This window comes from Nelumbo lutea, chromosome 5 (assembly GCF_056320005.1).
Source record: "Nelumbo lutea isolate HS-2025 chromosome 5, American lotus-T2T, whole genome shotgun sequence".
NCBI classification, from domain to species: domain Eukaryota; kingdom Viridiplantae; phylum Streptophyta; class Magnoliopsida; order Proteales; family Nelumbonaceae; genus Nelumbo; species Nelumbo lutea.
The window spans coordinates 74,679,383-74,823,561 of NC_142688.1; the positions used below are offsets into that span (position 1 = coordinate 74,679,383).

Sequence of the window (144,179 nt, forward strand, 5' to 3'; positions counted from 1 at the left end):
GAAAACGAAGATAACGAACACATAAGTCATAACAGCCTTTTGAATGGATGAAATAACACAGCCGGAGGTTGAGGAATTGGATGGAGTAGCCCGTCACGGGGTGGTGACGAAGTTGCCGTGGACGAGAACCAGGGTATTAAATAGAATAAGTCTCACTCACCGATACAACTCGAGGCTAACGTATTGATTGGATTAGAAAGGGTAAATCGCTAGTTGTTTGTCGAAGAGAGAAACACTGCGGCGAATTTTCTCAGGCAGGAAGTAGCTGGCGGCGGACACATTGATGTGATATCTTCACTGGTGGAAGTGGAACCATGGAAGCAAGGGGTTGAGGTGTCGGGTAAGGACAAATCCGGATAGCAGATACGGGGCAAGGGTTTTCCACTGCGGACTGCGGTGAATGCCAGTCTGAGTGTCTGACCGTTGGCAACTTGCTTATCTATGGAAAAACCAAGCGTCGTTTTTGGCTGGGGTTTCATCGGTAGACCTGACAATCGAGTCGTGTCAGGTTCAATTCGGGTTCAAGGCATTTTTTTGGGGTTGATGATAATATGTTTTCAAAATTTTCAACAATTTTTTATATATTTTTAGTATAAAAATAACTCACATCTATCCCATTTATTATGATGAATATAGAGATGTGTTACAATAATTGCTACAAAATGCATTTATTTTTTGAAACTTCTTTTTGTTTTTTCTTAATTTTTATTATTTAATTATGTGATCAAGGGTTAATATATTTGACCTAACCAGCCACTATTCATTAAATAAGAAAATAATTTCACTTTTTCGTTTAATTTTGAATGTTGTATTGCACTATTATCATCAATAAAAACAATTCATTTTTATCACACTTTTTCTTTAATATGATTAATAATAAAATATTAGAGATGTGTCCAAATGTTTTCTACAAAGTTTCTACATTTTTTTGTAATTTTTTTTTTGTATTTTTTTTCTTTTTTTCTATTTAATTATGATATCAAGGGATAACACATTTGACCAAAAATGTTAAATTGTTGATCCTTTACCAAATAGGAAAACAATTTAACTTTTCGGTCGGCTTTATATTTTGTATTTTATTTAATATGATTAATATAAAATATTACTAGACTGTATTTCTTGTTGTTAACCCACAACCAGAAAGTAATTTCATTTTTTGGGTGTTTTAAATTTTGTATTTCATTTTCAACATCAATAGAACAATTATTGTTTTCCATACATATTTTCCTTTGATATGATTAAAATGGAATATGATGGAGGACGATTTGGCTCAACCCCATGAACCCAGGACACGTGCGCATGACCTGGCTTGGTGAACAGTCCAGCCTAGCAGCACGATCTCGATTCGATACGGAGGAAATGCCAAGTCAAAGACAGTCAACTCGCCGAGGGCTAATACCTCGGTGAGTCAGTCCCCTGCCCAGCTCGGAGAGCCCGGGCTCCCACCTAAGGGACACTAAGCTTTTACTCATCTGCCCTGAAGCACCCCAGTTTGTGGCAGCTCGGCGAGCCGCATGAGAGAAAGCAGGAAGATCTCCTGCCCGAACGTCGTACCAGACAAATCTGGTGACAGCAGGTGTGTCCCTCATCAGGCAGCGTCGTGCCTACCACCTTTAGAAGGTGTGCTACGCCTGACGGACACGTACCCAGCGGTGACGGCCCCGCGCGTGCCACCTCAGCTCTGCCAATAACGGCTACGGCAGGTTGGCAGCGACGGTTATACCCGCCATGTCAGAAGCTAACAGGGAGAAGTAACAGATTTCTGCTATAAGGAGTTCAGCATCAAGGGGAAAGGGGGATTAATCTACGGTACGCGCGCTATCTCACTCTTAGTCTTTATCTTCCTCCTTGCTTCTCCTACCAAGTACTAACTTAATCATCGGAGTGTTCCCGTCGGGCAACTCCCTCCGGGAATTTCCTTCTTCTTAGGTATCTTCTAGGAGCCACGTGAGCGCCAGCTAGGAGTGACCGAATCGTGCCACATCATTTGGCGCCGTTTGTGGGAAACGCTTCGGAAAGCCTTTCTCTAAACTTTCACATCTTTTTACTCTCCTAAAACTCAACGCTCATGGCGTCCTCAAGCATTATCGGATGAAGCATGGAAATGAATAACTCCAGGGAACAGCCCCAGCTTCCTACTGTCTGCATCAGACAGTTCACCGTCCCCCTCTCAGCGGATGGGATCCCTAGTTTGAATGTGCCTCTTGCAGGGGCACCCGTTGTTGCTCCACTCCCTACCACAGTCGGAACAACCTTCATTGAACCCTCGATTTTGCCCACAGTGGCCAGCCCAAACTAGCTGGAAGATTTGGTGCAGTGCAAGCAGACCATGCAAGCTCAAATGCAACAGTTTCAACAGTTTCAGATCTATCAACAACACGTGCTACACCAGGTCTCCCAGTACCAGTATCAGCAGCAATTCTCTCAGCTGCCCCAACCTTAGCATCAGCAGCCGCAACTCCCTCCTCGACACCCGGCCTCACAGCAAGCCAGGCCTCCTCCGGCAGTAAGCGCGGAAGAACAACCACTCCAGCCTCACCGCGGGCAGTCAGGTCGGGAGGACCCCAGCTCGCTAGGTCCACGTCTCCTCAGCCTTCGAAGCCCGCTACCCCATTCCTAGAGAACCGGTTCGAGATCCTGGCCGTAGACTCCAAGTAGGATCCCTCTGTCCGCAGCCAGCACCGGCGGCCTAAGCTACTTCCGGCACACACCATTCCTGACAGCACAGAAGTGAGTAGCACCAACGCCAAGCCTGCCAAGAAGCAAAGACGCCGCCGCCAAGCTCACCGATCTGCCACCCACGACCTGCATGAGCTCGGGGATAAAGAAGAAGTGAGCTCGGGTGAAGCCAAGGCACCCCTCCTTTCAGTCTAGTCTCCCTATCTCCCGAGCTCCTAGCAATCCCAATGCCTACGACGGGTCGTTCGACCCAAACGATCACGTGGATGCTTTTCAGTCGCAGATGCACCTAGCGAGAGCCAGTGAGTCGTGCATGTGCGTGACCTTCTCCACTACTTTTAGGGGAGCAGCCCGCACGTGGTAGTGGAACTTGGCGCCTGGGTCGATAAGAAGTTGGGCGCAGTTCGCACAAGCCTTCACGTCCCACTTCGTCACTAGCAAACGGTGCCCGTGAACTGAAGAAAGCCTCCTCAGCATAGTGCAAAGAGAGGGAGAGTCCATCCGAGGCTATATCAAGCGGTTCAACGATGCTTGTATGCAGATACCGCGCCTGGACCCCACCATACGCCTTGCAGCAGCCAAGAGAGGCATGACATACAAAGAGTTCAAATGGCACATGGTCGTCAACCAACCAGTGACCATAACCGAGTTTCTGAAGCTTGCGGACAGATTCATAGCCACCGAAGAGGAGATCAACCAAAAGGGCGAGGGAACGCCCAAAAAAAGAAAGAGGGAAGGAGAGTTTTCCAGTCAAGGGGACAGTCGAAAGAAGAATGATACAGTTCGGGGGGCAAAGCCGGGTCAATTATTCTGAGCTCCCGTAGCGGACCGAGCTTACTACACCCCACTGAACGCGAAGCGGGCCAAAATCCTGATGGCGATCAAGGACGCCCCATACGTGAAGTGGCCAGCCCGTTTGAGAGGGAATCCCAATGAAAGAAATAAGAACATGTATTGCAGTTTCCACAAAGATCACGGTCATAGTACCGAGAGTTGTAAAAACTTCCACGACGAGATAGAGGAGCCCATCCGTCGTGGATATTTGAGAAACTTTGTACAAAACAATAATAACAATAGTAATAAAACAAGTCGGCAAGGGGAGCACGGTAAGGATGCTCCCGAGTCTAGCAGCAGGCCGGTCGAACAACCGCAGAGGCAGCATCCAGAGGAGAGGCCAGTTCGGGGAACCATCCACATGATAGTGGGAGATTCGATCGTTGCGGGTTGCACTTCAGCGGCAGCTCGGACGTTGGTTCGTGAGGCCACCCGGGAGGAGTAGAACCCCCCAAAGCAGCTGAGAACAAAAGAGCTGATTTTCTTCACAGAAGATGATGCGCGAGGGGTCCATTACCCCCACGACGACACGCTCATAATAAAGCTAAGAATCAACGACTTCGAGGTCAGGCACATACTCGTCGACTCAAGCAGCTCTGTCGACATCCTCTTCAAAGTTGTGTTTGACTAGCTCCAGTTGCAGAGAAGCGACCTGAAGCCCGCAGACACTCCTTTGGTAGGCTTCAGCGGAGAAGAAGTCTGGCATCTTGGGAAAATAACAGTACCTGTGGAAGTCGGCACTTGGCTTTGTGTGGTTAGATTCAAGCACGACTTCTTGGTGGTCGCGACCCCTTCCCCCTACAATGCCATAGTAGGTCGACCGATCACCCATGTCCTACGGGCGGTGGTATTCACCTACCATCTGGCTATGAAGTTCCCTACAGATTTCGGTGTGGGAGTAGCGCGGGGTGACCAGCTCGAGTCCCGCAAGTGCTATATCGCTGCCCTGAAGGGAAAGACCAAAGTAGCCAACGACCATATCAAATTTACATTCTTCTTTCCACTTCTTACCCATGTGGTGGTGTCCCTCGATAAAATGGAACATTCATGCAACCAATCTCATATAATTGGAACCAAGCCTTGTTGAGTTTAGTTGAGATAGGTTATATTATTATTTATGCAACAGGGTTGCTTTTTTTTATAATTAATAGAACCTCCTAAAACATGTTGCTGATAAAAAATATCTTCCAACCAGCCCAAGATTGTAAAATTTGGCAAGGATTTAACCATTATGGATAATTACAAATTACACATTAGTCATTGATGGGATTTTCTATTTTTGTAGTTTTTAGAATTTTTAAGTTAGAACTTCTATAATTTTAGGATTAATTGTGGAAAAAGAATAATTCTATCTTCAAAAGAGACAAAATATAGCACAAATGGCATAAAGACCCATATATAAGTTTCAAATTCAATTAGGTTGGATTTATATAATTACATTATTGCTTGGCCCTGGAGTTTCTTGTAGTGCCTCACTTTAGGTATTTTACAATATTGGGCTGGTTGATGGTTGGCCAAGTTTCATGCTAGTTGATTCCTAGCATGCAACCGTCAACAGGACTTCATTTTCAAATTTAATGAGAGAAGGGAGGGAAAAAGTGCATGACAATGGTCTAAATTCCCTAACAAGCTTGGAATACAACTAAATGATCCACATGGCTGGGATGAAGCTTGGGATATATATCACAAAAAGGTGCATTACTTGGTGCTAATGCCCTTTTTCTTGTTGTTGGTTTTAGAAACAAATCATAACCATTTCATTTGAAAACTGATAGTTTCTTATATTTGCTTCACAAATTAGTTATATCATAATGCACTTAAAAAACTTTTCCATGCCTCCATGGTTATCAGGTTTAAAAACCTATCTATGTTTCACGAATTGATTACTGGTTTATTACTTGGAGATTTGGAGCTTTTAAGCGTTTTCCAAAAGATGTAAGATTCATGGATAGATTAGATCACTTCCTTCATGAGTATAGGTAAGAAAAGCAACCTCTAAACTGGAATCCTCAGTTAAGAATTGCTCTTAGTTCTGCTCAGGGACTGGCATATTTTACACCATGACTGTTGTACATAGACGATACCTTAGGAAAAAGGTTTAACTTTCAAATATATTTCAATATGGGTATGCATTGAAGGCTATGACTTAGAAAATTAGGACTTTGAATTACGGAAGGAACCTAATGTTTAAGTATAGGATTTTATCCTCCATGTTAATTTAAGTTCAATCACAAAAACTCGACTTTTCTTTTCCCTTTTGTAGCTTACACCTTGCTGGACATGTATACTTTTCAGTATGTTAGCATTGCATGAAATTTTAACAAGCAAAGTTACAGACATCAGGGCCATGGTGTCAATCAAAATAGAGTTCATTACCTACAAGGTAAAGTAGCTAAGCTTCAAAATGCCAACATTGAGCATCATGAAAGCTTCCATGGACAAAAACCAAAGGTAGATCATTTTGTGTACTCGTTTGTATAATAACCTCCATGTTCACATTAGATAAGAGCTCGTAGAACACATAAGAATGCTCTTCTTTGAGCTGGTATTGGACTTCCACTATAAAAGCTCTAGCAAGGACTGAAACAGGCTTTCTGACCCTTTGGGTATTAATATATTTTATGCAAAGGAAAGCTTTGGGTGTTAATGAAGCTAAAGTGTGGATTGAGAGAAGAGTAGCCATGGTTGGTGAGGCTTCTACTAGCAGAAGCGATACTACTACCAGCGCGAGGTGATGGTGATATATAATCATTTATTGGCTTTGTACATAGGTTTTATGTCAATATCTTTTGAACTCTATGTAAAGAAATCATCAATCAAGCTGAATGAAGGATGATAATGAGAGTTGAATGTAAGATTTTTTCTTGTTCATAGAAAGAGGATGAAAGGAATTTTGAGTATTTTTTTATTGTTTAATGGAATCATCATGAATAATATTTACATGTGTATCCCTTTTAATGAAGTGTATAGATATATTTTATATAGGTTTTATCTTAATATTGTATACATGTTATTACATGTTTTCTATATGATAAAAATACTTTTTTTAAAAAAATCTGAAACATCTTTAAAGGTAGCCAAAATTGCCTCTAAATATTAAATCATATATCTTTAGAAAGGGCCCGAAATGTTGCTAAAACAGTTTAATCAGGATTTTTCTTCTTCTTAGATAGCTTTTAGAGGCACATAAAGTCACCTCAAAAGCAATTAATGGCGTTCAAATGCGCTTCTAAATTGGACTTTTAGAAGCATTTGTAACTGCCTCTGTACAAACTTTTAGTGTCAATGCAATAGAGGCAAACATATATGCCTCTAAAAGTCTAATATAAAGGTGTATTATCACAAACCGCCTCTAAGCAGCCTCTAATTTCTTTTAGACGCATTATGTATGATTTTAAAGGCAATTATGATTGCCTCTATTGTTGAATTTTCCCATAGTGGTGTCGCATATCATATCTTTGACTATATGATAAGAGGAATGGTAGGAAACAAGGCGTTTCTTAATTTTCCACCATATTGCTCCATATTATAGTATATCAGAGTGTATCAATATGCTATGAATTTGTAAAAGATAGAAATAAGAAAAATAGCAAAACAATGCATTTTTCGTCTGAAATAAGACTTTTTTCACTTCAAACCCTATTCATAAAGTGTTAGATCTACAAAAACACACAAGAAACAAGTGTGAATCATCAAGGTTTTTGAAGATTTGATAAATATCATGAAAATAAGTAAATTTGTTTAACTTTTTTTATAATATTGTTATCATTTCCTGTGTTTTTTTTTTGCTTGAATACTTGAAACTGTTTAAATATATATTGATCTACACTTCTTGTGTTAAAAATTATAGTTTTTTTGAGTGTTATGATAATATTATGAAATTTTTATGAAGAAATTCCGAAAAATATAAAATAACAAAAAAATGAGAAATGTATAACTTTCATGTTCCCATAAGGGTTGAATATGTTATAGATCTATGGATGATCTATAATATCCATAGAACAATTGAAATTTCTTCATCAATATATTTATTTTTTATTTTTTATAATTTTTAAAATTAAATAATGTATATTAATTATTTATATTTTCTTGTAATTTATCCATAAAGACCAATATGTTATAGATCTATGGATGATCTATAATATCCATAAAGAAATTGAAATTTCTTATTCAATAACTATTTTTTATTTTTTATAATTTTAAGAATTAAAAATTAAAATTTAATTATATTATTTTTATTTAACCATAAAGACTAAATATGTTGAAGATATATATAGGGATGATCTATCATATCCATATAGCAATTGAAATTTCTTCTTCAATATTTTTTTATTTTTAATTTGTATTGTAGGTTATTAATGGACACCATCATCGTGAAGGTGTGTTATATACTTTAATTGCTAGATGCCTTTTTTAGATGGTGTTTGGTTCCATGGTTGTTTGTTTGAAAATTGACACTAGTTCAGCACAACATAGGTGTTTTCCTTGTTGCAATTTAAAATGTTGTTTAGTTAAACCTTTATTATATAAATGTTTTTCCCATGTTATGTGAAAGCTATTTGTTGGGGGAAATGTCTTTTTGATGTTCCCCCAACACTTGGACATTTTTTTTCACTACTTAACTTACGTGGCACCTAATGGCATCGAATGACGCCTATCTGTTAAAAAAATGCTAAAAACGTTTTTCAACCACTTTTCTCGTTTTTCAAGGAAGATGTCATACAAAACGTTTATTTAATAAATGACAATGAAATTAAACAACCCCTTAATTGTGAATATGTAATGTTAGATACTTAGTTTTTCTTAATTCATCATTCATCGTTCATCGTTTTAGTACTACATGTGTTGAATTATCAGGCATTGATATTTTGTAGTTATAACATTTCTAAATAATGTTTATATGCTCCTGTATGTTGACTATGATGTTTTTCTTCATAAATCCCACAAGAATATACTAATCTAATTTATATATACATCATTGAGGTCTTATATTTGGTATTATTGATGTATTTTTATGACTTATTAAAGTACTAGTTGGGACCTGTGCAAAGCATGAGCCTTATTATGCAAAATTAAAGTAAAAAGAGCCTTATGAAATTTTTTATTAAGCCAAGTCAATCCAACCAACTATATTTTTGAGTTATGTTTAGTTGTTTTGAGCACAGCCCAAATTGAAACCCTAGTGGTAGTGGCTAATCTCATATATGCATGTCAAAGGGCCAAGGTAAATGGTAAATTCACTTTGATTCACACTACATGGTCATAATACCGATACATGTATAAAGGTTAGATTAGAGTTTTAATTATTTAAGCTAAATTGGGTACAAGTTTAGTTGACCTGGACCATCGGGTCATAATACCCCTACAACTTAAATTAATGGCTCTTGAATTTTCAAAAAGTATCACAAAAATACAACTAAAAGACTATGGAACGAGTTGGGCCACTATCAAGTTGAACTCAATAGGCCAAGGCAGGTTCAGAAACTACATAGTATTAAAGCAAGTTGGGTTAGGTTTGAGTGGAAGCATGGGAGGGTTGAGTCAAACCCATGCCAATCTGCCCAAACTGTTAGGGTTCAACCTGATACCAACCCAACTCATGTCAGAGTTTTTCAATTGTATTTTTATAACACATTTTGAAAACTCAAGAGCCATTAACTTAAGTTCAAAATTGGGTTGGCATTCTTACTCTCATGTGCTCTATTTTATTATATATGGACATTTTTTGAGTGAAAATGAAGTAAAAAGAGCTCTATAACATTCTTAATTTAAGTGTGATCAAGGACGAACTTAAGATATAGTAGGGGTGATCATTTCAGCCTGGCCCAACTCAGAAATTTTGGGCTTGGGCCTGGGTTTTGTGTTCAGGCCAGGCTCAAGCTCGAGCCTACATCAGGCCCACAAATTTTAGGGCCAGGCTTGGGCCTAATACTTCAAGCCTGACCCAGGCCCGACCTGCATATATTTAAACTTACACATTTTGTGTATAATGTGTACAAATGTATACATGTTATTTTACATTATATTATATATTTTATATATAAATATTATAACATAGCATGTATAATCTATATTATATGTAATATTTTATATTATATAATGTATAAATTAAGTTTATATCATGTTATGTCATTTAATATATAGATATATAATGTTTTGTATATGAGTGATGATGATGCACGATCTGAGCACTCCTATCTAGCAGGGGCTGCGCTCCTAGCTAGTGCCGGACAAGATACCTGTGAGGAAGAAGGTGAAGGATTCCCGGGGAGCTCTCCCGGCGGGAACACTCCGGTGCTTAAGTCAGAACTCGCTGGAGAGTTGAGAAAGAGAGTTGTAGAGAAATAAGCTAAGAGTGGAGATGCGCAATTACCTTTGCTCATGAGGCGTCGGGGCCCTTTTATGCTGATGTCCTATCAAATCAAGTATAACCGCCTCTGATTCTCTACTGCATCCGTTATTTGCCGGGGCTGAGCAGGTGGGCGCAAGTAACCGTTGCAGGGTACGGCCCTGCCAGACAAGGGACACTTGTTAGGGTCTGGCAGGCATGACACTGCCTGGCCAAAGACGTGTGGACAGTCTCCAGATCTGGTAGGTACGATTGTCAGGCGATACACCGAGCTACCTGGTACAGAGCTACTGCTAATATGCCGAGGTGCTTCTACCCGAGGCAAGTCTTTGAGATGGCTACTTAGGTTTGGGCAGGAGCCGACTGGGAGCTTACCCGTGCCTTCAGTTCGGGATGTTCCCTATCCAAGGATCATAGATCAGGGTGTTTCCTTCTTGAGAAGGAGCTCGGGAGCTCCTTATTGAGGAGGAGCTCGAGAGATCCTTACTGAGGAGGAGCTCGGGGGGCACCTTACTTGGGAGGAGCTCGGGTCTCCTCCTTGGGAGAGAGTTCGGGGTAATTGGAGTACCACTTTAACACGAGTTGCCTCCTATGCCGAGCTATCAGGCTGGATCTCAGCGAGCTCGTTACGCCGAGTTGTGGCCAGGTTGTCATGCCAAGTTGTCCTTTATGTCGAGTCATGTCCACGTGTCCCCCTATTATGAGGTCGGGCCAAATCACCCACCATCAATTGCCCCTCACTCCCCGTGCTAGGGTTCTTGACCCAGAGCGAGGAGTTCACGGTGCGACTAGACCTGTTCATGGGCTGAATCGGAACGGGCTCGGGCTGGGATTTAACTCTTTATTAACAGAAAAATGTTAGGCCCAATCCCGGCCCTGATAAAAAGCCCGAAGCCCGAGCCCAAGCCCGAAACCCAACCTAATAAAAGAAATTCAAAATTTTCCCTATTCAAATAGACATTATCTATTTTAATTCATATGTTTTTTCCCCTATTTAAATGAACAATGGGCCTACAAGTGAATCAACAACCATCTCAAATCAAAAAATTTATTCAAATGGACATCACATAGGGTTTTTACTTAGGTTTAACTATAGGTCGGGCTGGGCCGGACTCGGGCCGGGCTATTTTGGCAAAGCCCGAGCCCGGCTCGAATTTTATGCGGGCTGGGCTTTTTGGCCCGAGGTTAAGCCCAAGGGCCAAAAAGCTTGTTCAAGCCCGTCCGAGGGTCGGGCCAGGCCGGGCCGGCCCGTCAGACCACCCGGCCCATGAACAGGTCTAGATACGACGGGTGTATTTGGCTCAAAGTTCAGGCCGTCCAGTCAAGCAGCTCGTCGGTCGGACCGGTTTGTAGCTCGGCTCAATCAAGGGTAACCCGAGACTGGTACAGTTCACATGTGGACGTTATGCAATTTATAGACTCTAACTGATGAAGGGTGATTTGACCCGACCTCATAATAGGGCGACAAGTGGACATGACTCGGCATAAGGGACAACTTGGCATGACAACCTGGCCACAACACGGCGTAATGAGCTCACTGGGATCCAGCCTCACAGCTAAGCACAAGAGGCAGCTCGTGGCAAAGTGGTGCTCTGATTACCCCGAGCTCTCTCCCACGGAGGGAGCGCCCCGAGGTCCCTCCAAGTGAGGAGACTTGAGCTCCTCCCTGGTAAGGAGCCCTCGAGCTCCTCCTCAGTAAGGAGCCCTCGAGCTCCTCCTCAGTAAGGAGCCCTCGAGCTCCTCCTCAGTAAGGAGACCCCGAGCTCCTCCTCAATAAGGAGCTCCAGAGCTCCTTCTCAAGAAGGGAAGACCCCGATCTAAGATCCCTAGGTAGGGAACATCCCTAACTGAAGGCACTTCGGGTAAGCTCCCCAGTAGGCTCCTACCCAAACCTAAGTAGTCGTCTATTAGCAGTAGAAGCACCTTGACATATTAGCAGTAGCTCAGTACCAGGTAGCTCGGTGTATCGCCTGACAACTATACCTACCAAATCTGGAGACTAGCCCCACATCTCTGGCCAGGCGGCGTCGTGCCTGCCAGACCCTGACAAGTATCCCCTGTCTGGCAGGGCCGTACCCTGCAACAGTTACTTGTGCCCACTTGTTCAGCCCCAGAAAATGACAGTTGCAGCAAAGAATCAGAGGTGACTATACTTGATTTGACAGGACATCAGCTTAAAAGGGCCCCGACCCCTCATGAGCAAAGGTAATTGCGCATCTCCACTCTTAGCTTATTTCTTTGCAACTCTCTTTCTTAGCTCTCCATCGAGTTCTGACTTAAGCATCGGAGTGTTCCCATTGGGAGAGCTCCCCGGGAATCCTTCACCTTCTTCCTCACAGGTATCTTGTCTGGCACCAGGTAGGAGCACAACCCCTTCCAGCTAGGAGTGCTTAGATCGCGCATCATCAATTGGCGTCGTTTGTGGGAACGCATCGAAAAGCCTTCTTCCGCCAAACTTTGCAATTTCAGTATCCATGGCTTCCTCCAGCAATCCCGGACACAACTCGGGCGCAAACACCTTCCCTGAACCTCAGCTCCCTACAGTATGCGTCAGACAATTCACCCTTCCTCTCCCGACGGATGGGGTCCTGATGTTGAACGTGCCTTAGATCGCCGCACCAATGAGCGCTCCGCTCCCCTCCGCAGTAGGCACCACTTTCACTGAGCCCTCTCTTCCCCCACTAGCTGGACCAAACCAGCTTGAAGATCTGATGCATTGCATGCGAGCCATACAAGCTCAAGTGCAGCAAGTCCAACAACATTAACTATACCAACAGCAAGCTCTACACCATGTCTACCAGCAGTAGTTCCCCCTGTTACCTCTGAACCAGCCACTGATTCCACCACGGCACCCAGCCCCGCAACAGACTAAGCCTCACCGCTGGAATGAACACCCTTCTCGTTGGGGAGAGACCTCTCAGGCCCAGAATCCTTCCAGGAGCAAGGTCTTTTCCCGCGGCAGGAGGGAGAATCCAGTCACACCCAGCTCTTCGCCCGCGGTCAGGTTGGGGAACTCTCAGCCTCCCAGACCCACATCACCTTGGCTTTTCGAGTTCGTGGCCCCGCTCCTTGAGAACCGCTTCAAGGTCTTGGTCGTGGACTCCATGCAAGAATTGGTCCAAAGTCGTCATCAGCAGTCTGAGCCACTCCCTACAAGAACCGTTCCTAACAACACAGAAGCGAGCAACACCAATGCAGAGCCCACAAAGAAGCAGTAGAGACGTCGCCGAGCTCACCGAACTGTGACACACCACTTGCCCAAACTCAATGGAAGAGTAGAGGTAAGCTCGGGCGAAGTTAAAACCAATCCGCTCCTCTCTATACCATCCCCTCTGTCTCCTGAACTCTTGGTCATCCCAATGCCCAAGGACTTCAAAGTACCTCCCGTGGACAAGTATGACGGATCGTTTGACCCGAATGATCACGTAGATGCCTTCCAGTCGCAAACGCACTTAGCAAGGGCAAGCGAGTCCTGCATGTGCGTGGCCTTTTCTACCACTTTCAAAGGAGTAGCCCGTACGTGGTACAAGAACCTCACGCCCAGGACAATAAAAAGTTGGGCATAGTTCATGCAAATCTTCACCTCCCACTTCGTCATTAGCAAAAGATGCCCGAGAATCCAAGAAAGTCTCTTCGGCATAGTCCAAAGGGAAGGGGAGTCTATCCGCAACTACATTAAGTGGTTTAATGATGCTTGTCTACAGATACCCAACCTAGACCCCGCAGTGCACCTCACAGCAGCTAAGAGAGGCATAACACACAAGGAGTTCAAGTGGCATGTAGTTGTCAACCGACATAAGACTGTAACCGAGTTCCTCAAGCTCGCGGACCAGTTCATAAGTACGGAGGAGGAGATTAACCTGAAGAATGAAAGTTTGCCTAGAAAGAGGAAAAGAGAAGTAGAGTCCTCAACCCATGGGGACAACAAGAAGAAAGACCCAGCTCGGGGAGGAAGGCCAGGACAGCCTTTCCGAGCTCCTCCAGCAGATCACGGTTAGAAATAAAAATTTGTATTGCAATTTTCATAAAGATCACGGTCATAGTACCGAAAGTTGTAAGAACCTCTGCGATGAAATAGAAGAGCTCATCCATCGCGGATATTTAAGAAATTTTGTACAGAATGATAATAAAGCAGGTCGGCAGGGAGAGCAAGGCAGAGACGCCCCCGAGTCTAGCAACAGACAAGGCGAGTAGCCACAGAGGCCACCTCCCGAAGAGAGGCCAGTTCGGGGGATCATACACATGATCACCGGAGGATCGATTGTCAGGGCTGCACCACGGTCGTAGCTCGGACCTCAGCCCGTGAGATCGGAAGGGAAGAGCAGAACCCCCCGAAGTAGCCAAGGACAGAGGAATCGATCTTCTTCACCGAGGACGACGCACGTGGAGTCCACTACCCCCATGATGACGCGCTTGTCGTGAAGATAAGGATCAATGATTTCGAGGTGAAGCGCGTCCTCGTCGACTCCGGCATCTCGGCAGACATTCTCTTCAAAGCCGCGTTCGACAAGATTCAGCTCCAAGAGACCAACCTCAAGCCCACAAGTACTCCCCTGGTGGGCTTCAGAAGAGAGGAAATCAGGCCCTTAGGAAGAACCGTTGTACCTGTGGAGGTTGGCACCTGGCCCAGAATAATGAGGCTCAACCACAACTTTTTGGTAGTCGCAACTCCCTTCCCATACAACGCCATAATAGGTCAGCCCAACACCCATGCTCTACATGCGGTGGTCTCCACCTATTATTTGGCGATGAAGATCCCCATGGACTTCAGAGTTGGGGAAGCGCGAGGCGACCAGCTCGAGTCTCGCAAGTGCTACGTCGCCGCTCTCAAAGGAAAAGCCAAGGTGGCAGACGACCTCGAGCCGGAGCATCCTCCGGACCATTGCGAAGAGCGAGCTGCACCTACGGAAGAGACTATTTCTGTGTCAACTTCAACAGAGGACCCATTTCGGACGCTCCAGATCGGCACTTCAGTCGAGGAGCCTCTGCGATCTCAACTAGTAAGTTTTTTACTTGAAAATTTAGATGTTTTTGCATCATCCGCGGCACTCACAAACTGAACACTGATCTTGTAATTAGGCCCGTTAGATAGAAGAAACGCAACCTAGCCCTAGAGCGTTAGAGAGCAGTTGACGAGGAGGTTGGGAAGCTATTCGCAGCCGATTTTATTAGGAAAGACCATTACCCGAGCTGGGTGGCCAACCCTGTTCTAGTAAAAAAGGCTAATGGCAAATGACGCATGTGCGTCGATTATACCGACCTGAACTGAGCTTACCCAAAGGACTGCTTCCCACTCCCCAAGATCGACCGTCTGGTGGACGCGAGCTCAGGGCATGAGTTGCTAAGCTTCTTGGATGCCTATTTGAGCTACAACCAGATCAAGATGGACCTTGCTAACGAAGAAAAAACTGCCTTCATAACCAAGCTCAGCCTGTACTACTACAGGGTCATGCCCTTCGGACTAAAAAATGTCAGGGCAACATTTCAAAGACTTGTAAACAAATTGTTTGAGTTGTTGATTGACAAGAAAGTAGAATGCTATGGAGATAACATGGTCGTCAAAACTGAGTTTTCAAGTGATTTAATAAAGGACTTATATTCTGCCTTTGAAATTTTGCATAAATTTAACATGAAATTAAACCCAAACAAGTGCGTTTTCGGTGTCACCTCGAGTAAATTCCTAGGTTACATCGTCAACCAACATGGCATTGAGGCTAACCTTGAAAATTGAAGGAGGTTCAGAGGTTGAATGGTCGCATAGCCGCCCTGATCCGCTTCATGTCCAGATCGACAGATCGCTGCCTATATTTCTTTATGGAAATTAAGAGCAAAGGCTTTGAATGGACCGAAGGCTATTAATGCCTTGACCCGACCCGAGGTAGGAGATACTTTGTAGCTATACCTCTTCGCGAGTGACAAGGTAGTCAGCTCGGTACTAATAAAAGAGGTAGATCGGGTCCAACAGTCTATCTACTATGTTAGCAAAGTGTTGCAGGGGCCAGAGACGAGGTATCCAGAGATCAAAAAGTTGGCGTATTCTCTAGTTGTAGCTCGGAAGCTTTGTTTGTACTTCCAAGCTCATACTATCGTTATTCTCACCAATAAGCCTCTGAGGCAAGTCTTGATCAAGCCCGAGGTGTCTAGTAGGTTGACGAAGTGGGCCATCGAGCTCAGCGAGTACGACATCCAGTACAAGCCGCGAACTGCTATCAAGGCCCAGGCCTTGGCTAACTTTGTCGCAGAATGTACTTTCAGCACCGAAGTCCCCAGGCCGGACGATCCTGAGCACCGCGAGGAAACAACCAGAGTGGCTTCTCTCCTAGTTAGATTAAACCCGAACTATAATGAGGAGCCCTGGATCCTTCACATGGACGACTCATCAAATCAGCAGGGTAGTAGAGCTGGAATCGTTCTGTATGGGCCAAGCGGTGCAAAACTAGAGTATGCACTATGCTTTGAGTTCGCTACTTCCAACAATGAAGCGGAGTACGAGGCGTAAATAGCCGGGTTGGCTCTAGCAAATGAAGTGAAAGCCAAGCACATCATCATCCGCAGTGACTCCCAGCTCATGGTCAACCAAGCCACAGGTGAATATGAAGTTCGCGAACCAACCACGGTCGCCTACTTAGCCAAAGTAAGAGAGGCCCTGCTCAACTTCCAAGCCCACTTCATCAAGGAAATCCTGAGATCTGAGAGCGCTGAGGCCGATGCCCTGTCTAGGTTAGCCAACACAAGTGATAATACCATGAGAACCGTGTACATAGAGAACTTGCCTCGACCTAGCATTCTCGGGGGGGGGCAGAGGAGGTCGGTCCTGTTGTACAAGCAGAGCCGAGCTGGATCAACCCGCTCGCGAGCTTCCTACTGCACGGCACCCTCCTTACAGATCGTAATGTTGCTAGAAACGTAGAGCGTCAGGCAGCCAAATACGTCATGATAGACGAATGGTTGTACCGAAGATCTTACACGCTCCCCTATCTATGCTGCTTGCGACCTTCTGAGGCCGAGCTCGTGCTCCCCGACACTCATAAGGTCCTATCCGGTGGACACTTGGGGGGCAGGGCTCTCGCCCAGAAAGTGCTACGACAGGGATACTACTGACCAACGATGAAGGTAGATGCAATTGAGTTCATCCGAAAGTGTGACAAATGCCAGAAGCATGCCAACATCCACCACCAGCCCGCTGCTGACCTAAAGTACCTCACCACCTCATGACCCTTCGCACAATGGGGGATCGATATACTCGGACCATTTCCACTAGCAACAGGACAGAGGAGGTTCCTAGTGGTAGCAGTCGATTATTTCACTAAGTGCGTGGAGGTCGAACTTCTCGCAACGATCACATCACGGAATGTGCAGAACTTCTTCTAGAAGAATATAATTTGTCGTTTCGGACTACCCCAAGTACTCATCTCTGACAATGGTAAGAAATTCGAGGACATTAAATTCCAGAACTGGTGCAAAGATATGGGAATACAACAAACAGAGCCATTCTCCGTGGACTGAAGGCATTCCTAGACCGAGCTAAGGGATTATGGGTAGACGAGCTGCCCAGTGTACTATGGGCTTACCGAACCACGGTGAAGACTGCAATAGGCAAGACCCCCTTCAACCTCACTTACGGCACTGAGGTAGTCATCCAGAGGAGTGGACTATTAAGTCGCTCCCTCAGCCTAAGGGCTAAAGCGCCGAGCTTACAAAAGACCTCGGCACCACATAAGACCTAGTCACCTCATCGGCATAGGCTTAGTACTTTTAATGCCTAAGGCGTAGGCAACCCGGGTATGAACCCTATGATGCATAGCCCACCCTGGCATACAACAGGTTGAACCCGTTAGGGACAACCAATGTCAACTCAAGTAGCCCGGGTGCAGGCAGTTCGGGCATATACCCTACTATGTTGCTTGCCTCTGTGTACATCGTAAAGTTACTCCTACCGAGTACTGGGAGACAGTTCGGGGTAACAATAGTTGAGAAACCTCCACTTCGGGTACTTAGCTCGATAGCTCAACAGTTCAGGTAAAAGTAATTACTTTGGCAAATAAAGTAAATTGCACAAAGTACAAGGACAGTTCGAGCTACTTGGGGGTCTTCTCGCTCGAAGCCTCCGTAGAAGTACCGGCCCGGTCGGTAGCCTGGTCAGTACCACCAGCCTCCCCGATGTCTTCGTCACCCTCCTCTTCAAAGTTCGGGTCTTCGGAGGCTTGATGGGCTACCTCTCCCGTGATTCGCAAGGTGGTGATGGTGCTCACATCGAGTTGAGGGAACTCACGCTTTATTAACAACCGACTCAGCTTGAAGCCTTTGCGGTAGGCATCCACCATCACCCCATCGAACTCCTCCGACATAAGGTAGTCTTGGACGACCTTGACCTTGGCCTCCTCCATAGCGCCAAGAAGGGTATCAGTTCGCTCCTTGACATCAACTTCAAGGTTCTCTACTTGGCACCTCAGAACCCCCTTATTTGCCTCAAGGCCCTCCACCTTGCGTAGCAGCTCCTCCCTCTCGCGCAACCACTCCTCTTTCTCCGACCTCAGAGATAGCACATCGCCCTCAAGTCGGTGGATTTGACACAAGCTCGCTTCAGATCGGTGTGACTTGCACGGGATGAATCCTTGGCAGCTCGAGCTCGCTTCAAGTGCCTCTCAGATTGGAGGGTCAGGGCGTGCGTAGCGGAGTTCACCTGCCAAAAGAGTGCCAGTTAGCACCAGTAAAGCAACAATTTTAGAAGTAAAAAGTACAACGAGACTTACCACCATGGAATGGGTAGCCGCTCGAGTTCCGAGCTGAGCAGGCGTTAGCTCGGACCATTCAGAGACATATTCGGGATACGTAGCCCCCTTGCTCTTCTGAAGGCTGCACTTTGGGTTCAGGATGCTCTGAGATGTTCCTTCTCTTCCTGAGATAGTGATGGGAGCGGGCTCTGCAGCAGCCTCGGGAGCGGGCTTCAAAGTTTCGGGAATGGGCTCCTCAGTCGCCTCAGGCCCCCGAGGTGGAAGGCTCTCCGACTCCTCCAAGTTAATCACCAAAGGAGAGTCAATAGGCAGCTCAGGCTTGGGAGTATAAGCCCGTGGAGATTCAATACGAGCACTCTTTGCTGCTCACTTCTTTCTCCCCTTCATTTTGCCAAAGAGTTTCTTTGTGCTAAATCGCTCCATAGGACCTGCAACAAAGTTCAACATCAATAATGCTACCAAGTAGAAACTGGCTACCAAAGAAAAATACTAACTCTCGACAAGGTGACCTACCGGGACTCAGACCGGCCTCAATGAGCTTGTTCTCAACGAGGTAGTCCTTGTAGTCGAAGCCGAGCTCCGCCCAAGACTGAAGTATCTCGCCTGTATCCTGGTCCAGCCTAATGCGGAAATCTTGAATGGCCACCCTCCAGTGAGTAGGGAAGGGCCACCCCACAGAGTTACGAACTACAAAGTAGCCCCGTTTCTTGGATGGGATTTTGCTGGGAAGCTTATGTAACAACTTGAAGCCCTGGTGGGGGGACAGGTAGTAGGTCCGACTGTGCTCGGGGAGAATGCTAGATGCATTCTTCTTTATCGACAAGATGGAAGAAAAAATGTCAAGGTCAAGAGGAAGGGTGTAGTCGAAGCAGAGGGAAATTGTACCAACCACGTTCCGGACAGAGTTCGGATGGAGTTTATCAATGGTTACATCAAAGTGATTTAACACCTCAACAATGAGAGGGTGCAGTGGGAGGCGGAGTCCGGCCGCAAGCTGTTCCCCGAAAATCACAATCTCCTCACGACCGTGTTCCCAAGGGAAGTCACCCGCAAGAAGGTGGTAGGTGTACTCCCTAGGAAGGTTGTACCGGGCTATCAGGCTCCTAAGTCTGTCTACCGTCATGGTAGAAGGACCAAACTTTTCTCATATCCAACCTCGATTAGAGGTGGATACCGGGTTACCCAAGGTCTTCTGCATCTCATAGGTGGAATGTGCCTTGGAGGCACCTACTTGACTCGAGGTACCCACCTCGGGCTCATCTAAGAGACTATCTGCCTAAGCCGGGGCACCCACCTTGGGCTCATCTAAGAGACTGTCGAAGCTATGGTCAGACATAACTACGGACTGAATTGAACTAAGGGAAGCTAACTACGAAACTAAAAGATTGTAAACGAACTGAAAGAAGGAGCTAGGGAGACTCACCAAAGGAAAAAGCAACCAAGCTGGGGAAAGGAGATGAACTAGAGAACCCGAGCTGAAGACCTTAGATGCGACCTCAAGATGAGCGCTAGTGAACTTATGGAAAAGAAAATGACTCGGGTCCCTCCATTTATAGCCGCTATGTCCGAGCATCAACGTTCATGATCAAGATGATCTTATGGCTCTCAAGAAAGCCGGCTACACGACCACCGTGAACTCCACGTATTGGGTCAAGACCCCTAGCATGGGGAGTGGAGGGCAATTGATGGAGGGTGATTTGGCCCGACCTCATAATAGGGGGACACGTGGACATGACTCAGCATAAGGGACAACTTGGCATGACAACCTGGCCACAACTCAGCGTAACGAGCTTGCTGGGATCCAGCCTGACAGCTCGGCATAGGAGGCAGCTCATGGCAAAGTGGTACTCCGATTACCCCGAGCTCTCTCCCAAGGAGGGAGCGCCCCAAGGTCCCTCCAAGTGAGGAGACCCGAGCTCCTCCTCAAGAAGGGAACACCCCGATCTAAGATCCCTGGGTAGGGAACATCCCGAACTAAAGGCACTTCGGGTAAGATCGCCAGTAGGCTCTTGCCAAAACCTAAGTGGTCGTCTCAAAGACTTGCCTCAAGTAGAAGCACCTCGGCATATTAGCAGTAGCTCAGTACCAGGTAGCTCAGTGTATAGCTTGACAACCATACCTGTAAGATTTGGAGACTGCCCCCACATCTCTGGCCAGGCAGCGGCGTGTCCCCTGTCTGACAGGGCTGTACCCTGCAATGGTTACCTGCGCCCACCTGCTCAGCCCCTGCAAATAACGGCTATAGCAGAGAATCAGAGGCGGTTATACTTGATTTGATAGGACATCAGCATAAAAGGTCCTTGACCCCTCATGAACAAAGGTAATTGCGCATATCCACTCTTAGCTTATTTCTCTACAACTCTCTTTCTCAACTCTCCAGTGAGTTCTGACTTAAGCATCGGAGTGTTCCCGTTGGAAGAGCTCCTCGAGAATCCTTCACCTTCTTCCTCGCAGGTATCTTGTCTGGCGCCAGCTAGGAGCGCAGCCCCTACCAGCAAGGAGTGCTCAGATCGCGCATCATCAAGTGACATTGGCCCAAAATCAAGCCCGGCCCGGCCCATGATCACCCCTAGGCTATAGGCCTACTATAAAGCTTTATTAATGTAACAATTTTAAACAAAACATAAATTAATAAAACGTAGTTTTAAAATTAATAAATTGCTCATAGCACAATTAATTTTATAAGATTACTACTGTTATTAATTTTATTTATGAAATTAAAGTTGTTATAAATTAATTATATATAATTTTACTTATTTAAATAGACTTTTCATTAATAAAAATTATTATTATTATTATTATTATCATTATTGTTGTTGTTATTATTATTATTATTTTTATTATTATTATTATTATTATTATTATTATTATTATTATTATTATTATTATTATCATCATCACAAGTTTGAATGAATTTTTAAATATGACTTAAATGGATTCAAATTATAACTTTTCTAGTTTTGTGAGTAATAACAATTAATAATTATGTACCAAGGTTTTATAAACCAGAACAAACATGGAACTGTCTAGTCTGGTCTAGTTTTCAAAACCATGTATGCTACCTAATTAAATTAACTAGGATTGTTTAACCACATAAATAACTTACCTAATTAAATCAGTTACTAGTATGTTTGTATGTGATCTACACATGACAAATTTTGTGATGATGAAAATAGTATATAACATATTTTCAAAATTTTTTACAATTTTTTATATTTCAATATCTACAAAAATTATTCCTATTTGCCACAATTTTTATAGTTCGTTAATATAGAGATATGTTCAAATGTTTTCTACGTAATTTATATATTTTTGTGTTTATATCATTTTAAAATTTTATTATTTAATTATAATTTCACAAGTTGACACATTTGACCTAAATGTTGAATTGATTTACCACCAAACAAGAAAACAATTTCACTTTTGGGTTAGTTTTTAATTTTGCATTTTATTTATATCATCAATAAAAAGTTAAAAACAATTATTATTTATCACGTCTACTTTTTAATATGATTAATATAACAAATTAGAGACATATCCAAATGTTTTCTATGGAGTTTCTATATTTTTCATATTTTTTGTTTTTTTATTTTTTTATTTTTATTATTTCATTATGAAATCAATTCTTGATACATATAACCTGAAAGGTAAACTATTGACCCACTACAAGAAAACAATTTCATTTTGGGAGAATTATATCTAGAGTTGGCTCAACATTTAAAATGACACTGCAAGTTGGTTCAGAAACCAACAAAATTTGGATAGTTGACTATACATTTCAAATTATAAAAACCCTCGCCATGTTATTATAGGCTAATATGGTTGTTGCCAACATGGGACTCTTAATCCATGTTGGACACAACATGGATTATTTGAATAGGTGTTGCACAGGTCGGAGACATCAAGGCGCTTGATCAAGTGGAGCGTGGAGCTAAGTGGGTTTGACATCGACTATGCACCTTGGTCCACCATCAAAGCCGAGGCCCTAGCCGAGTGCACATTCTCAAATCAAAACCCGACCGAGATCCCACTAGTCTGGACCCTCCATGTGGACGGATTGTTCAATCGACAAGGAAGTGGCACTGACTTCATCATCCTTGGACTAGACAACACCATCTTCGAGCACACCTTGAGGTTCGAGTTCAAGGTGTTGAACAACAAAGCCGAATACGAGGCCCTGATAGTTGGGCTTTGGCTCACTCTAGGCATTGGAGCAAGGTGCATGGAGGCGTTTAGCGACTCTCAACTAGTGGTCAACCAAGTCAATGGTTAGTTCAAGGTATGAGAGCCCACCATGTAAAGTTATCTACAGAAAGTGCAGGAGCTCACCAGACAGCTTCAGCACTTCACCATATAGCAGATCCCAGAGCTGTGAAAATCTGAGCCAATGCCCTATCAAAGCTTGCCAACTCATCGTGTGCTAACCTCAGCACCATGGTCAGGATGGATAGTTTAGCACAACCTAGCATATCGGAATCAGCCCTAACGGTCCTCCCCATCTGGCAAGACCCATTGTGGATGGGCCCAATTGTATAGCACCTCTAAAACGGCACCCTTCTTGAGGATTGAACTTAAGCAAAAAGGCTCACCCACATGTCGTCCTGGTATTGCCTCATCCGGGGCCAACTCTACCGTCGGTCGCATACTTTCCCCTACTTGAGGTGTCTCCCCCTAGGCGAAGCCGAATATGTCCTCAGGGAGATACATGAGGGTATCTATGGAGATCACCCTAGCACACGAACCCTGGCATACAAGGCACTTCGGTAGGGCTACTTTTGGCCCACCATGAAGCAAGATTAAATTCAGCTCATTCAAAGGTGTGACCATTGTCAAAGGCACTCGAATCTCCACCACCATCCAACAACCCATATCACGTCCATCCCAAGTCTGTGGCCCTTTGCTCAATGGGAGATGGACATCCTTAGGCATTCCCACTGTGGCCGAACAAAGAAGTATCTCCTTGTCACGATGGATTATTTCATAAAGTGGGTCAAGGTTGAGCCCCTAGCATGCATTACCATGTAGAATGCCAAGGCTTCCTGTGGAGAAACACCATTTACCATTTTGGCATCCCCCATGTCCTCATCACCAACAACAACTCCCAATTTGTTGAGTGGAAGTTTGAAGCCTTCTACACCGAGCTCAAAATAGACCACCACAACATAGCGGTTCATTGACCACAGAGTAATGGATAGACCAAAGTGACCAACCGAACCTAGCTCCATGGCTTGAAGACAAGGCTCAATAAGGCCAAAGGCAAGTGGGTCGAAGAGTTGTCGAGTATCCCCTGGGCTTACAGGACCACACCGTGCATGGCCACCGGAGAGACCCCATTTAGACTAGCGTTCAGAGCCCAAGCAATGATTGTCGTGGAGATCAGATCCCCCCACTCTCTGAATGGAACTTTACAATAACAAGACGAACAATGAAGACCTTCGTGCTGAGCTCGACCTAGTGGAAGAAGCCCATAACCGAGTGGTAGCACAACCATAGAGGATGGCCAGGTACTGTAACACCAAAATTTGGAGGAAAGAATTCAAGACAGGAGACCTCATCCTCCACAATGTCATCATGCCTAAGCCCAAAGAAGGAAAACTTGGACCTAATTGGGAGGGACTGTACAGGGTGACTAGAGTGCTCGGTCCGAGCACCAGTAGACTAGAAGACCTCAACAGGAAGTCAGTGCCGAGAAGCTGGAACACTAGGAACCTTGGAATGTAGTATCAGTGAATAGGATAGAGGATTTCATGTATAAACAACTTCTAAATAGAGTCTCCTTTCACTCAACAGTAGTCGAGTACGCACTGCAAACACACAACCAAGCCGAATTCTAATGGTTGAGAACTTCAAAATACAGCACCACAGACACAACCTCGCTAGACCTGAATGGACGGGCACATAAAGACCACACACAGAGCAATAGCTGGCCCCCAACACACTACTCGTAGCCGAGTCGAGCCCAAAGGACCAACACCTTAACTTAGACCCGACCAACTCAAGATGGTCGAGGCTCCAAGCCAAACCGGCCCAATAAGGCATGACGGGAACGACGCCCCTATCTAACTACTAAAGAGGGCAACAACTGAACTCCAAGGAATAGTCCAGCCCAAAGCCAGAGTAGAGTTGGCCAAGCACCACGACCAGCCCCCTCAAGGAGCGCGAGCTCCACTAGACTAAGCACCACCGAGCTCCCCCAATGGCGATGAGGAATCAGAAGCACCCTTGGCCAAACAACACTCGAAGTGGGTCTGTTCGAGCAAAGAGCCCCGAAGGCCCTAACGACAATACAGCTTGAGAATCACTCTGACCAACCAAACTCTGAAGTGCAAAAACTAAAAAAAGGGGAAATAAAAACAAGAGAGTAAAAGAGTGCACGACAAGAAGTTTGTTTGGAGAAATGAATCTTCATTAATAAAAAAGGTAATACAATGACTATAACTCGTCATATCAAGCTATGTACAACAAAAAAAAAAAGGAAAGAGAACTTCACTCCAGGCCAGCCGCACCATCAGTAGGATTCACCTCATCAGGGGTGGTCGCGCTATCACTTAGGGCAAACTGCTTAATCGGTGGCACCTTGGCATTAAAAGGACCATACTGCTGTACAGTCGCGGCTATCTCAGGATGCTCACGCATGACCCTCCTCTAGCAGCGAGCAAAGCCGGTCAGCTAGGAATCCGTAGCATAGTTGCCAAGGGCAATTTAGAACTCCTTATACTTGGTGACCGCCTCCTCCTCGGCATGTAGCAGCTTCTTCTCCACCTTCCTCGCCTTGTCGCGACCTTCCTTAAGCTCACACACACGACTCTTCGACCGTTGCAACTCCTCGTTCTTGGCTCCATTGCTTGCTTCATCTCGGCCATCTCCACTTGTACACGGGAGAATTCGCCCTCTCAAGCCTTGACCATTTGTGAAGGGCACGCATCCTGTCTGCCAACGTCGTCACTATGCAGACAACTTACAAAACACAAAGTCAATGAGCACGGCAAAGCAAACCAAAGAGTAGAAAGGGCAGTGCAGATGCCTTACCACGATGGACTCTCAGATGGACGCACTCTCCAGCACCCCACTCATGCAATCACTGGTCTCTCTATGGATCCCGGGCAATAAAATGCCCCTATCCAATTGCTCAGGTATGCCTTCAATTTCCAAGGTGTCCTCTGATTGGATAGTCCCGCTCACCCTGCACACTTCTCTCAGACTCGAATAAGGCAGAACCTCAATACCTTCGTGGGGCGTGGACCGCAGCTGAACATGATGTGGCAGAGACTTGTTAGAACCAATGTCAACCACATTGCCCTCAATAGGTCTCAGCCTCTTATGTGGCCGAGGAGTCATGACATCAAAATGGTGATGCTGCTGGGTCACCCCTGTTTGGGTTGTCGCCTTCCTCTGCACAGCGGCCTGCATGCGCCTTATCCTCTCCTCCTCGTCATTGACCACTATATCTACCAAGAGAAAGAACAACAGTCAATCAAGGCCGAAGAGAGGAAGCAGAAAAAAACTCACAAAGCAAGGACAGGTCAGTCGGGGGTTCCATCACCCCAGCATGGATCAACATCGCGGATGAGGTGTACACATGTACATCTACCCTCACTATCCGCCTAATGGCCACTAACTCCTCCCTAGACAACTCATCCTCGGCCGACACCTCCACCTTGATCTTTGGGATTGACAGCTCAGTGGGGAACAACCAGCCCCCTGGTAGTGCATAAAGAAAAACCCCTCCTTCCAGTGTTTCACCAAGGAGGAGGGCCCCATGAGCACCTTATTGTTTTGCTGAGTAGAGAAATAACACTAGCCCTGCTGGTGCTTCTTCAAGTGTAGGAAGTAGGGGTGATCATTTCAACCCGGTCCGGGCCCGAGCCCACATCAGGCCCGCACATTTTAGGGCTAGGCTTGGGCTTAATACTTCAAGCCCGGCCTGGGCTTGGCCTGGTCCGCACAGATTTAAACTTACACATTTTGTGTATAATGTATATGTATGTATACATGTTATTTTATATTATATTATATATTTTATATATAAATATTATAACATGATAGGTATAATTTATATTATATATAATATTTTATATTATATAATATATAAAATAAAAGTTTATATGCATGTCATGTCATTTAATATAAAATATTATAGATAAGTAATGTTTTATATATGAAAGACATTGGCCCAGAATCAGGTCCGGCTTGGCCTGGGCCTGTGTAGACCTAGGCTAGGGCTTATGTTTCAGGTTCGGAACCCCAGGCCAGGCTGGGCCTGGGCCTAGGCTATAACCTTTATCATAAGTGCAAAGCCCGGCCTGTCCCATGATCACCCCTAGTAGGAAGTACGTGAACACTGGTAGAGTAATATCCACATTGTAAATCATGTAGTAGCAAAGAAGGTTGACTAGGTACCTAAAGGAGTTTGGCATAAGTTGGATCGGTTGGACAAGAAACCACCTCAATGTCGTCGTGATGCCCACGCTCAATGGGAACCTCAGTTCAACTATCAGACTGTGCTCATAAATACAAAGTTCACCCAATTGAGCCAAAGTGGCCCTCTCACCTATTTTGGGACACCTCAATTCGTACTCCTCGGGAATACAATAAAGGGCTCTAATATGGGTCAGGTCTTAGGGTGTTAACTTGTGGGGAGAAGAAGGGAAGTGGCTACCAAACCTCACAAAAGCATTGATCCCCTCTTCGGACACCATCTTTATGTCCACTTCGGCCTCCCAAAGGACCTTGACCTCCTCCGTCGCGGTACCCTTGTCCTTAGGCCCCTTGATCTCGGCCCCATGGACGTCAATTTCGCAGGCCACGAGCATGGTGGCCTCGGGATGAAACCTCATCTCGGACTCACTACCCAATGTACAAGAGTCGAACGACAAAGTGGAAGAGCAAGAAGACAAGAAGGAAGATGAAGACATCTTACCGAAGAGTAACACTACAGAACACCTAAAGCACCAGCCAAGGACTAACACTCACCGAACTCCTATGATTGCTTTCACTCAAAATGACAAAGTGAAATGACTCGCCACCTCCCTTTATATAGAGGTAACCAACAGTTCAGATCAATCTAGATCAACTATGTAGGATTTCTACCGCACTTTGCATGCTCGTACACCTCGAGAAGATGAAACGACACATCTGCTGACCCATAACAGAAACGACACGAGTGTTGAACTACCCAGTTTGCTCATTAAGTAGGTCTTACCCCGGGTAACCAGCTCAAAGAAACTAGAGTTCCTCAACCAAGGACCTTAGACTCTTCCGCCTAGCCAAAGTCGAGCAAAACACGGATATTCAACTATAAATAGGTATCCCCCACTCGAGGTAAGGGACTTTTTGGAACTCTTCACTCACTTAACACCTCTCCGCACCATCTCTTCGGCTCAAAGCTAGCACGGTCTCAACTTGCTCATCCTAGACAACCTTTTCACCCTACTAACTTGAGTGTCAGAGTTTCTACCAGGGGAATACTCCTTAGGCCTCTGACTCTTCCTGTGATTGCAGATCTCGGTGTGCGGTTTTGTCCTTCCACCTTGGCCTCGTCCAATTGGCAGGACTATTTGACTGCATCCTCGGTTCGGAACACCTTGGATCAGACAACATCAACTTGGTCTTCTTTAGTTTACTTTATTGCTGCTTCTTTTATAAAAGAGCTTCCAATGTAATAAAAGCTTTGTTTCCATAAAAAGTGGAGTTTTAGCTGGATGTGTTTCTCTTTTTTAATTAATATTGAAAAAATCATTGTTATTTGATCATCTTTAAAAGTAGGTCCAATTGTTACTATTTAATGATTTTAAAATGTGGATTTTGAGTGTGGCTCCAAAAATTTGATTATGGATTTTGGCAAGGTTTTAAAAACTAGCCTGGAAACAGAACTGCTTTGATCATTGGTTTTTGGGTTAGCGGTCAACCATCTGGGTCGAACGGTTTGACCTACAACATTAAATTTTTGAGAAATAAACCCCATAATTCCCATATTAGATTCATATTCTAATTTATAATTTTTTTACCTGGAATAATGGAATAGAATATAGGGGTAGGGAGAGAGAAACGTTAATGACCAAAAACCCATAATCGCTACCTAGGTTGAACGGTTTAGTAGTTTGACTGCCTGGGTCAATTTTTTTTTTTACAAAGTCAACATTTTTTTTCAAAAAAAAGTGGTACAACCCAAAATCGGACCCAAGACTATGACCGACTCCTAGGTTGAACGGTTTGATCATCTGATCTAGACTAATTTTTAAAACAATGGTTTTGGGATTAGCTTTTCCATTAGTTTATAAGTAGTTTTTGCCCATTCTCAAGATGTTTGAGAGGGTCTCATCCAAAATATCCATTTCAAAGAGATATTTTTTTTCTAAAAAAAGTTATGAGATCGGCTTTAAAATTAGATTTATAAGATTATGAGCACTCCATATTTGGGTGCTCCAATTATTCATGGCATAATTGATAAGAAGGTTTCGAATAACATCCCAATTAAAATTAAGAAGAAAAGTCAGGGTTGGAAATTGAAAACTCTTTTTAAAGATGGAAGAGCTATCCTTATCAAATAAGTTTTGAATGTGGTTCTTCTATTTACAAGGCGCCAACTGGGTAGTTGGCAAGGTCCCTTGGTGCTTGGAATGAAATCCCACCTACACTTGAGTTGGGGGTTATGGGTTTAGGCTTTTAGGGGATGGGCCATCTCTATTGTGTAGCCCCATGGAGCAAAAAAAAAAAAGAAGAAAAAGAAAATGTAATTCCCTTATTTCAAATGTTGTTGAAATGAACATACCCTAAAAAAGATTGATAAAATTCAAAGTGAGTTCTTTAGAGACTAAAGAGAAGGCAAGGGAGCAATTGTCGGACAAGTTAGAAAGTCTTTACAAATTAGTGATTTTATTTTTGGAAAAATTATTAAGTACCCCTAAAGTTCCTAGAAAATCTATAAGAAGTATTTTTCCCCTTTGTGTTAATGCTTTCATATTTGAATTTGAAGGAAAATCAAGTATGTTGCTGATTGTTTAAAATTATATCAAAATAGGACAAATTGAGCCCTTCATTGTTAGCATCTTGTTGAATTGTATAAGAGGACATAAATGAAATTCTTTTATGCATCTTAAATAACTACACAACATGTCTATTTTTTTTTTTTTTTTGTGTTTTGATAACTCACATGTCTAAATAGATATCTATAAATCACAGAACTTAATGAATTGTAATTGAAATTGCATAAAATATTTAGTTGGACAAGTTTAATTACTCTAAGACACTTGGAGCTATGTTTTTATTTGTAGATGAATTACAATTTACTTGTCTATAAGAACGAACAATAGATCTCTAAGGCTTTTAGACTTTTTCTTGATTTAAAATACCCCTATATTTGAAATTGGTTTCTCTCTCTCTCTAGATATCTCTATGTATTATGTAATACATATTATGAACATATAAATTGTAAATTGAATACTATTTTTTATTTCATTCCATTCTCTCTCATTAAGTCTCATATTTAAAGTTAACTTTCATAATCTCTCATTGAATCATATGTTCAAGGTATTTTTGTTTCTTAAGTTGCGTTTGGAAACGACGCAAATAAGTATGAATGCAATTATGTAGTGTAAAATGATACATATAAATTGCAAAGTTGGGTTAATTTTGCACTAACAAATTTACCTTCTTACCAAACAAATATTTAGCTATAATGGATGCAAACACGAATTCCAATAAAGCATATGCCTTTTTTGGCTAAGTTTGGAAAGAGTACAAATACAAATTTGTAGAGTGCAAAACCTTGTATTTTGTATTATTTTGTATGTATTTGCATTATACATATTTGTATTTGTACTCCTTCCAAACTGAGCCTTTACATCTTATTATCAATGTAAATATGCATTGGAAAATGTGTTTTCTGTCATTTGTAAATGCATAAATGTAATGGTGCCAAACACAGGCAAAACTGAACCAGAGTGCAAATTTACCTTGAACCAGGATTTACACTCCATTTGCATTGTTTCCAAATGCAACCTTAGTATTAAATTGCACTAATTAAATTCACGAATAACAATTTTAATTGTATAAAAACTTGAATATTGAAAATCAACTTGGAAACAAAACCATTTTTTAAGTATGATAAATAAGAATACTTTTTATTAATAATAGAAAGAAAATACAAAATTTAAATCTGTGTTAGGAATGAAAGCACTTTCATATTTGTTAAATGATGAAAATGGAATACAAAAATAATGAAAAGAGAAAACTAGTGTCTATTCCATCACCATACTAAATAAATTAAATGATTCAATGGTTTGAATAGCTAGGTCACCATGTTGTTGGCCAAGTCATTAGGTTTTTTAATGACAAACAATTTGATGAAAAATAAACCTAAAATCTAGGTCAAATAACAATTCAGTTAGTCTAATGGCAATGATTCACTATAAATTAAAAATATTGGTATAAGCTATAGACTTATAGACTAAGAAGATTTGGTACAAATTTCAAAATTTTTAGATTGAAAGACAATAAATCACCATGTACAATTATTACTGTTGATATCATTTGAAATTTGCACGGCACATATACTAATTTCTAGTATGTAAATACAACGAATCAAATATGGGTGCTGTAAACCGTAAAAAATAAAAAGAATCATAAATCTGGTAGCCAATCAAGTGTTATTTATCAAAATTCATAAATGGGTTTTGATTTGTCAAAACTCTTCCCATATCATGTAGATTTTCCCATAAAAATATGAGTGCTGTAAGGGTCCGGATGTAGTAGGCGCGTTAGGTAAGCATAATGAATGATCATGTAATAGTTGTGTGACATATATCCCAGTTAATGTGACTTTTATCTAAATGTTTTGTTTCGTTAGACAAAAATTATCCATTATTTTATTATCTTTATCAAAATAATTAAAAATAAAAGCAATAAAAAAGAAAAAAACTAAACGTTTTTGTTCGATAAAATAATAAATAATTTTTATCTAACGGAACAAACAAGTTTGAATGAAAAGCGCATTAACTGAGATATATGTCACACCGGTATTACGTGCTCACTTATTGTTAACGTGCTTACTACATCCTGACCCGTGCTGTAAGCATACCTGAACGATCCGCGCGGATTCGGTCCGTTTTCAGCTCTCCAATACTCATACCCAAAACTGTACGTCTGAGCTTTGGACTGTTTTCCATATGTTGAGTCAATAACAGTCGAGAAACGAAAGACGTGGGGGGAGCGCAGACACCATGCACGGCCGACCTCGCAAGCCGCAGAAACCAGTTGATGACGCTTCAATCGCCAAAGCTGCAGAGTTACGCGTTCTCCAAGCTCAGTTTTTTCAGAATCATCACAACAAAATGTAAGCTCCTTTTTGATCTTTCCCGTAAACAAACAGAATCCCCTTTTCAAACCTAATTTCTTTTATACTGTCAAATTCGATTGAGAAAAAGAATGACGGGCAGTTTTTTAGTGATTTTTTAAATCGAGTTTTCCTTCTGATTTGTCTTTTAGATTCTCATATAGTATTATATATTCATATGCATCTTTTCAGCTATGCTAAGGAAGCACTAGAGATCAGTGCCAAGCTTCTGGAAACAAACCCCGAAGCTTACACTGCCTGGAATTACAGAAAGCTTGCTGTTGAGCATAATCTCCGATCTGAAACCGATCCCGATGCCATTAAAGCAGTTCTTGATGAGGAACTCAGAGTCGTATGTTCCGACCGACCCTCTCATTTGCTGTTGCATTTTCTCTTTGAAATCACTGCTGTATGCATAATAAAATTACAAAACAGGTTTAAACATAGATAATAGAAAGCTAAAAGGATGCAAATGAAGTTATACAAATCAGTTATGAAGGACACAAACCAGGCCTAAATAACCGCTGTGAATTCAGTAAAAATGAAGTGGCTAATAGTCAATACAGAAATTCGAACAATAGGATACAAATCTACCGAAAAGAGATCATAACAGAAACTAAATAACCTAGATAAGAAACGTGTATAAATATATAGATGATAGAGACAATGCTTGAACTAATCCAGAGATGTTTCCCAAAGAAAAAAATCTAGAGACTACAAACAGCAAGTAAAAGTCTCATTAACTAATAGATTGATAACAAATGCACAAAAACTGGCAGAATCTTGCTAAAGTATCAAACTTAATCCTAGGGTTTTCAGAAAAGAGTTTTGAAATATGATTGTATCAAGGATTTACGTGAAATCAGAATGTTAGTTCACAAGCAGAACAAACTAGGTTTCTCTTTAACAGAACACTGAGATAGTGTATCAATCAACCATGTTAAATATGGTAAAACCAAAAGCAAAAATCAGAGAACGACAAAAGAGAAGAGTTTAGGACTTCCCATGTTTGAATAGGATCCTAATCCTGTGGTAGCTTTGTTTCTGAAGTTTGTACATGTAGAAGATTGATGGTGGGCTGCAAGAGCCCTATTGTGAAGCAATATAGATGGCTAATTTGAAATGAGAAACCAAATAGATGGTGTGCAGAACTCCATTTGGTTTTGATGTTGACTACTAATTCATCCAAAGGCCTGATTTTGGAGGTGGGAAGAGATAGAGTAATGGTCTCCCACCTCCGGTTTGCAGATGGCGTTTTGGTATTTTTGTGACGGGGAAGATAGAAATGGAGTGGCAAATCTGAAGTTGGTGGTGAGCCTCTTTGAACGAATGTCTAACTTAAAGATCAATTGGAATAAGAGTGCAATGGTTGGTTTAAATGCTGTGGATGAGAAGCTAGACTCGTATGCGGAGATTCTAGGGTGTGAAAGAGGGGAGTGGCCTCTGAAATATTTAGGCTTACCCCTTGGTGGCAATCCAAGGTCTATTTTTGGACTCCAGTAGTTGAGAGAATTGATAAAAGATTAGTTGGCTGGAAAAGGAAGTGCATTTATCTAGGGGGGAGAATCGCTTTGATAAAAACAACCTTGGCTAACCTCCCTGTCTACTTCATGTCTGTCTTTAGGATGCCTCAATCAGTTGTGAAGAGGGTGGAAAAACTGATAAGAGACTTTATGTGGGAACTGAGAGACAGTAAAAAGGACCATTTGGTGAAATGGGAAAAGGTGGTAAAAAGGAAAGAGGGGGGGGGATTGGGTATAGGTAACATTAGTAAGAAAAACCTTGCTCTTTTAAGTGGTTGTGGCGCTTCCCTTTAGAGAATGACAGATTGCGGCATAAAGTGGTCTCAAGTATTCATGGCCTGGCTGGGAATGGATGGGATGCCGGTATTCTGCAAAGAGCTGACCTTGCTACACTGTGGAAAGCAATGCATGGTATCCTGCTCCCATTTCTTGAGCATGTTAGGTATGATCTGGCTTTTAGTAACAGGATAAGATTCTAGGGAGATGTGTGGGTTGGGGATATTCCTTTGAAAGATATGTTTCCTTCGTTGTATGCTCTCTCTAATCTCAAGGAGAAACTTGCGTCTGACTTTTTTTTGGGGCTTGTGGGAAACCTTTGAGAGTCAGACATTTCATCAGTGTCAAACCTTTTAAATATTCTGGATGGTCTTGTCCTTGATGATATAGGGGATGATAGTAGGGTGTGGTCTCTCAATTCCTTTGGGTCTTTTAACTGTAAATCCTTTTTTTTTCTTCTCGTGTGTCCACCCCCATTCCCCATTCCTTTCCTGTGAAAGAAATTTGGAGTGCCCCATCCCCCCGAAAGTCAGTGCCTTTTGTTGGGAAGTTTATCAAGGATGAATCAACACATGTGATGTTCTACAAAAGAAAAGGCCAAATTGGTGTCTATCTCCTAACTGGTGCATTTTTGTGTAAGGTGAATGGTAAGAATGATCTCCATCTTCTAATTTCATGTTCCTTTGCTTGTTGTATTTGGGAATGGTTTTGCTGTCCTTTTGGTTGTAGGTGGATCCCTCTTGGAAGCTTGGAAGGTCTCTTTAATTTATATTTTTTGAGGAGCATGAAGAGAAGAGGTAGAATCCTATGGAAGTGTGCAAGGGCAGTGTGGTAGTGTGGCTAGCTTGGGAGGAAAGGAACTTAAGAATCTTTGAAGAGAGAGAAAGAAATAAGGAGGCAATAGCGGAGATTGTTATTGTAAGAGCTGCACACTGGGTGAAAACTATGAAAGCATTCTCAGACTTCTCAATGGACGACTTCTTTGGGAATTGGAGGTCAATTGCCCTTTCTTCCTCTAGGACACATAAGGTCTTGGAGGCCTGGCGCCCCCCAAGTGGAGGGTGGATGAAGCTGAAGTTTGATGGAAGTATCTTTGGCAATCCAGGGCCTTCCGGAATTGGTGGCGTGTTTAGAGATGAGAATGGGAATATATGTGGTTTGTATTCAGGACCTATTGATTAAGGTGACTCGGTGAGAACGGGATTTATGGCTGCTATTGTTGGGGTGCAAAAAGCCAAGGATATGGGAATTACAAGGCTGATTGTTGAAGGGGACTCAAAAATAGTCGTTGGCTGGTTGAAAAAGAGGAGAGGGGGTTCTATGGCAATTCAGAAATGATTTCAGAAGATTCAAGATGATATCGAGAAATATGCAAATCTATGTAAGATGGGTTAGGAGGTCTTCTAATGGGTTGGTGGATGGATTAGCTAAGCAAGTTATTCATAGGCAGTATGGCAATTCAGAAATGATTTCAGAAGATTCAAGATGATATCGAGAAATATGCAAATCTATGTAAGATGGGTTAGGAGGTCTTCTAATGGGTTGGTGGATGGATTAGCTAAGCAAGGAATTCATAGGCAGCATTTGTTTTTGGCGCAATGTTAATTGTGTGGGGGGATTTCTGATGTAAAGGGTCTTTGCCCTAACAACTTCTTGCTGTACATTTTTGTTCTTTAATCTTAATAAAATTTCTTGAGTTTCTGATCAAAAAGAAAAAAAAAGGAAATAGAGAAAGAAATAAAGGGGAGAGACATGGTTCGCAATATCGATGATATTGGCAATTTATCCCTGAATATCCCCATTTTGCTAAGTGGGGATACAAAATTTTCTAGGAATCTTTTTTCCCCCCAAATATCTCTGAAAATTTTCTGATATGTCAGTGATATTTCAGAATATTATGCCATTTCCAATAAAAAAATTTAGAATATTATTAAAAGCTTTTCAATGTTTCGTTAAAATCATCGTAAATTTTTAAAAATATTTTCCTAAAAGATTGGGAATTGGTGATTGAATAATTGGTTTACTATTTTAATATTATTTACTTACCAAGTCACTATAATTCAAAAGAAAATGTAAAATGCACATAACTACAAAAGAATATTCTCAAATTGATCAAAACATATAGTAACAAGAAAAGAAAAAAAGTAAAAAAAAATGGCAAGTAATTGACATATTTAATGAAGAGAAGATGGCTAAAAGACTAAAACGGAGACAAAGAGAAAGATACCAATAAAGTCTCAATTTTCTCCTATTCGATTTATATAGTTCTTTGCTATGGTTTTTTGAGCCTTAAAGGTTTAACAATTAATTCATGTTTCTAGAAATCTTTCCTACTTTTTTAGGTTTTCTAAATATCTTAGCGAAATATCTCTGAAATTCTCCTTCTTTACATCGAAAAATATCCATTGATATTGAAATTGCAAACCATGGGGAGAGAGGAGAAAAAAGGGTGGGGCCCGGGGGAGAAAAAGAAAATAATAAAAAGAGGTTATATACTTACAATTGTCTATTGCTTTATGGATGATACTTTTGTTTTTTCTTTTGTTACATATGAATAAAATAGGTGGAGAGTGCATTGAGAAGAAATTTTAAGTGTTATGGAGCTTGGCACCATCGTAAATGGGTTTTAAACAAGGGGTATTCATCAGTTGATCATGAGTTTCGGCTTTTGGATCAGTTTCAAAAGGCTGATTCTAGGAATTTCCATGCATGGAGTTATCGAAGGTGGACTCTCTTTCTTCTTTTAGCTTTTGGTGTAGTACAGTAATTGGTTTTGATTCGTTTCTTTGTCTTTTCAGATTTGTTGCAGCATTGAAAAACATGTCAGAGGAGGAAGAGCTGAAGTATACCACAGACATGATAGAGACCAATTTCAGCAACTATTCTGCATGGCATAATCGTAGGTATAAAAATACAGTTTTGGTTGAAGTTTGAAATTAGAAGTCTACATGCACGATTGGATTATGACAAAGATTTTAGGTCTCAAGCTTTGAACTTGTATGAAAATAATTAGCTTAGGAGTTGGAAGGTGGAGACCTGAGAGCATAATCTTTTTCTGGTTGTCCATTTAATGGGGTTCAAGGATTTGAATTTTGACAATATTTTTGCAATGATTGGCAAAGTATTATTTTTGTATTAATGATAAAAAAGTATTATTTTTGTATTTCCTTCTGCTGAATAGTTCTACATGATGTCTGAGTCAAAGTGGACAAATACTGAATTTTCATATACGTGCCCCTTCCTTTGCATTTTTGTATGAAAATTAATTCAATCTAACCTGTAAATAAATTGTAGAAGTAATCCATCAAAGTAAAAAAAAAGGAGATCAAGACAGATGAACTAGAACCAGTGTACTTTGGCTAACATCTGTTCCATGTTAATCTACAAGATTTCTGTTTCTGAATTTCCATTTCTTTCTATTGGGACATAATGTACTTATCTTCTTTTATCTTCCCTTCTTTATTAGTATGTTAAATTGTTAATGCAGATTTCCAAATCCATCTAAATGAGGTGTTCATGATAGATGGTAGAGCAGTAGCCTGTCAACATAAGGATAAGAAGCTCCAAAAGCCCTCCTTAACAAGTTCTTTTTTTGTCTATTATGAAAATAAAATCATGAAATAAAATACAACACAGAAACTGAAAGATAACATAAATAACAATATGGTCCAAAGGAGATAAACCACAGGAATCACACCTTTCTTATTCAGACCATTTCACTTTTAGTTGAGACCCAGTTAACTGAATTCTGACTATTCTTGAACAAAGTCACTACCACTGTGAAGTGGCCCCAAATCAATGCTGGTGGCCACCATAGTTGTCAAGGTGACGCCTAGGTGACAAGGCGCCCTTTGAGGCTTGACTCGCCTAATCGCCAAGCAGTTTTTTACTTTCTACTATAAAATACTTTTTTGTTCATTCTTTTTTGAGATTATAATTATAAATAGACATTATTAAACTAAAACAATCATTTTGTGTGTTTACATACTAATTTCTTTTTATTATTTTCTTATTTATTAGGGCTTAATCAACACAAACATTGCTAAATGCTGTATTGAACCCTCAAAGACTTCAAAACCTGAATCAATTAGTAAGGAAGAACTTAAAATTTTATCTAATCAGCACATTTTCTTCTTCTTCTTCTTCTTGTACTACTACTACTACCAATACTTTTTCTTTTCGTCTTTTCCTATAATAAAAAGGGTTCCGTCCCTATATTTTTTGAATTTTATTATCCTTCTTTTTCTTCTCATGAATATGTTGATGTTCTATACGAACTTCATACTTTTCTTAAGAAAATTATGAATAGTTATTAAGGAAATATGGTTATGGTACCTAGGGAACTACCCAAGGATCTATGTTTTTAACATAAAAAATTCCATCACCTAGGTACTAGGTGACAAGGATCCTCCCTGTCGCCTAGCCTCGCCTTGGCGCCTTGAAAACTATGGTGACCACTGCACACTCCACATGGGCACTCCCACCACAAAAGGCAGAGAAACATTTTGAATGTCTTTATTACATGTATGACATATTAAATTGTAGGCATATAATGAAACTCCCATAATTACATATAGCTGCAGGATTGAACTATTGAAAGTTTACCATAACAAATCTTCTTTGATGGTCATAATAGACCCAAAAGGCTGACCAGATACAAAAACTACAGTACTAGGGAACTATCTTGGTAACACCAGTAGTCTTATTTTTAATTTTCTTACAGAGAAAGCCCAACAAAGGATTCAAGTTTGCAAGGGCTAAGCTTCTATTCCATTTTGGGAAAACAATTTTGGTTTTGTCAGTATTAGCAGTCTTACCTTCTCACCTAATTTACCAAATAGTGTTACTGTATTAAGGGCCCGCGAATAGGATCTCGTCACAGGTCGGTCAATGGGGAAAACCTCTTGTTTCCCCTTGTTCCTCCCTTTTCTTGAGGAACCTATCTTTGGCGCCTTAATGGTGATTGTTCAAGAGATCACCAACTCTCCTCTACTCTGTCTTGATTGAGAAATTCGATGCCTTTATTGAATATCATTAGCTTCTTTAAATAGGAGATTACAAGAAGATAAGAATCCTACTTTTTGGAGGACTCCCTACTGATCTATACTACTGAATTTAGATAAGAACACATAACAGATAAGACTCCCTACTGATCTATACTACTGAAAACAGATAAGATAGAACACTGAATTAGATAAGATGAGAACACTGGATTAGATAAGATGAGAACTGAATTAGATAAGATGAGAACTGAATTAGATAAGATGAGAACTGAATTAGATAAGATGAGAACACCCTTTACTGCTGCTGTCGGCGGCGATACTGCTTCCCAATAAAAAGCGTCCATAACATTACTCCCCTCCCGGACTAAGAGCTTGTCCTCAAGCTCGAATCCAGGAAATGTGTCTTGAAACTCAGTCAAAGGGATCCAGGTAGCTTCGACCAATGGTAAGCTGGCCCATTCCACCAGGACTTCAAGAACACCTCGATTAATTCTGGAGCGAAAAATAGTCCGAGGTTGGGGAATGAGTTTGCCGTCCTTCAAGGGTGGTAAGGGGGGAACCTTGTCAGGAGGAATACCCAGAAACGGCTTGAGCAAGGAAATGTGGAAGACATCATGGAGCCTACTGTGCTCTGGCAGTTCCAGTTGGTATGCAACTGTACCAATTCGCCGTAAAACCTTGAAAGGTCCATAAAACTTAGGAGCTAATTTAGGAGCAGCCCTGTGGCTCAAGGAGCGCTGTCGATAAGGCTGAAGCTTCAACCAAACAAACTGCCTAGGTTCAAATGACAATTCCCGATGATGCTTGTCATAGGCATGCTTCATGCGTAGTTGTGCCTACTGTAAGCGAAGAGAAACTTCAACCAGAAGGGCATCTCGCTCTTGTAGGGAATGATCAATCTCCTCCAAACGAGTAGAACCGGTCTCATAGGACAACAAACGAGGAGGTTCACGGCCATAGATGACCCGAAAAGGTGTCATTCCTAGGGAAGAATGATAGGCAGTGTTATAGCAGTACTCGGCCCAAGGAAGCCAATCAACCCACCGTTGTGGTTGATCCCCAACAAAACAACGGAGATACATTTCGATTGTTCGGTTCGCCACCTTAGTTTGACCATCTGATTGAGGATGAAAAGCGGAAGAAAGAGCTAAAGTGGTACCATGTAACCGAAACAATTCCCTCCAGAAGGTACTAGTAAAAACCGGGTCCCTGTTGCAGACAATCGATTTTGGTAACCCATGTAAATGGAAAATGTGAGTGAAAAAGACGTGGGCGACAGAAGTAGCACTGTACGGATGTGATAGAGGAATGATATGGGCATACTTAGAGAAGCGGTCCACCACCACGTAAAGAACCGATTTTTCCCCAACTTTGGGTAGTCCCTCTATGAAATCCATGGAGATATCGGCCCATATCTGTGCTGGGATCGAAAGGGGCTGAAGAAGGCCAGCGGGATGCAGATTTTCCCATTTGTGTTGTTGACAAGTAGAGCAGTTTTGGATAAAGTCCCTAATAGAAGCCTTCATACCTTGCCAATGGAAATCTGCTTGGGCGCGATACAGTGTCTTCTGAATGCCTTCATGGGTGGAGTTATGAATACCGGAGATGATGGAGGGAATTAGAGGGGAATCAGCTGGAAGATGCACCCGACCTTTATACATCACAAGCCCGTCTTGAAGGGACCAATTGGAGTCGGCAGTTCCGGTCTGAATTTGCTGAACAAACGTCGTCCACTCCGTTGATTGTGGCATCACCTTTTTGATGTCGTCTAATAAGGTGACTTGTGGTCGTGAAATCCCACAAAGAAGCATAGTGTCCTCGTCATGCCTAGATAATGCATCCGCGACGCGATTTAAAGATCCCGCCTTGTAATCGACTCGAAAATCAAACCCAAGCAGCTTGCTAATCCAATGTTGTTGGGGAGAAGTGGTAAGATGCTGCTCCAACAAGTACTTGAGGCTATAGTGATCAGTTTTGATGACGAATGACCTTCCCCATAAGTATGGATGCCAGTGTTGGACTTCTCTAGCTAATCCTATCAATTCGCACTTATAGGCTGGCAATTTTAAATGACGATCAACAAGTTTACAGCTGAAGAAGGCAATCGGGTGCCCTTGTTGCTGTAGTACGGCACCAATCCCTATGCCGGATGCATCGCACTCAACTATAAACTTGAGGTCAAAGTTCGGTAATTGCAGAACTGGAGTGGTGGAGAGGGCATCCCTTAAACTTGCAAAAGCCGCATCGGTTGCGTCGTCCCAATGAAAGGCATTCTTCTTCAGTAGGTTAGTTAATGGGGCAGCCAACAAGCCATAATTCTGTGCAAATTTGCAGCAATATCCCGTCAAACCGAGGAAACCGCGGAGGGCCTTGGCGGATTTGGGCCTGGGCCATTCCTTGATTGCTTGAATTTTGGAACTGTCTACCGTTACACCTTGCCCGTTAATGACATGACCCAAGTAAAGAACCTGGCGCTCCCCAAAGGAGCACTTGGACCGTTTAAGGAAGAGCTTGTGTTGGCGCAGGAGCTCAAAAACAATCCTTAGATGATGCACATGTTCTATCCAAGTTTTACTGTAGACTAAAATGTCATCAAAGAACACTAAAACAAATTTGCGAAGGTGGGACTGAAATACCTCATTCATCAAGGATTGGAATGTGGATGGGGCGTTTGTGAGACCGAACGACATAACTAAAAACTCAAAGTGGCCATGATGAGTTCTGAAGGCAGTCTTCTCAACGTCTTCAAAAGCCATTCGGACCTGAAAGTATCCCGACCTTAGGTCTAGTTTGGAGAAATATTTGACACCATGAATTTCATCCAACAACTCGTCCACAATGGGAATAGGGAATTTATCCTTGACAGTCCGGTTATTGAGTTCTCTGTAGTCAACACAAAATCTCCAAGTGCCATCCCGCTTTGCCACCAACAAGACTGGCGAGGAGAAAGGAGAACGACCAAGGCGAATGATCCCTTGCTTCATCATTTCAGCACATTGCTTCTCAATCTCGTCTTTCTGCAGATGTGGGTAGCGATAAGGTCGGACGATGACTGGTTCGGAGCCCGTCACCAGAGGGATCCGGTGATCGCAAGCTCAGGAAGGAGGAAGTCCCTTGGGTTCTTGTAACACGTTTGAAAAATCGGCGAGGAGCCTTTCCATGGTTGTTGTCTGCGTCATCTCACCTTGGAGCACATGTACCTATGGGCTTTTAGCCTTTACCACGTTACCCTGCCAAGTGACTTGCTTCCCATTTGAGCGGAATGTCATCGATAGGGCGCTGAAATCCCATAGGATTGGGCCTAGGGTGATCAACCACTTTACCCCAAGAACTATATCAAATCCATCCAAGGATAGCACAAACAAATCAGCAAAGAAAGATTCAGAATTGACCTGTATTTGGACGTCCTTACAGATGCCCGGGCTGTGTACTCTTTCACCGTTTGCTACGGCTATCTGCAGTCGTGGTTTGACTTCCATTGGCAGCTTCAGCTGGAGGGCAGCTTGCTCACTTACAAAATTGTGTGTGCTTCCTGAATCAACGAGGACCAGTACTGGTTTTCCCGCTACCTGCGCTTGCAACTGCATAGTTTGAGAGGTTTTTATTCTTGTGATAGCGTGGAGAGAAATCTCGGGTTCTAACGAAGAGGGTACATCCTCGTCCTCCTCTTGCTCATCCACCAGGAGGCAGAAGAGTCTCTTGCACCTGTGTCCCGCCGAATAGAGATCGTCACAGTTGAAACACTGTCTACTCGCTCGGCGTTCTGCCATCTCTGCCCTAGACAAGCGCTTAATGGGGTGTGCCACCACGCTACTTCCCACACTGGCCGATCTGGAAACGTTGCTCGTATGTGACTTCTGTTCTCGGCTGGCTGCAGAAAATGGGGCCGTACCAAGTGTTTTCGGGGATGCCCATGTTGTCGGAGGCCGCCCCATACTGAAGGTTCTGTGGCTGAGTTGCAGCTTGCGCTCAAAAGCGCGGGCTAGATTCATAGCCGTAACCAGGTTGGGGGGATTTTGCATCTCCACATCCACCCTCAAGGTTTCGGCTAACCCTGCGGTGAACATGTCAACCTGCTGGTCTGGTCGTACCGATGATGCTCTTGCAAGGAGGTTTGAAATTGACGCTGGTACTCAGCCATCGTTCCCGTCTGTTTGAGGTTGATTAATTCACCTAATGGGTTGCTTGTTAATGGGGGCCCAAATCTGAGTAGGCAGTAGGATTTGAATTGGGTCCAATTGAGCCCGGGTTCCTCCTGCTCTAATCTATAAAACCAGAGCTGTGCCTCCTTCGTCATGTGGAATGCGGCCAAGCTTACCTTGTCTCTGTCCACTGTTCGTTGGTTGCGGAAGAACTGCTCACATCTGTACGACCATCCCAACGGATCTCCAGCACCGTTATAGGTAGGGAACTCCAGCCTGCTGTATTTGGGAACGATCGCGGCTCCCTGGGCGACGACCTGCCGCTCGCCGGACGATTCTGCCGTGTCTGGTCGGTGGCTGTTTGTGGTTGCAGCCCCTTCTGGATTCCTCTCCTTGCTAGAAAAATAGAGCTCCATCATGCGCCTTAATTCTCGGACGTCTTCCTTGATCTCGCGCACCTCTGTGCTGTTTTCCATGAGCTTGTGCTCCAGTTCATGAACCCTAGTCGTCAACTGCTCAAGGTCACCCATGACACCTTGCTCTGATACCAAATTGTTAAGGGCCCACGAATAGGATCTCGTCACAGGTCGGTCAACGGGGAAAACCTCTTGTTTCCCCTTGTTCCTCCCTTTTCGTGAGGAACCTATCTTTGGCGCCTTAATGGTGATTGTTCAAGAGATCACCAACTCTCCTCTACTCTGTCTTGACTGAGAAATTCGATGCCTTTATTGAATATCATTAGCTCCGTTAAATAGGAGATTACAAGAAGATAAGAATACTACTTTTTGGAGGACTCCCTACTGATCTATACTACTGAAACACATAACAGATAAGATTCCCTACTGATCTATACTACTGAAAACAGATAAGATAGAACACTGAATTAGATAAGATGAGAACACTAAGATGAGAACACTGGATTAGATAAGATGAGAACACCCTTTAATGCTGTTGTTGGTGACAATACTGCTTCCCAATAAAAGCGTCCATAACATACTGATATGTTAGAACAGAGTAGACATTTCTTATTGACTAATGGTTAGGACAAGCGGAGAATTCACACCATTCCATTGGTAGTAGTTACTCAATCTATTTAAGCTGCGGGGTTAGGAGTGAAATTGCTGCAAATGCAGAAAATAGCTTTGCTTACTGGTTTATCATGGAGGATTTTCCAGAATCTATTCCTCTTAATCACAAATTATGCTTACTAATTATTGCTGGGATTCTGTTATAAAGTTACGAAAATCTCCACCCAGCTTTTGGTGCTGTAAGGGAATCCTATTGGGAGAGAACATGCTAAACAAAGGATTTAAATGGTGTCTAGGGGATGGCACCCATGTGGATGTATGGTCTGACCCGTGATCCCTGGGTAAAAGATATACCATTAGAAAAGTTTTCCATACAATCGATACCACATCATCATAAAAAGATTGTAAGGGACATTATTAATTATTTACCTTATAACTGGGACTTGGGAGATTGGGAATGTTGAACAATATTCCAAAGGTTAGGACCATATTCAGTTTACCATTCCCATGACTCCAGATAGCTGGAACCAACATTGGATAATGGCCTTTTACCTGCCTGACGTGATATACAAAGTATTCTAAAAGACTGATTACCTGCAATCCTGAGGCTGTAGATGGCATAGTTTGGCACCACCATAAATTAGGAAAAGTAACCAGTAAGTCAGTCTATGATTGGATTGTTAAAGGTGATAACACCCAGACAATGAAGTGGTGAAGGCTGTGGAGGCTTCCATGCTGGCAAAGGATCAGAAAATTTTTTCTTTTTGTTTCCACCAAAAACAGAATTTCCACTAAAGATGTGCTGGCTCAGCAGAGCATGAAATAAGTCAAATGTTTACTTTTATGTCAAGGTGGATGCGAGACTACCCATATTTTGAAAGCAAGCACAACTAAACTTAAAGTTAGAGTCTGAGGGAAGTTCTGAAGGGAGGAAGTTAATCCTGGTATCATTTTATCCATGGGCAATGTAGATTACTTGACAGACCATGCAGATACTCTTAGTCTCTTACTACCCAATAATACTCCACAAGATGCTGGAAACCTGTAGGCGGAATTGCATAAAATCCATCAGCAGGGGCATACAGTAACTCAAAATTATGGCGGACTAGAGTCCAAGCAATTCTGTCCCTTGCATTGCTGTTATTTTCGCTGTATTAGTTGAGCGGCATGTGAAAATGTATGTGGAAGAAAAGAGAGAGGAAGGGAGAGAGAATGAGTAGAACGAGGAAAGAAAAATAAAAGGTTTAGATTTTTCACATGGTGGTCTGGATTTGAAGTCAAGGTAAGTATCAGCATATAGTAAAGAATCAAGATCTGCATTGACAACACAGGGAGTTGTTTTTAGCACTAGTGCCTTTGAGAATAGAACCAGAGGCATGTTTGTTGCTTTCACAGCTATGGTACTCTGCCTTCAGGCCCTTCACCATGTTTGCTTTTATGGAAGGCCTCAGAGGTGGCAAGATGGCATCTCCATTCAGTCCTTGAAACCAAATCAAGGCACGTACCTCCTGTGATGGGCAGATTCCAAACCCCATTGTCTTGGCTTTGGTCCTTTTCCTGCCTTGGTAAATTCTGTAGCAGCATAGAAACTAGACTTTCTGGACCCTTCTTTGTAAAGAGGGAATGGCTATTAGTGATTCAGGGTCCAGCATAAACATTTTACTTATCTAGTTCCATGGACGTAGAAAACTTGGTTTAATTAATGGCAAGGAACACATGATTAATCGACAAAAAAAAGGAACACATGATTAATTTGAAGTGAACTTAAAACCAATAAAAGGTATAAGGGGAGTATTTAGAGATGAAAATGGCAGAATTGTGGCTATGTTTTCTGGGCCAATAGGAGTGGTGGACTCATTGAGAGCAGAGGTGATGGCCTTGCTTCAAGGTGTAAGATATGCCAAACAATTGGGGTTACACCAAATTGAGATAGAGGGAGACTCTAAATTGTTGATTGATTGGCCGCAATCAGGGAAGTTGGGAGCCGGGATTTATAGACAGACCATAAGGGAAATCCTCAATACAACAAGGGAGATTGGTGCTTGTTTCAAATGGACAAGGAGATCAGCTAATGGTTTAGCTGATACGTTGGCTAAACAAGGGACTGTGAGGGAGAGAATATTCTGGGCAGTTTTATAACAAAGATAACTGGGGACACAACACCTGTTTAGGGGTTGACAGTTGTACTTGATTCTGGAAAGTTGTACTTAATTTTGTATTAATTAAATTACCGTTTCCAATAAAAGAAATTGAAGTTCACATTTTCTTGAATTAATGCCAGAAAAAGGAAAGCAGCCATATTTGCTTTTTAAAATTTCATTTCTGTTGCTAACTTGCTACATTGTTATAGAATCTATAAAATGATATTTAATTGCTTTGGATGGAAGTTTTTCTTCTATGATGTCTTTATTGCTTTGTGCTATGCGGCTTTTATGACATATGCTCAACTAAGAGGCTTCTGCAGTGTTCTTCTGTCCCATTTGCTGAAGCAGAAGATTGAAGGATTTACTCCAAGAGAGAAAGTTCTGACAGAAGAATATGAGCTTGTGCACCAAGCCCTCTTTACAGATCCAGATGACCAAAGTGGGTGGTTTTATCATTTTTGGCTTCTGGATCAAACAGTTACACCAGGTGCTCCCGTACTGGTTTCTTCTTGGCCTGCTCATGGTTCAGATCTGTTTGTATCCTTCAAGGGGAACTTGGATGGTGGTGTTTCATCTTCATTCACAAGCTTCTGTTCAGATAAAGGGGCCTTTCCACTAATTATTTGTTTTAATCAATCAGTTGGAGGAATAAATTCGTCTACAGTAACTGTTAAGTACTTGTTTGATAAGAATGAAGATCTTATCTGGGTGCCACTTGCTACAAACAACTCAGGAAATGCCCAAGCTTGGGTAACATTTCTGAGATTTCCTGATGTGAAAGATGATTCTTTGAAAGCTTATCCAGTTGAGGTTAAAGTTGGTCACTCTCAATGTGCATTTACAGTGAGTTTACGTTCTATTGATTCAAAACATGGTGAAGGAGGATCTGACATGGAGATGATTGTTTGGAAGGATGACAGTTTTCATGCAAGTGAACCTCTTCTTCTAAGCCCTCCTGTTGTTTCTCTTGATCAAGCAACTACCAACAAGGAACCTGAGCAGATAGATTCTAGATGGCATGAGGAGACTCTAGCTAATGAGATTGCTCTCTTTCGGGAGTTGTTGTCAGAGATAAACTGGTATGCATTATGCATTTTTATGGGTTTCTGACTGAGAACTACAAATACTGTTTCTGTCTTCATTCAACTCCATCTTACATTTTCTTTTCCTTTTCTGCCTTTTCATAGTAAAATTGGGAAGCTTACACTTGCACGGTTATTAAGGGCACATGATAAAATGATTTATAAAATGCCATTTGCTGATGAGAAGACTCATTCTAAAGAAGTTCTTGATCTATTTAGCGACTTGATGAAGTTAGACCCATCTCATTCTAGATATTACAAGGATGAGCACGGCCTAGTCCTGATGGAGCAGGTTTCTCTCTCTCTCTCTCTCTCTCTCTCTCTCTCTCTCCGCATTGTTGTATTCCCAAATGTTCATTATTTGATTCATCATGTTTCATGGGCATGATATTTTTCTTAAATTTCTTTGAGTATGGAAATCAAGATGGAATTGGGTCTTCTGGACTGCTCTGCAAGATGTACTTTTGTCTATTGACTAATGGGATGCTTCTATCATGTAATGGAGCTTGCTGACCTTTAAGTGGAAATAAGTTAATCTGTAAGCTGCTAAAATGCCATTTTTACTCAAACTTTCTAAAAGAAACAAGTGGATTTTTTTCTTGAAAATTAAGATTTCATTAGAAAGAGTGAGATTCCTTCAATAGCATTGGTTATGACCATTCCTTTAGATCTCAGATTCTCTATTGTGAAAAATTTTTCCTTTCCAGACAAAAAAAGTCACCTTAGATGGAATCTTGAGTTTCCAAATCCATCACCATGCTGTTACATGTCATATGGGCTGTGTTGGGCCCACCACTGTCATTGTTGAGTTACGTGATTTGTTATACATGAGATCACGTTGTTAGTAGTTGTTAGAATCAGTTATCAGAGTTGTGTGGTGTTATGCTTGTATTGGTTTAAAAGGAGTCATGGATTAGTAGGAGTCTATATATATTCTTGTAATGATCATTTTAAAGGCCATGAATGGAAGAATTTTATCCTTAACCATTATGTTTTCTATTCGAGGTCTCTTGTCTCCCTCGAAGCAGACGAAAACAGCGCTTACTTCCTGGTGTGAATGTAATATTTTGTTAGAGTCGGTTATGAATCCCGGTTTTGAACACCGACTTGTCCAACTGCAAGGAAGGGTTCAATTGTTGGTGGTGAACTAAGAGAAGCTGAAGGAGAGAATGACCCAAATGTTTGAGGCCCCTCTTTGCTCGTCTCAATCAATTGGAAGCATCCTATAAACCTTATGGGTCCAGTCTCTCTACTGTTCACACTTCTAGCCACCATTTGAATGATGATGATGATGGCAACAACAATAAAGCCGTTATGCCCTCACCTTGCAGGTTCAACCAATCTATTGTTGATGCTTCCATCCACCATAATTCCCTCACCGATGTGAAAGAGTCACTAGTGACTGATGGTGTGATCTTCTACTCTACATTGAACGATATGAAACACCTGCATCCAGAACCTGAACCGGTGAAGCAGCTAGAGTCGGAACAGGCACCGGATCCAATGGATCTTACAGAGAAAGAGATGGGGGTGGTAAATGCAGCTTGCAAGGTTTTTTTTTTTTGATTGGAATGCAAGAAAAAAGATTTTGGGACAGAATTCGACCATTCTGATTCTGTAATGGTTGTTTCTTCTTGCCATTTGAAAAAAAAAACAGGTTCTTATCCTCTTTCTGCAGTTACCACTCTCAACAACAAAACCAGCAGTTAATCCTTATTCCATTCTCTGAACAATTACAACAAAAGAAATTTCTAGAATCTAAATTTGTTCTTATTCTTCATGGCTGCAATGATGTCATTTGAGAGCTACGACATACTTTGAAGCTATCACAAGAACGAATGCAGCTTGTAGCTAGTTGCAAGAGAAAGGAACTCAAGTTCAAAGCCACAGTTGGGTTTACTTACGACCCCATCCATATAAACTAGCATCTCTATCCCTCTGATGAGACGCCAAGTTAGCTCCCAAGTTTTACAGATACTTCCAGGTGGATAAGAAGATTGGCACAGTAGTGTATCACTGTAAGTTATGTGAGGCCTCAGGAATCCACCCTGCCCTTCACACATTGCAGTTAAAGCCTGCATTTGGGGTTCATCAGGTGGTCCATGTTGAGTTACCGGCAACATGGGAGAAAGATGGATCATTAATTCCTAAACCACAGGTTGTGCTGGATCGTCGAGTTCCCAAAAGGAAGTGGAAAATACTGGTGCACTGGCAAAGATTAGCCATTGCTGAAGCATATTGGGAAACCGAAGATGAATTCAAATTGAAATTCTCAGATTCTGTCCTTCAGGACAAGGACACTACTCAGGGGGAGGCAATCGTCATGTGTAGGGCTCCTGTATCATGCATGCAAGCAACTGTTAGGAGGATGAAGCAACGTGCAAGGTGGACCAGGCTATATGCACAGTGGACAATGGGGAACGATTGCTTGTGATATCCAGTGGGTTGGTTACAAATAGCATCCTTGTTTGCAAGAAATAAGGGCCCATAGCCCACTATCGTAGGAGAGTCCAGCTGAAGGTTGTTGTTAACTTGTTAGTGGGTCAGTGTAAATTCAGTTGTGGGATGTAACCGGGAGGCTTTTTCCTTGGGGACAAGGTCAAAATTTAAGGGGAAGGGAATATTACGTGTCATGTGGGCTATGTTGGGCCCACCACTGTTATTGGTTGAGTTATGTGATTTGTTATACATGAAATCACGTTGTTAGTAGTGGTCAATCTTGTTAGTAGTTGTTAGAGTCAGTTATCAGGGTTGTGTGGTGTCACATATGTATTGGTTCAAAAGGAGTCATGGGTTAGTAGGATATATATATATTCTTAGGGAAAATCTATGATACGGGGAAGATATGATATGGAAAGAGTTTTGACCAATCAAAATCCACCCATGAATTTTGATAAATGATACCTGATTCGCCACCACGTTTATGATTCCAATTTATTGGTGAGTTGTTTTTCCGATATCATATCTTTTCCATATCATAGTCAAACCCATATTCTTAACCATGAATTGAAGAATTTTATCCCTAACCATTACAGTTTCTATTGGAGGTTTCTCTCTCTATCGAAGTAGATGGATTTCACATTACATCCCAGCTAGGAACATAACAAATGCAAAGTATCTATAGCAATCCAAAAGTCCCAAAAAATTTCTATCATGTTCCTTTCTTTTTAGATCCCTCAACAAATGCAAAGACAAAATGAGGCTGTGGAAGACATTTGCCTTAAAATTTTGAGAAAAGGATGGTCAATTTGAAAAGATCTCATTAGAGATTCAATTGGTTGAAACATTTCATCCTAATTAAAAAGAAAGACCATAAGATTAAAATATTATTGCAATTACTAAAGATTGCAAATTGACTGGCCGTGTAGAATCCCTTCCCTGTGAAATGGTTAATAGTCAATATGTTGTCTAGCACTATATGTTGTTAATTGGGAAAGTTAAGTTATTCTGTCACGCCACTTTGGGATTTGAGGCCAACATGAAGATTTGAGATGGAAAATCCAATCTCTCCATCTGATACCAGACCTGAATTAGTGATGTGCATATTTTCCTCTTTTCCTCTCTACATTAACCCCTTACAATTATTTAAATAAAACCTTATCAAACTATGGCATTTTTTTTTGAGCAAAGGTGAGGTATAGTTGTATGTAAAAGGTCCTTTGTACAATGAGTAGCTGTACAAAACAAGCCAGAAGGACCTCAAAAAAAGGTCATCCTCAAAAAAGTACAATCAGAAGTATCCTCTTTAAAATCAGTATGTATAGATGACCAATTTCTAACAAATCCTAAAGCCATATTGATGACCTCAACTTCAGTGGAGGATTTGAGATAAAAACCCTTCTATTCCTTTGTACAATGAGTAGCTGTACAAAACAAGCCAGAAGGACCTCAAAAAAAGGTCATCCTCAAAAAAGTACAATCAGAAGTATCCTCTTTAAAATCAGTATGTATAGATGACCAATTTCTAACAAATCCTAAAGCCATATTGATGACCTCAACTTCAGTGGAGGATTTGAGATAAAAACCCTTCTATTCCTTTCTGTCCATACTGCCCACATAATTGGCAAAGGAATGGAGGACCAGAAAATCTTTCCTTAGTCATCCCTTGAATATGCCAAGCCTCCGGCAAGCTTTAACTGAGGCAGGCATACACCAACTTAACTTCAAACTGCTTAAGAAGTAGTTCAGGATCTCTGTGACAAAGTTACAATGTAAAAACAGATGGTTGACTGATTCTGTATTCACACCACAAAAGTTGCACCTCAGGTCATTACAGTTGTAACCTTTCTTCACCAGCATCTCTTTGGAAAGGCACTTATCTAAAGCTGCCACCCATACAAAAAATTTGACTTCTGAGGGTGCCACTGTCCCCCAAATGGCCCGTCTAGGGAAGAGGACTTCAAATCCTCTCACTATGAAGCTGTAAAAGTTTTTTACTGAAAACTCTCCATTTCTGTCCCATTTTCACACTAAAGAATCCTCAGATTGCAAATTCAACACCTGAGAATGAAGCAGTGCTAACTGCTAAGAGATTTCCTACCTGTTGAATCTTCCAGTCATTAAAATCCCTTCTAAAGGATGGAACCCAACAGATAGCATTATCCCTCATCACAAAAGTATCAGCTACCATTGCCTCTTTATCTTCAGCCAAATTAAACAGGGTGGGAAACAACTCCTTAAGGGAATACTCCCCAGTCCAGGAATCCAACCAGAACCTGATCCTTCTCCCATCCTCTATTTTAAAATCGATTCCCCTTCTGAACAGGTTTGAAGCTCTGCAGATTCCTTTCCACAAACTACACCATAGGTTGGCAGGGGTGGACCACTTCCCCATCCACTGTCATCCATCTCATATTTTTCTGCTATTACTTTCCTCCAAAGGTTGTCAGGTTCAGCATCAAACCTCCACAGCCAACTTCCTAGAAGAAAAACTAGGTTGAAAGATTTTAATTTCCTTATCCCCAACCCCCCTTGTGATAGGGCTTTACAAATCTGACCCCAGTTTACAAGATGGTATTTGTGTGAATACTACCTTCCATCTCACCCACAAAAAATCCCTCATCTTTTTTTTTTTCTAAAACCTCCACCAACTCTGAGGGGATTGGGAATAGAATCATGAAGTACGTTGGCAAACTTGCTAAGGCACTCTTGATGAGAGTTACCTTCCCACCTTTGGAGAGATACCTTGCTTTCCAAGTGGCCAATTTCTGATCCATCCTTTCTAATATTGGGTTCCATATGGCTTTAGAAGTGCATTTGGCTCCCAATGGCAACCCCAAATAGTTTGAAGGTAGCTGACCAACCTTGTAACCCGACAAATTTGCCAGACCCTGAATGTTAGAGACCTCTCTCATTTCACATTTGGCTAGGTTTACTTTCAGGCCTGACACAATCTCGAACCAGATAGAAGATGCTTCAGATTAAGGATTTGCTCCTCTGATGCCTTACAGAAGAAGAGTGTATAAATCAGCATATTGCAGGATTGGAATAGCAGTCCCGTTGGGCTTCACATTGGAAACCTTCCACCAGCTCCCTCTCCACAGCTCTATCAAACTGTAACATTAAATTTCTCTTTTATGAATTATAGGGGTATAACTTTGAAGGAGATTCAAAACTGGTCATATCCTGGACTAGGCAAATTAATTCAGCAGCTTAGAATTGTAGACATGCTTTCAGGGAAATTGACTACCTAGCATAGGAAATCGATCCTAATTTGAGCTGGGTTAGAAGAAATGCAAATGGGGTGGCAGATGTACTAGCAAAACAATGGGTCGATAGACCTCAGTTGTTTTGGGTGGGGAATCTGATGTAACTAGGGATTGGGTTGGATTGAGAGGGTACCTCAACCCTAGCCCAATCCAACCCAATCCTCAAGCAGAAGAGCCCAACCTAGGTGCAATCTGACTGTAGGATAAGTAACCCTAGCCAACTTGGGCAACCTGGTTTTCATAATTGCATTCGGTTTGTCAGATCAAGTTAACTCGACGAATGCAAGATAAAAAAATCTCAATATTGTTTTGTGTTATGGCTTTTCTTTTCCACTTAATTGTGTTATGACTTTTTACATCTCATTAAGACTAAAATTACATAAACATTTAGTAGTACTCAAAGATATTAACACATGATACATATAAATATAATAAAATATAATATATAAACATACATGGGGATCAGGTTCAGATTGCCTGAGGCCTCAATCCTAATCCAACCCATCCAAAATTGTCTTGACTTCAACATGGTTTTAACCAATGTGATTTCTGAAAGCCCCAGCCAATCAGGTCCAAAATTGGGTTGGGGCAATTAGGTTTCAGGTTGATCTTCTCCAAATTGCAACCCTAACTGGCCCCTTAAATAAAATACGAGTTGGGAAAATAAGCCTATCTTGTCACATTACAGAGGGGGCTATTGAGCTTCTTATTTCTGTATGGAAAGAGGGTAACATGGGAAAAGTTGTGATCCATTTTGGGCTGCTACCTCAGCTATGACATGTAAAAACTGTGTATAAACAAGGTTCCAGCTTGTTCTGACTAAATAACTGTCCTGGCTTCTTTTGCTTACTCTTTCAATTTCAAACCTGGGGACTGTATCCTCAATTAGGAAACATATAATTTCCTCTTTCTTTTAATAAGTATGTGTCCAACCTGCCAATGTAACAAGATGTAGTAGTCACCTATTATACCCTGATAAGATGTGATTGGAAAATTCTCATAGTTGTGTTATTCTTCAGGTGGTTTCCAATAGAGAGTCTTTGCTGACATACTGCTGGAAATACAGAGAAGCACATCCTTCATATCTATGTAACCCTATCTGCCTGCGACTCAGTAAATTATCATTATCAAGAATTGGTTCTTTTGAGAATTTATTATGGGTCCAAATGCTAGATCTCAGCCACAATGAACTTTGGTCAATTGAAGGTAACACTACTTCATTGGAGTCTTTGCATTGCATCTTCTGTTTTTCCTCTTTTTCCCATTAATAAAACTTTACTATGTTGCCAATGAAAGAAAAAAAGAGAGGAAAAAATAGTAATTTCTATCACAACCAAGTTTTAAAATGTTGGTGCGGGTGGAAATGCCGATCAATCAAATATAGGAAACATGTCTGAAATGTTGGAAATATCATATGGAAATGTTGTAAAAGTTATAGACATGGTGGAAACATTGTAAAATATGCAAAAATATAGAATGATATTTTATGAAATGATAAAAGAAGCATAGACACACCTTGTTAAATTATTATCTTGTTCCAAATCATTAAACAAGGCCAAGAAACTAAGGTTATAGACAAAAGAATATGTTCTGAAGTTGTCTTGTAAACCTTAAGACTCAAAACTTCATGATAGAATCAGTTAAAGCAAAATTTGAACTCATAGAAAATGTAAATGAATGTAATAGATCAACTAAATAATCCATTACATAAAAAAACTAATATTTAACTTCATGTTTGAAATGAATACTTTGGACCATTTTGGACCAATCCAATTCAATGTTTGGGCTGTCCAATCTGTTCAAATTGGTTTTAATTTAGATTGGTTCCAATCCAAACTTGGTCCATTGACACCTGTATTCTTATCTTCTATTAATGGACCGAATATCAGTTCAGTTGGACCCACTCCAGTATAAATCCATAATGGATGGACCAGGTCCAGTCCAATCCAATAAATAATTTGGACCATTAAGTTTGGAATGGTCCAATTCAGTATGTCTCATTGGTCCATTCAATCTGTTCAAATTGATTTTGATTTGAACGGGGTCCAATCCAAAACCGGTCCATTAACACCCCTAGTCTACTTTACCTACTTATTATCTCTCATTGTTGAAGATTCCAATTGAAGTGGCCAACAAGATAAAGAAGATTCAGAGGGACTTTCTTTGGGAAGGCTCCAATTGAACTAAGAAGTTTCATTTAGTAAAGTGGGTTCTTAGCCCTACATTAGAGAAGAGAAGAAGAGAAGAAGAGAAGAAGAGAGAAGAGAAGAGGAAGTTCAAGGAGAAAAATGGGCAGTAACTTATGTCTCTCCAGCCCCTTGGTGTTATTTAAATGAGAACACTACATAAATACAATGACTTGTAGTAATTTTCTAAGAGTGGTATTCTATTTCTGTGTTAGTTTAATGTAAACTTTTTAAGTTTCTTTGTTAGCAGGAAGGAGGGGTTTGTTCTCTGTTCTGTGAAAGAAAATAACAGCTTGTCTATGTGTAGGTATGGCACTGTGAAGATGGTCCAAGTTCTGGAGGTAGAGTATAGGATGCTAGGAAGAACAGGGCATCAAGGACGAGACTGGATTGGGATGATGAGAATAGAACTTTGTAGATAATTTTATGAGTGTAACATCCATTCTCTCCATTGATTGAAGGGAGTGAAGGTGCTTTCATTGAGAGATCTCCTATCAACTTTGTAGATAATTTTGCTTGCCCCATTATTTTGTTTCGAGGGCTGGATGACAAGGTATACTGTTTGATCCTTGCTGTTCTGATTATACTTGTTGTTTGGCACAATATCTAGGAAAGAGAGATTGAAGCCTAGAGGGTTTATTGTTCTGTAGCATTGGTTGGTTTATGGAAATTGTAATGAGTTCTGTAGCATTGTAATGAGGACCTCTTGATGGAGGGCGAGAGAGGATTCAGAGCAGTAGGAAGATGGAGGTCTGAGGTGTCGATCGAAGCCAAGACGTTCAAGTTCGAAGAGGAAAGGACCAAAGGAAAGGTTGTACTGAAAATAAGAGAGAATAACAGGGTGACAGTTGTTGGTGTCAAAGGAGGTTATAGCATGGATGAAAGGTTTCATAGATGGGGCTATCAACTCTGGTAAGGTGAATGGTTGGAAAAATTCCATGTCAGTTCCAGGCAAGAGATATGTAACAGAACTGAATAGAAACAAGAAAGGGTGGTTCGTCACTGTGGTGGAGTTTTTTGGAACAAATGAAAAACAAATGCTTTGTGTGCCGGAAGGGAGATTGCAGAAAAGGGTGGATGGCTTTTGTGCAGGTGCTGCAGTCTTACCTTGTAGCTTCGGAAGAGAAGGGAGTGGATGGAGGGAAGGCAACTGGCCAAAAGCTTGAAGACCAGAGTCAAAATACTCAGGAGGAGGCATCATCGATTGGTACCTCTGGGAGTATAGAAGTGCAAGGCCATTTGATTCCTGAAATGGTGGTTGCTTGCTCTTCTATTCATCGAAGAATATTGGTAGGAGTGGGGAAGGAGAAATGGAAGAAAAGAATGGTGTTAGTGGCTGCTAAAGGGGTGACAGATTGGAAGAAGGTTCTGAGGACAGTTTCAGGAGAGATAGGTGCTGGGAATGAAGCAATGCTGTTCCCTTTTGCGGAGACGAAAGCCGTGCTTGATGTAGGCAACCAGGAACTAAGCTTCAAAGCAGTTGTGGTGGATGGAGGTCTGATACAGGTTCAGAACTGGAGCCCAATCTGCAATGAAGTCGAAGTTCAAGATGGGTGTGTTTGGCTGAAGCTAATAGGCCTTCCATTTCACCTATGGCAGGATCCTGTTATTGAGTATATAGTGCAGAGCCTGGGAGGTATTTTAGTGAAGGCTGATAGATGTAACCTGAGTGCAGTGGAGTTACAGGTTGCTGGTGTTAGACACAAGAACTTGCCGAGGTTCTTTGATATCTGTTCGGATGAAGCCTGGTACAAGGTTTGGGTGGCTTCAGAAGTCAAACGGTCATGGTGGGAAGGAGGTCGAAGATGATGAGATGGCAGGTGGTGGACACGTGGAGGGAAGAGGGAGGGCGGTGAAAAGGTGGAGCAGATGAAGGTTAAATCTGGGGTTACTGTGTCGGCTGTGGAAAACCAAACAAATAGGCAACCTATTTAAGGAAATTAATTTAAATGGGTTTGAATTAAACAAAATTAGGGTGGGCTCCTCATCTTATGCTGACGTGACAAAGCAGCAGATTGCTTTTGGGAGCAGAATGGCTTGGTCCGAGCCGGTGAAGGTGGTGGGTGGGTCGGGCGGGCTGAAGATTAAACCGGGACAAATTTGGAAGGAGCCACGTGACAACTTAAAGTGTCACGTGGGTGGGTTGGGCGGGTTGGAAAGTGAATCGGGTCACTCATTTAAGGGCCCACGTGACAACTTAAGTGGTCACGCGGGCAGGTCGAGCGGGCCTAATACCAAACACAGGTCTTTTTCGAATGAGGTCGGGGTAAGGAGACACAACATAGATCATTACTAGATAGTGAACTTGGTCTATCTTTGTCCCAAATGGTGAGAATGGATGGGGGACGTTCGCAGCAGCAGAAGTTGGAGAAGGGGAACTTTCAGTGGGTCCCCCGACGGAATTGTGAGGAGGTTAGCTCCCTGCAACGCTCCTCAGACAGGCCGAATCCAAGATATGCAAGGGAAAGAGCAGAAGAGAGGAAAGAGGCGGATGAAGGCTGGGTGCAATGTAGTGAGGAAGATGAAGATTTGGACGAAAGCTCAGATGATGGTACCAGCGTGGGCAGTGTAAATGACGAAGGTGGCTATGCCGGAGGTGACATGGATGGGTGGGATATTGCAAGCTTATTTTAGGGTGAAGGTTGTAACCAGACTAATTCATCTCCAAGACTCCAAAGTGTGCAAGGTACAACAGAAGGGGCAAATCGGGAGAACCTGAACCAGAGCAGGAACACACCTCCTAGGGGTGATTCAGGGGTAGAGAGGAGAGATCACCGGAGCGACCAAAGGACATAAGTACTTTCCAACCAACTCAGGGAGACAGACATTTACTAACCTCTGGAATATTGCAAGCTTATTTCAGGGTGAAGGTTGTAACCAGACTAATTCATCTCGAAGATTCCAGAGTGTGCAAGGTACAACAGAAGGGGCAAATCGGGAGAACCTGAAGCAGAGCAGGAACACGCCTCCTAGGGCTGATTCAGGGGTAGAGAGGAGAGATCACCAGAGTGACCAAAGGACAAAAGTACTTTCCAACCAACTCAGGGAGACAGACGTTTACCAACCTCTGGAACAAGAGAGGGAGGTCGAGAACAGTCCTTTTCCAACCTTTCCATCTATCCCAGAAGTGAGTTCGGTTTGTGCTACTAATGTGTCTCCTGTGTCTTTGGTTCTAGATTTCGTCCTGACGCCATGTACTGTAGCCCATGAATATGCAACCAAGCTAGATGGTGGGTTGTTCGAGGTAGTGGAGAAGGAAGTGAAGGACTGTGGGGAGGAGCGGGAAGGGAGGTATAGGAACGAAAAAGTGTGGGAAATCATTGAAAGAGTGTTTAGTGAAGTTGAAGGAATTCTGATTTGGAGGAGGGATGGGGAGGAAGGAAGAGGGGAGGAGTCAGTGGAGAGGAAGAAAAGGAAGGAGGGTAGAGTGGGAGAGGAATGTGGGGAGAGAACATGGTTGGAGGCAGGTAATTGGAGAGGGGGGATGGTTGGAGAGGAGAGAGGGGTGGGACCAGAGGCGAGGAGGGAAGGGCATGGGGGCAGAGTTGGAGGGGAAAGTGTAGGAAGGATAGGGGTGGAGGGTTCGGTGAAAGAGGACATGATAGCAGAATTTGTGGGGAAGATGGGGTGTAGGTTGGAAGATCTGAATGTGCTGAAAGAAGGTCTACAAAAGAGGAAGAAGGAGATAAAAACAAAGAAGAGGAAGCTGAGTGAAGTAGAGAGACTGATAAGAGATGTAGAAGGGGATAAGAAGTTCGGGGCAACAAGAGATAGAAGAAAAGGGGGAAAGTAGTGGGTAGGTAGAGAGGGAGTCAAGAAAGAATTGGAAATGAAGATACTTAGTTGGAACATGAGGGGAATAGGGAGTGCAAGAAAAAGAGCAACAGCAAAAGAGGTGATAAGGAGGTATGACCTAGATATTGTTCTGTTACAGGAGTCCAAGAGAATGCAGTTTAATAATAGTTGGGCGAGGAGTGTACGGAAAGCTAGGGGGATTAGCTAGGTGGTTGCTCCTTCGTGGGGTGCTTCGAGGGGGATTGTAACAATGTGGAAGAGGGATGCGGTTGAAGGCTTGGAGGAGCTGATTGGGAAGTATTTGGTTTCCATGAAGTTTAAGCAGCAAGAGGATGGTTATGTATGGGTGCTCACAAATGTATATGGACCAAATGACTACAGAGAAAGGAGTTGTGGGAGGAATTGGCTGATGTTAGAGGACTGTGGGATGGGATGGTGTGTGGGTGGGGACTTTAATGTGATCAGATACTCGAAGGAAACCAATAAGAGGGTGACAAAAAGCATGCGGAAGTTTAAGAAGTTTGTGGATGCCTTTGAGCTTAAAGAGATTTCTTTAGCCCACAAAACATTTACATGGTCAAATCTCCAATCTAGTCCCATCTGCTCTAAGTTGGATAGATTCCTGTTCTCTTTGGATTGGGAAGAACATTGGGGAAATTTGGCTTCGAGAGCTTTTCCAAGGGTGACCTTGGATTATTGGCTCATAGTGATTTGTAAGGAGGAAAGGAGTGGAGGACCCGCCCCATTCAGATTTGAAAACATGTGGTTACTCCACCTTGGGTTTACCAATAAATTATGGGAGTGGTGGTATGACTGTAACCCAATGGTGGATTGGGAGGGGATAAGATTCCATAAGAAACTACAATTTGTGAAAGCAAAGGTCAAGGAGTGGAATCTTTTGGAGTTTGGGAGGTTAGAAGAAAGAAAGAAAACGCTGATGGACCAACTTGAAAACATTGACTCTAAAGAAGAAAGGGGAGAATTTGGAGAGGAAGATAAGGAACTCAGGAGAGGCTTGAGAAGACAGTTAGAGGATTGCCTGCATAAGGAGGAAATGAGCTGGAGGCAAAAATCTCGGTGTAAATGGTTGCAGGAGGGAGACAGAAACACTAGGTATTTTCACTCTTTGGCGGATGGAAGGAGAAGGGGGAACTTTATCTCCAAATTGGTAGTAGGTGGAGTTGAGTTAACACAACAAGAGGATATAGACGGGGCTTGTGTGGAGCAGTTTAAATCCATTCTAAGAAGGCCGGTAAGTAGAAGGGTGTGGGTAGAAGGTTTGGATTGGTCGGATGTAGGGGTGGAGAACAAGAGAAGGTTGGAAAGAAGATTTGATTTGGAAGAGATTAAGGAGGTTGTGTTTTCTATGGATAGAACAAAAGCTCAAGGGCCGGATGGGTTTACAATGGTTTTTTATCAGGACTGTTGGGACATTTTTAAAGATGATCTTTTGCTGGTGTTTGAGGAGTTTTTCAGGAGATGAATTATCAATCCGGGTGTGAACTCTACATTTATAGCTCTGATTCCAAAAAAGAAAGATGCCTCCCACCCGAAGGACTTTAGGCCAATTAGCTTGGTTAATAGCATATACAAGATCATTGCTAAGGTGTTGTCATTGAGGTTGAAGGAGGTTTTTCCAGACATCATCGCACAAAATCAAGGAGCTTTTGTGAGTGGAAGACAAATCACTGATCAAATCTTAATTGCTAATGAGAGTGTGGAGAACTTTAAGAAGGCTAAAAAGAAGGGAGTGGTCTGTAAGTTGGACTTGGAAAAGGCTTATGACTTGGTGGACTGGGAATTCTTGAGGAAAGTTTTGATCAAATTTGGGTTTGGTGGTAGATGGCGTAATTGGATCATGGACTGTGTCTGGAATTGTTATTATTCAGTGCTAGTGAATGGGACAATGGTAGAGTTCTTTCCAGCCAGTAGGGGTATAAGACAAGGAGACCCTCTCTCTCCTTTCTTGTTCATACTAATTGCGGAGGTCCTGGGGAAATTGATTCACAGAGCAGGCTCGAGGGGTCTCATTAGAGGTTGGAGAGTCGGGAGGACGGAAACCCCCTCACTCACAGTTTGCTGATGACATGATTCTATTCTGTGAAGGTGGCAATATGAGCTTTATCAGGAACTTGAAGTTGGTGATACAACTGTTTGAGCAAATGTCTAACTTGGAGGTGAACTTTGGGAAAAGTTGTGTAGCAAGGGTGAATATGGAGGAGGGAGAGATCAAGGAGAGTGCAAAGTGTTGGGGTGTGAAGTGTCAGGGTGGTCATTGAATTACTTAGGGTTACCACCGGGTGACAACCCTACAAGGGAGAACTTTTGGAACCCGATGGTGGAAAGGTTTGGAAAAAGATTGGTCTCTTGGAAAAGAATTACCTCTCTCTTGGTGGAAGAGTTACACAGATTAAGGTCACACTTGCTAATTTGTCCATCTACTTCCTGTTTGTGTTCAAAATCCTAGTGAAGGTATGTAATAGGTTGGAGAAGTTGATGAAAGACTTATTGTGGGAGCCGGGAGAGGGGAAGAGGGATCATAGAGTCAGCTGGGAGGTAGTGTCCAGGAGTAAAACTTGTGGTGGTTTGGGGCTTGAGAATGTTAGGAGAAGGAATATGGCTCTTCTAGGGAAGTGGTTGTGGAGGTTCCCCTTGGAGAAGGAGAAGCTATGGGCTAGAATAGTGGCAAGTATACATGGGCTGGAGCACAATGGTTGGGATGCTGGAATCAAAGCTAGGACCACAAGCTTTTCTCCTTATAAAGCCATTCACGATCTGCTTCCAGTATTCTCCCCCAATATCAGGTATGTTCTGAATTCCGGTAACTCCATAAAATTCTAGGAACAAACTTGAGTGGGGAATGCCCCTCTAAAGGACCAGTTTCCTTCTTTGTATGCTCTATCTGATCTTAAAAATGAGCCAGTTTCATCCTTCATTTCCCCGTCCTCTTCCAATTCTGGGCTTGGATGGAATTTGGGTCTCAGAAGGGCCTTGAGGGATTCTGACTTTGCTAATATTTCGAGCCTTCTTGAACTTCTTCTTGATAATGTTGTCTTAGACCCCATAAGGGCGGACTCTAGAATTTGAACCTCTACCCCCACTGCCTTCTTTTCTTGTGCTTCCTTTTTCAAAGTCCTAAGCCAGTCCACCAGTCTTGTAACCCCCCCCCCCCCCTTTCCCTGTTGATGAGGTTTGGTGCAGAGCAATCCCTCCTAGGGTTGGTAGTTTTTGTTGGGAAGCCTATCTGGAAAGATTCAACATTGGTGATCTACTCCAAAAGAAGCGACCCAATATTTGCTTGTCTCCCCATTGGTGTGTTCTATGTAAAGCGGATGGGGAGACTGGTTTTCACCTATTGGTGTCTTGCCATTTTGCGAGGTCAATTTGGGAATGGGATTTTTCCTTCTTTGGGTGTAGATGGAACCCTCCATCAAACTTGCAAGGCCTTTTTTCCCCTTCTGTCTTCAAGAGGTGTAGGAAAAGGGGAAGGACTATGTGGAGGGGTTTGAGGGCTGCAGTATCTTGGACAATATGGGAAGAAAGAAACTTCCGGATATTCTCAGCGACTAAGAGAGGGGTGGAAGAACTAAAGGCTATCATTCATTTTAGGGCTGTACAGTGGCTAAAATCTATGGAACTATTCACTGGTTACACAGTGGATGAGATGTTGAGGAAGTGGGGCGAAATAGCAAAGTGCACACAGACCAAGTCAGTAATGAGTGTGTCTTGGACACCTCCACCTGTTGGGTTCATGAAATTAAATTTTGATGGGAGTAGTAGGGGGACCCTGGACAATCAGGGATTGGGGGTGTCATTAGGGATGAGAATGGGGTCATTCTTGCCTTGTTCTTAGGCCCAATTGGAGTGGGTGACTCCCTTAGAGCTGAGATCTTTGCAGTTATGGAAGGAGTCCAGAAAGCCAAGGAGATGAACATCAGAAAACTCTTAATTGAAGGGGATTCGGAGGTGGTTATAGGGTGGCTGAATGCAGACAACAGTGGTTTATGGAGGTACAGTAATCAGAGGAGGAAATTTAAGTGGCTGGTGCAGGAGATGGAAGTTAAAATGTGCTGGGTCAAAAGATCAACCAATTCTCTAGCTGATGGTTTAGCTAAACAAGGGGCATAAAGGGATTCAATGTTTTGGGCTAAGTTGTAATTTTTTGTCTCTACCTATTCTTTTGTTTTCTTGATTGTACTTGGAAGATAAGTGTGTTTGTCTTCCTTATGTGACCTCTTTGGTGAATTAATGAAATTGTTTTTGATAAAAAAAAACACTACATAAATACAAGGATTGACAAGTGTGCCCTTGCTTAGGTGGCATAATAAGCTCAGGCCCATTAAACCTAGTAATAAGAAACAAATACATAATAGAAATATAATGGGGCCAAGCCCATTTTGTTAAGTCCACAACACTCCCTCTCAAGCTGAGCATAGATATCTATCATGGCCAACTTGCATAGAAGCTCCAAAAATCTTGGTCTAGTAATACCCTTGGTGAACACATCCACTAGGTGTCTTGTAGAAGGCATGTAAGTGTTCATCAATTTCAATGTGCTTTGTTCTATCATGTTGAACTGGATTATTTGCAATGTTAATTGTAGCCTGATTATTACAATATAACTTCAAAGGTCCAGTCATCCTTATCCCCAATTTTTTTTGAAAGCCTCCTTATCCCCAATTCACTTACGAGAATTTTGAGCCAAAGTAATTCAGTAGCTCATGCCAGCAACTCCATGAGCTATAGCCTTATACTCAGCTTCAACGTTTGATCTAGCTACTACAGTTTTCTTCTTACTTCGCCAAGTGACTCGAGTCCCACCTACAAGGGTGCAATATCCTAATGTGGTTATCCTATCTCCAAGGGAACTAGCCTAGTCAGCATCAGTGTAAGCCTCCACGTCAATTTTATCATGCTTCTTTAACAATAGTCCCTTTCTAGGACAGGTCTTGAGGTATCTCAAGATCCTTTCCACTGCCTTCATATGTGAGACTCAAGGAGCATGCATGAATTGATTAAGAACATAAATTAAATAGGCAATGTCAAGTCTGGTGAGGGATAAATAAAGTAGTTTTCCAACAATTCTTTGGTATCCCTCTCTATCAGGACATAACTCTCCATCACCTTCTTGTAGGCCATGATTCCGCTCAATAGGAGTGTCTGCAGGTCTTGCTCCTAGCTTTCCTGTCTCCTTTGACAGATATTAGATTCCCTCATTAGATCTAGCAACTTCAATTCCTAGAAAATACCTCAAAGATCCAATATGTTTGATCTTAAATCCTATGGCTAGGAAGCATTTCAACTTTTGAATCTCCCTTGGATCATTTATGGTGACCACCATTATCATCAACTTACACAATCAATGTTGTTAGGTTTTCTCCATTTCTTCTATAGAACAATGTGTAATTAACACTGCTATGTTGGTGTCCAACTATCTTCATTGCTTTGCATAATATCTCGAACCAAGCCCTTGGGGATTGCTTAAGTTCATATAGGGCCCTCTTTAGTTTGCACACTTTTCCTCCCATGTCATACCTTGGAGGAAGATCCATGTAAACTTCCTCTTGTAAGTCTCCATTCAAGAAGGCATTCTTGATATCCAATTGATGCAATTCACAAGAGAGATTAGCTGTTAGACAGAGTAACACCCGTATGGTATTTAATTTAGCAACTGGAGCAAAGGTTTCCTTATAGTCAATGCCCTCCTTTTAGGTGAATCCTTTTGCAACTAGCCTAGCCTCATACCTCTCATTGGAGCCATCGGCCTTGTGTTTAACATTATAGATCCACTTGCACCCCACAATGCTCATCCTCTTTGGTAGATCCACTAACTCCCAAGTATTTGCCCTCTAAGGATTTCATTTTCTCATTCATAGTTTCCCTCCATTTGGGATTGCAAACAGTCCTAGAGTACTTGGAAGGAGTGGGAACAGAAGACAAAACAGAAATAAAAAAGTGAGCCATGAGACAAATGAGAGTAAGAAACATATCTATTTGTAGGATGAAGGGTGCATTATTGGACATGCTTCGTCAAGGCAAATAGCCAAATCAGAATAATAGCAAGTAGAATCAGTCGGAGGAACAATACCTTGATCAACATTAGTAGCACCCAATTGGTTGTGGTGTTCAGCGAGTCTATCCATCTTTCTCTTTTTGCGATAAAGAATTAGCTCTCTCTCATCATTAATATTAGGAGCAATAGCTTTCGTGCTAAGAGTAGTATCAGTTGGTGTCACATCAACAAGATTCTCTTTTTGATAAGAGGACTCAATAGAAGGAGAAGCTTTAGACGAAGTCTCTTCCACCCTGCAAGTCTCTCCCTGAAGAGATTTCCAGAGGGTTTAAAAAGGACTGGGACTCACAAAAGGTGACATTTTTGGTGATCAACTTTCTTCTGAAAAATAGGATAAAGACACTTATACCCCTTTTGTGTGGGTAAGTCACCTAAAAAACACACTACGGATAGATTTAGCATCCAACTTTGTTCTTTTTGGGATCCTTAAGATGTATAAAATAGACACAACCAAAGATCTTTGGATGCAAAGAAAACAAAGGTTGATCTGGATGGAGAATAGAGAAAGGGGTTTTCATGCCCAATACCTTGGATGGCATTTTGTTGATTAAGTAGGATGTTGTGAGCACTACATGTGACCATAAACTCTTTGGAACCTTGTTTTAAAACAATAAAGCATGACTGGTTTCCATTAAATGTCTATTCTTTCTCTCAGCAACTTTGTTCTATTGTGGAGTGTAGAACAAGAGGACTAATGTAAAGTCCCTTCATCCTCAAAGAACACATTTAGGGAATTCTTGGAACTTCAGCGGCATTGCTTGATTGGAACTGTTTCACCTTCTCAAACTGAGTTTCAATCATCTTGCGAAATACCATAGTGATTCTAGGTACTTCTTCTTGCTCTTTCATAAAATAAATCCAAGTGCACCTTATGAAATGATCAATAAAACTAATAAAGTAACAATAGCCATTCACATAAGTAATTAGTAAAGGACCCACAGATCAAAGTGAGTTAAATCAAAATGATCTTTTACTTCATTACTAGAACTTGGAGAGTTTTCTTTAGAATGCTTGGACAACTGACAAACATCACAAAAAAGACTCTCAAGAGTTACTATTCAAAAAGATTTGGGAACAAGACTCTTAACAAAGAGAAGGATGACCCAATCTGGCATGCCATAGATAAATAGTGGCACTAGACTCCTTGGTGACATTGTGATTGCTAGTTGATCTTAAAAAACACAATGAGAAGGAAAGAGAGTTACAATACAATCATACAATCCAAGGTTTTGGTTATTTTATAAACTGAAAGTATGTGGGCAGTAAAATAAGGAACATGTAAGGTAGAGTTAAGAGAAATCCTTCCCAAGTTGAATGTCTCCTTTCCATAATGGTAGAGAGAGTGCCATTAAGTACTTTCACTTTATCTTGGCTAGAAGCAAGATAGAGGTGCTAGTTGAAGGGCATTGCTACTCAGTGTGGTTGGCTTCATCCACTGAATCGGTGCTCTGGAAAGAGGCTTGTAGGGAGGGAGATGAGAAGGTTAAAGAAGAAGAGCTGCGTGGCCAGAAAGGGTTGGAGGATTCAAATAAGAAAAGCACTTTCACTAAAATGGAAAAACATTTGTTGGAGAAACAAAAGGGTAGTAGGCAGGGGGTGGGATTTTCGTGTGTGGAAGCAGTGAACAGTCTGGAGGGTGGCAGGTCCTTTGCATAGGTTGTAACTGGCGCCAAGACTTTTTTGAACAAGGAAAAGGGGTTGGTCCAAGGAAGAACCGAACATAGACCGGTTAAAACCAAGTTGAGCCCGGGGTTGGACGTGCGTGACCTTCTTAAAAGTCACGTGAGCTCACGGGTGTTTAAGAATGGGCCAATGCAAAAGCCCATGTGGGCTGCTAGTGGTTTTTTTAAAGGCTCAAACAGGTCAGCGGGCCCGACCCAGCTTGTTAAAAAGGCGTGTGAGCCTTTAATGAAACACGTGACCGGGGTTTCGACTATGATAGACAACGGTTACGGTCTATCATTGTCCCCAGTCGCGAGGCAAATGGGGGAATGCGCGCAGCGCCAGAAACCAGAAAAGAAGAGGGTGTTACAGTGGGTCTCCCAACGAAGTCCGAAGGAGTTTAGCCCCGTGCGAGGCTTCTCAGAGAGGCTGAAGCCAAGTATAAATAGGGGAAGAATTGAAGAGAAGAAAGAGAAGTTTGAAGGATGGGTGCAGTGCGGTGAAGGCGATGATGAATCGAAGACCTTTCTGTTGATGGCTCTAGTGTGGGCAGTGTAAACGATGAAGGCAGCTGTGTTGGAGGTGACATGGAAGGGTGGAATATTGCAAGGTTATTTCAGGATGAAGACTGCAATCGGGTTATCTCATTCCCAAGACCACAGAGTGTGCAAGGTTTATCAAAAGGGGAAAACCGGGAGAACCGGAAGCAGAGTAGGAATATGCCATCTAGGGGTGACCCAGGGGTAGAGTGGAAAGATCACCAGGTTGACCAAAGGACAAAAGTACTTTCCAACCAACTCAGGAAGATAATTGTTTACCAACCTCCGGAACAAGAGGGGGAGGCTGGGAGCAGTCCTTTTCTAGCTTGTCCATCAGTCCTAGGTAACCATGTGTTTTCGGTTTGTGCTACTAATGTGTCTCCTGTGTCCTTGGTTCCAGATTCCGTTCCTGTACCATGTCCTGTAGCCCATGAATATGCAGCCAAACTAGTAGGCGGGCTCTCTGAGGAGGGGGAGAGGGGAAGGAAGGAATGTGGGAAGGTGCGGGAAGAAAGGTATAGGAGTGGAAAAGTGTGGGAAATCATTGAAAGAGTGTTTAAGGATGTGGAAGGGAAACTGATCTGGAGGAGGGAAGGGGAGGAAGGAAGAGAGGAGGGGTTAGTGGAGAGGAGGGAAAGGATTGAGGGTAGAGATGGAGAGGATTACGGGGGAGAAAGCAGGGAAGGAGGGAGGTAACATTAAAGGGAGGAAGGTTGGAGAGGAAAGAATTGAGGTGGGACTAGAGGAGAGGAAGGAAAGGCAGGTGGACAGAGATGAAGGGGATTCTGTAGGAAGGGTAGGGGTAGTGGAATCGGTGAGAGAAGACACGATGGCAGAATTTGTAGGGAAGTTGGGCTGTAGGCTGGAAGATTTGAATGAGTTGAAAGAAAGTTTACAGAAGAGGAAGATGCAGATCATAACAAAGAAGAGGAGGTTGAGTGAAGTAGAGAGATTAAAGAGAGATGTAGAAGGAGACAAGAAGCTCGAGGTAAAAGGAGATAGAAGGAAAGGGGGAAAGTAGTGGGTAGGTGGCAAGGGGTTTGTAAAAAAGAAGCGGAATGAAGATTCTTAGTTGGTATGTGAGGGGAATTGGGAGTGTGAAGAAGAGAGCAACAATAAAAGAGGTAATAAGACGGTATGACCCAGACATTGTGCTGTTGCAAGAGTCTAAGAGAATGGAGTTTAATGACAAGTGAGCAAGGAGCGTTTGGAAAGCCAGGGGGATTAGCTGGGTGGCGGCTCCATTGTGGGGTGCTTTCAAGGGGATTGTAACAATGTGGAAGAGGGATATGGTTGAAGGTCTGGAGGAGTTGATCGGAAAGTACTCGGTTTCTATGAAGTTTAAGCAGCAAGAGGATGATTATATGTGGGTGCTCACAAATGTTTACGGACCGAATGACTACAGAGAGAGAAAGGAGCTGTGGGAGGAACTGGCTGATGTTAGAGGGTTGTGGGATGGGCCTTGGTGCATGGGTGGGGATTTCAATGTGATTAGATTCTCGGAAGAGTCCAATAAGGTTAACCAGAGGGTGACAAAAAGCATGAGGAAGTTTAACAATTTTGTGGATGCCTTTGAGCTTAAAGAGATTCCCCTAGCACACAAGGCATTTACGTGGTCAAATCTCCAATGTAGACCCATTTGCTCTAAGCTAGATAGATTCCTGTTCTCTTTGGATTGGGAAGAACATTGGGGAACCTTGGCTTCTAGAGCTCTCCCAAGGGTGACCTCGGATCATTGGTCCATAGTGTTATTTAAGGAGGAAAGAAGGTGTGGAGGTCTTACCCCCTTTAGATTTGAAAATATGTGGTTACTTCATCCAGGGTTTCCTAACAAAGTGAGGAGTGGTGGCATGAGTGTAACCCGCTGGTGGAGTGGGAGGGGATGAGATTCCATAAGAAACTACAATTCTTGAAAGGAAGAATCAAGGAGTGGAATTTGATAGAGTTCGGGAGAACAAAAGAAAGAAAGGGAGACTTGATGAAGAAGATTGAAAGCCTCGACTTTAAAGAAGAAAGGGGAGAATTTGGAGAGGAAGACAATGACCTCAGGAGAGAATTGAGAAGACAGTTAGAGGACTGCCTGCACAAGGAGGAAATTAGCTGGAGGCAAAAATCTCGGTGTAAATGGTTGCAAGAGGGAGATAGAAATACTAGGTATTTCCACTCTCTAGCAGATGGCAGGAGAAGGAAGAACTTTATCTCCAAATTGGTAGTAGATGGAGTTGAGTTAGTACAGCAAGAGGAGATTGCCAGGGCCTGTGTGGAGCACTTCAAATGTATTCTAAGAAGGCTTGTGAGTAGAAGGGTGTGGGTAGAAGGTTTGGATTGGCCAGATGTAGGGGTGGAGAACAGGAGAAGGATGGAAAGAAGCTTTAATCTAGAAGAGATCAAGGAGGCTGTGTTTTCTATGGATAGAACAAAAGCTCCAGGGCCGGATGGGTTTACAATGGCTTTTTATCAGGATTTTTGGGATATATTGAAAAATGATCTCTTGCGGGTGTTTGAGGAGTTTTTCAGGAGAGGAATTGTTAATCCGGGTGTGAACTCTACATTTATAGCCTTAATTCCAAAAAAGAAAGATGCATCCCAACCGAAGGATTTTAGGCCAATAAACTTGGTTAATAGCTTGTATAAGATCATTGCAAAAGCGTTGTCTTTGAGGCCGAAGAAGGTACTGTCAGATATCATTGCACGCTATCAAGGAGCTTTTGTGAGTGGAAGACAAATTACAGACCAGATTTTAATTACCAATGAGAGTGTGGAGAACTTTAAGAGGGATAAGAAGAAGGGAGTGGTCTGTAAGCTGGACTTGGAAAAGGCTTATGACTTGGTGGACTGGGAGTTCTTGAGGAAAGTTTTAATTAAGTTCGGGTTTGGGACTAGATGGTGTAAGTGGATCATGGGCTTTGTCCGGAATTGTCATTATTCAGTGCTAGTGAATGGGACAGTGATAGATTTCTTTCCATCCAGTAGGGGTATAAGACAAGGAGACTCCCTTTCTCCTTTCTTGTTCATTTTAATTGCGGAGGTTTTGGGGAAACTGATTCACAGAGCAGATTCTAGGGGTCTCATTAGAGGATGGAGGGTTGGGAGGGTGAAAACCCCCCTCACTCGCTTACAGTTTGCTGATGACACGATTCTGTTTTGTGAAGGTGGTAATGTGAGGTTTATCAAGAACTTAAAGTCGGTGATACAACTGTTTGAGCAAATGTCCAATTTGAAGGTTAACCTTGGGAAAAGCTGTGTAGTGGGGGTGAATTTGAAGGAGGGAGAGATCAGGGAGAGTGCTGAAGTGTTGGGGTGTGAAGTTTCGGGGTGGCCTTTGAACTACTTAGGATTACCATTAGGTGATAATCCCAAGAGAGTGAGTTTCTGGAACCCGGTGATGGAAAGGTTTGAAAAAAGATTGGTATCCTGGAAAAAGAACTACCTCTCTCTTGGTGGGAGAATTACACTAATTAAGGCCACGCTTGCTAACTTACCCATCTTTTTCATGTCGGTGTTTAAAATCCTAGTGAAGATTGCTAACAAATTAGAGAAGATAATGATAGATTTCCTGTGGGAGCCGGGAGAGGAGAAGGGGGATCATAGAGTTAGCTGGGAAATAGTGTGTAGGAGTAAGTCGTGTTGTGGTTTGGGGCTTGGGAGTATTAGGAGAAGGAATATGACTCTGCTGGGGAAGTGGTTGTGGAGGTTTCCTATGGAGAAGGAGAAGCTATGGGCTAGAATAGTGGCAAGTATACATGGGCTGGAGCACAATGGATGGGATGCTGGAATCAGAGCTAGGATCACAAGCAATTCTCCTTGGAAAGCCATTCATGACCTGCTACTAGTTTTCTTTCCTAATATCAGGTATGACTTGAATTCCGACAACTCCATAAAATTTTGGGAACAAACCTGGGTGGGGAGCGCCCCTCTAAAGGATCAATTTCCGTCTTTGTATGCTCTTTCTGATTTGAAAAATGAGCCGATCTCGTCTTTCACCACCCCGTCCTCTTGCACTTCTGGGATTGGGTGGAACTTGGGTCTAAGAAGGGATTTGAGGGACTCAGACTTCGACTGTATTTTGAGCCTTCTTGTACTTCTTGATAACGTTGTCTTAGACCCCACTAGGGCGGATTCTAAAATTTGGACACCTACCCCCAATGGCATTTTCTCTTGTGCTTCGTTCTTCAAAGTCTTAAGTCAGTCCACCACTCCTACCTTGTCTCCTTTCCCTGTTGGTGAAGTTTGGTGCAGAGCTATACCTCCTAGGGTTGGTAGTTTTTGTTGGGAAGCCTATTTGGAAAGAATCAACACTGGTGATCTACTCCAAAAGAAGAGACCAAATACTTGCTTGTCACCTCAGTGGTGTGTTCTGTGTAAAGCAGATGGGGAGACTGGTTTTCACCTAATGGTGTCTTGCCACTTTGCGAGGTCATTGTGGGATTGGGCTTTCTCCTTATTTGGATGCAGCTGGAATCCCCCATCAGACATGCACGACCTTTTCTCCCCTTCATTTTTCAGGTGGCGGTTAAAAAGGAGAAGGACAATGTGGAGAGGACTAAGGGCTGCAGTATGTTGGACACTGTGGGAAGAAAGAAACTCCAGGATATTCTCAGAAACTCAGAGAGGAATAGCAGATTTGAGGGCTATCATACATTTTAGGGCGGTACAGTGGCTGAAATCTTTGGAAATATTCACAGATTACACTGTGGATGACATGTTGAGGAAGTGGGGTGAAATTGCAAATTGCATGCAGACCAAGTCAGTAATGAGTGTGGCTTGGACCCCCCCACCTAGTGGATTCTTGAAATTAAACTTTGATGGATGTAGTAGGGGAAACTAAGGAATTGAAGGAGTGCGGAAATTAAACTTTGACCAAGTCAGTAATGAGTGGCTGAGATATGTGCAGTTATGGAAGGAGTCCGGAAAGCTAAGGAATTGAACATCAAGAAACTTATATTTGAAGGGTGATTCAGAGGTGGTGATAGGGTGGCTGACTAAAGATCAAAATGATTTATGGAAGTATAATAATGAGAAGAGGAAATTCAAATGGCTGGTGCAGGAGATGGAAGTTAAGACATGTTGGATTAAAAGATCAGCTAATTCCCTAGCTGACGGTTTAGCAAAACAAGGGGCAGAAAGGGATTCTTTGTTTTTGGCTAAGCTGTAACATTAGTGTCTTTGTATCTTTGTATTTTCTTTTTTCCTTTCTTGAAGTTCTTTGTGACTCTTGGAAGATAAGTGTGTTTGTCTTCCACTTGTAAATTTTCTACTGATGAGTTAATGAAAGTGTTATTGATCAAAAAAAAGAAAAGAGGGGTCGTTGGTCATGTTCTTAGAAGCTCCTGAGTCAGTAACCCATGAGTTGGAGGAACAAGACTGTATAGCACTCAGGGCAGACAAAATACTTGCCTTGGCAAAAGATGAGGAAGCAACATAAGATTGTTTTAGTTGGGCCATAGCTTGATTAAGGTTGTCTACCTCTTTAGTTGTCAAGTCAGGGAAGCTATTGGGAGCATTGGTGGTCTGTTCCATATGAGGAGAAGCACAAGAAGTAGCAAATTTACTCACACCATTAACCATATTGGAACTTGCTACATGCCCATGGGATCCTTAACCCTTATTTGGTTTCTTTTCCTTTTTGAGAGTTGTTGGTTTCAGATGGGGATACAAAATCCAACAAGTATCATTGGTGTATCTCTTCCCCCTTACCCCCCATTTGGGTGGCTGCAGCAAGAGCTGAAAGTTCCACCTGCTGTGTAGCATCCATCTTCATTTCATTCCTCCTAGTCTTCATTTCTAATAATACAAAAGACATGTTGCAGGCTAGGTAGTTCCTCCCTCCCTAAAATCTGAGATCTAATACTTTTATATGAAGAATCAAATCCAACAAGAAACTTGAACACCCTTCTTCAACTTGTTTTACATAAATCTCCTTATCCTTTGAATCCTTCCAATCAATGATAAGATGGTGGTCAAGCTCTTCCTACAGTCCCTCAAGTGTAGCAAAATAAGTCGCAGCAGACAAATTCCCTTGAATCAATGTTGCAATGGAATATGACTCTTTACTTATAAAAAAAAATGTTGCAATGTCTTGGGTTAACCTGTACACCATTGTTTTACCTTTGTCCATAAGTGTTGGACAATTTTTCCCATATCTTGTAAGCAGTTGGATAATGTTTTTTTTTTTTTTTTTTTTTTTTTTTTTTTTTTATCAATAACATGTATTTTATTTAAATTTCAGATTGTAAACAGTTCATACAAATTGGTGATGGGACTGGTGATCCCTTTAATCCCTCTTTTCTATCCCTCATTACAGTGCATCCCAAAATAATTGCTGTCTTTGTGCCCCTTGTTTTGCTAAACAATCAGCTAGCCCATTTGCGTGACTTTGGACCCATTTAAATTCAGCCTCAACCTCCTTTGCATTCGTCTCCACTTCCCTAATCACATGTTTAAATGTCCACGGGGTATGGCTACTGTTTGCTGCCCAGGATGTGACTACTTTTTAGTCCCCTTCCACCTCAACATGCCTGTATCCTAACTGTTTGGCTAGCTTTAAACCTTGTAGTAATGCCAAAAGTTCAGCTTCCAATGAATTTCTGGTGCCAATCGGTCCTGAGAGCATAACCAAAAGTTCAGCCTTCAGAATTTCTGAATGCCTATTCTTGAAAGACCCGGATTTCCAAAGGAGCTCCCATCAAAATTCAGTTTCACTTTATTGCCTTCTGGTGGTTTCCACTCCAGCCTTACTTTATCTCTTACTTTCGATGACTGTGCTACTTCAGACTAGGTTCTTAGAATGTTTGTGACTAAAAAGACTTGAAAACTGTCCAAGGATTTTACCCAATGTACTACTTACCTTGATGCTATCAATCACTTCCTCTATTGTGCTGCTTGTTTCCGAGAAAATCCTGTTATTCCTTCTTCCTACACTATCCAACAAATTGCTTCCTTTATTTTTTTCCACATTACCATCTCTCTTTTCTTTCATTGTCTTAAGAAGTCACGATTGAGGAGTCCTGCCACATATTGAGGGGGAACCCACCTGCAGCCAAAGAGAGTACAAAAGAAATCTCAAATTCGAAGCACGAAAGAAAAAAATATCATTAAATGAGATAGGGTCTCACCACTTTCCTTACACAAAGAGCACATGTGAGGAGAAAGGCAAATGTATGGCCTTCTTCTCTGCAACATATCACAAGGGTTTACCTTACCAAGGAATATTTCCCAATAGAAGGCTAGAATCTTTGGGGAAATAGGCTTGCACAAATTTCTTTCACAGGGAAATCCCCACCTAGGGGGTTGGGGGAAGCAAGTACTCTGAAGAAAGAAGAGCAACAAAAGATGCCGTCTGGAGAGCCTACCCAGATTTTAGAATCTCCCAGTGATAGGTCCAAGTGGATTTGACCTAGAAGGTGTAGCAACAGATTAAAGACTCACACTCATTTTCCCTAAGTTCCCTTTTGAAGCCCAAGTTCTAGTTCACACCATTTGGACATGGTGTTCCCAAAATGGATATAGCTTCCTCCTTGGGGTTTGATAGCATAAAGATGTCAGGAAATTAGTCTTAAGTGGGGTTTCTCCTACCTAATCTTCCCAGAACAGAATTTTATTACCTTTGTCCCACATCGAACTAGATGGAATTGAGAAAGTAGGGTAAATTTCATGAATTGCTTTCCAAGGAGAAGCTGAAGAACTATGAGGGGAAATTTTTGCATCCCAACCATTTCCATCCACCCCATGAATGCTCTCAATCACACTGTGCCATAGTCTATTACTCTCAAAAGGAAACCTCCAAAGCCACTTACCTAGTAGAGCTGTATTCTTTATTAGGATGTTCCTAATTCCTAAGCCCCCTTGTTCCTTAGGTTTGCTAGCCTGCTTCTACTTGATCAAATGGTCCTTCCTTTCCTCTTCTGGATCTGAAAAGAAATCTCTCATGTACTTCTCTAAACACTTTGCTACCCTTGAAGGGATTCTAAAGGTTGAAAAGGAAGTAGGTGGGGAGGTTTGCCAGTGTGGCTCTAATCAAGGTTATTCTTCCACCCAACGAAATATAATTCCTCTTCCATAGGGCTAACTATCAAACCTTTCTAAGACTAGTTTCCAAAACTCAATTGACCTAGGTTTCCTCCTTAGGGTAGACCCAGGTAACTGAATGGCCAGCTTCTGATCTCACACTCCGAGATCTCAGCTAATCTTATTAGTTCTCTTTCCTCTGAATTGATCCCTACAATTCCACTTTTGGTCCAATTTAACTTCAGCCCTCTCGCTCCCACAAAACTATTCAGCAACACCTTCAAAATTTCCACCACTTCCTCATTGTTTCCTTCACAGAAAAAGATGGTGTCATTCGTAAAATGGAGATGGGTAACAATCACCTGAAGGGATTCTAAAGGTTGAAAAGGAAGTAGGTGGGGAGGTTTGCCAGTGTGGCTCTAATCAAGGTTATTCTTCCACCCAACGAAATATAATTCCTCTTCCATAGGGCTAACTATCAAACCTTTCTAAGACTAGTTTCCAAAACTCAATTGACCTAGGTTTCCTCCTTAGGGTAGACCCAGGTAACTGAATGGCCAGCTTCTGATCTCACACTCCGAGATCTCAGCTAATCTTATTAGTTCTCTTTCCTCTGAATTGATCCCTACAATTCCACTTTTGGTCTAATTTAACTTCAGCCCTCTCGCTCCCACAAAACTATTCAGCAACACCTTCAAAATTTCCACCACTTCCTCATTGTTTCCTTCACAGAAAAAGATGGTGTCATTCGTAAAATGGAGATGGGTAACAATCACCTGATTTCTACCTACTCTCCAACCCCTGATAAGGCCTAGACCATCAGCTTTTGCCACCGTTCTGCTTAGCACTTCTGCCACTAGGTGATGTGGATTGGTCCAGCCATTATAAGACCTATTATCGCAAGAAGGCCAGCAAACAGGTTCTGATTTGGCATGGGGAAGACTCTTGGGACTTGGACTGAGCTGGTCAGGGGTATTTAGGTCATTTTAACTAGTCCTGTGTGGGCCTAGGCTATAACATCTTGTTCCTCTAGTTTAGTAGGACTTGTCTTTCAATTTTCAGTTTATTTGTATTAGTAGATAGAAAGCTATTGTGTTTCTTGATGCACAAGACAAGGAGTGGCATTTTAGTTATTATGGTGAACAGTATTCCGGACAACACAAGTCACTCTATAAAGAGATGTATTCTCTTCGTTTTGAAGCTAATGAATGAATTGAAGATTTCTTTAGAGCTCTTTTTTCTGTATGGAGTGATTCCTACAAACCCTAGAGTGATTCTAGGACCCCTTGGAGTGATTCCTTGGTATTTCTCTCTCTCTCTATCTTTTCTGTCTTCTGATAGTTCATTCCAGCCCTACTGCATCACTAGGGTAAACAAGAATGGGGATAGGGGGTCACGTTGCCTAATTCCTCTCCTAGTCGGGAAGAATTCCCTTGCTACACCATTGATTAGGATTGAGTGTTGGGATATGGTGAAATCAGAAATCTTGGAAGTCTTTAACGAATTCTTCTCCAAAGGGGAGGTTTCACCAGGAGTAAATGCTACTTTTATCACCTTGATTCCAAAGAAGAGGGAGGCCAAAACTCCTAAAGACAGACGAACAGTAGCATGGAGGAGGACAACCAAGACAGACAGTAGCATTTTCCCTACACCACTTTCCATGAGAGTCTTCCTCCATCTTCCTTACTCTAACCATTGATATATCCCAATAATCCAGAACTTCTGATATGAAGTTTTGCTGAAGTAGATCATTCCTTGAAGTTGTGGTCATCCAACTTCACAATGGTACTTTGAAAACTAGGATAACTAGGATTCCCCATATTGAAGAAATCCCTCACTTGAATTGTTTTCCTTCGATGGTGCCTCACTAGTATTTGAAGACATGATGGTCTCTAGCTCTCTTGAATCCTACCCAGGAATTGCAGAAACAATCAGAACCTTTTGGCTTATATGTTGGGAAATCACCCCCCAAACACCAACAAGTAAAAATAAAGAGGAGCTTGGGCTGCACCACTGATCGAACACTTGGTCTGCAACTCTAGTACTTGCAACCTATTACTCTTCAGCTTTTGAAGTAATAGGCCACAGAACTCTCTTCCAAGTTCAATCTAAAAAAATGCAACAGTCCAAGTGTAGTAACTCCTACTTGAGCCACAGTATTCTACTGTCAATAACGCAGAAAACTTCTGGGGCTGTTATGTTTGACTGTCCAGCACATAGACCTGCACCACCAGGTCTCTCTAGTAGTCATACTTGACCACTTGCAGTCCATGCTGCACTAGTTCATGGCCTACCAACTTAGGGCATCCTTGGTCTGAAACTCCAAGGAAGAGACCTAGAGAGAGAAGTGAAACCCTAGAAAGCTGAGAACAGAACTAGGGTTTCGAGAGGAAGAAAGGAACAACCAGAAAGGAAGAAAAGAGAAAAAACTGACCAGGATCTAGGACAGATTTATTGCTCTGATACCATGAAGATTCTTAGCCCTAGATTAGAGAAAAGAAGAGAGAAGAGAAGAGGAAGTTTGAGGAGAAAAAGGGCAGCAACTTATGTCTCTCCAGCCCTATGGTGTTATTTAAATGAGAACACCACATAAATATTGGGATTGACAACTATGCCCCTGCTTAGGTGGCACCAAGATGCAAATATAAAACACAAGACATAATAAGCCCATGCCCATTACACCCAGTAATAAGAAGCAAATACATAACAGAAATATAATGGGTCAGGCCCATTCTGTTAAGTCCCACAACAGTGGGAAAAGTTTTGTAGGCCGAAGGAGATTCGGTGGGGGGGGACTAGGGTTTCAAAGAATAAAAACTTTTAATAAAGCTCTCCTGGGTAAATGGCTTTGGAAGTTTGGGTTGGATAGGAAGAGGGAATCCTTATGGAGAGTGGTGGTTGGGAAATATGGGGTGGTGAGGTTTGGGTGGGAACTGAGAGAGGTGTCAATCTCTTTTGGGACGAGTGTTTGGAAAGGTATTATGAAATTCAATCAGGAATTCAGGGGCTTGGTTAGATTCAATGTGGGATATGGAGCTAGAGTGAGATTTTGGGAGGATGAGTGGAGTAGGGTTGGAAACTGTGTGATCTATGCCCAAGGCTGTACAGGTTTGCTGAACAAGTTAAGATTGCTCAATGTTATGAGATAAGAGGTGAGCAGGTGGTTTGGTGCCCTAAATTTAGAAGGCCTTTGTTGGATCAAAAAGTGGAAGGGTGTATCTGAAAGAATGGTAGGATCCATCTAATGGACGCCATAAAGGTTGCGGAATGGGTGGGCGAATTTCAAAAAATTTCCTACGTTCTCCCAACTGGGAATCATATTCCCTAAATTTAGAATACAATATTCAAGGATCCTACTTGAACCATAATCAAACCAGATCTGTACCAAAAGACAAATGGGAGGAATATACCTGATCCGGAGAAGCACTATCTCCCAAAGTTGGTGTTCACACCCAAAGGATGCTCCAAGATCCGTTCCTGCTGAAGATGACACAGCTGTGGATGGAACAGAACCAGCAGGGTGCGTCCTACACACTGGATCCTTCGCAAGTATCCTCTGGAAGCACTAAACACTGAATCTATTTCAGTCTTTCTTGCAAGACTGATGTCAAGAACAGATTTCTTGACTTTCTTTTCTGCAAAGATCTGATCTTGCAAAGGAGATGGCGGCGACAGGAGGAGAACTCTAAAGGCAAAAAGGCTGAACTGCCTTTTTTTTTTTTCTGGAGTATGAGATCTGATCTCAATTCGCAGGAACCTTTCTTGCGATTTTTCTTGATTCGAAATCTGTTGTATTTCTCTCCTTCTTGGTTAGGGTTTCTCCTCCTTTCTTCTTGATTAAGAAACCTCCTAATTAGGAGTTATCCCAATCCAAATCAGTATTTGGATAGGGGATAATCTTAATCCTATCTGCAGATAAAGTTAGCTTACTCCTGATCTTATTAGGAGGTTACCAGATTCAAATCTAATTTGAATTTGGTTTCCAAGAGTGGATAAGGCTAAAGGCCCAATCCTTTTACTAACATTAATCTCAGATTCGCCCCAAGGATGGGTGATCATATCAGCCCACCTCGAAATGGGCTTCTGGCCCATTAAGTGTTCAGTGTCTAATTACTTTCCAACCTGCTGCCCAGTTGGGCTTCTTTGTATGGCGTGGGACCCAAGCATTGATCTACACACCAGCCACATGGGTTCGGCCCAGCCTTTAATACAAGGCCCAGCCGAATTCACTGAAAAACTCAATGAACCCCTTGAGTCCATCATATGGACCCTATGGGCCCAACACTTACATTAAGTGGTCCCTGGGCCAAGCCATCTTATAAAAACCTAGGGACTGTGGGCAGGTGCAAGATTAGCCCATCAGGAATTATCCTCAATGGTCTTACACTTAACCTCTCAGCCCTTAATGATCAAGCACTGCCCGACAAGAGAGGACCTCTCCCTCGGCTGCAAGGAACAGTGCCGCACTCTCCTCTCACATGGATCCTGGGAATTAAAACCATTTGCAAACAATTTGAAACCGTACATATATATATATATATATATAAATATATTAATTTTTGCAAAACAAAATTCCAACGATTGAAATCAACTGCCGGCAGTTTGGTTTCCATCAGAGAGAGTGCATTCCCGACCATTACCCTTTGTCCGACAAAGTGGCTGATTCTATCACTATGATCACCCACTCAGATGAATTCTCAAACTGCCCCAACATACCCAGGTTTTGATCCCCGCTAAGGATCTCACTGATTGGCATATCAAAGGTAGCCTGATCCAACACCTAGTGAAGTGTCATAATCGAGTCTAGGGGTCAGGTGTAACTTTCTAGTTTTGCCCATCTATCTCCAAGGTCCAGGGCAAGACTGGAAATCTGGTCCGGTTCAAGGATTCAAGTAATCCTATACTGCATGTGCCTTGGGTCTTACCCTGGTGGCTGAGACAGGCCATCCCAACACTTGGTGGCACACCAGTATCAGCCTTGGTAGGATAAATCTCCCCAGACTTATCCAACGGCTGTGAACATTTAAAACTACCACGCGTCTCTATAAATGTCATGTTTTAGGGTTTTACACAGAATTAAACCAAACAACATGAATCAAACATGCACTTTATTTATTTCCACTAAATAACAAAAGTACATCAAATCAGATTGAAGCTAAGGGCATACAAAAACTGTCTAACAGTATCATGCTGCTGGAGCTGGACAGACTGGAACACTCCAGAATTTCAACATCTTCCAGTGATGGTTTGTGGTGGAAGGAGTGTGGGGATGGAAAATTTACAGTGAAGTCCTTCTACTTGGCTTTGATCAGAGGTGATATGGCTATTGACCAAGTAGTAGTAGTGTGGGGGAATCTGATGGGCCGAGAAGATCGCACAGGGTACCCATGCGTAACCCAAGGTACGTGGACTGAAAATTCTCATGCATGACCCATGGAAAGCCAGCCCACCATGCATGGCCCATGCAACGGCCCAGTAGAGCAGGACCCAGTAGAGAAGGATTTGGTCAAGCCACAAGAATCGGTCAAGCAGTTAGTTGTTAATTGTTAGAAAGTCTTAGCATGTTGTTAGCTGGTCTTAAGCAAGATTGAGTCAAATAAGTTAACTGTTATTTCTATTAAGTTGTTAGCATGAGAAGGCATAGGGATCGGCCATGTAGTTAGAAGGCTAATCCCTTACTTTAAGGCTATTTCAGTGGTAGGAAGTTAAGAAGTTTGTGTATTTAAACACCACCCCACCACATGGATGGGGTAGTTGAAAGTTAATAAACCTCTTGTGGTCTATTCTCGCCCTAAGCAGAATACTCTATCTCTCTCTAGCTTTGACTGGGACCTATCCTTGGTATCAGAGCTAGGCACCATGGCAACCAACAAAGAAAGAATTGAGAGTTTGGAAGTTGGGCTTGGAGGACTCGAAGCAAGTTTCAGCAAGCTCGAGTTAGGGGTTAATGACAAGTTACACTAACTCGAGGCAGCCATTAGTAGGATGTCCGAAGCATTGCTGACCCGGCAGGAACCATCGCTTATCCAAGCTAATGGACGCAGCGGACAGTCCTCCTCCGGACCTTCTCGTGACACCTCAGAATGAGGCCGACCCATGTTTTCCTCAAAACTAGCCAAGCTCGAGTTTCCAAAATATTCCGGTGATGACCCAACAGAATGGTTCGCCCATGTTGATCAATTCTTCGAATACCAGCAAACCGAGGAACCACAGAAAGTCTCGCTCGCCTCATTCCATTTGGAAGGAGAGGCAAACCAGTGGTGGCAATGGTTACGTGGGGCATATCACGAAGACGGGAAGGAGGTAACATGGAAGATTTTTGTAGATGAGCTTTGGGCTCGTTTCGGCCCAACTGACTGTGAAGACTTCGATGAGTCGTTATCAAAAATACGATAAACGGGGTCTCTGCGAGAATATCAGAAGGAGTTCGAAAGATTGGGCAATAGGGTGCATGGATGGACACAAAAGGCGTTGGTGGGCACGTTCATGGGCGGTCTCAAAACGGACATAGCCGATGGAATTCGGATGTTCAAACCGAGATCCTTGAAAGAAGCCATTAGCCTGGTGCGCATGAAGGACGAACAACTACATTGTCAAGAGAAGGCTCTGCGTTCAACCCCCAGAACCACCGGTGACTCTTTCACGACAAGAACAAAGACAACTCCACCATTGAAGCGTCTTTCTTGGACAAAAATGCAGAGGAGGCGTGTCCAAGGTTTGTGTTTCAACTACGACGAGAGAGATAGAGTATTCTGCTTAGGGCGAGAATAGACCACAAGAGGTTTATTAACTTTCAACTGCCCCATCGATGTGGTGGGGTGGTGTTTAAATACACAAACTTCTTAACTTCCTACCACTGAAATAGCCTTAAAGTAAGGGATTAGCCTTCTAACTACATGGCCGATCCCTATTCCTTCTCATGCTAACAGCTTAACAGAAATAACAATTAACTTATTTGACTCAATCTTGCTTATGACCACCTAACAACATGCTTAAGACTAGCTAACAATTAACAACTAACTGCTTGACCGATTCTTGTGGCTTGACCGAATCCTTCTCTACTGGGTCCTACTCTACTGGGCCGTTGCATGGGCCATGCATGGTGGGCTGGTTTTGCATGGGCCATGCATGAGCATTTCCAGTCCACGTACCTTGGGTTACGCGTGGGTACCCTATTCGATCTTCTCGGCCCATATTACTAACTTGTGTGGCTTCTTAGGCCTTACAGGGTATTATAGGAAGTTCGTCCGCAACTATGGGATTATAGCTCGACCCCTCACCAATCTTCTCAAGGGTGAATTCAGATTGACCACCGAAGCCCAAGAAGCATTTACAGCCTTAAAAAAGGCAATGACCACGACTCCCACATTGGCAATGCCTAATTTTGAGGAGCCCTTCACCATTGAGTCAGATGCTTCTGACGTAGGTATTGGAGCAGTATTGACGCAACAGGGACGACCCATTGCATTCATGAGCCAAGCTCTAGGCATCAACAAGCAAAGTTGGTCCACATATGCCAAAGAAATGCTCGCCATTGTTCAGGCAATACGGACATGGCGACTTTACTTGTTGGGCCGCAAGTTTTACATCCATACCGATCAGCGCAGCCTCAAGTATCTATTAGAGCAATGCATTGGGACACCAGAACAACTGAAATGGGTATCCAAACTGCTCGGGTACGACTATAAAATCATCTACAAGCCTGGACGAGGAAACTCTGCTGCAGATGCACTTTCGAGTGTCTTGGGTAGTCCCAGCCTTAATACTCTTTATATGCCTCAAACATCTCTGTGGACGACCCATTGCATTCATGAGCCAAGCTCTAGGCATCAACAAGCAAAGTTGGTCCACATATGCCAAAGAAATGCTCGCCATTGTTCAGGCAATACGGACATGGCGACTTTACTTGTTGGGCCGCAAGTTTTACATCCATACCGATCAGCGCAGCCTCAAGTATCTATTAGAGCAATGCATTGGGACACCAGAACAACTGAAATGGGTATCCAAACTGCTCGGGTACGACTATAAAATCATCTACAAGCCTGGACGAGGAAACTCTGCTGCAGATGCACTTTCGAGTGTCTTGGGTAGTCCCAGCCTTAATACTCTTTATATGCCTCAAACATCTCTGTGGGACACCATCAAGAAAGAAGCCAGTGCCCACCCCTACATGATCCGCATCAGCAAGCTGGCAACGGAGAATCCTGGAGCTCCCTACATATGGAAAAATGGGTTGGTATGTTACAAAAACTGGGTCGTGATCCCCCCTCAGTCCCACCTTGTCCCTATAATCTTACAGGAGTTCCATTGACTCCCCCTATGGTGGACATTCAGGGGTACTACGCACATACAAGCGTATGGCACAACAGTTCTATTGGCCCTCCATGTACAAAGATATTCAACAATATGTAGCTTCTTGCGCCATTTGCCAAAAAAATAAGGCAGACACTATCCCCGGCAGGACTGCTACGGCCATTACCCGTTCCCTGCCAAGTATGGGACGACATTACCATGGACTTTATAGAAGGACTACCACCCTCCAAAGGCAAAACCACTACTTTTGTCGTAGTAGACCGTCTCACTAAATCAGCTCATTTCTTGACCTTGCCACACCCCTATACGGCGAAGGTAGTAGTTGAAAGGTTTGTAGAAGGAATTGTGAAGTTGCATGGTATGCCAAAGACGATAGTTAGTGACAGAGATCCTATCTTCATCAGCCACTTTTGGAGGGTGTTCTTTAAGATGTCTGGTACCAAATTGCAAATGAGCTCCGCCTATCATCCTCAGACTGATGGACAGTCAGAAGTGGTCAACCGTTGTCTAGAGCAGTATCTTCGTTGCTTTGTTTTTCAGCAACCTCGGAAGTGGAGCTCCTTCCTTCCATGGGCAGAATTTTGGTATAACACCACCTATCATTCCTCTATCAGAATGACGCCCTTTCAAGCATTGTATGGAAGACCACCACCTCGTATTCCAAATTACCAAGGTGGAACATCTTCAGTAGAAGAAGTAGATCAAGCCATGCTCTCTCGCGATGCCATTTTGCAGCAACTCAAAGTAAACTTGCATGCGGCCATTAACCACATGACCCAAATGGCTAATGCCAAAAGAAGAGACGTCGAGTTCCAAGTGGGCGATTTGGTCTTTCTCAAGCTCCACCCATACCGACAGCAGACGGTTCATAGGCAGGCCTATCACAAACTGGCCAGTCACTATTATGGGCCGTACCTAGTGGAGGAACGCATAGGCAAGGTGGCCTATAAACTGCAACTTCCCGAGGGCTCGCGCATCCATCCAGTTTTCCACGTCTCCCTACTCAAAAAACAGGTGGGCGACACCACTGCCACTAGCACCGACTTACCACCCATAAACGAGGAGGGAGAACTCATCACTGAACCGGCAGCTATTCTGGATACCTGCTGGGTGAAGAAAGGATCCACCTTCGTGGAGGAAAGTCTCGTCCAATGGAAGAACCTTCCTAGCGAAGATGCCACATGGGAGAATTCCCAAGAGTTGCGCGAGAAGTATATCAATCTGGACCTTGAGGACAAGGTCCATCTTCAGGATGGGGGCAATGATGGGCCGAGAAGATCGAACAGGGTACCCACGCGTAACCCAAGGTACGTGGACTGGAAATGCTCATGCATGGCCCATGCAAAGCCAGCCCACCATGCATGGCCAATGCAACGGCCCAGTAGAGCAGGACCCAGTAGAGAAGGATTCGGTCAAGCCACAAGAATCAGTCAAGCAGTTAGTTGTTAATTGTTAGCTAGTCTTAAGCATGTTGTTAGCTGGTCTTGAGCAAGATTGAGTCAAATAAGTTAATTGTTATTTCTGCTAAGTTGTTAGCATGAGAAGGCATAGGGATCGGCCATGTAGTTAGAAGGCTAATCCCTTACTTTAAGGCTATTTCAGTGGTAGGAAGTTAAGAAGTTTGTGTATTTAAACACCACCCCACCACATGGATGGGGCAGTTGAAAGTTAATAAACCTCTTGTGATCTATTCTCGCCCTAAGCAGAATACTCTATCTCTCTCTATCTTTGACTGGGACCTATCAGAATCTGGTTCCCCCAAGAGTGGAGCATTTGCTTGGCTGGTTGCTTTGGATAGCATCCTAACTACAGATCATTTGAAGAGCAGGGGATTTAGCATGGCTAATTACTGTTGCTTATGTAAGATGGAGGAGGTGACAGTTTGTCACATTGTTCTTCTCTTGCAAAGTGGCAAATTTCATCTGGAAATTCTACTCATTCCTTTTTGGTGTTCTGGTCTTCCAGCCTCATTCACCAGTAGTTTTTTTTTTTTTCCTCTTGGCCAAGCTTTTGAGGGTGCAAGAAACCTAGAATCATTTGGAATTGTATATCCTTTGAAATTTGCTAGACAGTATGGAATGAAAGGAATAGAAGGCTTTTTGAGAACAAATTGCAGGGTGTTGAAGTGATAGTTGCTTCCGTTTGAAAGCTTGTAACAAACTGGGTTTTTGGTTCTTCCAGAATTTGAGCAAGTCAACAGCTCAGATTTGGTGGAAAACTTTTGGGATTTTCTTGAGATTCAAGCTTGTAAAATGAATCTTTTTCATATAAATTAGCTTTTCTGGCAAGTCATCTTCATACCCATCCACTGTTCTCCCATCTCCATCACCATTCAACCACCTTAATCCCCTCTCCCCTCAAACACATCTTCCCTGGATCGTCCTTGTCCCAAATTTGTCCATATTCATCCACTATGACTTTCTTTTGTCCATATTCACCTACTTTTTCAAACTCAAAATCTCTTCTAGCAAATTCCTCTCCCCAAAAAAACAGCCTAAGCCCCTTATCCACCTCTACATCTCTGAAAAATCTTTAATAGGCAAAATTCCATGCCTCACCACCTTACCTCCTGAAGACGAATCCTGTGCCTCCTTAGAATTAAACCCATCCTCCTCTTTTCCTCTGAGACGTAGATCCCTGACTGAATTTTCTCTTCAGATGAGACTTAATCCACCCTACAATTCGCCTCAGGTATCAGCACCTTTGACTTCCTTCCCCTTCTCTTGAAAATCCTTTTATACCTATTTGTAGGATCTTCCCCCACTAAACCATATTTCAACTTTGAGAAAACTTAGGTCACATGCTCTATATGAGTACTATTTGAAGCACAAGACTTATTAGTATCTGATACATTAGTACCAATTACAATCACCTTATCCTCCACTACTTTGCTTATATGACCCAAGTCAACTCCTATCTTGCTAATCGTTACTTCCCCAATCATAGTGAAAGCAAACCCCTTCCAAGCCCACCTCTATGTCTCTTTCAAACCACCTCTTCAGAATCTCCACCTTTTCCCACATTTTCTTCTGAACTAACTACTCTCTCCTCCATCCCAACCACCACCTCTTCAGCAACCATCCCTGCACCATGGTCAGGGGGCACAACCAAATCGTAGCCTCCCACCCGGACTGGCACCTCTTCAGATGTCTTTTGATCAGACACAATGATGGACAAATCAGAACCAGACTCATCTTGACCACACGAACTAGGAGAGCGGTCAACAGAACCATCAACTCAACCAATCTTATTCTTGACCTTAGATTCCCCAAACTTTGCAGCAGTCTTCTTAACTCCAGACCTCTTTTATTTATTAATCACCCATACCCAGTTGACAACTTTTCCTTTTCTCCTCTTAAACAAGTCAGATTTATTCAAAGTCTCCACCCCTTTGGAAACTTTTGGTCGCGTAAGTTTGAAATCTCTCCTATTAGAAACCCTTAACCTGTTGGAACAAAAAGAAGTCTGGAGGTTGGAGCTAAGGCCATCTTTGGACTTTAAAAAGTGGTCCCCACTTAAGCCACTACCTTGTTTGCAGGCCCAGCCTGCCTCTTCATTTTTTTTTTCCAAAAAGCAACCTTTTCCAATTTCCAAAATCCTCTCACCCTGGGCTTCCATGTATCTTGAGCTTAAAATCTCCAAATGACTCTTCCCCATATCGTAACTCTTCACCTCCTCACCATCTCATTTTTTTATCAGTCCCAACAAACTGTCCCACTATCAACAAATTCTTTTTTTATTTCCAAATGTACCCTCACCTTCCACCTCAACATCTTCCTCTACTAAGAGCCTGTTCGACCTCCAATTGTTCAAACCAGCTGATGGAAGAAACCTACTACTCTCGTCCTGCAAAGCCAGATTTTGAGCCATCTACGTGGATATGTCCTTTCAACCACACAGTTCTCCACCAAAATGAAGCAACAAGGATGCTGGCACCAGAGGAATTTTCTTCACCTCAACTAGAATGCGTGCAGTGACAATGTTCTTCCAGGAATTTGTTTTTGAGTCGACGAACCAGAAATCTCCCACATTAATCCCCAACAGCCCTAAACATTTGGAAACTTTGGGCATGTAAAGGAATACCGTAAATCTTTATCAACATCAAACTTCAGGGTCCCAAGTTTCTTACAGCCCCAACTGGAGGATTCCATCTCCCCAACCTAGTTCTGGGCATTGTATTCGATTTTGTTAACAATTAAGAATATCCAGACCTTCTTCCTCACTGCTTAAAGAAGTCGACATTGATTTTCCTCACCTGAAAGAAAGAAACCCAAGTCCACACATCTTCCACATCTGGATCAGGTTTAACAAAACATCCAACGAAACACCTTCTAAGCAGCTTGAGATGATCAAGCATGCCAGCAAGTACAACTGAGGGAACAGCTCCCTTAGAGACCTTTGCTCTGCATCATCTGCCCTTCCAAAACCGAAGTTGGTCCCCATTTCCCAATTCCCACTTTGTAGGAAACCCCTTTCAGGAAGAGCTTGATTTCATAATGCCTTTCCACACCGAGAACCCCAAGGCAAGGGATCCTGAGGTCCAGTTACCTCTAGAAACACCATGTTTGTTTGCAATCAACTTTCTCCACCAATCCTCTCTATTTGATTATTGGGTATATAAAAGGATCTATTGGTCATCTGATGAAACACTCAATAAATTACAACACTTTGGCATTTGCTTGCATTGCATGTCTTAAACCTCCATGGCAATGGGAAACCTGCAATTTTTTGTTTTGATCAGAAACAAATGGAAACCTACAATAGTGACCCAAAACTCTTAACATTTTAAGGTTTTAGTCCTTATTGTATTAAATATGGCTATCTGGTAACCAGGTCACAGATGGAAGTTATTGTATTTTTGTTACTTTGTCTTCACTTTGTATTGTTATTTTCTTTTGCTCTTAATAAAACTGCTGTTTGTACTTGTATTCTCCTTTTCTCATTAATAAAATTCATGGTTAATTGGTCAATAAATAAATGAATGAATGAATGAATAAATAACATTACTAGTTCTGTTGCTTATAAAAAAAATGACTATCTAGTGTAATTGTTTTGTTTACACTGGATTTATGGGTTGAGGTTTAGGTTCACCAAGTAAAAAGTGGGAAGTAGATGCATCTACACATTGTTTCTTGTTTAGTTGGCAATTCCTTGATGAGATTTCATAGTCTTCATGCACAATCACTTGTCTTGTTAGATGAAGACATCTGTTGACCCTATGACTGGAATGTTAAATTTATAGTATCCTTTTGACCTAGTACTTGTTGAGAGTTTGAATTTTGTCAACAGAAAGGAGACAAATGTGGACTAGTTAATGGTGTTTTTTTGTAACAGGTTTGGAGGCAATGCAACTTCTATCTTGCTTGAATTTAAGCAACAATAAACTTCGTAGTTTTACTGCACTGGAGCCTCTGAAACTTCTCAAGTCTTTAAAGGTGCTAAATATAACCTACAATGAGATCGGTGCACACTCTATTGACACCTCAAGGTATTTGTTCTCTTCTCCTTTGTCTCATACAGTTGGTGACAATTGGAATATTGATGCATACGTCACAGATGGTGTCAAAATGAACTATTGGGAAGCGGCAGTCATTTTTAAGGGCCTGTACTTGACTCAATTAGATGTAGTAGGAAATGCAATAGTTGACGAGAAGTTTAGCTTATTTCTGACACACATTCTTCCTAGCCTTGTGTGGCTTGACGGTGATAGAGTATATTAATCTTTGGTCTTGTATTTGATAGTTCTGTTTTCCCTTTTTCTTTACCTGCCCTTTTCTTGAATACATGTTTGTCCTTTTCATATTGCTTCTTTACGGAGTTGTAACATATTAATTACAGTTACATGAGGTAACTTATCAGGGAACATTGTATCATTTTTCTGTACGTGGAATGAGTATTGACCATGAAACTAATTCGCATGGACATGGAAACGGGAGTTAGAATTTGATGGAAAAACAGGATTTGCATTAAATTAATCTATATATTTTGATTTTATATCTCTATAGGAAAAGTTCTAAAAGCTCGTCTTTCTTGCTAATTGGTAGTGATTTGTAGGAAAAATAGCATTCGTTAAATTAGCTGTTTGTAAAAGAATCCATGTAACACTGCATGGTTTGCAATGTTTATTAATTTTACCCATTACTTTCCCAGTCATTTATGGCAGAGGTGTCGTCTTCATTCTATTTTTCTTGATCACACAGTCATTTACCCAAGTTATCATTTGGTGATTTTTTTATGGAGTTTTTACATACTTTGTTTATTGGGACTAATAAAGTCCCTTGCTGAAGGGTGAAACCTGGTACTAAAAGAAAGTTTCTGTTCATTGGGAATATCTCCTATACATGTCTGTTAAATTTAGGAGAAGATGTTCCCAATGTGTGACCGGATTCTCATGCTTTTACAGTGTATGCAGAGTTTTGCTTGCAGGGAAATACCATCGTGTATTTAGTGCCCTCAAATTTGTCCATATATTTTCCATCCAGCAATGAGTATTGGAATTTTATATTTTCAATAATTAACCAGTAGTGGAAATTGAACAGCTACTATGGTACTATGCCAAAAACGGGTAAATTACAGATAGGTATCCTGTATTTTTAGAGGTAGTGATAGATGGGTACCCTGAACTTTCAAATGCAACATTTGAGTATCCTGAACTTCCGGAAATACTGTTTATTTTGAAATCCTTATTTTGCTTCTTAGATTTCATTCTCAAGCCTGATTTATAGCAAATGCGGATCAATCAACAAGGAAGAGGGGGTTTCATTCTCGGGTTTAATTTTTCTTATTTTTGAAACCATATTGCCCTTTCTCCACTATGAAATCGTAGTTTTGAGATCTTCATTCTCAGGTTCTTATTTTTGAAATCCTTGTGTAGCTTGAACCTTCAAATGCAACATTGAGTACCTTGAACTCTTGGGAATAGATACCCTAGTTCAAGGGGCTCAAATGTCGCATTTGAAGGTTTAAGGTACCTATTTGTCACTAGCCCCAATGTAATTTACACCCCTTTGATTTCACTACAGCGAAGAATCATCTAGACGAATGTAATAATGAAGATGCCATGTGCCAACTGGCTCAGTAAGGTCTCTAGCTGGTTATAGACTAGGGTTGTGGATATATGGGTTTGGGGGAAGAGCTACCCCCCTCCCTGCCAGTTCTGTAGCCTATGAAACCAAAAAAAAAAAAAAAAAAAAAAAAAAGAAAACGAATGGAAGAATGTAGTAAAATTAGAGGTTATAATTTTCTTTACATCTATGCTATTATTATAAGTGTAAATGAGAGGGTGAAATTTTTATTTGACTAAAACATTCTAATTCTAAATTTGCTTCTTATTCAAATCCTTCTCATTAAGTCTTAAGTATTATCTCCCATTGTCATTCTTGAATTATTACATTTTTCCTTATTCAATTTTATCTCATTAAGTCTTATATTTAGAGTATTAACTCTCATTCTTTCATTGAATCCTACATTAATTAACTATATTAAAGAAAAATAATGTGACAAATAATAATTATTCTTTATTGATATATAAATAAAATACAAATTTAAAACTAATCCAAAAATGGAATTGTTTTTCTATCTGATGATGAGTCAACAATTCAACCTTTTAGGTTAAAATGTATAAATCCTTAATGTTATTGTTAAATAATAATAAAAACTAAAAGATGAAAAAATACACAAAAGTATAAAAAATACAAAAAAATATGAACACATCTCTAATATTATATATCTATCATATTAAACAAAAATAAGTGTTACAAATAAGAATGGTTTATATAGAGATAGAAAATAAATATAAAAAAGTTAAAAGAAAATTTATATACAAATTTAATCGAGGAAAAGTTTTTAAGAATATTCATGATAGTGTCTAATTTTTCCTAGCCAAGCCAACAAAAATCAAATGAACTTCCCACACATCCTTCAATCGCCACCTTGGAGTCTGAAATAACTACCAGATCCTTCCATCCTTGGGCCATAGAAAAAAGAAGGGCTTTCCGGATTGCACCCAACTTAGATTCAAGAGTACTAATAACTCCTAAACTCCTTGCATCCACCACAAACGAATTTGTTACCATCGTGAACATAAAAATAAGAGAAAACCAATTTCATCCTTCAACACACTGCCATCACATTGAATCAAATAAGCTCTTGTTTCCATTAAAGGAATCAAATCAATTCTTTGTTCATGACAAATATCAACGGATTCACTTAAAAGTGGAATATTAGATTGCAGAATTTTATTTATTTGTTTGATAAGTCTTTAAGGGTTGAGGACCATATTTTCAACAATTTTCCCACTCCTGCCCTACCAAATGTGATACTAGGCCACCGAGATCTAGCTTATCAGACTAGTCAGTTGAGAAGCACTTAAGACACCAGAAAACACAAGATAAAAAACTTGATGCAAAGAAGACAAATGAACCAAAATTTGATAAAAAAATTAATTACTAACAACCAAATAACTCAAGAAAGGGGGTAGGATATACATAAATGGAAAAGAGATTCTTGATTATCCTGGCAGATCGAACAATTATCTACATGAACGATTGGAAAGCAAGTCATCTTTGTAAGGACAAAACCTTTGAGGGTTTTCCACAGGAAAGTTTTTTAACATCGAGGGGACTTCCACACTTTTTTTTTTTAGTTTTTGAGATAGAGTTGAGTTCTATTCCCCCACTAGATTCCCCTACCCATAAAGGTAATATTTAATTATTTTTTAGTTGAAAACTTCCCATTTATGTTAGAGGTACAAACTATTTTATCAATGCTTCTAGTGAAAATATAGGTTTCTAGTAGGGATGGCAATTTAACACCCAACCCGTTGAACCCACCCAACCTACCCAACTTGCTCATTTACTTTGTTAGACAGTTTTGTATGCCCTTAGCTTCAATCAGAATGATGTACATTATGAGTTTATTGTAAATGAATAAAAGTGCATATTTGATTCATGTTCCCTTTGTATGTTTCTGTGTAATACCCTTAAACTGGACACTTAATGAGACTCGTGTTAGTTTAGAATGTTCATTGCCAATGGGTCGGTCTAGGGAGACCTATCTTGATAAGGCTGACACTGATGTGTCACCAAGTCGGTTGGGGTGGCCTGTCTCAGCTGCTAGGGTGAGACCCTAGGCACATGCAGTGTAGGATTAATTGAACCTTTGAACTAGACCAGATTTTCAGTATTGCCCTGGACCTTGGAGATTAATGGGCAAAATTGAAAAGTTACACCCGTCCCTTAGACTCGATTATGATACTGCACTAGGTGTCAGATTGGGCTGTATTTAATGTACCAATCAGTGAGATCCTTAGCGGGGGTCAAAACCTAGGTATGTTGAGACAGTCTGAGAATTCATCTGAGTGGGTCATCATAGTGACAGGATCAGTCCTTTTGTCGGACAAAGGTAATGATCGGGGATGCACTCTCACTGATGGAAACCAAGACTACTGGCAGCCGATTTCAATCGTTGAGATTTATTTTGCAAAGTATATTTTATATGAGATATAAAAGTATATATTATGGTTTCTAAAATGTTTGTAAAATGTTTTAATTCCTGAGATCCATATAAGCAGAGAGTGCAACACTGTTCCTTGCAGCCGAGGGAGAGGTCCTCTCTTGTCAGGCAGTGTATGATCATTATGGGCTGAGAGATTGAGTGTAAGACCATTGAGGGTAATACCTGATGGGCTAATCTTGCATCTACCCACAGTCCCTGGGGTGTTACAATGTGGTTTGGCCCAGGGACCACTTAGGGTAAGTGTTGGGCCCATAGAGCCCATTTGATGGGTTTCAGGGGGTGCACTGCACATAACAGTGTATTCGGCCAGGCCTTGTAACAAAGGTTGGGCCGAACCCATGTGGCTGATGTGTAGATCAATGCTTGGGTCCCACGCCATACAAGGAAGCCCAATTGGGCAGCAGATAGGAAGACTAAGTGAGCACATAACCTTAATGGGCCTTAAGTCCATTTCGAACTGGGCTAATTTAATGAGTTAAATATGGGGAGAATTCTGAGATGGATTAGCAGATAAGATAGGGTCTTAATCCTATCCACTCAAAGAGTCCAGATCTGAATGTGATTCAGATCTAGAAACCTCCTAATGAGATTATGAGAAGGTTGATCTAGAAACTTTATCCACTCAAAGATAAGGGTTTATCTTTATCACCTAAAGGGATGTCTGATCCAAATATGATTTGGATCAGTAACTCCTAATTGGATTAGGAGCTGATCTTTTAGGGTTACAAAAGAAGGAAGGGGCGACAACCTTTAGCAGAGACATACTCACATCCTTTTCAGAGTTGAAATCACAGAAGGAAGAATTAAGCAACCTTGTAGAATTCTTTCTTGCCGCCTCCTTCTTCTTGCCGCCTACCTTGCTAGTTCGATCTCCAGTTGTGGGAGAAGTCAAGATTTGATCTTGACATCAGTTCTTTGTGGAAGGATTGACAGGAAGCTGTGCTCACGTGCCATCCTACTATTTCTTGCAAAGGAATAGGTTATTGAAGAAAGAACACTACTGATTTTGCTCCATCCTGCACTGCGCCATTTTCGGTGGGAGCAGTCTTTGGATCATTCCTTGGGCATGAACACCTCCATTGGGAGATATTACTTCTTTGTATCAGGTATAATTCTCTCCCACTGCTTTTGTTCAGATCTGATTCAGTTTATGGTTCAAGATTGATCATTGAAAATATGATTTTCTAAATAGGGAATTTGATTCCCAGTTGAAAGGGAGAGAAATTTTTTGAAATTCGCCCACCTTATTCCGCAAGATTTGGGTGTCCATATGATGGATCTCTCATCCCTTCATACTTAGCAAATTGGAAATTGGTTGATGGTCCATTGGGTCAATTTAAATGGGTTGAGTTGGGTCGGGTTATGGATATTCATTGGGTTAATCATTAATGATACAAGTGTGAATTCTTAATCATTTTTCTTTATTTTTTTTTTCATTTGTGTGAAATAATTTATAATTAATGCATTAATTTTCTATTAATTATTCACTAAAATTAGTTTTGTCTCGAGTCAACATAATTCACCCAAATCGACATAAATCCAAATTAAATCAAATGGCCCAATATGGTTCGATTTGGTTATAGTGCAAATGTTCCAATTGTACCCAACCCAAACAACCTAGGAATCTAGACCTACCCGATTTGAGCCAACTAGATCCAACTCTAGATCAAATCATTCAAGGCATCCCGACCCAACTCAATTTGGACCAAACCAACTTGATATGAGTTTGGATTGTATGGTCGGCCAATCTTGATTTGGTTTGGGTTGGGCGGAATGGTCCCATATTTGAACCCATGCCAGCCTGGTCTGGACCGACTTGACCGAAACTGACCCGGTTTGTGTTGACCACCATTGACGGTTTGGACCAAACTTGATCTGTGCCAACCTGGGTCAGTTCAACCTGCTCCAAACCGACCCATTCGAGTAAATCAGCTTAACTTGATTCTAGACAGTATGGGCTAGGTGCGACCCGATCTGTATTGGCTCAAGTTAGTTCAACCTAGTCCAGTCCGAACCCAACCTAATTTGGGGCGGTCTGGTCTAAACCAACACAGCCCGAGTCTGGATGCCATATGACTGAACCGGTCTGATCGGATTGGTCCAAATCGAAACGGTTTAACCACTCTTGATGTGATTAGCCCGAAGATGAATCTAATTACACGACCGATTTAAACCTAAGTGGTTTGGCCAAACCCGATACCCAGACATAGTCAAATGACTCAATGTGCTTAATTGCTTTTTATTCTCCTTGTAAAAAGAATATGCATGTAACATGATTTGAACCTTCACCACTTGTGTAAAGAACAACCACTATTACCATCAAGCTATGACTAACTTAACAACCACTTGTGTAAAGAATATGCATAAACTAAGTTGATACAAGATTAGTGGGTTGGGTAGTTTAGATTGGCTCAAGGTGGGTTTGGGTTGAACCCAACCCATTTAACTTTATCTAACTAGATCATTAGTTAGTGGGTTAGATGGGAACCCAACCCAACCCAACCCAACCCGCCCAATTGCCACCAATTGCCACCACTAATTGTTAGAACCTTAGCACTCCCTTCTTGCTAAATATATTAGAAATTAGGCGCTCATTTAAATCTCCCAAAGATGGGGAAATTAAATTCATAATCCTCAGGTCTTTGGCATCCATTGAAGGGGGGCCCATTGGGATACTAAAACCTTGACTCGACTTAACCTAGTGGTTATCCCAAATGCCTAACTCTAATTGCACATGACATAGAAACCAGTTGATATAGCCAACTCTCCTAACTCATTAATATCACTTTTCAAATAGGAGAAGCAGTGGTAGGAATTCTCCTAGGATCCTCTATGCGTTGAAAATATATTTGTTCTTCAATAGCTAAACCCAAAGACTATTGTTCTCATTAAGAAAACATTAGGCTAATTTACCAATTAAGGCTTTATTAATTAAATCCATTCTTCTCGACTCTAAGCGTTCATTTCTTCTAGAGAGACAGATTCTCTCGCAACTAGCCCACTTCAATTTCATCCTACCATCACTCCCATTTTACAAAAAAAAAAAAGGCGTCTGAATTTGTTCCATCTTCATGCTTAGGAAACTTAGTCAACTCATACAATAATATGGGATGGTTTACATAAATGACTGAATCATGGATTTTTTTTCCCACATAGGACAAAGAGTTGGCCTTCCATTTACTTAGATTGGATTTAAATCTTTGTAAAATGAAATCCAAAGAATCCCTTTTCCTTCTGGAGAGGAACACCCAAATAATTGATTCTCTTATCCAACTCAAAGATCTCGAGATAATGTCTAATCATTTGGACTTCCTTAGAAGCAGTTCTCTCATTAAAAAAATTCCAACTTTTGAGCATTCACTCGGAGGCCAGATAAAGTTTGAAATTGATAAAAGTTGTGAAATTACATCATCAACGACGTACAGGACTTGACTATAGACTTTAATTATATCATCAACAAATAAAATCCCAAGAAAGATCTCTAATCTTTCCCAAACATAATTACATCATTAACAAATAAAAGGTGTAAATTTACTAACACTTGACTATAAACCTTAATTCCCAACAACTTACCCTGATCATTTTCCCTAGCTAAGAATCTTGAGAAGCCTTTCATAGCCAACACAAAAAGGTATGGGAAAATAAGATTCCCTTGCCTTATACCCCTTGAAATCTAAAACTGACCTTTAGGAACCCCATTTATTTGAACCGTAAAGGATGCTGATGAGATGTAAGACCATATCATTTGGCACCATTCATCATAGAATCCCAAAGACTTTAGGACCCACATTAAATAGTCTCAATCTAGTGAATCATAAGATTTTGTTATATGTAACTTGATTGCCATTAGACCTCCCCCAGATTTTTTAATATTTCGTGTGGTGAATTAATTCTTAAGCTATAACAATATTATTTTGTAATTGCCTACCTAGAACAAAAACTCTCTAAAAAGGGGAGTTTTAGCCCATTTTCCAATAACTTGGTTATGATTTTATACAGTACATTGCAAAGACTAATAGGCCTGAAGTGAGTAACCAAACTAGGGTTCTTCACTTTTGGGATGAGAATAATAAAGGTATAATTAATTCTTCTTACATTATCTTTTACTTTTAAAAAATTCTAGGACAAATTCAAAAATATCATTACACATGAGCCCCCAAAATTTTTGATATACAAGGGCTGGTATCCCATCAGGGCCAGGGGATTTCAAAGGGCCTAAAGACATTACAATCATGGCTGCATTGTCCAAGGCTATAATTATAGACTCAAAGAGGTTTGGAATGCCAACAAAATGTAAATCCCTACGAGATCGAATGTGATCCTCAAAAAAATTTACAAAGACCTTGGTTATGTCATCATGCTCATCAATCCACTCTCCTTTTTCGTCTTTAATCCAGGATATTTGATTTCTTTGCCTTCTGAAATTTACAAAATTATGTAAAAATTTAGTGTTTTGATCTCATTCTTTAATCTGACTCTACCTAGACTTTTATCACTAGTTTACTTCCTGTTTTTTTATGGATAAAAATAGATTTTATTAAAGAACAAAATAAGAGTTACACAAAGGGTAGCCTCGACTACCCTTGAAAGCTTAAACATTAAAACTACCCAACTTTACTTTTGCAATTACAATTGAGCCTAGAAATAAGTCTCCTTGTGCACCCCTATTTTGCTAGTTGATCTGCGAAGTTGTTTTTTGATCTTGGGGTCCATTGAAAATCCACTTGCATACCTTCTATAAATCTTTTTACCTTCTTGAACTCGTTCCTAAAGAACCATGGAGCTGTTTCTTTTTGCCTCAACCAACTGATACACTTTTGAATCTCCTTCAACTATTAATTTTCTCACCCCCATCTCCAATGCTCTCTGTAGCCCAAATACTACTGCTGTCAATTTAGCTGCAATTGAATTCCCTTGCCCACATGGACCTCAATACATTCCAACCACTTCACTCCTTTCATTTTTGAAGACTCCCCTATACCAGATGGGCCCGGGTTCCCCAAATTGCTACCATCAAAATTAAATTTGATGAGCCCATATTCCAGGAGAATCCACCCCCTTGTAGTTCTATTCTTTGAGGAAGGTAGAGCAACAATTATTCTTCAATTCCTTATCAAATCATCATATGAAAAGTCATAGAACAATTTCATAGATTTAATCCAGAAAATCACTTTGGCTGTCACTCATCCTCTACTTCTTTTTCTTCCTTCAAATATCCACAGATTTCTTTCCTCCCATAGAGACCATAGCATAGTTGCTCTTGTGCATCTCCACAGTATCCTGCCCCTTTTTCTTGGCCAACTAAAGGTGGAAGAATCAAATAAGCTGTCCAAGCTCTCAGGGGTGTTCCACCTGCACCCAAAGGGAGAGAAGAACCACTCCCAAACACATTTAGCATAAGGACAAGAAATAAGCAAGTGGTAAGCAGTCACACCAGTTCAAGGAGAGACACCAACCAAGCCCCTCACTCAACAACAAACCACAGGTGTTTCAACAATAAATCACAAGTGTTAATTACGCAATGGAAGACTCCCAATTGAAAGTACACACTTTAGGAGGAACATGGCGATGTCACACTTCTTTAATTGGGAATGAAGAGCCATAAGATTCAGTAGAAGACAACAATTTAAGGAAAGAAGCACAACCGAACGTATCGGATGGATGAGGGGTCTAGACCCTAGTATCAAGTTTATTGACATCTAGAAATACCGATCCAACAATTGCAAAAGGTTTGACACCAAGTCCAATTGAGAATCCTTAACATTTCTATGAAATCCCAAATCCCACCTATACCTAGAGAGTGAGGGAGAAGGGATTACAAAGTTTGAGATTGTTTTACCCTTGAAGAAAGAAAGAGTATACAAGGAAGGAAAAGACACTATCAAGGGGACTTCCCCTACCCACAAATATTCCCAAAATCTAATTTTGTTCCCTAAATTGAGATCATACCTGATATGAATGGGAAATTTGAAGGTGCTTTTGGATTGCTTTCCATGGTGATGCACTTGAAGCCCTACTAGAGGTTCTAGCATCCCAACAATTCTTTGAGAATCCATGAATGTTGGATATCACCCTGTGCCACAACCTATCTACCTCCCTAGAAAACCTCCACAACCATTTTCCTAAAAGAGCCACATTTTTCTCTTTCAACTTCCCTAAACTCAGTCCACCACATTCCTTCTTCTTACACACAACTTCCCATCTTATTAAATGGTCCTTCTTAGCCTTTCCTGGTTCTCAAAGAAAATTCTTCATCATCTTCTCTAACCATTTTGTAATGGCCATAGGCATGCTAAAGATTGAGAGATAATAGACAGGGAGGTTTGATAAAGTAGACTTGCTAGTGTGATTCTTCCTCCCAAAGAGATATAATTCCTTTTCCACTCTACTAACTTCCTTTGAAATCTCTTCACTACTGGGGTCTAAAAATCATGGAATCAAGGACTTGCACCTAATGGGAGTCCTAAATACTTTAAAGGCCAATCACTTGTTAAGCACTCCAATTCTCCTGCCCACATCTCAATCACATTTTGCTCTAGATTAACCCCAACCACCACACTTTTGTTTAGGTTAATCTTTAAATTTGTTACTTTCTCAAACATATTAACTTTGTTAAATTCCTGAATCCATTTCCTTCATCTTCACAAAATATTATTATATCATCTACAAATTGTAAATGGATTACCACTACCTTGCCTCATCCTACCCTCCATCATTTTATTAGGGCTAATTCATCTGCTTTGAAAATCAATCTACTAAACACCTCTGCTATGATAGTAAAGAGAAAGGGAGATGACATGTCACATTGCCTAACTCCTCTTAAGGCCTTAAGAAAACCCTTTACCACCCCCATTCACTAGCACAAAGAAATGGCCAGTCTATAAACACCCCTCACCCATTTACACCATCTCTCACCAAACCCACATCTTCTCATTACTTCAATAAAAAAAACCCTAACATACCATATAATAAGCTTTCTCTAAGTCCAACTTGCACACTATTCCTTTTTTCCCTGAGTTTCTAAAATCTTCCACACATTCATTAGCCAATAAAAGTTGTTATGAGATTTGCCTCTCTTAAATAAATCCCCTTGTTGAGAGACTATTGTGGGAAGAACTATTTTCACCCGACATTATAGGACCTTAGACAAAATCTTGTATTGACTTGTCACCAAATTGATAAATCTAAAATCCTTAGGGCAACAAGCACCATGCTACTTAGGAATTAAATCTATGAAAGTGGCATTCACCCCCTACTAACAAAACCCTTACGATAAAATTCCTCAAACACTTTAATTAGGTCTCCCTTAATCCACTCCCAACAGTCCTAGTAAAAAGCCATGGTGAATCTATCCGGGCCAGGAGCCTTTGACCTATCAAAGGAAAAGACAGCTTCCTTTACTTCTTCTTCCACAAAATACTTCTCTAAATCCCTACTTAAATTAGCATCCAAAAAATGCCACTCCATTCCCTCTATCTCCTAGGCTTTCTATACATTGATTTGAAATGATCCTCTAATGCTTTTGCAATATCATTTTCTTCTCCTCCCATTTTCCATCTAGTGGAAATATTATGTATTCCTATCACCTTCCTTAATCCATTTTACTCTCGATTTTTCCTTATAGGCCACTTCCTCTCCCATCAGAGTAGTTTCTTAATATTTTTTTTGCCTTTTCTTTCCTCCCTCTCCCCCTCTTCTAATTGTCCTTGCTTCTCTTTTCTAGCAATCTCATTATTTGTTTATTAGGCTTGATTTACACTCCTCAATTCTCTCAAAACTACTAATGTTCCACTCTCTTATTCTTTCTTTTAGATTATTGAGTTTTCTATGAAACTTTACTCCTTCCCATTGAGCCCAAGTGTCATCTGTCTCCCACCACTCTCTGATCTTTTGCATGAAATCAGGTACAATAATCCACACGCTCTCAAATTTGAAAGGCTTAGGTCCTCCCCCATTTGCTTAAAAGATACAAATTGGCTAATGATCCGAAGTAAGCCTAGGCAAGGTTCTTCCTGACACATTTTCCTAGTGATTCTCCCACTCCTGAGATAACAAAAACCTATCAAGTTTTGAACAAGTAGGGTTCTCCTAGAAATTTTGTCTAGGTAAACCTGAACTATCCTATCAAGACTTCCTTAAGCTCAAAGGTATCTATGAAGTTGTTAAACCTCCTCATACTAGTGATGACCCTTTGCCTTGGATTGTTGGAGTCAGTGGTCTACCTAATCACATTATATCAGCCAACTCCTCCCACTTCCATTTCTTTCCCTATATGAAGTAGGCCCATATATGTTGGTTAGTACCCAAACAAAGTTATCCCTTACATTCCTCAGTTTGATAGATACAGAATAACTTCCTTCTAACTCCTCTAAGAAATTAACCGAATCTTCATCCCATAGGGTAATCAAACTTCCGGATGCACCCCAACAAGGTAACTTTGCTCACCCAATTCCCCTACTTTTCCAAATACTTCTTAATCACCTCCTATCAAAGTCCTGTAACTTTGATTCTCGAACCAACACTACCTCTGGCTTTTCTTTATTAATTACCTCATTTATTATTCTTCTTTTAGTGGCACTCCCCAATCCCCTAATGTTTCAACTTAAAATCTTCATTCCTAAAGTCTTAAGCTAGACCTGGTTCTTACCCTTCCTATTTACCACTCTTCCTCCTCCCATTCCTCCTTTTTTTTTTTCATTTCCCCCCTTTCCCCTTTGGTTTCTCAAACTCCTTCACTTTTCTATCTCCTTCTCTTCTTTCTCCTGTCTTTCCCCCCTTAGGCTCTTATCTTTTGAATGGGTTTTGATTTTTAAGCCCATCTTCTCTGCCTATTTCTTTAAAGGAAGATCTTCATCTGCTTTATCTACCTCATCTTTCTCACTCCTATGTTCTATACCCTACATTTGGCCCTTCCCTGTTTCCGTTGATCCTTCCATTTTTGATTTCCACCACTCTTCCACCTTCCTCAGTTGCTTTCCTCTCCCCACTTCCTAAGCCTTCGATAATAACCTCTGCACCCAAGGGCTCTTTCAAGTTCTAGTAGACTGGATGATCCTTTACAGGAACAACAGTTTCATCATTAGTAACCAAAACCGAAAGCACAGACGTACTTTGAGGACATTGTAAGTTACTGGGAGGAACACTCGACAAAAAAGGAAGAGCTTTTGTGGGTGCATTGATTTGGTTGGTTTCTAATGCGCACTACTGAGTTGGAGATAAAATTGGTGCCACACCCTTATCTGATATTTCTATGTTCTTTTCCTGGATTGACACTAACCTTGTTGAAATTTCATGCCCCCGCCTTTATGAATGTTCTACTATTCTCTTCCTTGAAAGCAGGCTGTCACCCTGAGTCTTTGGTTCTTTGTTATTAGATCCCTGACCATAAAATCGTATTGTGTCCCTCTGAGTCCAAAACTGGTGGAGATGCCTAATTTTGAGCACTACCTATACTCGACTCATCGTCTAAAAAGGACCATTCCTCATCCATCTCATAATTGCTCTAGTACACCTCGCTATCTTCCCCCTGCCTTTGTCTCTTTCTATAAAATCTTGGGTTTGGGTGCTCGGTCAAGGATCGAGGCCACTGCTACCAATGATCGAGGCCCCTCGCTTCTGTGTTTTTGCTCCTAGGGACAATGACAGACCTTGCAAATTGTCTATCATCGTGCATCCCTATTTGATCTCACATGTTCACTAATTGAACCACGTGCCTCTTGCTCTAAAACTTCCCGGGCTGGTCTATTACTTATAAGCTGGCCAAATGGCTCACTACTCACCGGTTTTAAGTGACTATCATTGTCCCTCAATTCAAACCTTTTTAAACTGAGCTTCCCATTTTGACTAAAGCTTGCTCTACTTATTTCATTAATTGAAAATTCCTTCCTTTTTTGGATATTTGGCACCTTTAGTCTAGCCTCCCCTCTTCCATTTTTTAATGTATTGACCATGTGTACCTCTACGTGTCACTCCTTCGTGGCTGCACATGTGACCCATCCCACCACATCACCGTCTTCAACCTTTGCTCTCCCACTCTAGAACATTGCTTCCACCTTTAAAGTGATCCAGGTTCTGCTCCAAACTCCTTCTACCAGCAAATCCAAGAAGCGAGGGGCTGCTTCTGATTTAACTCCCGTCATTCTCAAGTTTGCTGCCCTCAAATTTAGTTTCTTGAAGGATATAAGGACTCCTCCCAATGCCCTTGTAATCTTCTCAAAGATGGGATTCCTCCAAATATTGAAAGGTAATCCTAGGAGTTTCAGCCATATGCATCCTCCATCCAATACCTTCGTATTGCATGACGGGCACCAATTTTCTATTGTTACCAAGCCTTCCTTCATTTGAACCAAGATGAAATCTAGCGCTACATCCCCCACATCTAGTGTGGCTTTTTTCTCGTCAAATGGAATAAGTAATGCCATTTTTTCAGGTTTTGTATACTTCCTCCAGAATCCCCTTCCGGTCTTCTACCCCTTGCTTGGCTGATATAACCTTCTTCTGCTCTCATTCTCCCTTCTCACCATTAATCCCCAATTTCGGTACCAATAAACATGAAGCCATTGATACTCTATCCTCTACCTCACTCATTTTCCACCCCTAATTTCTCCATTCTTTTCCTTATCTTTTCACTTATTCTTTCTTCACTCCTTCTGATAGAAAAGTAGGATGATACGAAAACAAGAAAGATGGATGGAGAAGATAATAATTTCTCTTATTCATAAATTCAATAGGTTACAACCTATTTATAATAGAGCTAGGGATATTAGAATACAGAAAGGATATGTACAGCTAGTACAGCTAATTAGATTAGAATTATCTCTCCTAAGATTAAAGAGATAATGATACTAAGTGTGATAGAATGCGCTAACATCCCCCCTCAAACTCAGGATGGTAATGTATCAGTCATCTGGAGTTTGCCAATTAGAGCACGAAAGCGAAGAGGAGAGTGAGCTTTGGTAAATATATCTGCAGACTGATTCTAGGAAGAGACAGGAATAAGGTGAACAGTACCCTCAAGCACATGATGACGAATAAAGTGGCAATCAGTCTCAAAATGCTTAGTGCGTTCATGGAATACATCATTGTGGGCAATCTGTATGGCGCTACGATTGTCACAGTAAAGTGAGGTTGTAGATGAATGAGTAATTCCCATGTCATGAAGTAACCATCGTAACCATAACAGCTCGGAGGTAGTGTCAGCAAGAGCTTGATATTCAACCTCAGTACTGGAACGAGAGACAACCATTTGCTTCTTACTACGCCAAGATATAAGAGAATCTCCAAGAAAGAAGCAATAACCAGTAGTGGAGCGTCTATCAGTAGGATCATCGGCCCAATCAGCATCAGAATATGCGATCAAATGAAGAGAGGAAGAACTGGAGTAGTGAAGTCCATGAAACAAAGTGCCCTTGACATAATGGATGATATGAAGCACAACAGCATAATGAGTAGTGCGAGGGGCAGACATGAACTGACTCACAATATGGACAGCATATGCAATATCACGACGAGTAACAGTAAGGTATACAAGACTGCCAACTAGTTGCCGATATAGGGTGCAGTGACTAAGAGGAGTACCATCAGTGGCTGAAAAATGGGCATTAGGCTCAATCGGAGTGTTAACAGTCTTAGTATCAGTGAATCCTGCACAAGAAACAAGATCAGTCGCATATTTGGCCTGAGACAGATAATATCCCGATTGGTCGGAGGAGACCTCAATGCCTAGAAAATAATTTAGTCAACCAAGATCTTTCATTTCAAACTGTTTGCTAAGAAAAGTCTTAAGAGCGGAAATGCCCTGCAAATCATCGCCAGTAATGATCATGTCATCCACATAAAGGAGGAGAAGTACACAACCCTGAGAGGTCTTACGGATGAACAAGGCATGATTATAAGTGTTAGATTGAAAACCAAACTGATAAACAGTAGAGCTGAATTTGGAGAACCATGCTCGAGGCGCCTGCTTAAGTCCATATAGAGCCTTACGGAGACAACAAACCTGATTAGGGAGATGATCATAACCAGGAGGGGGCTGCATATAAAGCTCTTCAGAAAGATCGCCATTGAGAAAAGCATTCTTAACATCCATCTGAAATAGCTACCAGTGCTTAGCTGTAGCAATTGCAATAAGACTGCGAACAGAAGTGAGACGGGCTACTGGGGCAAAAGTCTCATCATAATCAATACCATATTCCTATGTGAACCCTTCAGCTACCAATCTAGCTTTATACCTTTCAACTGAACCATCTGCCCGGGTCTTGATTTTGTAGACTCATTTACAACCAATCACTAATTTATCTGGAGGCAGGTCAACTAAATCCCAAGTGTGAGTGCTTGTAAGAGCTTGAATTTCTTCTGCCATTGCTTTCTGCCATAGAGGGTCAGTACTAGCCTACGATAGGTGCAAGGCTCATATAAAGATACAATGGTAGAATAACAATGAAAATCACGAAGAAGAATGGAAGGTTTAGTGACCCTACCAGAACGACGAAGTGGAGTATCAGAATGATCAGGATCTAATTCATTAGGAGGATTCAAGGGCTCAGAAGAAGGCAGAGCTGGAGGATTCATAGCCAAGGTAGATGCATCATGAGAGGTTGCAGGTTATGCAGTATTGGCAGAGCTATCAGATGAAGAGGTAGTCGGACCTGTAAGTAAATCATCAGAAAAAAGTGAGATAGTAGGATCAGTAAAAAAATGTGAAGATGTCGTGGTAACTCGAAATGGGGAGAGACTGGAGAACATTTTGTGTTCCCAAAAGGTAACATGACGAGATATGTGAAGTCATTAGGAAAGAGGATCCAAACACCGATACCCTTTATGTTCAATACCATACCCGAGAAAACAACATAGACATGCTTTTGGTTCCAATTTGGTATATTCATGAGGTTGTAATGGAACAAAACAAGCACAACCAAACATACGAAGAACTTGTAATCAGGGCAATGACCATACAATTGTTCATAAGGAGAAATGTTACCAATAACAAGAGAATGAATGCGATTGATAGTATAAACAACAGTGAGGGTTGCTTCCCCCCATAAACGTTCAGGACAAGAGGAAGAGATTAAAAGAGCTCGAACAGTATGAAGAATATGCCTATGTTTTCGTTCTGCATGCCCATTTTGTTGAGAGGTACCAGGACAAGATCTATGAATGATAGTTCCATTTTGTGAAATAAATTGGGTAAGGATAAAATCTCTATATTCCATGGCATTATCAGTGCGAAAAATTTTGATGATAGAGGAAAACTGAGTTTTGATCATGGTGGAAAATTGAATATAAATTGCAGGTAATTCAGATTTATTACGTATGAGATAAACCATGTATGTCGAGAGAAGTCATCAATGAAGATCACAAAATAACGCGAACCACCCATGGTATTATGAGGTGAAGGGCCCCAAATATCATAATGGATAAGATCAAAAGGTGCAGAAGAAACAGAATCACTTATATTAAAAGGCAAAGCATGATGTTTTGAAAGAGGACATGAAACACAATCAAAGTGTGTTGTTTTAACAGGGCCCAAACATCCATTAGAAATTAAAGATCCTAATTTAGAGGTAGAAATGTGATCGAGGCGAGAATTCCAAACATTTGAGGTGACAACAGCAGCAAGAGATGGTAGTTGAAGAGATGATGGCTCAAACAGTCTCCCAACCTTACGGCCTGTTCCAATGATCTTCCCTGTCCATGGATCCTACATAGTACAACCAAGACTCGAGAAATGTATTTCACAACCAAGTTCACATAATTGTCCAACAGATATAAGATTTATAGATAATTGAGGTACCAAAAAAGTGTTAGGAAGTGACAAATGAGATGTTGAAACAGTGTCTACATTTTTGACAGTTAAGGTGGAACTATCGGCAGTATGAACAATTGGTGCAATAGAAGGATGTGACTTGGAAGTAAACAATGATGTATTGGATGTCATATGATTGCAACAAGCAGAATCAAAATACCATGAGGAGGTAGTACTTGGAGTGACAGACAAGGCTGGATTAGAAGGCATACCAGAATCAGGTTAGAGCTGGTGAAGAAGAGCTTGGAGTTCTCTAAGAGAAAGTCTTGGAGAGGTGTTATCAGAAGAATTCTCTGTGGCAGCAGCTGTTGTGGAACTCGAAGCCTGAGAACCCATGGATGAGGACTTCTATCTAGACGCCTTTTTGTCTTGCAAGCGGTGGCACTCGGAAATAGTATGACCAGTCTTCTTGTAGTAATTGCAAAAAGTTTGTTTTGAAGATTTAGTTGAAGAAGTAGTAGACGTACCCGAAGTAGCAAGAACAACATCAGTAGATAAAAAGGATCGCTCATCTCGAAGTGTTTTTAGACGAGTTTCTTCAGAAAGCAAATCCTTGATCACAACTTCAAGGGAAGGAAATGGGCTACGATGAAGTAGAGTACCACTAATAGGTTCATACTCATCCCTGAGAGTCATCAGAAGATGCCAAACACGTTGGCGATCGCAAAACTTGGAATAAGTAGTAGCTGCAGAAATACTATCCCATTCAGGTTCACACTGTGCTAACTGATCCCAAAGAACATGTAATTCAGAGACATAACTGTGAATGGTCTGTTCAGGTTGCTGCTTCATACGGTGAAGACGCATATATAGCTGAAACTGATGCACACCATCAGAAATAGAATAACGAACTTGTAAGAAATCCCATACCGCTTTGGGAGAGTCATGTCTGCGAAATTCCAACTTGATGCTTGCAATACAGGTATTGTGAAACCAGGTCAATATTTGATGATTTTTTCCATCCCATTTTTCTACTCGTTTAGCAAATTTATCTTCTGTTTCATCATCAATTTTAGTAGGTTTGGGAATCTCACTAGTCACATATCGCCATAGAAGGCGGCCCTTGAGAAAACTACACATCTCTTCGGACCGTAAATCATAATTTGAGCCATCGAAGGTAACAGTGATGGGATGAGAGATATGTTGAGCAACTTCAGATGAATCCATGAGGAGAAGCACAGATCTTTGGAGCAACACGAATCATGGGAAAATCTTAATATTGACCTTAAGAAGGTCGTCAGCGCCGTTAGCGCTGGCGCGACGCTCGAGGGTGAGATCACAGAGGGCGAGGGCTCTTACTGCGGTGGACGAGTCGGGAAGGTGAAGGATCCATACGGCTATGTCTGGCTCATATGCTCCCTCCCTTCCTCCTCGTTCTCCTGTATGCTTGCTCTCTCTCTCTCACTAATGGCGCAGAGGAATACTGCAACTCTCGATCTCCAGAACAGCGGGGCTAAGGATGGAAGCACCTCTAAAAAAAGACCAACTTATCAGTGTTCTCAACTGCCAATCCTAATCTCATAGTAGCATCATCGACGTCGATAACTCTAGTGAGGTCGTTGAGAAAAATGGTCTGCTGATCCTTAATCTCATAGTAGCATCACCGATGTCGATAACTCTAGTGAGGTCGTCGAGAAAAACGGTTCCAATAGTCGCTTGAAATTTCACTATTCCAACAAAGCTGCAAATGAGAGATACGGCAATCAGAGAGTACAGCCACAGAAAACGAAGAAGAAACACAACATTGCAGCCAAGGTCAAGGACTCGAAGACGGTGACGAAGGTCCACAACACATCGTCCACGATGGTGAGAAGAAACACATAATCGCATCCAAGGTCAAGGCCTCGAAGACCGTGACAAAGGTCCATATCACATCATCCACGATGGTGAAATTGAAATCAGGCCATCGGAAACTCTCAAAGGTTTATCTTGGCGTGAAGTACGAGAAGTTGAATTCAAGCCACCGGATGTGAAGGCGCTGCAAGAGAAGGCAGCGAAGAAAGCTGCATAGGCTGCAGCCGGAGGAAGAGTAGAAGATATTGAAGATCTAGACTCTATTCCTTACTCATCCAAGACTTGGATCATGACATCGATGAGTGGGAGGCTTGCATTCGTATTGGCGATGGAGACGGCTCTGATACCATGATAGAAAAGCAGGATGATACGAAAACATGAAAGATGGATGGAGAAGATAATGATTTCTCTTATTCATAAATTCAATAGGTTACAACCTATTTATAATAGAGCTAGGGATATTAGAATACAAAAAGGATATGTAAGCTAGTACAACTAATTAGATTAGAATTATCTCTCCTAAGATTAAGGAGATAATGATACTAAGTGTGATAGAATGCGCTAACACCTTCATTTTTCTTCTCCGCCCTCGCATCGGTTACATTTTCATTTTCTTCATCCCTTTTCCTCTACTCCAATTTCTTACTTCCACTTGGTATAACTCATCTGCTATTCTCGTCCACCCTTCCAACTTCCTTCCTTATGGTATGATTATCATTTGTCTCCTACATTTTGCAAACCTCTACATCATACTTACATACCATCCTCTATCATTTCTCATTCGTACTGTAGTGTAAACTAGCTTTTCATTTCGATTGCCAATTCACTTACTTAGCTCCATCCAAAAAACTTTGAAACCAGGGAACTGCTTCGCCTACCAGATACACCATTGCTCTTCTCCCTTCTCTTATCTTCACAACAACCTCCTTTTGGTGGATGAGCTCTTCTAGTAACAGTTCTTTCGCTTCCACTTCATTGTTGGTGAGAACTCCATCTTCCTTAGTTTAGTTCTTGTTGAAGAACTAATTTCTCTATAAATTCTCTAGATCTTGAATCAAAACGTGGTCCTCTCAATTCAGAGGTATAGATTCTATTTTTAGGAGTATATCATTTACCCTATTCAATTTAGACTCAAACTTTCCCAAGATTTCCCTTTTCAACCTCCTTAAATGTTTCTTGATTAAGTTCCATTTATCATTTATTTTAAAGTTAGAATAACTTTGAAAATTTGCATCCCATCCCTCTTTTATAATCTTTATGTAATCCTCCTCCAAAAGTCAGCTTTGAAAAAATATAAAAAGAAAGGGATTTGAAGCATAAGACCCGTTTACAATCATCTTTATTGATTTATGATTTGACCCCCATCTTAGCCCTACCATACCTTGGACAGTTCTAAAAAGACTAAGAAATTCCATGGATCCAAACCTTTTTGACCATTTTCCCAAGTAAAATTACCCGCTTCCCCAATTGAATTTCAAAAAGATGCAAGAAATTAATAAATTGCAGGAAATTCATAGCTAGAATAAAATTATCCTCAATTCTCAAACCATATTTAAAATCCCCAATAAACACACACAATATATTACATGTTAGACAGTGTATGCCCTTAGCTCCAATCAGATTGATGTACTTGATGACATTTATTGTAAATCAATAAAAGTACATAATTGATTCATCTGTTTTGGTATGTTTCTATGTAATACCCTTAAATTGGACACTTATGAGACTTGTGTTAGTTTAGAATCTTCATAGCTGTTGGATATATCTGGAGAGATTTATCTTTCCAAGATTGACACTGATGTGCCACCAAGTTGGTTGGGATGGCTTGTCTCGGCTGCTAGGGTAAGACCTGAGGTGCATGCAGTGTGGGTTTTCTTAAAACCCTGAACCGGACTGAAATTCCAGTATTGCCCTGGACCTTAGAGATAGATGGGCAAAACTGGAATGTTACACCTAACCCCTACACTCGATTATGGTACTACACTATGTGTTGGATTGGGCTGTCTTTGATATGCCAATCAATGAGATCCTTAGAGGGGGTCAAAACTTGGGTATATTGGGACAGTCTAAGAATTCATCTGAGTGGGTGATCATAGTGACAGGATCAGCCCCTTTGTCGGACAAAGTGAATGATCAGGGATGCACTCTCTCTGATGGAAACCTAAACTGCCAGTAGTTGATTTCGAACGTTGAATTTTTTTTTTTTGCAAAATATATTTATATAGAGATATATATTATGGTTTCAAAATGTTTGTAAAAGGTTTTAATTCCCATGATCCATGTGAGTAGAGAGTGTAGCACTGTTCCTTGTAGCCGAGGGAGAGGTCATTTCTTGTCGGACAGTGTTTGATCATTATGGGTTGAAAGGTTAAGTGTAAGACCATTGAGGGTAATAACTGATCGGATAATCTTGCATCTTCCCACAGCCCTTAGGTTTTCATAAGGTGGCTGAACCCAAGGACCATTTAGTGTAAATTTTGGGCCCATTAAGAGCCCATAGTGATGGATTCAGGGTTCACTATCTCCTACAGTAAATTCGGCCAGGCCTTGTAACAAAGGCTGGGTTGAGCCCATGTGGCTGATGTGTAGATCAATGTAAGGGTCCTACGCCATACAAAGAGAGCTAATTGGGCAGCAGGTTAAAGGTGTAAGTGAGTGCATAGGCTTAAGGGGCCTAAATCCCAATTCAAACTAGGCTTAAATTGGTTAATTAAAAGGAGGCAAGATTTGATTTATAATCTGATTAAGATTAGCTGAAAGGATAAGATAAGTCTTATACATTTAAGAGTCCAGATCCAAATATCAGATTTGGATCAAGAAACCCTCTCATAATTAGATTAAGAGGCTGATCTAAAGAAGACTATAAATAGGGGGCGAATTCCTTAGTTTCAACACACAGCAATCTGTAGAATTCTCTTATTGTTCTTGCTATCCCTACCCAGTTTGATCTCCACCTATGGAACTGATCAAGAAGAATTCTTGATATTGTTTCTTGGCTGAAGAAACAATCTGAAGTCGTGCTCACCAACCCTTTAACCCATTCTTGATGAAGAATTCAGTTCTTGTTGAAGAGTCGTCTTGCTGATCCTACTTCACTATGTACTGTGTCATCTTCAGTGGAAGCGGGTTTTGGTTTTCTCTTTGGGCATGAACACCTTCATTGGGAGTTATTGCTACTTCGTATCAGGTATATCCCTCTCCTCCCTTTGGTTTCAAATCTAGTCTGGTTTTGTTTCAAGAATGATCATTGAAAATGCAATTTTCTAAAATAGGGAATGCGATTCCCAGACGGGAGAGAGAGAAATTTTTGAAATTTCGCCCGACCTTCCTGCAAGGTTCGGCCATCCATATGATGGATCTCTCATCCCTTCATTACATAGATTCAAATTACATAAAACATCAAGAATTCTGACCAAAATTTTACTTTCTTTCTTTTATCTGGTTCAACATAGATACAAGCATGCAACCATTCTTTGTTAGGAGGAAATGATTTAATTTTATAAGAATGTATATTTTAATTTTAGAAGAATGTATCCAAATTAAAAGTAAGCCCCTGACAAACCTTCTAATGACACAACAGTAGCATTGGGGTGCTTTATTTTCTTTTGAATTAAACCCATTTTGGTATTTGGTAGTTTAGTTTTAGAAAGAAAAGTAAAATCAAGAGTCTTTTTCGACTATATTTTGCATAAAATTTTTCTTACATGTCCCCTTTAGTTTTAGAAAGAAAGGCGTGTGTATAGCCTCCACCCTAGAAGTATTAGAAGCTCTTCCAAGTTGTCTCCAAATCCGCTCTACCTCTACAAAAAACATGACTCATGATTAAGGTCATCCCCCAAGCCTAATCTGCGCTCACTACCCCTTGGACTTTTAGACACTTCACTCCACATTACTCGACTGCCTTCCATCATTTAAATCCACCGAGCTTGACAAACTCCCCATTTCCTAAGGATCTACAAGAGTTCTCCTCCTGTTGTGTTCTTTGGTCTTCCATATACTCTTGAGAACTTGGATTATTCCACTCATTACACCATTTTTTTTTATCTATTTTCAACCATGGCACGTGATTGTGCATAGGTCCAGAAGTATAGTAAGCCTATATATCTCTAAGGGCCGAAATACCAAAGTTGCATCTATGGAAATTGTGGCCAATCCTACCACATGAAAAACAAACACCAAGCAAATTTTCATATCTCTAACAAGCTCACACTATTGGGGTCATGAAACAACCAACTTTTGAAGGACTCTCAATATCAATTTATAAAGCTTCTACAACTCTACAATCTAGGAAGGAGGTTCCTATCTATTGTCCTCTCTCTAGGGTAACTTACTCAAAAGGAAGATTATAGACTTGCATCCACACCCCCACCCTAGTTATTCTAGAGCCTCGTTGGTCTCTCCCTTCCTGCCACTCAGTTAACAACAACCATTTGTCATAGATAAGCTAGGGACTATTATCCCTCACATTGTCATAATCTACTTGATATCAAAACCTAAACTCGTAATAGTCCCTCTGCATGGTTGAATATGGAGACTATTCTCATTGATTGATCAACTACCATAAGCCCTATTTGCAATGTCCTACAGAGGTAATGCCATCGTAGGAAAATTTCTTCCTATCATACACAACTTCCAAACACTTTGGACTTCTTCTATTATATTTGAAGTAAAGTCGAAAAATCTACCCCTGGGTTTTGGTTCTCTTGCATTATTTGGACAAAGGTTGAGCTTAGGTCTTGAACCCCCCACTACTCACATTTTGATCACTTCCCGAAGCCATTCAACCAAAGAAAAGAGAAAACAACAAGAGCAAGACAAAAGATAAGGAACACTAAGAGATAAACAACCCCATAAAGGGTGGAAAGCATGGTTTTGAAAACTAGACTGGACCAGGCAGTCAGACAATTCGACCCGAGAACTAGTCAAGTCTTTGGGTCCAATTTTTCTCTGAATTGTAAATTCTCAACAAAAAAAAATAAACGTTGAAATGGTCAGAGAACCACTAACCTGGGTGGTCAAACTACTAAACCGTTCGACCTGGGCATTTGTTCGTGGTTATGTTTTATATTTTACTATAATTAAAAAATAATAATAATTAAAAATTCCCTATGAGTCCCAAATCTAATTGGGGCTAGAGTCTTACCGAACGAAAATGGTTTTCAATCTTTCTTTCTAAATTTCTCTTGCTCTAACCTTCGATGACTTGCAACAAGCTACGACAAGCTACGATGACGCATGGTGACTGATGACCGATAGTATTATTCTTTGATTCTCTCTATTTCTCGCTCGACCCATCAACCATTTGAGGTCCCATCTACCTCACATCTCCGACCTCCGACAGAAATCAAGAACCTATGACAACCTACATTGACCTATGGCGATTGGTAGTTTTGCAGCGGTGACATAGACCACAACGATGACATACAGATTGGTGGCTTTGGAATTTTTTCTCCTCTGTCGATGAGTCTTTAGTTGCAATGGTGGTTTTAATTCCCCTTTCTCTGTGATTGTGACACCATCACACCACTATTACAGGAAGCTGAGAAGGTATAATATACCCAATTTTCCGTATTTGTTCCATTATTTATATATAGTTTTTCATATGATGTTTTTTTTGAATTTTTTCTTGTATTTATTTAATTTTTATGATATTTTTATTATTTATAAATATTTTTTTTGTTTTTACTTTATTTATGATGTTATGGGTCAAACCATTCGATTCAGATGGTTGAACCGATGAACCGGAAAACGATGGCCAGAATGGTCTCGTTTTTTATTCGGTTTTTAAAACCTTGGTAGAAAGCATACAGAGAGATAAAAACAAACCAGAAAAAAAAAAAAGAGACAAGGAAGCCACAACCTCTTCAATGGCCAATGCAACTGACACTTGAAACTTGTACAACACAACCAAAACAAAGCAGTTAGTCGTCGAACAAGACTACAATCCATTTAAAATATTGATGAGAAAAGACAAACAAAGATAGAAGAGAAGTAGGAGAGAAGAGAAGAGAAGGAGAGGAGAATAAGAACTTGAAGGTTGGGTTCAGAAACGAAAGTGAGAAAGCTAGCAATTGCCGCCCCTCTACTTATATTTATATTCATATCCAAATAAATGTAAAAGGGCTGAATTACCTTTATTGCTTACATGGTAAAAATAAATAAATTAATAATATAAGTTTGAAATAACTACTAACTAACAAACTGAAATAACTAACATAATTACTAACTGTACGGACACAGTGGGGACCACATCAGTGTTCTCTACACCCCCACTCAAGTTGGGAATAGATATTTGTCATTCCCAACTTGCGAAGGTCTGCCACTAACTTCTTCCTTGAAACAGCCTCGGTGAAAAGATTTACAAGTTGCATGTCAGAGTTGATATACGGAAGACATACTTTTTGAGATGCAACCCTTTCTCTGATAAAATGTCTATCCACTTCAATATGCTTAGTTCTATCGTGTTGTACTGGATTATGAGCTATATTAATAGCAACCTGATTATCACAATACAACATTAAGGGCTTCTCATAAGCAATACCCAACTCCTCAAATTGGGATCTCAACCATAGGATTTCAGCCATACCATTAGCCATGGACCTATACTCAGCTTCAGCACTGGAACGAGAAACAACATTTTGTTTCTTACTCCTCTAGGAGACAGGATTACCTCCTACAAAAGCACAATATCTAGAGGTAGATCTTTTATCATCGACACACGCTTCCCAATCAGCATCTATGTAAACTTCTATCTTCATGTGATCATTATTCTTGAACAAAACACCTCTGCTAGGACACCTTTTCAAATATATCAATATCCTTTCAACTGCAAGTAGGTTGGTAGTTCTAGGAGAGTGCATATACTGACTAACAACACTAACTGCATAACTGATGTTTGGCCGTGTGAGACAAAGATAGAGAAGTTTTCCAACTAGCGATTGGAACATAGCTTTATCTTCAAGAGGATCTCCACCTTCTGCACTGATCTTGTGGTTTTGTTCAATTGGTGTGTCAGCAGGCTTCACACCCAACTTTTTAGTTTCTTCCAACAAGTCAAGAACATACTTTCTTTGAGAAACAAAAATTCCATGCTTGGACTTAACTACTTCAATACCTAAGAAGTATTATAGCTCTTCTAGATATTTGACCTCAAATTCTTGATGAAGGGGTTACTTAAGGGTCTCAATTTCACTGTTATCACTCCCTGTTATTACAATGCCATCCACATATACAACAAGCAAGGTTAAGGAAGAATCCACTTTCTTGATAAACAAGGTGTGGTCTGACTGGTCTTGTACATAATCGAACTTTTCAAGGGCTTGTCTGAATCTATCAAACCAAGCTCTAGGAGACTGCTTTAGTCCATACAAGGCTTTGTTCAGCCAGCAAACATTCTTTCTTGTTTCTGCATCATAAAATCCAGGAGGTAACTACATGTAAGCCTCTTCCTGTAAGTCCCCATTAAGGAAGGTGATGCTGCTCAATCTGGGGTGGTGCACGAACTGAGGAGAGCAACCAGATGGTCCTTGATGGCAAGGTGGGGCCAATCTACAAGGATGAGGCTGCGCTTCAAGACCTGTGATCAAGGAAGTAGGAGTGCCTGGTAGGCACCGAAGTGTTGCGCGGTTGCATAGCTCGGTAGAGAGCCAAGGTGTCGAACTGAGCTTCCAGGTCTGTCCTCCTAGTGGGGCCGAGGAATGGCTCTGATTCGAAGTGCATGTCGAGCTTCTATGCCGTGCTGATGCTCGGTCTTGGTGTGCCGAGCTTTGGAGTTGGGCCTGAATTTCGGAGTTGAGGCCGCTGTGAAGCTCGGCCATGATGTGCCTAGCTTATGAAGTTGGGGCTTAGCTCGGTCGAATGTCGATGAAAGGCTTTTTGCTACCGGCCGGAGGCCGAGCTCCAGAATTGAAGTTGTGATGCTTGGCCATGGGGCGCCAAGCTACAAAGACGGGTCCCTTGGGGGTGCCAAGCTGTGGAACTGAAGTTGTTGCGATGCTTGACTGTGGCTTGCTAATCTTCGAAGCTGAGGTCCTTGCCAGTGCCGAGCTATTATGATGCTCGGTTGTTACCGAGCTTCAAAGTTGGGGGCTTCGCAGGTGCCAACCTATTGTGATGCTCAGTTGTGATTTGCCGAGCTTCAAAGTTGAGGGTATGCTCTTCGACTGAGGAACTTGTACTTGAAATTTCAGGATCTGAGCATCACTCCCCCAGTTCTGAAGTCGAAGAATAGGATGCTTGGCAGGGACAAAGCGAGGCCTCCTTTGCTGTAGGGCATCCCGAGGAAATCAGGGGAATTGGTTGACCCAGTGGGCCTGGGTGAACCTCAAGCACCTGCATTGGTGGTTGGACCACTGCCACAGGGTGCACCAGAGCAATTAATGCCCTAGCTATTGCTTGTCAAGGTCGTCGCATCTATTTCTAAGGCTTTGTGCATGCGGTAACAGTCGCGTCGGTTGATCTTCCCGAGCTTTGTTAGGGCGGCGCTTGATCTCTACCATAGATTTGGCATTGGTTCACATTCCTGTAGGCTATAAGAAGGGGTGGAGGGGCATTTTCCCTTTGCCATTTGTGAGAGGAGTTGTTGGGATAGCTCGGCGGGGTGTTGTCAACATTGCTTGGCGCTTTATTTTTATTCCTCGACTTTAAGCTCAGTAAGATGTCTTCCTCATCTTCCCATTCTTCTTCTGCTTCTAGCTCTTCTGGTTCTAGTGAGTCCGATTACGAGTCTGAGGTTGAGGAGGTCAAGGTTGGTACTTCTAGTGCAGAAGTCGAGCTTCCACTACGGGCTGGACACCAGTTTGGGACCACACCCGATGCGTTGGACATCAAGGATATGGCTCGGATTCAAGCTATGTATGACATCCTTGAGGACATTCGAATGAGGTGCCCGCAACAGGGTGAGATGGCCACCAGTGCTCGGCCCGATGAACTTTTGTGTGTACGAGAACAGTTTTGAAGTCAGGCTGAGGTTCCCTCTGAACGAAGGGGTTGCCGAGGTACTTGCATGGTTCCGAGTACTATCAGTGTAGTTGATACCGAACTCCTTTAGGTTTTTGGTTGGCCTTCTGTCCTACTGCACTGTCTGTGATATCGAGTTGACCCTGGGTATGGTGAGCTTCCTTCATCAGCTCAAACCTCACTAGTAGGGCTATTACTATTTCTTGACTAGGAAGAATGTCAAAGTGTTGGTCAGGGCTCCTTCCTCTGTGAAGCATTGGAAGGAGACTTTCTTCTTTGTCCATTGTTATAGGGGCCTCCCCTTCCCAGCCGTGCTACAAGAGCCAAGAATGAGAGTGCCCCAACTTTAATGGTTGGCGCTTACTTGGGAGGAATGGTCGGCTCTGATCATGATCCACGAGATAGACGTAACTGTGTATACATGCTCAGAGATGCTGATGCTCGACGGGCTGATACGTAGGGTGGCTGGTCTGTCCATTTTGTTGCTTTATCTTCTTGTACTTTCTTTGCTTCTTTGTTCTTGTACTTATTGTCGTGCTTCCGTGATACAGGTGTAGAAATGGCGAGTGAAGAGGAGATCGTACGCCTGACGAAGGAGAATCGCCAGAGGCAGAACCGGGCTGGCACGGTACCGCAGGTCTGAGTTGAGGTAGTTCCTCCCCTGAGTCTTCCGAGAGGGCACCTCACTGGCAGAAGAGAGCTCGACGGCGGGGGAATGGGGTCGTGGTGGTCGTGGAACTCGGGGAAGCTCTCCAGACAGCTTTCCCTATGCAGATCGAGGTGGGGAGCAGTAGCTCGAACATCCATGTGACGCGCTAGACGGTTCATAGTCGGGACAGGCTAAAGGTCGGGAGTATTGGGAGCAGTGCATTAGAGTGCTCGCTAATCCGGGCTGCGGCTCAGGTAAGCTCATACATAAGTGCCTTCATTGTTTTAAGTGTGTGTCCTCGTGCTAACATTGCTTCTAGTGTCCGCAGAACACATGCTCGGCCATTGCTGTGCTTGATCGCCTTCATGAGTTGCGGCGGTGGTACGAGAAGGAACATTCCGCGTACTTGCAGCCGAAGCCACAATTGGCTGAGCTTCAAGCGGTTGGGGAGCGATCTACTACATTGGAGAATGAGGTGGCTGAGTTGAAGGCTCGGTTGACCGAGCAAGTAGAGTTGGTCCATGACTTGAAGCATGAGACCACCAAACTCAAGGAAGAGAGGGAACGACTGAAGCAAGTGGCCGCAGAGGAGGCAGTGACGCAGTATAAGAATTCAGTGGAACTTCGGTAGGACATGGATCAGTATGCTTCAGCTTCCTACTAAGCAGGTTTTAATGTCTTCCAACAGAGAGTGTTGTGCCACTGTCCCGAGCTAGCCAATGTTGCGCAGACTTGGGAAGCCTATGACGATGAAACACCCCCGACCTTGGATGAGCTTGTTGGTGAGGAAGGTGGAGGCGGCGAAGCTAATGAAGATAGGGATGATGAGGCCGCCAACTTCCCTTCTGTGGATTAAACTATCATAGGTCCCTTCTTTTTCTTTTTGTTGCTCTTGTAATGGCTTGGTATGCCGAGCTTTCGCCTAATGTATTGGTTGCTCTAACTTAATGAAATTTTCTTGTTCCAAACTTGTGTGAAACTTATATATATATATTTTTTTGTTTCCTCGGCCTTGCCTTGGCCAAGGTTTGGTTTGGCTGAGATCTTTAGCCTTCAATTGGTGAAGCGGGAGTTTATTCCGAGCTCTCGTCTTTGGAATGCTCAGATTTCAGTCTCGGGAGCCTTTGGGGCCCTTCGAGGGCTAGTCGTTCCTCGGTTAGCTCTGGCCGACTTAGACGGTAGGCGAGCGGAGTTTGGTTGACAGTCCTCAGGCCTTTTGAGGGGTGGGGGTGTTCTTCTCTACTTTAGGCTCAGGCAATCGAAGGTCAGCTAAGTCAGATAGGTCAGCGATATTCTACCGATCTTTGCATTGTGGGCTCAAGCCGTGCGGAGGTCAGTTGAGTCAGGTAGGTTAGTAGTACGCTACTGAGCTGTGCATTGTGGGCTTAGGCCGTTCGGAGGTCAAATGAGTCAGGTCAGTCGGTAATACATTGTCGAGCTATGCGTTGTAGGCTCAGGCCGTTCGGGGGTCAGCCGAGTCAATGGGTTATACGAAGCTACACATGTGTGGTCGTGTAGCACGGTCATGTAGCGCGGTCGTGTAGCACGGTCATGTAGCGTGGTCGTGTAGTGTAGTCATGTAGCTTGGTTGTGTAGTGGCATGTGTGTTTTATGTGGTGTGCGTGCATGTGGTGTGTCGGCCGCTCAACGTTTTGCTTGAACAAGATGCCCTTTATTGATATTGAGTTATTGGTAGTACATCCGAAGATTTCCTGTGTTCTAATTCCTCAATATTGGTCGGTCATCCAGGTCTTCGAGCCGGTAGGTACTTGGACCAAGAACCTTAGTGGCTCTCTACGACCCTTCCCAATTTTGTCCGAGCTTTCCTTCTCTGAGCGCTGATGAACTTACAATTTATCTATAATTTTTTAGGACTTTAGCTTGGATTTTTAAGCCGGTTTTATTAATTTTTGCCTTAATTTAGCTTAATGCTAAGAATAGGTTCAGTGATAATCAATCCAAGAAAAGGAAGGAAAAAGGCAAGAAAAGAAGGTTCAAAAAGACCAATTTCAGTCCAGCCCGGTCGTGGAAGCAAGAGAGAGCACTTCGGCCCAAAAAGAGCAAGTGAATTCCTTGAGAAAACCCAAGAAAATAAAGCCTAGCTATGAGGAGAATTTGGCCTAGCAAGGAAGGCCCATTTTTAGCCCAAATAACAGCCTAGAGTATAGCCCACATGAGCTCAAAAGCAAGCTAAGTTGTATCCCAAATAGCAGCCCAAAGGGAGCTAGGGGCGGCAACTTCTAGGAGTTTCTTGAAGAGAATGAGGGAGCACTCTAGAAGGTTCATGAGGGGTGTAATACACCCCATTCTAGAGGCTTCAAGAAGGGGCAAAAGCCCCCTTGAAAAATTATATAAGGAGGCCTCTAGGAGGGGAGAAAGTTGTTCAATTGCTTGAGAGGAAGGCTCTCCCACTCTTAGAGGTTCGGCCACCTTGAGAGAAGAGAAGAGAAGAAGGCTAGGCTTAAGGAAGAAGAAGAAGAAGGGCTGAAGGAAGTTCAAGACAAGCAAGCTAGAAGAAGAAGGTGAGTTCGAATTGAGAGTTTGTGATTCAAAGATCTTCTGTAATAAATCATTTGTAGTTTCATTCTCTTTTGATTTGAATTCAGTTTCTTAGTTATATGTTCTTTCTTCTTTCTCCTTGTTTCCATTCTTCCTTGATGTATTTCAGCTTGTAAAATTTCAGTTTAGCAATCTAATTCTTTTTTATTCATTCAAATGGTCATGCATTGTATTTGAAGTTTCTTGAATAAGGGTGTGATTGTAGATTAATTCGGCCAACTAACCTTCAAAACTCAGATCTGAATTCTCAGATCTGAGATTGCAAGATCTGAATTGCTTGAAAGAGAATTCAGATCTGCAATTTTCAGATTGGGCGAATTAATCTACAGCTTGGAATTCCTAGAGTGCTTGAGAGAGACTCTAGGAATTCAGATCTACTATTCAAGAACTGAATTGAGTGCAAGGTTAGAGATAACTTGCACAATTCAGTTGGTGATCAATTCAGATTTGAATTGATGCCTTAGAAGTGTTTGAAGAAATGCATGCATGAGGATTAGATTCTTGCTAGAGATAGAAGAACCATCACTCATGCATAGGATGAACATGCACTTGAGAGAGGCTGTTCATGACCTTGGGGTTTCACCAAACCAAGGCTCAATCATGATTCATTCGAATGATCCAAATTGATAGATTGCTGAATTCTGAGATTGACATTTACTGCTTACTCTTCTAACCTGAATTGAAGGCAATTGGGCCAATGATTTAGATAGATTTTAATTTAGGATTTCTTAGCTTTCATTAGAGTTTTGATTTATTTGTTGATCAGATAAGAAATGTTCAATTTAGTATTGGTAATTGTTTCCTAAATCCTCGTGGGAACGATACTTCACTCACTACTTTATTACTTGAACGGCTAGTGCACTTGCTAGTGTCACAATGAGCCACACATCAAGCGCGGGCACTATGACTTTGCAGAGGATGAGGTTATTAGACAATGTATGCCCTGAGCTCCACTCAGATTGATGTACTTGAAGACATTTATTGTAAATGAATAAAAGTACATAATTGATTCATGTGTTTTGGTATGTGATGAACCTACAATTTATCTATATTTTATGAGGTTTTTGCATGAAATTTTATGCTGGTTTAATTAGATTTTGCCTTATTTTAGCTTGATTGCAAGAAAGATTTCAGGGGGAGCCAAATCAACAATAAGAATGCAAAAGCAAGAAAAGAAAGCCCAAAATTTATCAAGTTCAGCCCGGCCCAGCCATGAGAGCAAGGGAGTTTCATTCGGCCCAAGTAGTGCAAGCTAACTCTTTGGAAAACCCAAGGGAAGAAGCCTAGCAAGAAGGAAATTTCGGCCCAGGCCATTTTTAGCCCAAATAACAACCTAGAGTGTAGCCCACATGAGCTCAAAAGCAAGCTAAGTTGTAGTCCAAATAGCAGCCCAAAGGGAGATAGGGGCGGCAACTCCTAGAAGTTTCTTGAAGAGAAGGAGGGAGCACTCTAGAAGGTTCATGAGGGGTGTAATACACCCAATTCTATAGACTTCAAGAAGGGGCAAGAGCCCCCTTGAAAAACTATATAAGGAGGCCTCTAGGAGGGGGGAGAGGTGTTCAATTGCTTGAGAGGAAGGCTCTCCCACTCTTAGAGGTTCGGCCACCTTGAGAGAAGAGAGGAGAAGAAGGCTAGGCGCAAGGAAGAAGAAGAAGAAGGGCTGAAGGAAGTTCAAGACAAGCAAGCTAGAAGAAAAGGTGAGTTCGAATTGAGGGTTTGTGATTCAAAGATCTTTTGTAATAAATCAATTGTAGTTCATTCTCTTTTGATTCGAATTCAGTTTCTTTGTTATATTTTCTTTCTTCTTTCTCCTTGTTTCCATTCTTCCTTGATGTATTTCAGCTTGTAAAATTTCAGTTCAGCAATCTAATTCTTTTTTATTCATTCAAATGGTCATGAATTGTATTTGAAGTTTCTTGAATAAGGGTGTTATTGTAGATTAATTCGGCCAACTAACCTTCAAAACTCAGATCTGAATTCTCAGATCTGAAATTGCAAGATCTGAATTGCTTGAAAGAGAATTCAGATCTGTAATTTTCAGATTGGCCGAATTAATCTACAGCTTGGAATTCCTAGAGTGCTTGAGAGAGACTCTAGGAATTCAGATCTACTATTCAAGAACTAAATTGAGTGCAAGGTTAGAGATAACTTGCACAATTCAGTTGGTGATCAATTCAAATTTGAATTGATGCCTTAGAAGTATTTGAAGATGCATGCATGGGGATTAGATTCTTGTTAGAGATAGAAGAACCGTCACTCATGCATAGGATGAACATGCGCTTGAGAGAGGCTGTTCATGACCTTGGGGTTTCACCAACCCAAGGCTCAATCATGATTTATTCGAATGATCCAAATTGATAGATTGCTGAATTCTGAGATTGACATTTACTGCTTACTCTTCTAACCTGATTTGAAGGCAATTGAGCCAATGATTTAGATAGACTTTAATTTAGGAATTTTTTTAGCTTTCATTAAAGTTTTGATTTATTTGTTGATCAGATAAAAAGTGCTCAATTTAGTATTGGTAATTGTTTCCTAAATCCTCGTGGGAACGATACTTCACTCACTACTTTATTACTTGAACGGCTAGTGCACTTGCTAGTGTCACAATGAGCCACACATCAAGTTTTTGGCACCGCTGTCGGGGATTAATAGAAGCAATATTAGGAAACATTGAGCATTCTTAATCTGGTATCATTCAGCATTGCATTCATAGTTGGTTTAATTTGCTTAACTTTACATTTTAGCTTTGAATGCAACTGCTGTACTACTGTAGTTATGTTTCTTCTTTCTTAAGTAGATTACTTTCTTTTGTTGGTTTCAGTTTCATTTTAATAAAGGCATATTTCATTTCTATTCAATCTTGGTGTTGTTCCCTTCAAAAAGAAAAAAAAAGAAAAAATTCACAAAAACATGAGTGTTGCAGATCTGAGTTGCATTCGGCACTCAGATCAGCAGATTTCAGATCTGCAGCACTCAGCCGAAAAGAAATGCTTGTGTTTCAGACTTTTATTTCTTTTTTTATTATAAAAAGAAAAAAATATATATATATATAAAATGAAAAAAAAGGGAGATCTTTTGAACAACAAGAGGAGCAATTGAGAATTCAGATTTGAGTTCAGATCTGAGTTCTGCTATTGCAGATCTGCAACAGTTCAGATCTGAGTTCCTCTGAACTCAGACCTGAACTGATGCAATTTTGAGGGGAATTGGGTGTCATCACCACCCCAATTCACCCTAGGGCACTTCTGTTATTCCCCAAAAACAATTTGGTAGCAATAACTAAAGATAAGGCAATTGAGAATTCAGATCCGAACTCAGACTTGAGTTCAGACCTGAATTCTGCTATTGCAGAACTGCTTAGTTCAAATCTGAGTTCAGATGAACTCAAACCTGAACTGATACAAGTTTAAGGTGAATTGGGTGCCATCATCAAATTTCACTAAGTTTCACATCTGTAACTAAATCTTAATGAGAGTTCAACTTTAGAGTGCCCCTTTGAACCTCAGCTATCACCACAATTTCTTAATTCTAGGGGTGAGTGCATCTTATGCTCCATCTCACCCCCTTTTTTTTTTTTTTTGGTGTGAGTGCATCTTATGCTCCATCTCACACTGGTCACTTGCTTGAGGTAGGTAAATAGGACTCATGTTCTAAGCTGATAGTTTTACTATTCAGCTCAGAATAGCGGAGTCAATTTGGGCTTTTGTCCTTCTTTGCAATTATTGAACCTCAAGAATCAACACTTCAGATGTGCACTAGCTTTCTTGACCATTAACAATGAAATCAAGGGCTTCCATACACATGAAGGAAGTTAGGGCTAGTCATGCTGAAAGGCATATTCAGCTCTCCTTTTCTCAAGCATATATCAAACTGGGTTATTCACAAGAATAAAAACTTAACAAGTACATCAGTCTCCCTCAACTCATTGAATTCCTTCTTAAAAAAAATCATCAAATAAATAGTAATGAACTTGAGGGGTTCCAGTCTTTTTTGGTTATGTCATTGCCTGCATATGTGTGTTGGGGTGCATGGTTTCAGCCCCCATATCCTAGCCTCGGGCTCACTCCCCCACACTTAAGATGAACATTGTCCTCAATGTTCGTAGTGTTAGGGGATCACACTTGCTAGAGCAAACTGAAGAAAAGAAAATGATGAACTGAGTCCTTAAAGAATTGGAATTTTGAGAAAAAGATCTTTATTTTACTAACTAATATTCTAAAAAGATAAATGACAAAAAGATTCCTTAACCTGTTCATGAGCAAGCATAAAAGATTATTGGTTATCAAGATAAACAGTGGATGGAGGGGGTACAGTACCGCTCATTAAATATGGTTTCAGGCGCTGACCATTTACTTTAAACGTGCTGTGAACCGGGTGGGTGAGTTCTATAGCCCCATGGGGAAAAACTTGTGAAATGGTAAAGGGTCCAGACCACCTGGATCTCAGCTTACCTGGAAACAAGCGGAGACGGGAATTATATAACAATACCTGTTGGCCTACATAAAAGTCCCGTCTCAGCAAGTTCTTATCATGCCAGTTTTTTATTCTTTCTTTATAAACTTTGGCATTCTCATAGGTGGTAAGTCTGAATTCATCCAATTCATTCAATTGCAACCGCCTTTTAGCCCCTGTGGCCTGAATGTCAAAATTTAAGAATTTAAGAGCCCAATAGGCCTTGTGTTCCAATTCAACTGGTAAATGGCATGCTTTACCAAAGACCAATCTGTAGGGGGACATGCCAATGGGTGTCTTAAATGCAGTTCTGTATGCCCATAATGCATCATCTAATTTGATGGACCAATCTTTTCTGGCAGATGCTACGGTCTTTTCCAGAATTCTTTTGAGTTCCTTGTTAGCCAACTCCACTTGGCCACTGGTTTGAGGGTGATAAGGGGTAGTTAATTTATGTGTAATTCCATATTTCTGCATTAACCTCTCAAATTGGCTATTGCAGAAGTGAGTTCCCCTATCACTAATTATAGCTCGCGGAGTGCCAAATCGGGAGAATAGCTTCTTTAGGAAGTGTACCACCCTTCTTGAGTCATTTGTGGGTAAAGCCATGGCTTCTACCCATTTGGATACATAGTCAACTGCAACGAGGATGTACTTATTCCCAAAAGAATTCGGGAAAGGTCCCATGAAATCTATACCCCAAACATCAAAGATTTCACAGATTAAAATATTGGAAAGGGGCATTTCATTCCGTCGGGAAATGTTTCCCGATCTTTGGCATTTGTCACATGTGGACACATACCTATGGGCATCTTTGAAAAGTGTGGGCCAATAAAAACCTGATTGCAAAACCTTGGCTGCGGTGCGACTAGCTCCAAAATGACCTCCTGCTTCTTTATCATGGCAAAATTGGAGTACCGACTCCATCTCCTCCTCGGGGACACATCTCCTTATGATCTGATCTGCACACAATTTATACAAAAAGGGTTCCTCCCACAGATAGTATTTTACATCAGAAAGGAATTTCTTTTTCTGTTGATATGAAAGGTTAGGAGGAAGGACTTGTGCAGCTAGATAATTAGCAAAATCAGAATACCAAGGATATGAGTATTTCTGTATTGAGTACAACTGCTCATCTGGAAATTCTTCTCGAATGTTGCTGGTTATCTCCTTTTTTGAGCTTACCGTGTCCAACCGGGAGAGATGGTCAGCAGCCAGGTTTGCAGCACCCTTCATGTCTCTAATCTCAATGTCAAACTCTTGCAATAAAAGGATCCACCTAATCAGTCTTGGTTTTGAGTTTTGCTTGGTAAGCAAGTGCCTTAATGCCGAGTGATCTGTGTAGACAACAACCTTGGATAATATCAGATATGAACGAAACTTATCAAGTGCAAATATTACTGCTAGCAGCTCCTTTTCTGTGGTGGTGTAATTGAGTTGGGGTCCAGTCAAGGTTCTGCTAGCATAGTAAATTGGCTGAAAATGTTTGTTCATTCTTTGTCCTAAAATAGCTCCTATAGCAAAATCACTCGCATCACACATTAATTCAAATGGGAGGGTCCAATCTGATGCTACCATGATAGGTGCATGGATCAATTTGTCTTTCAAGATGTTGAAAGCATGAAAGCATTCAGTTGAAAATTCAAAAGGCACTTCTTTCTGAAGCAAGGTAGATAATGGCTTGGAAATTTTTGAGAAATCTTTAATAAACCTCCTATAGAATCCGACATGTCCTAAGAAACTTCTGAAAGAACGAACAGATGTTGGGGTTGGCAATTTTTCAATTGCCTCCACCTTGGCCTTATCGACTTCTATACCTCTTTGAGAGATCTTGTGTCCAAACACTATGCCTTCTTGCACCATAAAATGACATTTCTCCCAATTCAACACAAAATGTGTTTCTTTACATCTAGTAAGCACCCGTTCCAGATTATTCAAACATGCATCAAACGAAGAGCCAAAAACTGAAAAATCATCCATGAAGATCTCAATAAATTTTTCAACCATATCAGAAAATATAGACATCATACATCGCTGAAAGGTTGCTAGGGCATTGCATAACCCAAAGGGCATCCTTCGGTATGCAAAGGTTCCATATGGGCAAGTAAAAGTGGTCTTTTCTTGATCTTCTGGTGCAATTGGTATCTGGTTATACCCTAAATATCCATCCAAGAAACAATAACACTCATGCCCGGCTAGCCTCTCCAACATTTGATCCATAAATGGGAGAGGGAAATGGTCCTTCCGGGTGGCTTCATTTAATTTTCTATAGTCAATACACACACGCCATCCGGTAACGGTTCTAGTAGGGATGAGTTCATTTTTCTCATTTGGAACAACAGTCGTACCCCCTTTCTTGGGCACAACTTGCACAGGGCTTACCCAAGAACTATCAGAAATAGGATAAATGATCCCAGCATCTAACAACTTAATTATTTCAGCCTTTACCACTTCTTTCATGTTGGGGTTCAGGCGCCATTGGGGTTGAATGGAAGGCTTGCTGTCCTCTTCCATCAAAATTCTGTGAGTGCAGATTGATGGATTAATGCTTTTGATATCTTTTACCTTCCAAGCTATAGCATTTTTGTGTTCCGCAGCACTCTTAATAATTTTTCTCTTTGTAAGGGATTCAGCGCTGCGGAAATTATCACGGGGAGATCTGATGGTTCCTCAAGGAAAGCATACTCCAAATGGGATGGTAATTGCTTCAGTTCAAGGGTGGGGGGTTCTTGGAGTGATGGCTTACCTGATGGTCCAGGCAATTTGCCTAAGTTCTCTAATTTAAGAAACCCCTTTCCCTTGAATTGAGGCTTATCGTTCAGGTTTGCTATCATGAGGTTTATTTTTTCATTTTCTCCTTCTTCAAGTTCTCCCTGCTGGAGGCAGAGTTCAAGAGAATCAGTTATTCTACTTGCCTGGAAGCATTCATCAATTGTCAATTCAATGGCATCAATCATAAAACAAGAATCATCACTAGAGAGTGCATGTTTCATAGCATTAGACATTTTAAAAATTATCTCCTCATCTTGTATCCTAATGCTGAGTTGTCCTTGTTGGACATCAATCATTGCTTTCCCGGTAGCCAGGAAAGGTCTCCCTAGGATAAGCGGGACCTCCACATCTTCTTGCATGTCTAACACAATGAAATCAACTAGAAAAATGAATTTGTCAACTTTAACTAACACATCTTCTATGATCCCCCTAGGATGTCTAATGGATCTATCAGCCAATTGTAATGCCACTCTAGTGGGTTGGGGTTCATTCAACCCCAATTTCTTGAAGATAGAATATGGCATTAAATTGATGCTAGCTCCCAGGTCACATAAAGCTTTTTCAATTTTTAAACTGCCAATGGTACAAGGAATAGTAAAACTCCCTGGATCTTTGAGTTTCTGAGGCAGCTTGTTCAGAAGGATAGCAGAACATTCCTCATTTAATGCAACTGTAGCCACATCTCCCAGTTTCCTTTTGTTTGCCAATAATTCCTTCAAAAACCTTGCATAGTGTGGCATCTGGGCTAAAGCATCAGCAAAAGGAATATTAATATGTAAACTTTTAAATATTTCAAGAAACTTACCAAATTCCTTCTCCAATTTTTGTTGTTTCAGCCTGTTAGGGAATGGGACTTGTGGTTGTTGGTGCATTCCTTGTTGTGCTTCTGGTTGTTCCGTCTTCTGTTGTCTAGTCCCAAGGCTTGTTTCTGCCTTGGGTTCAGCCCAATTCTTCTTTTCTACCTCAGGCAACTCTTTTCCACTCCTTAAGGTAATAGCTTGCACCTGCTCTCATGGATTCACTTCAGTGTTGCTTGGAAGAGTTCCAGACAGTCTGGAAGAGATTAATTGTGCCAATTGCCCCACTTGGTTTTTTAGGTTTTTTATTGAGGCTTCTTGGTTCTGGAACCTAGTTTCTGCACCTGCTATAAATTTTGTCATCAGTTCTTCCAAATTGGATTTTGGTTCAGGCTGATGATAAGTCTGGTGGAACGGCTTGGAAGTATGCTGATTTGGCCAGGGCTGGTTTGAATGTCCCCTCCATCCTGGATGAAAAGTATGGTGACTCTGGTAACCCTGTTGTCTTGACAAATTGCTGACATAGTCAACTTGTTCAGTAGATGGTTTGAACTGATTGCCAACTTGGCAGTCTGTACTGATGTGGCCTCCCCCACACAATTCACAATTAAGAGGCTGCACATGCATGGCAGCTATCTGCATTTCATCTATTTTCTTACTGAGTGCTCCTATTTGTGCAGATAGTGTTGTATTAGTGTCAACATTATGCAAGCCTTGCTGCTTCCTAGTTTGAGTTCTTTCCGAATGCCATTGATAGTTGTTGGTTGCCATTTCCTCAATAAGTGCATGGGCAACCTCAGGAGTTTTATTATTTATGGATCCTCCGGCTGCAGCATCTAATATGGTCTTATTTGAGTCAGTAAGACCATTATAGAAAGTCTGCACTTGCAACCAAATGGGGAGGCCATGGTGAGGAACTCTCCTTAACAGCTCCTTGTATCGTTCCCATGACTCATATAAAGATTCCCCCTCTTGTTGGAAAAAAGTAGTGATGTCATTCCTCATTTTAGCAGTTTTAGAAGGGGGAAAATATTTAGAGAGAAAACGGCTGGCCATTTCGTCCCACGTAGCTATTGATCCTGCCGGTAACGAATTCAGCCATACTTTGGCTTTATCTTTCAAAGAAAATGGGAATAACCTCAACCTAATGGCGTCATCACTTACCCCATTGTGTTTGAAGGTGTCACAAATTTCTAAAAAGTTAGAAATGTGTGCATTGGGATCTTCGTGGGCCAATCCACAGAATTGCACCGTGTTTTGAATCATTTGTATGATGGCAGGTTTGATCTCAAAGTTGTTAGCAGCAATATTGGGCCTGATAATGCTGGAGGCAGCTCCAGTGAGTGTGGGTTTGGCATAGTCCATCATAGTCCTCTGCTCAGCCATTTCTTGAGCTTCTTGAGCTTCTTGTGCTTCTTGTCTGACTTGCCTAGCAGCTCTTAAACGGACACGGAGAGTCCGTCCAATCTCTGGGTCGTAAAGGATCTCTTCCAGTTCAGGTCTGCTTGTCATAAACTGTTAAGGTCAAAGCAATAAAAAGGCCAATATTCACAAAAGAAAATAAATAACTAATCCTATCACACTGAAAATGTAAAGTGAATTATTGGAATACAAAAACCTACATCCTATCATGAATAAATGAAGCCGATTATACTAAAAGCAGATTTAAACCAATCATCTTATTCAAGGTTCCTTTATCTACATCCATCGATTGCAACGTCTGAATTCAGACCCAAATTAGTTGAGTTCAGATCTACAAGTCTTTGGCATTGTTAGTCCAGAGAAATTAACAAATAATAATTCAGATCTGAGATGTATATTCATACACACTCATTGGTATGTTTCTATGTAATACCCTTAAATTGGACACTTATGAGACTCGTGTTAGTTTAGAATCTTTACAGCCATTGGATAGATCTGGGGAGATTTATCCTGCCAAGGCTGACACTGATGTGCCGCCAAGTTGGTTGGGGTGGCTTGTCTCAGTTGCCATGGTGAGACCTGAGGTACATGTAGTGTGGGTTTTCTTGAAACCCTAAATTGGACCAAAATTCCAGTATTGCCTTGTACCTTGGAGATAGATGGGCAAAACCATAATGATACATCTGACCCCTAGACTTGATTATGGTACTACACTAGGTGTCAGATTGGGTTGTCTTTGATATGCCTGCTAGTGAGATCCTTAGAGGGGGTCAAAACCTGGGTATGTTGGGACAGTCCAAGAATTTATCTGAGTGGGTGAGACACTTATTGGATATGGTCTGGTCACTTCTCGTGCACTCAGAGTTGCCCACATCTTTTGGGGGTTTCACATTGGAGACTGCGATATACGTGCTGAACCAAGTTCTAACCAAATCAGTTCCCGCAGACTCCCTATGAGCTTTGGACTGAAAAGAAACCAAGTGTGAGACACTTGAAGATTTGGGGTTGTCCAACACACGTTAAAAGAACGAGTGTGGACAAATTTGAATCCAAGACCAGTCGTTGCCTATTTATAGGCTACCCCAAGGGCTTTGTGGGTTACCTATTCTATAACCCAAGTGAACAGAAGGTGTTCTGTAGCCGAAATGCCCATTTCTTGGAGGAAGATTACATCCTGAATAATCATCGTTAGGAAGTTGTTCTTGATGAGGAGAGCTCAGGTTCAGTGGGAGATGTCCCACAAGTTCCAGGTAATGATTAACCTAGAAGATCTACCCGGGTATCCAGGTCTCCAGTTCATTTCGGCTATGACCAGGATAGTTACTTGGTGGAAGCTACGACCAATGAGGATGATCCCGTGACTTATATGGAAGCTATGCTGGACATAGGTTCCTTGAAGTGGGTAGATGCCACGAGAGCTGAGATGGACTCAATGGAGACCAATGGAGTCTGGACTCTAGTAGATCCGCCCCTTGGGGTAAAAGCAATTGGTTGCAAATGGATCTATAAGAGGAAGAAGGGCCCCGATAGTAAGGTTGAGATCTATAAGGCTCGTCTGGTGGCAAAAGGGTATACTCAGAAAGAGGGCATCGATTATGAGGAAACCTTTTTGTTGGTGGCCATGCTTAAATCCATTAGGATCCTGCTAGCTATAGCAGCATACCATGACTACGAGATTTGGAAAATGGATGCCAAAATTGCATTCCTGAATGGAGATTTTACTTAAAATATCTATATGCAACAACTGCAAGGTTTCATAGCTGCGGGTTAGGAACACATGGTATGTAAATTATATAGATCCATATATGGACTTAAGCAAGATTCTAGGAGTTGGAACATCCGGTTTGACTTTACTATCAAAAAGTTTGACTTTGAGCAGAATCCAGATGAACCTTGTGTTTATAGGAAATCCAGTGGAGATAAGGTTACGCTCTTGGTTCTGTGTGTAGATGACATTCTACTCATTGGGAATGATGTAGGAATGTTGACTATGGTGAAGGTATGGCTTTCACAGCAATTCTCTATGAAAGATCTTGGAGAAGTCTCCTATTTACTAGGTCTTCGACTCTATAGAGATAGATCGAAGAGGATAATAGGATTATCCCAATCTACTTACATTAACAAAATAGTCAAGAGATACAACATGGAGAACTCCAAGAAAGGAAATGTTTTGTTCAGGCACGGAGTCACTCTCTCTCTAAGGGGATGTCTCCCAAGACTCCCGAGGAGATTGAGGGCATGAAGGACGTTCCCTATGCTTCAGTCGTTGGGAGCATCATGTATGTCATGCTATGCACTCATCCTGAGATTGCTCAAGTAGTGAGTGTGATAAGCAGATTCCAAGCCAACCCAGGGTAGGAGCACTGGACTGCTGTGAAAAATATACTTAAGTACCTTCGAAGGACAAAAGAGTTTTGTCTGGTATTCGATGTTAGCTCACTACAGATCCAAGAATATACTGATGCTGATTTCCAGTCAGATCCAGATGATAGAAAGTCTATATCTGGGTATGTTTTCACAATAGGATCATGTGGTAGTAGCAAATAGGGGCCTACGGTAGATTCCACAACCGAAGTCGAATACATTGCCGCAAGTGAAGCTGCCAAAGAAACCGTATGGATGAAGAAGTTCATTCATGAATTGGGAGTAGTTTCATCCAACACATCACCCATTCCGTTGTTGTGCGACAACAATGGAGCTATTGCTCAGGCTAAGAAGCCACGAGCCCACTCAAAGTCAAAGCATATCGAGAGGAAGTACCATGTACTGCGGGAGATAATTGGAAAAGGGATGTCCTGATTCAATAGGGTAGCATCAGTGGAGAATGTAGCAAACCCATTGACTAAGCCACTGACACAAAAAGTGTTTGAGAAACACGTGAAAGGTATGGGACTCTGGCTTAAGTGCAAGTGGGAGCCATTAGACAGTGTATGCCCTTAGCTCCAATCAAAATGATGCACCTTATGACATTTATTGTAAATGAATAAAGTACATATTTGATTCATGTTATTATGGTGTGTTTCTGTGTAATACCCTTAAATTGGACACATATAAGACTCGTGTTAGTTTAGAATGTTCACAGTCATTTGGTAAGTCTAGGGAGATTTATCCTGCCATGGCTGACACTGATGTGTCGCCAAATTGGTTGGGGTGGTTTGTCTCAGCTGCTGCGGAACCGATGTGTGCACATGCTACACATTATTTTTATTGCTTTATACACGGTTTTGATGATGATTCTTAATGGTTTTTACCCTAATTGAGCTGAATTTCAGGAAATTGGGAATTTGGGACAATTTAGAGTTAAGAGAACATAATACATGGTGATATGGCGGCAAGGGGAGGACTTCAGCCCACCAAGGAGAGAGGCCCAACCACAGCCCTATGGGAGGCTCCAAAAGGTGGCTGACTTTAGTAGAGTTTGAAGGGGAGCAGGACTCTCAATCAAAAGCTGCAAAGGAGAGTATAAAAGAAAAAGAAAGAGAGGAAATTAGGATTCGACCCCTTGACACAAGAACGAAGAGGAAAGTGCAAGGAGAAGGATCACAAGGATGCTGAAGGAGAATTGAAGAAGAGATCGAAGATTGATGCAGAAACTTTAAGTGTCTTCTTCTTTGATTTTGCGAATTCGGTAACCTAGATTCAATTAGGGTTTTTCTTCGTTGAATCTTTCTTTTTTTCTATTATGCAAACCATGATGGATGTTAATTCAGATTTGTTATTAATCTTTTAAACCGATCCGATTGATAGTGATTCAGTCTTGGGATTTCTTGATTAGGGTTTTCTATTATAAGAGTAATTTTGGCCGAATTGCTCTTGTTTCTTGGATTACTTAAATTGCTTGAGAAAGGGTTTAGGTAATCAGATCAACTGATCAAGAAAACGGATTGAATGTATCTTAGAGATAATGTGCATGATTCATTTGGCATTCATTCATCAAGAATTGATTTCCTTCTATTTCCTTGTCTTTAATGCATCTATAGCAATTAAATTCTTGATAGAAATATAAAAGTCATTGCTCGTAGATAGATGGGTATGTGCTCGAAAGAGGCTGCTCATGCAATTAGGGTATAGCCAACCCATGGCTGAATTCAACTTCGGTTGGATAGCTTAATGATATAATTGTTGAATCGGTTCTGCTAGTATTTTCGTGAAGCACTTCCTCTCATTACTTAAGGCGGTTTGATCCGAGAATACTTAGGATAATTTTCTAATTAGGAGTTAAGTTTTTTTTTGTTTAACCTTTCAGATTGTCAGATAACAAAGGGCTGATTCAGTACTAGTGCACTTGCTAGCGTAATCTAAACGCATCAAGTTTTTGGCGCCGTTGTCGGGGATTATCACAACAATATTAGGAACCATCTACAGTTGTTAATCTGATTTTGTACAATATGTTTATGATATGTGTGTATTAGTATCTTTACGATTTTGACTTGTTCAGTTTATGACACGTAGAACTGAAAAAGAGAGCATCATCTATGATCCAGAGATAGAACAAACTCTCCGCCGCTGCCTTAGAGCTTCTAAGCAAGGGAAAGCTGAAAGTACAAAGATGGTCGAGCAAAGGACTATGATGGACTATGCCAAACCAACCCTCATCGGGGCAGCCTCGAGCATTGTGAGACTAGCAATAGCTGCTAATGAAGATTCGAACACTCACATCGCCAACTTCTTGGAGATATGTGACACATTCAAGCACAACGGAGTTAGTGATGATGTTGTGAGGCTCAGATTATTTTCATTCTCATTGAAGGACAAGGCCAAGACTTGGCTAAACTCTCTACCAACTAGATTGAACTCTACTTGGGATGAAATGGCCAGTCGCTTCCTATCAAAGTATTTCTCTCCGTCCAAGACTGCAAAGATGCGGAATGATATCACCACTTTCTCTCAGTAGGACGGGGAATCATTATATGAATCATGGGAGTGCTACAAGGAATTACTAAGGAAGGTCCCTCGTCATGAACTTCCCATATGGCTCCAAGTTCAGACGTTTTACAACGGATTGACTGAAGTAAACAAGACCATTATGGACGCTGTAGTTGGGGGACCCATTACCAACAAGGCCCCTGAAGTTGTCCATGCACTTATTGAGGAAATGGCTGCAAATAATTATCAGTGGCATTCCGAGAGAGCCCAAGTTAGGAGACAACCCAGCCTTCACAATGTAGACACCTATACAGCATTATCTGCACAAATCGGCACCCTCAGCAAGAAAATCAATGAAATGAAGTTGGCAGCCATGCATGTTCAAGTCGTAGCCTATGAATGGTGTGGGGGAGGTCATATCAGCACCGAATGCCAAGTTGGAATTGGTTCATGCAGTCCCCTAAGCAAGTAGATTCTGTAAAGAATTTTCAAAGGCAACAAGGCAATCACTATCCTCGTGCCTTTAACCCCGGATGGAGGAATCACCCCAATCTGTCTTGGTCAAATCAAAATGCGGTGAAACCCCTCCCTGAAAACTTCACTCAGCTAGAAAAGAAATCTAATATAGAGGAGCTGATGACCAAGTTCATATCAAGTGTGGAAACAAGATTTCAAAATCAAGAGGCATCGATCAAGAACTTGGAGACTCAAGTGGGGCAATTGGCACAAATGCTATCCTCTAGAGTTCAAGGTACCTTGCCCAACAATACAGAAGCAAATCCATGAGAACAAGTGCACGCCATTACCTTGAGGAGTGGTAAGGAGCTGCAAGAGGTGGAGAAGAAAACAAAGGAAGAAGGAAAGATGGGCACAATCCTAGAGACCGAAAAGGAGGAAGAGCAGTCAGATTCTAGGAAAGAGACAAGTCAAAAGCCATAAGTACCATTTCCTAATAGGCTTAAGCGACACAAAATGGAAAAGGAATTCGGTAAGTTTCTTGAAATTTTCAAGAGTTTACATATTAACATTCCTTTTGCAGATGCCTTAGCCTAGATGTTGCATTATGCAAAGTTCCTCAAGAAATCTTGGCAAACAAAATGAAATTGGGAAACATTGCTACAGTTGCACTGAATGAAGAATGCTCAACAAGCTGCCTCAGAAACTAAAAGATCCAGTGAGTTTTACTATTCCTTGCACTATAGGCAGTTTAAAGATTAATAAGGCATTATGTGATTTAGGAGCTAGTATAAATCTGATGCCCTATTTGGTTTTTAAGAAATTAGGGTTGGGTGAACCCCAACCCACTAGAGTTGCATTGCAATTAGCCGATAGGTCCATTAAGCATCCTAGGGGAATCATAGATGATATTCCCCAACCCACTCACTGGGCCAGCTCAGCTATTACCCGAACAGAAGGAATTTTTAACATCCATCTGAAACAAAGGCCAAGAGTAACTGGCTGCAAGAGATAATAAGACTCTGATAGTGGTCATCTTTGCTATCAGTGCAAATGTCTCCAAGTAGTCAATATCATATGTATGAGTAAATCCCTTGGAAACTAATCGAGCCTTATCCCTTTCAATGGAACCATGTTATAATAAACATCCTTCTACATCCAACCGGATTCTTCCCTTTGGGTTGATCAACTATCTCCCATGTATGGTTTCTGATATGGGCGTCTATTTCTACCTTCATTGCATCTTTCCACTCAGGAATTGACAAGGTTTCTTGCATGGTTCTGGGTATGGGAATATCAGCAATGGATGCAAGAAAGGACTTGCAAGAGGAGGACAGATGATCATAGGACAAGAACTAGGAAATGCAGTGAGTTGTGGATGTGGTGCAACGGCATTTGCCTTTATGAACTCCAATAGGAAGGTCCAAGTTATCCAATGAAGGTGAGGGATCAACAGTGGAAGGTGAGGGCTCAATAGTGGAAGGTATCTCATCTGTTATATCTGATAAAGGAACTGTAATACCTAGATCTGGATCCATAGAAGGAACTGAGGCTGGCCTGGACTGCTAATGACCAAAATCAACTTGCCTCCACCGTCTGTGATAGACTCTCAAATCCCGACACCTCTAACAACCCTAACCTAACCTCTAACAACTTGCCTTCACTCAATGGAAAATTAAAGGAACTTCTGATGAGTCAACCCTAACCTCACTATTTTCCCCTTGAGGAGAAACCCTAAGATAATAGGGTACATCCTCAAAGAAAGTGACATCCATAGAGACAAATCTCCTCCCAAAAATAGGTTCATAGCAGCAATATCCCTTTTGAATTTGTGCATAACCAAGTAAGATACATTTTGAGGCCTTAGGATCAAATTTGGAATGATGAGGGACAAAAATCTGAATAAATCAAGTACAACCAAAGGTTTTAAGTGGAACGGTAAACAACTTTTTATTAGGATATAAAAAGGTAGTGAGAGATTTCATGTCAAGAACCTGTGAAGGAATCCAATTAATGAGATATACTACTGTAAGAATAGCATCCAATTAATGAGATATACTACTGTAAGAATAGCATCCAATTAATGAGATATACTACTCTCGGCAACCCATTCTACTGTGGTGTATGAGGCTAATGGTTTTGCAAAGTATTCTTTCGCATTATCGGATCTAGAAATTTTGATTTTGACCCCAAACTGGTTTAAAATCATTTGATGAAATTTTTGGGTCAATGTTAGAACCACATCTCGAGAATGCATAAGGTAAACCCAAGAAAAACGGGTATAATCATCAACAAAAAGCAAGAAATATCTATATCTCCCCGTAGCAATGATATGATAAGGTCTCCAGACATCGGTATCCACAACTCTAAAATGAATACTACTTCTTTTGTTACTTAATGAATAGGTTGTTCTACAATGATTTGCAAGCTCACAACTTTCACATTTTAAACTGGACATCTGAATAGACTCAAACAAACTGGGAAACAAACTCTTCAAAGCCTGAAAAGATAAATGACCCAACCGATTATGCCAAAGCATAATCTGACTAACAAGCTGAGAAACAAAAGACTTCCTAGCTTCACTATCTTCCCTATGAGAGCTCCCTCCAAGCAGATAGATTCCATTCATTTCACGGCTAGTCCTAATCACCTTCCTTGTCTCCAAATCTTGAAAAACACATTAATCAGGGAAAAAAGTCACTAAACAATTTTGGTTTTTTGTAATGCTACTAACTAAAAGCAAGTTAGTAATAAGTTTAGGAACATGCACAACCGAAGATAATGGAATGGCACTAGACAACTTAATGTCTCCCTTGCTAGAAATAGGAACAAGAGAGTCATTGGCAATGGACGCTTCATCTCTGCCGGAAGCTAAATGATAGGTAGTAAATAGTGACAACAAGCCAGTCATATGGTCAAATGCTCCTTAACCTATTACGCAGTAATATTCCGTATTACTTGGAACTGAAGCATGGTAAGTTGAGGCCCGATTACCTAAATGAGTAAAAGCTGAGGTTGGAGGAGCTAATGGTGGTTGAGGAGCTGAATTACTAACTTCATTTTCTAGCTAAGTCAAAGCAGCTCAAACTATAGCTAGGGTGTCTAGAGGACTGCCTCTTGTGCCTGATGAGATTGTACTATCAGTGTTGACAGTCATATTAGCATTCCCTTTATTGTTTTTGAGTTTTGTTGGAACTAGATGAGGATGTAGGTTTCAACAGGTGTCCTTAGTATGTTTAGGTTTCTTGCAATGTTCACATACTAGGTCTTTCTTAGCTTCATTCTTCACATCCTTCTCCTTATCACCCCTAGACTTGGGTCTATCTGCTGCCAAGGCTGATTCAAAGGGTTGTTGTTGCAACATAACCTTTCTCCTAATTTCTTCAGTGTGCACTAGGGAATAGGCTTGTGATAGAGTCACACTATCTCTTGTCAACAACTGTTGTCTCACAATATCATATTTGGAATTCAGTCCAGTTAGGAACTCAAACACTCTATTAGTTTCAACATGCTTTCTATAAGTCAGTGCATCTTTCTAACTCTCCCACTCAATTGTTTCAAGATGGTCAATTTCATGCCACAGGGATTTCAAGGTTGAAAAATAAATGGAAACCTATTTTTCTCCTTGCTTGAGATTTTTAACCTCACATTTTAGCTCCTAAGCCCTAGCAATAATAAGGGGTTGATACTAGGTTTCCTTCATAACATCCCATATTTCCTTAGTTGTTTTGGCCCACAAGTAGTTTCGGTTGATATGTGGCTGCATAGGGTTGCACAATCATGTCATTGCCAAATAATTCTCCTGAACCCACTTAACATAAGTAGGGTCCTCCTTAGTTGGTTCCTTCACATCCTCTAACAAAAAATTCAGGTTTCCTCTACCCCCAATGGCCATCATGGATAATTGGGCCCATTTTAAGTAGTTTGATCCATCAAACTTGACAGTTATAATCTAAAAAGTGTTCTCATTCATATTACCTGAACCTCCAGTCCCAAAAACACCTTACCCTTGGTTCTTAAACTCCATTACAGGTTAAGAGTTGATTAAAAAAGGCTTTTAAATCACTATAATAGGACAACTCTACTGAAAAATTGATAACAGTCGACCTAGGGTGATGATTTAGGTTTTGTAGTTACCCAAAAACAAAAAACAGCTCTTCTAGACCTTCCAAAGAGCAAGAAAGAACCAACTATTGCCCTAGAATTAATATCAGACCTGGGTTTTAGGTTTTCCTCTCAAAAACCCTAAAAATAGGTGAAAATGAGAGATTTTTCCAGCCGCACCTCTCTGAATAAACAAAGATGGCCTTTTGAATATCAATCTCAAAGAAAAACACTTACTTTATGAAGAGTAGAATGCTAACTTGTCTCTTATTGCTGCTGACCTCAAGAAAAGAAGGAACTTGCTCAGAAAAACTAATTGCTACCTTCAATCTTCAATCTTGACCAACCAACTTCTGTCGGCACCTTCATTATTGATCAAAGAATCAGAAAAAATCTGATCGGCACCTCCAATCTTGACCACTCAAATCTTCTCTGATTCTTCCTAATTACAAGGAGCACTCTCCAATCTTTGGACAGCTACTAATGACTTCTTGTAACCTCCAATAATTAGTGAAGATCTTTCTAAACTTCCAAGCAAGAGGAGGGTTTCCTGCTTGCAGTTTGCCAAAGCCACTACTACCACCTCTGGAATCGGATCCCAACAATTTTAATTCAGTTTTAGATTTAACTTCTGTTCTTTAATTTCCAGTTTGATTTTTTCCTTCCTACATGTTTACTTTTATTCAGTTTAATTTTTGCTTTGTTTTTTTTTTTTCTGCAGATCTGGAATTCGGCCAGGTAAAATGGAAGTCCTAGCTTGAAAAGTTCGAAGGTCAAAGGAGAGATCTAGAGACTACTACTTCTGATCGGATTATAGACTTTTTTATTTAATTTATTTAATTTATGTATTTCTTTTATTTATTTATTTTTATCCACTTTTCACTTTCAGCAATGTTCAAATTTTATTTTTAATGAATTCCAATTTAATTAATTAAATTTTTGTGATTCTACAACATCCCTTTGTGTTCTTTTATCCAAATTAATTTTTGTAATGATTTTTCCCTCGCTTCCTTGTGGATACGACTTGTTCTCACCATTTACTGTGTTTGTAATTGTTATAAGAAATGGAGAAATTTATAAATATTAAAACTGGTGTTCCGAAGTAGTTAACGACATGCTTCCGGACACACTAAGTTTTTGGCGCCATTGCCAAGGAAGCAACGAAGAAAAAAAATTTATTTGCTTTCATTGGATTTGTTTCATTATTTTTTTTATTTTCGTTTGATTACTTGATCTGTTATCTTATTTTAATTCTTGTTTCTCTTGGATTTTGCAGGATGTAATAGCAAAAGGTGGGCGACCGAAGCATTGTGTGACTACGGATGAGAAGAAAAGAGAAGAATTAATTGGATTGCATTTCAAGTGTAGTCGTCTGATTTTATTTTTGATTTTTTTTAACTCTTTTTTTGGTAGAACTGTGATTTTTGAATATTTAATAATTTTTTTTCTAGATCCAATTTATTTTTTTAGTATTATTTTTCTTTCGTTTTAATTCTAGATCTATTTTCTTCTTTTTTAATTTCTTGTTCAATTTTTTGTTTTTTTATTTTCAGATAAAAAATCATTTATTTTATTTTATTTTTTTACTGTCGCAAAATCATTTTTTTATTTTATTTTCGGTTTCACCTTTTGAGTAGCTATTTTTTTCTCTCTTGTTAGAATTTATTTTTGGTAGTTGTTAATTCTTTTTAGCACAATTAATTTTTTATATTTTGTTTGCAATAATTATTTGTTGTTTTATTTAATTTCCTTTTTTTAGTTATTTAACTGAATAATTAATTGTTAAATAGGAAATTGTTTACAATTTTGAATTTGAATTTAGATTTCAAATCTGAACTTAAATTTTAATTTTAATTTGAATCTAAATTTGAATTTGAATTCGAATTTCAAATTTCAAAATTTAAATCTTAATTTTCGTATTTCAAAAAAAATAAATAAATAAATATATAAAATAAAAAAAAGTAAAAAAACTAGAAAAGTTTTAATTAATATTTCAAAAGTTTTGAATTTGCATTCCAACATTTAGGGTTTGATATTCTAGAGCATGCATCATATAGCTTTATTTAATTGCTGAAATTATTTTGTTAGTTGTGAATGTGTTAGGTTTTCTTTTTATTTTAATTGCTTCTTTTGCTTAGTTTGTTTTATTATTTTATGTTAAATTGTTGAATTGCATATTAGAAATAATTGTTCATGCATTGTAATTAGTTTCATTTGCTTTGTTTATTTTGTTTTTTTTTTTTCGTTGATCCATTAAAGGGCAATCCAACTTAAATAAGATAAGGTGGGGATTTCATCACCCTTCATTGGCCCAAAAACCACCATCATTTCATATGTGGTTCACCCTAAACCCTAATTTAAAATTTGGATAGCAAGATCCTTTAGGGAGCCTCACATTTGGTTAAAAAGTGTGCAGAATTTTAGGGAAACTTGTGATTACTTTCCATAACCAATGGTTGGTGTCTAAGGAAAGAGGTTAAACGGCTAAGCCTAAGCGGGTTTTGTGGTTACTTAATTAGGTCCTTGCGAGAACAAGGGGAACCTCCCACATCCCCACCTCTTACTTGGCTAACCAAAGGAAGTGGTGTAATTCCAAGTGAACCTAAGAGGATTCACATTGGTTGGACCACTAGTTTAAGGAGAGAAACGGTAGAACCCATACCCAAGATAGAGAGATACCTCCATCACCAGCAACACAACCAAATGGCCGGAATCAATGATGCTCAACCTAGAAAGCTGAAGGAGTATTTCACTCCAACCTAGTATAACCCTTCATCCTGTATACAGTTGCTAAACACCCAAGCCTTGCAATATAAGATTAAGTCAAGTACAATCCAGATGCTCCCCTCTTTCTATGGGAACCCGAGTGAGGACCCATACAAACACATAGACGAGTTTCAAGAAATTTGTTCCACTGTAAGGATCCAGAACTTCAATGATGATGCCCTTAAATTAACTCTTTTCCCCTTCTCCTTGAAAGACAAGGCCAAGCATTGGTTGGGAACCATAGGGAGACCTATTAGAACTTGGGCAAAAATGTAACAAGAATTCCTTAGAAAGTTCTACCCTATAGGACGGACCAACACCATTAGAAGAGCCATCACTGGATTCGCCCAAACACCAAGTGAACAAATTCACAAGCCTTGGGAGAGAATGAAAGAGTTGATGAGAAAACACCCACACCATGGCCTAGTGGCAAATTGTCCAAGCCTTCTATGAAGGTTTGGCTTATCAATACAAGCAAATGGTAGATGCATCCTATAGGGGGGCATTTATGAGCAAAAGTGAGGATGAAGTGTATGCTCTTTTTGAAACCTTGAGTGAGAACTCCATCAATAATGCAACCTTGTATATCTATGAAAGGTTGGTGGGACCCTCAAAGAGGGCGGGGCTCTATGAAGTCAGGAATAATATAGAGCCTGAGGCAAGAATGGACTTGAATGCCATCTCTAGAAAATTGGACAGGGTAGATCTTCTAGCCTAGAAGCTTGATTGATTTTTCATCTTTAACCAACAATCGGGCCCATCTACACCCTATCCCAAAGTGTGTTCCATTTGTGCTAGCCCGGCCCACCAGGTTGATGACTGTCCCACGGCGGCCCAGTTTTCGCCGTTTATCCAAGAACTGGTTCAGGCAGCTTAGAGTTTTTCGAGGCCCAACAATGATCCATTCTCAAATACTTACAACCCTGGGTGGAGAAATCACCCTAACTTTTCTTGGAGGACACATTAACCCAAATCATAGTCCCAACAGTATCATCATCCATCTAACTCCATGGCCCAGCAATTTCAGAGGCCACAAGTGCAGAGTCAATTCTAGCAGGTGTATCCTAGGAACCAACCGGCCCAACCGTATCAAGCTTACCCACAACCTCCTCAAACCCGTACAGTAGATGACCAATTCATACAGCTTTAGCAACTAATCCTAAATCAGTTGTAGTCCATTACCAAACTAGAACGCCAAATAGGATAGCTAGCCGAAGCCAATGCGAGGAGAGAAGTAGGGCAATTACCGAGTCAACCAATTACAAACCCTAGGAATCAGCTACCAGGTCTTGCTCCACAACAAATTCAACCACCTCCTAGGAACCCTGAGTTTGAAAATGCCAAAGCTGTTACAACCTTAAGGAGTGGGAGGATTTTAGAAGACCCATATGAGAAAAAGAAAGTCGAAGAAGAAGAAAAGTAGCAGGAAGACCCTAAGTTTGTGGGGGGGGGGGGGGAGAAAAGGGAAAGGAAACTTTAGAAAAAGAGCATATAGTGAACCAACATGTGGTCCCCTTTCCAACCGCACTCACAGCCGGGCCGTTGCAAAAGAAGAAAGAGATGTGCAACGAGGAGATCAGGGAATTATTCAAACAAGTCCACATTAACATCCCTCTCCTCGATGCGATCCAACATATCTTGACCTATGCCAAGTTTCTAAAAGAGTTGTGCACTCAAAAGAGAGAGCCACAACCGGCCCCACAAAAAGTGATGCTCTCGACAGATGTTAGTGCGGTCCTCTTGAACCAACTTCCTTGAAAAATGAAAGACCCGGGTGCTCCTCTCATAAGCCGTGTCATCTCTGGGATCACCTTCGATCGGGCCCTATTGGATCTTGGGGCCTGTGTAAA

General features: G+C 41.3%; 2 protein-coding genes, 1 long non-coding RNA gene and 2 other non-coding genes across 9 annotated transcripts in view; 3 read left to right on the forward strand and 2 right to left on the reverse strand.

Moving 5' to 3' along the window:
• The window catches only part of LOC148852932 (Pentatricopeptide repeat (PPR-like) superfamily protein), an 8,347-nt gene extending 7,830 nt beyond the window's left edge, over positions 1–517 (reverse strand). For 2 of the 5 annotated variants that reach the window (XM_088942744.1, XM_088942747.1), the window contains exon 1: positions 1–290. This exon is cut by the window's left edge and continues 2,017 nt beyond it. In XM_088942744.1, coding sequence (XP_088798870.1) covers positions 1–23 — 23 coding nt within the window. In that variant the 5' untranslated portion in view covers positions 24–290. The other 3 variants (XM_088942748.1, XM_088942745.1, XM_088942746.1) reach the window with 2 other exon arrangements.
• Positions 518–31,630: 31,113 nt separating this feature from the next.
• On the forward strand, positions 31,631–89,413 carry RGTA1 (RAB geranylgeranyl transferase alpha subunit 1). Its single transcript, XM_088945604.1, has 8 exons — positions 31,631–31,930; positions 32,123–32,282; positions 36,293–36,453; positions 36,528–36,632; positions 46,367–47,125; positions 47,234–47,420; positions 53,856–54,042; positions 88,746–89,413. Exons 1-8 carry the CDS (start codon positions 31,818–31,820, stop codon positions 89,129–89,131), a joined length of 2,058 nt encoding a protein of 685 aa, XP_088801730.1. The 5' UTR covers positions 31,631–31,817; the 3' UTR covers positions 89,132–89,413.
• A 24,238-nt stretch (positions 89,414–113,651) lies between these two features.
• LOC148852934 (uncharacterized) lies at positions 113,652–119,097 on the forward strand. Its single transcript, XR_016099393.1, has 3 exons — positions 113,652–114,072; positions 118,035–118,386; positions 118,461–119,097. It is a non-coding gene; the product is annotated as an uncharacterized LOC148852934 (long non-coding RNA).
• A 10,519-nt stretch (positions 119,098–129,616) lies between these two features.
• On the forward strand, positions 129,617–129,723 carry LOC148852935 (small nucleolar RNA R71). The gene has a single exon (XR_016100057.1). It is a non-coding gene; the product is annotated as a small nucleolar RNA R71 (small nucleolar RNA).
• Positions 129,724–134,996: 5,273 nt separating this feature from the next.
• LOC148852936 (small nucleolar RNA R71) lies at positions 134,997–135,102 on the reverse strand. The gene has a single exon (XR_016100079.1). It is a non-coding gene; the product is annotated as a small nucleolar RNA R71 (small nucleolar RNA).
• Between the last annotated feature and the right edge of the window lie 9,077 nt (positions 135,103–144,179).

What these genes read in the sequence shown, in the direction of transcription:
- RGTA1 (XM_088945604.1), top strand. Translation starts at nt 31,818, where the DNA reads ATGCACGGCCGACCTCGCAAGCCGCAGAAACCAGTTGATGACGCTTCA. An exon ending in TTGATGAGGAACTCAGAGTC is followed by an intron (nt 32,283 to 36,292) that starts GTATGTTCCGAC and finishes TGAATAAAATAG; the next exon opens with GTGGAGAGTGCATTGAGAAG. An exon ending in GCCTAGTCCTGATGGAGCAG is followed by an intron (nt 47,421 to 53,855) that starts GTTTCTCTCTCT and finishes GTTATTCTTCAG; the next exon opens with GTGGTTTCCAATAGAGAGTC.